Source organism: Meles meles, chromosome 12, assembly GCF_922984935.1.
Source record: "Meles meles chromosome 12, mMelMel3.1 paternal haplotype, whole genome shotgun sequence".
NCBI lineage: Eukaryota > Metazoa > Chordata > Mammalia > Carnivora > Mustelidae > Meles > Meles meles.
In genome coordinates this window covers 36306480-36450658 of record NC_060077.1, presented here as the reverse complement: position 1 = coordinate 36450658, position 144179 = coordinate 36306480, and positions in this window count along the sequence as shown.

The window sequence follows — 144179 nt, the reverse complement described above, 5'->3', positions numbered from 1 at the left end:
GCAAGAACCCACCTTTGTATGGTGAGTTGTGATTTGCAGTCATCCTCCCATACCTCATTTTTCTAATTTTTTTATTTTTAAAGATTTTATTTATTTATTTGACAGAGAGGGACGCAGCAAGAGAGGGAACACAAGCAGGGGGAGTGGGAGAGGGAGAAGCAGGCTTCCTGTGGAGCAGGGACCCCAATGCGAGGCTCGATCTCAGGATCCTGGGATTATGACCTGAGCCGAGGGCAGATGCTTAATGACTGAACCATCCAGGCTCTCCTCCATTACCTCATTTAGTCCCAGAACCAGAGCAATACAGGTGTGTGGTCCTAACACATTCCTCCCTGGAGACCCTGAGAAAAAATGACTCTGAGGTAGATAGTGAGAATCATTTTGGCCACCTCATTTTCACAACTGAATTGAGATTTCTATCCCTGTTCCTGGCACCCTACAGTGTGGGAATCCATAGACGAATGAGCGGTGCAGAGAAGTTTACTATGTTACTTGCTCTTTTGAAAAAAAAAAAAAAAGTAGTTAAAAATTATCCCTTTGGGTATGGTTACACACATGGGCAGTTTCTTTAAAAGAATGTTTTTCTTTTCCATACTATGTGCCAGTCAATTTACTCTTACATTTTTATATCATAGAGAAATAATGCACTTGGTGGCCAAGCTAGGAAATAGACGTAAGCAAAGAAAAAAACCAAGGCAAAGCCACGCGCGGTCCCATTGCTCTGTCACAACCACTGCAGCCGGTGTGGTAGAATTCCTTTTCGACTTCCTCTGTGCAGTCACAACACACAATCTACCCCATTTTGTTGTAGAAAACTGAAATCATTCTACATGTGGTGTTTGTTTTTTAATTTAAAATTTTATTTATTTGAGAGTCAGCGAGAGAGAGAGAGAGAGAGAGAATGAACGGGGTGGAGGGGCAGAGGGAGAGAGAGAAGCAGACTCCCCGCTGAGCAGGGAGCCCCATGCAGGACTCAATCCCAGGACCCGGACATCGTGACCCCAGCCCCAGGAAGACACTTAACCGACTGAGCCACCCAGGCATCCGTGCATGTAGTGTTTTGTACTCCGTATTCCCCGTTAGTGATGCAGGATGAGCATTTTTGCCCATCAGGAAATTTACTTCTACCTTCTACACATCATTGTCATGGTTGTGTACTATCCCACGGCAGGCAGGCTGATGTCCTTGCCTCTCCCCCCACCTCCCCACCCCCGCGGTTGTTGCACAGCTCAGACCTTGAACATCCAGAGCAGAAAAGAATTAGCCCAGTCCCGGAAAGTGCCAGATCTTTTGTTCTGAGTAAGGGACGAACCCAAGTTTCTGTGGGTTTGTGCGGGGTCACTGTCAATGGGAGGGGACCCACATGAGGTGGCCCGTGGAGGAGGAGGCCAGCAGGTCAGCCCTCCATGGAGCCTGCTCCCCAGGGAGCCCGGGGTGTCAGCTTTCTTCCCCCGTGTTTGGCTCTGAGAAGCATGTTTGCCTGAATGTGACCTACAAGCTGACGGTATGAATTCCTGCTTCCCCCCACTCCGATGACTATCTGATGTGAAATGAGCAGAGGGAGAAACGATGTGATACTCGCCGCAGAGCCCTGCACAGCGGGAGGATGGAGAAGTCAGAGGAAGAGATAAAGTTACACCCCCGGGGCATTAGGCGCTGGGCGGTTTGGAGCACATGCCTTTGATAATCGGCATTAGTATCTCTTTCATGTCACTGAACATGGAATGAGGCTGCACTGAGGGGGCTCTTTCAGAAGAGAAAATGTTCAACAGGCTAGACTGGGTGGAACAGTGCGGGCAGGGGCAGGGTTGGAGGGCGGGGCAAGCAGGGGACTGGGAGAGCAGGCCTCCTCCGCGCTGCCCCTGCAGGAACCCCTCCTCCCCCAGCTGTCGCCCTCGGCCAGGGGACCCCCCGCCGCCCCCTCCGCAGTGACCAGCAGCGGGGTCAGGAGGAAGCACACATCCCTCCGTGGCCCGCAGTCAGCTAGGCCCAGAGTCTGAGCTGCTGCAGACTCTCAGATTTTTTTTTTCCTTTCCCTAATCTTGACTTTTTCTTAATGTTAATCTACTAGTAAATACTCGTCCTTTTACAGACACACTTGGGCGTCCAACACAAACATGCGACAGAACAGCTCTTTGTTCGCTTGCCTTCAGGAATCCGGCTCCGTGAGTACCCCAGAAACTGAAGGACTTTATGGGGATTCGCTGTTTTGGGGGGCTGGAGCCTCCCAGGGCCAAGGGACCGGCTGAGGTTGGATCTGGAGCCCACGTGCCATGGCCTGGCCCTTGGATCACCCAGACAAACCTGGCTCTAAGCCCCGCCCCCGCCCTCCTGGGTTCTCCATCGCTGGCGTTATTTAGTTTTAAATGGGCTTTGCTTCTCTTTGAATGTTTGCATTTTAAATGCTGGAAAGTGAAGAAAAGCCTAGTAAGAATTCCCGTGTGAGAGTGAACACATGTGACGTGTTTGAAACACTTGACACCAGGAAGGAAGACGCCAGGCAGCCCTTCCAACTGTTTTCCACGAAGTGGGGCTGGGGGAGACAGGACAGGTGGTCCTCCCGCAGAACTCCTGACCGTCGTTGAGAAACGAGCAAGAGCTTGGTGCATAGCCTCCATGGTCACTAATGAAAGGTTCAAAGCCACCTGGTGAAATTTTATGAAGACTGCATGGTCCCCCTTCTGTCCCTCAAAGGCTTTTCCTTGTCCTGGTTTCTCTTCTCTTAGATTTCCTTGGTCTTGTTCACTCTTCCCCTTTTTTCCCCCAGACTTTATTACATATTGAATTTCTTCTTCTTTTTTTAAATTCCATGATTCATTACTTGCATAAAACACCCAAAGATCTGATTTTAAATTGTTTGGCTATTAGGGTCCCTAAAAAAACCGCATTCTCTGTTCTGGGCATAGCCACCTTGGGTTGAGTCCAATAAATGTTCGTTGAGAGCGGTACATGTATATGTGGGAAGCATGTAAACACAGGCCATTCAATGCGGGAGATGCATAAGGTCCAGTGCTTGGAGCTGTGCTGTGTAGAGAGGTAACTAAGGCAAATCCTGTTCTCCCAAGAGACTCCCAGTCTGGCTGGGGAGGCCAACACGGTAAAAGGCAATTTGCAAAAAAGAGAGCTAAGTGCCTGCTTTTTCTGCTCAGGAACATGGGATCATGGAGAAGGAACCCTGAACTTAGCCTTGGTGGCAGGGAAGGCACCCTGGGGGAGAAGGTGTCCTAGGGATTTATAAGAATGGTGTTTCTCTATCTCAGAATATCGTCACTTATTGCTTTGTTAAGCCTCTTAAAACCTGATGGAAAGGGAGCTTTGGTGGTCTCATGCCAAAGAGGGTTTGGCAGGCTGAAATCTGGGAGAGTAAACCATTTTTTTTCTGGATTGTCTAATATTGTGGATACCTTGGACAACCTTCTTGCCCCCACTCACCCAAGCTTTAGTTTGCTTTTCTGAAGTCTGGAAGCCTGGGGAAGCCTGGAAGCCCAGGGCAGCCTGAGCAAGGATGTCCACGTTGCCCTTCCAGCCACGTGCGTGCCGGCGCTTGGAAGTGCCCCAGCCTGGGTGGGTGTGATGGGATGTGCTAGGCAGGGAATTGCCTTGTTTCTCAGGGGCTAGAAGTCAAGTGAGCTACTATGAGCAGATGCCTGGAGTGAGCTGTCCTCATTCACCGAAAAATTAACTGAAATCAAATATTCATCATTCATTCAACCAGGAATAGAACCAGTGTTATTAAAAAAAAAAAAATCCAACCAATTAGGAGAACAAAAACCTCTAACCCTAAACCCCAATGTATCCATTTGAAACCAAAATGACTGATCTTCAGTTTATTGAACTAGAAAACAATGGTAGTGCCTGTATCTATTGAATTCAATTGCTCGCCATGTGCTGGACTTTCTGGCAGCCCAGAGGATAAAGAGTGAGAGGATGAGAGGTAAAATAGAAGAACCTCCTTACAAAGGCTAGTGATGAGACCCAGCCCATCTTGCCCCACTCAACCATGTGCCCCCAGAGATGGGGTGTTTGGTGATGCCAGCAGTCGAGAGCCCCTGACTCCCTAAGGCAGGTGGAGGCTGTCCTTGCCCACTCTTTGCTCCCATCTGGGTGCTCAGCTGTTTCCTTGTCTATAAAATGGAGATGATGGCTATGTGGCCTGTGCTCTTATGATAGTCAATTGGGATCATGTTAATTATTCATTTCCCCATTTTCTGCCTCCCCCCAGAAGTACAGAACAAACATTCCACTAAGAATAAAAATATTTGGTTTCTTAACAAGCTTAACATGACAGGTACTTGTAAGTTTCAGGTCAAGAGGACCAGGTAATGGAATACAGGCCAGTAACCCCTCATTCCAGAGCTATTTAATGTGTGCCTATGAGGTGCCAGGACTGTGCGGTGCATGCTGGGTAGAACCATGAACATGGCAGACACGTCCTTCTCCCCCGCAAGTTTAGGACCCCTAGTAAGTAATTGTAAGACGATGTGAAATGCTGTAAAAGGACAGCGCTTGGTGCCATGTGAGTGGGGTGAATGACGGCAGGCCTGGAACATCTTCCCAGAAGTGAAGCTTCAGCTGGGATCTAAAGTAGACATGAGTCAATTAACCAGATGAAGAAAGAGGAGAGAAAGGCGTTGGGGATCTCAGGTTTTGTCAGCACAATGCCAGACATTTAGATGGTTGGCGACTCTGACTTTTTATCTGATTTTTAAAAAAACAATGCTGACACTTAGCTTTCTGTACACACAATTGAGGGAGCTGCCCCAACAATCAACCGTGTAGACATCCAAGCTCGTGGCAAAGTGTAGCTGGTCAGATTACCACCCTAAGTGGTGACACTCCCAGAGTGACAGGGATGTCTGTCTACACCTGGGGGGGGGGGGGGACCCCAAGTCACACAGAAGAAAGGCCACTGCTGTCCCCACTGAGGGCTTCAGGTGTGTACTGTTCATTTGTGGAGAAATGGAAAAGACTCTCCGTTCCAGGGGCTGGTCACGGCCATTGTTCTAGCTCTTGGGACAAGACTCTGAAGTTCTTGTCCTAAGCCCTGTGAGATGGAAGAGGATTGACAAAAGAGGATTTTTCTTCAGCACAAAGGGAATGTGGGTCAAGATGTGACAATCTGTCACCGAAAACCTAGTGAAATTTCCCAGCTGAATTTAGGGTGTTGTCTGCTATTGCCTCCTGTTCCTTGCAAATAGGATAACTGACTATCATGTCAGCCTGGGAATAAGGTTCTTGGGGACATGGGATTTCCAGTGTCCAAACTAGGGTGGTCCCACCCAACCTACTGATAGAATTATCAGGGCAGGGGAATCATGTTTTCCAGGCTAGGAAAACACAAGGTGTGTGAGTAGTTCTACTACACCCCAAATATTCCTGCCAATGTTTTCATGAAACAAAGGTCCATGTGCTTAGAGACACGCATGTGTTGCTCTCTGACCTACAAGCTCGCTGTCCCCTAGGTGTGGTCTCAGAGGGCAAGGCAGAGATATGCTCAAAATTAGCAAAGTGACTTTAAAAATGAACCCAAATGAAAAATGCCTGGGGAAGCAGAAATGATACAAAATACAGCATGTCTCTTTATAAGTTAAGAGGATGGGCCCAGGCATGCCTGGCTGTCAGCCCCAACCCTGTTCCCACTTTTGTGACCTGTAATCTGTATTCATCAATGGGCAGCAGTGCCATTGAGGACATGGGAAACCTGAGGACTGTCTTCCTTTGGTGGTCCCATTTCACATCATAAACATATAGGGAATGATAGCGATATTTCTCGTTATAGTTCTGAAAAGTCTTAAAATGTTTTCTACAAGTTATAAAATTTTGTTCCATTCAAAACAGGTTATTTGTTTTGTTTTTGTGATTTCAAGTTTACTGTATTCGTGTATTCTGATATAAGAGTAGAGTTGATTTCTAATCAATTAACCGACTTCACATTGTGTTTTATAGACTTGTGCTATCCAGTACAGTAGCCATTAATTCTGTGTGGCTGTTTACATCTAAATTAATTAAAATCAAATAAAACAGAGTGACATCAGTGAAAATGGTGCCATAAGGACTTCTGAAAATTCTTTCCTCCGTAGAAGTAATGGGAACACTGGCAAAAATAGTACGAAGCAACTTTTTCAGAACTCTGGAAATGAACCAAAGGCTTGCAGCGACCCAAGGAATGTTCAAGAAAAATAGCTGAATCTCCACAAGAATAGTGAGTTTTATGATATTTTAACTTGCACTATGCCCACCACCCCACACCCCTGCGCCTACTCCATTGTGGTCCTGAGAACAGATAACCTGGCGTGCCTGGGTGGCTAAGTTAAGAGTCTGTTTTGGCTTGGGTTGTGATCCCAGGGTCCCGGGATTGAGCCCCACGTCAGGCTCCCTGCTTGGTGGGGGACCTGCTTCTCCTTCTCCTTCTGCCTGTTGATCCCCTTGCTTGTGCTCTCTCTCTTTTTCTCTTTCTCTGTCAGATAAATAGATAAGAACTTAAAAAAAAAAAAAAAAGAGAGAGAGAACAGATAACCTCTAATAACGGTGAAAACCAGCAGCTTGGCAGTCACTAAAAGGGGCAGAATAGGATTGGAGCTCCTTCAAAGCCCCATTTCCAGAGAACTGTCATTATTTGACCCGTCTGCTTGTTCCCTGGGAGACCCCCTCTTTTTTTTTTTTTTAAGATTTTATTTATTTGGGAGAGAGAGAGAGAGAGAGAAGGAGCAAGGGGAGGGGCAGAGAGAGAAGCAGACTTCCTGCTGAGCAGGGACCCAGACACACAGGGCTCTATCTGGATGCAGGACTTGATCCTGGGACCCAGGGTTGATGACCTAAGCTAAAGACAGACGCTTAACCAACTGAGCCACCCAGGTGCCCCTGGAAGATGCCATTGTTAAGGCTGTCTTTATTTGACCTGACACGGAGCTTGCCAGGAGTGAACAGCCTTTTCCCCAGGGGTGTTTGTCAAAAACAGTGAGAGGCGATTGTTGAACGTCTCAGCTGCCTGAGGCCCTGGATGACAGTTGGGGCTAACAAAAGGTTAAAAAGGTAAATCTGAAGAATGGGATATCTGTATGGAAATTTGAAAAGTTCCTGGGACTACAGAAAGCCATATTCATGCATAGGTAGGTTTGTATGACTGCCCAGGGATCTATACATCTCAGGAAAGACTTGGTAAGACCATAAGCTCTCGTCTTTGACTTACTGTGGGGCTCTGTGCAAGGGGGAAGTGAAGGATAAGGCAAACGTATAAACTGTTAGATTGCACACAGAGCTCCTGGCAAAGACTTGGAAGACTTATGGGTTCCAGGCACTTAAAGAAATCTCTTTCTGATCATTAGCTGAATGTAACACTAACCAGCAAGGACGTCAGTGACCGCACACAACAAAACACACAGAATTAGTTCAGGAAAATCACTAAAAAACAATAGCAATGAAAAACAACAACAAAATTCTGGGAAGGGGAGAGACTGTGATATCTTGGCTTTCCACATTACATAGTATTTAAAATATAATATAAACATTATGTTACACATAATTTCAACCAAAATTATGACACATGTAAAAAAAATGAAAAACATCCTGTAGAAAGGAAAAAAAAAAAGCAGTCAATAAAAAGTGTCCCCAAGGAAGCCCATACATCGGACTTACTGGACAAACACTGTAGCTCCAATTCTCCTTCTGTTTGGAATCTCTCCACCTTCCTCTTCTGCCACCAGCCAGAGAAAGCACTCTGCTTTTAAGGGCCACCTGGATAATCTCCCTCAGGGTCAAGTGTGCCATCCAGCATAATCTAATTGTGGGAGTGGTAGTTTCTCGTATTCACAGCTTCTGGTGATTAGGCAAGGAGTCCTGGGATGGGATCCCATGTTGTAGAATTCTGACTACCATAGAGGTGGGACTTTTCTTTTTCCTTTTTTTTTTTTTTTTCAAATACAGGCTTGGGCAGAGCTCTGTTAACAGTAGGTAACTGCTGAGCTGTTGTGGGTGGAAAGCAGGGAGGGAAGCTTGGAACTCCCCCACGGGAACCTCTGCTCAAAGTGTGCCCCAACCCTGGGATCATCATTTTGAAAGTTAAAAGTTTAAGGCAATAAGGCTCTTTCTAGAACTCACATGCTGTACTGCAAAGGGCAGAGCTTCAGGCAATGAACACCTTTCATAAACAAGCTATCAGGATAGCTTTTTGCTGAAGTTCAGTGCTGAGCAAATGAGCCACAGGACTAAGGTGTTTTGATAAAATAGGAGTGAAAAGAAGCAGATCCAGGAGTAGCTGAGTGGTTAGCTGACCTGTACAAGATCATACTGAGCTGGATTCAGATCTGGGTCTGTTCGACTCCAAAACCCAAAGGCTTTTCTTTATGATATTCTAATACCACGGCCACATATCAAGCCAGCCCATGAGTGTCATCACTGGGAAAGAGCCCGGCCGTCTTGCTTTGTCTGTCCATACAACACACAGGGGCAGCCTGACTTTGGGAGCTCAAACTGCACGGGTGTCCCAGACTCATGCTGCAAAGCCATGAGCACAGGCCTTTGAAGGAGCGACTCCTACACCCCTCCTGAAAGAGCCCAGAGCTTCCTACTGTATTTCACAGCGGAGTTGCAATAACGAAAGGACATTTTGGTGGGTGGCTTTTGTAAAATTTTTTTCCCAAGTTCTAATTGAATGGGTGTTTTGGTAAAACAAAACAAAACAAAAAAACAACAAAAAACAGACATTCTTTAGAGTTCTTCTGGGAGCCATCTTGGGAAATTCATGTACCCTTTCTGTGGCTGCTTTATATTCAGAACCACACACACAGACACATACACGCATGGCGAGCTGATTGCAAAAAGAGGCTTGATGTTGCCTTTCGTTGGGTGGTCTGAGTGTTTATAATGGCGTTGATGCAGTGGTTGGGTAATTGCTCATTGGAAAAAGTGCCAGATACATTCTCAGACAGAAGCCTTCCCCTCCCTGGACTCCTACTCAGTCATGTGTTAAGGACTCAAAGGTGGCCATCTCTTCTGGCTGAGACCAAGCCTCTACTCCTCCCCCGGAGTTGGCCAGAATATCGTTGTCCACGCAGGATAAGAAGACAAGAGATGTTTCATAATGATGGGAAGGACTTGAAGACTAAACTAGAATCAGGTAAACAAGTGAAAGGCACTAAATCGTCTACAGCATCTAGCTTTACACAGTTTCCCATAAATAACTCATGGTTTTTAAACTTTAGGGGGTGTGAGATCACGAGGGTGCTGTTAAAATGGAGAGTGCTCACGCCTCCTTCCAGAGGGTTCCTGAGTTCCAAAGTGTTAACTTTTAATAAGTAGCTCAGGTAAAAAAAGAAGTGTTTTTTAAAAGATTTATTTATTTGTCAGAGAGAGAGAGAAAAAAAGAGAGAGCACAAGCAGGGGGAGCAGCAGGCAGAGGGAGAAGCAAGGTCCCTGCTGAGCAAGGAGCCTGATGTGGGACTCGAATCCCAGAACCCTGAGCTGAAGGGAGATGCTTAACTGACTGAGCCACCCAGGTGTCCCCACAAAAAAGAATTTTACCTGTCTGGCTCACTGAGTTTGTCAGAAGAGGCCAGGTGCACACAGGGGAAGGAACTTATAACTCTGTTTTAAAGGAGAAGTGGAAAAATAACTTGAAAGCCCACAATGGAGAAACGGGTTGGTAAACTGTTGGCAGGAACATAAGGGAATAGAGTGTAGCCAATAAAAACAGCACCCATACATTCCTATTGTGAACACGAGTGAAATGCGGATTCATGGTGATTACAGTGATGTGCCCAGGTAAGGGGAAGGTAATAGCAGAAATAGACAGGATGGTCCTTAGTATCTTTTAACTTCATCTTTGCAGTTATTTTGTAAAAGTGTTCGCCGTCAGCGCCGTACTACAGTCGTCATATATTTTCATTTCGTGTAGATCCCGGGCTCTGTAACAGACGCACAGAACATGTCCTTCATTTTGCAAGAAGCTGTTGGCCAAGTGTGACAGAAGCACCAAGAGAAATCCAGAGAAAGATCATAGGATTTTTGGCCAGAACGCTTGTGTTTGAGTTCTAGTGTTGGTACGTTGGCGAATATCTTAACCTCCCTTTGCTCCCGGTTTCGCATGTTTAATATGAGAATCACAACAGCAACGGTAACCGTTTTTACCTCAGGAGTTGTGATAATGGTTGTATGAAGGTAGTGAAAATGAAAGTACTTTACAGACTGTAAAATGTTATGGAAATAGAAATTATTTTCTTAAGCTGTTATGTGAAGTGGCACAGGGAAATGTCAACATTGAGAAACCTTTCCCCTGGGAGCTTTTTTTTTTAAACCTGTAAGTTTGGAAACTCGTCTTTGGTCTGTTTAATAGGGCGTGCTTGTAACCGAGCATCTCTGAGGCTTGTGTGTGTGGAGGGGACACCATTTCCTCACAGAGGACAGAAGAGCCTCAGGGTGGTCAACACAGGGCGTACCTCAGCCCTGGCACACCCTTCAACTGAAACCATGCCCAGGGACCTTGACATTCAACCAGCCCCATGTCCTCTTTTTTTCTGTACAGGCTGGTGTATGAAGACCGCCGGGATGGGAGGCACATGTCACATGGTGTGTCCCTTCCCTTTTGCCTCCCCAATACCTGTGCAGTTTGTGTGTCCAGCTTGGGCTGCCAATCTCAGGAGTGACGTGGCCATTCCCTTGGGCACGGGCCAGCCCCTTGCTCATGCCCGATGGACTGCTTTTGTGTCTCTGCCTGGACAAGTGTGTCACCCTATTTTGCTGGAAAGACTCTGAGAAGGCTGGAGAAAGCAGCAGACTGTTGTTCTCGTGGGAAGGCAGTGCCTCCCCCACACCCCCAACCCTGAAAATGGAGGGGGAGAATTAGTCAGATTTCTCCTGTAAAGCCAAGAAGTCCTAGTTAATTTCATGGTCATTTCCACACTGTTTATCAAAGAGTCACTGCTCCAATGTAAAGCTCCCAAATATGGTATTTTCATGAGCCTGGCTGGAATGTGGCCAAGTGCCTGAGACATACAAATATTTACTAAATAAGCAAATGCACTTGGAAATGGGTTTCTGCCTCAGCATTATAGCAGTGTTCATGGATGTTCTTTCTCAATGTGAGACCATTTTATGAACTAAGAAAACATATCAATGTCCAGAGCTTTCAAGGTCCCCAGAGTCCATGGGGGACATCCACATTTTTCTAAAGATAGGTGTCATTTTATGTACAAAGGGGCAGTAGTGACTCTCCTGTCTTGCAAAGCAGGGTAGGGCAGAGGAGAAGGTGGTCGGTGGCCTTCACCCCAGTCGGAGTCGGTGTCGAGTCTCAGCTTTGGCACACTTGGTGACTTCCCGTGAATAACTCACCCTCTCTGAACTCCTGTTGCCTTATCTACAAATGAGAGGCAGCGGTCCACATTCCATGGGGGTGTTGTGACGATTAAGGGAGATGATGTACACAAAACATCTGATCAATAGCGTGAGCTCGTGAAATACTAGTTTTCCTTTCTTTTGAATTTTTGTATTTTTTTTTATACCTTAGCGTTCTCCCCAGTCTCACATTTCTTCCCCAGGATGTTCCTCTGAAGCCTCATGTATGTATATAGGGAAACTGAATCCACGTGTTCCTCATTTGTGTATACTCAAAACACCAAAATGTTATTCCAGAAGATTTGTTTGATGTTCAAAAGTTCGATGGTGGCAGCATCGGGAGAGCATCTGGCGTGCTCCTGAGATGGCTGTCCAGCCAGATTTCAAAGCCCCGCCAGTAATTGCTTTTTATGTCCTGTCCACTTAGAGCAGTCTTGAAGATAACCACCAGCCGATATTATAGTGAAGACTGACACATGATTGCATTTTTTTTTGCTATAAAATATGATCACAAGTATTTTCTCATGGAATCGTGAAGACAGCCCTGCATGTCTATGTGAGTATAGGTGTGTGAGGGTGTGACTACTGTTAAACCCATTCTTCAACTTCACAGATGGGTAAACTGAGTCTCACAGGGACCAAGCAATGTATACAAAGGCAAAACCCCGGTATTTGGCAAAAGTGACCTTCAGATCATGTTTTCTGTTTCCAAACCTCTAGAGCATGCCGCAGTCCCAGAGGGCCTAAAAATGAGAGGTGGTTCAGTGTGATCCGTTTTTGCCGCAGGGTGGAAAGGAACTGTGATGGGGGTATGATGGGGGTGGGCAGTGCCTGAGGAGATCCTGGCAGGGCAGGGCAATGGGGAGCGCTGAGATCATGAGATGGGGACCCCCAGGTAGGGCAGTGTCGGGCAGAGGTGATCAGGTGGGGGCAGGGGGGTGGGGGAGCTGGGAGAGGAAGCCCGAGGCAAAAAAGAAAAAAAAAATATTCCGTCACTCTTCTTGACTTAGTTTTGCTTGGTACTCTCTGGGAATCCCCACAGAGGGTCCAACATTCAGGCAGATCTCGTGGATTCATTGCACAGTGACCATGTTTTGAGGGGTTGGACTCAGTGCAAAGGCTGAGAGATTTTAAAAAAAATCTGGCAAGAATCACAGAATTGAGAGCCAAAGAGGGCCCTGTAGAGGTTGTCCCATTCCCACAGGCATTCCTTACCTCATTCAGCAGTTTTCACCGAGGCCCTGCCAAAGCCCTGCCATGCCCAGGCACCATATAAGGTTCTGGAAACCCAGTGTCAACCGTAGTGGATGTAGACCTTGGCTTTGGGGACATAGCATTGGTCTTTCATTCAATCCTTTACATTCACAGGGGGAAGAAACAGGCAGAGAGAAGGAAAATCACTTTGCCTCAGGCCAGATGGCTGGTTACTTACTGGCAACTTCCCCGTTTTCCCACTCCTAGATACACCCCACTCCCACCATGGCCACCAACTCCGAAACTATTCCTCTCACGTGGCTGATGGGTCAAGCTGATGGATCCTTGCGGGAGGAAACCCAGAGCAGCTTCCACGGAAGGGGCCAGCAGGGAGCTAGTTCTGGATCACAGGTGGGGGTCTGGGCAAGTTGCTGAGGCTGCAGGCCCCCAAAGTGGGTGCTTAGAAAACATCTCAGGGCGCACTTCCCCCGGCCTCCCTCTCTGTGCTTGGGAGGACCCGGCCCCTGTCTCGGAGTGGGGTCACTACCTCCAGGGGGAGGAAGCCAGCCCCAAAAGAGTTTCAGATCCTTTTAAGCAGTGCCTCGGGACCCTAGATGACAGAGGGACATAACCTCAGACCACAGATGGGGAACAAGTCCTAAAGCATCGGGCCCCGTTCCGCCTAAATCAAGACATCCGGTCACTTCGCTTCAGCAGGACAAAGAGCCTTTTCTTCCTGAGCCAGGACCCTGTGTCTTTAATCTTTCCCAGAAGAAAAGAGTTCTCATTACGTCTGCATCTTATCACATAACTGTATATCATAAAGAGGCTGTTATCACCTCTTCCTTCTGATTAGCTGGCCCTGAGTGATTCTAGCTCATGCGATGAGCCGTGCTCCAAAAACAATGACCGTCACTGAGCCGTCCGCGGAGACCGGAGTCGCGGGCTCTGTGGAGTCATCTGCGGGGATCTCTGCAGGCTCTTCATAATAGACAATGGCGAGAACAGTTCTTCATCCGACCACGGCAAAGAGAGCCTTTCCGCGCAGATCTGCTTTGGCACCTGCTGCCAGAGCCCGAGAGCCTCCAGAAAACTCCATTCCAATACATGGCCTCACTTTGTTTCCCGAGTCAAAACAACAGAAGTGAAGAGAGACGCAGCACTTGGTGTCATTGGTGGCCAAGGAGCAAACAGGTGTCAAAAGTGCACTTCAGAAGGGAGCCTGGTGATGGAGATGGGCATTGCCGTCAACTCGTGAAAATCAAGAGCGAAGCATGGGTGTGTGAACAGCCTGTCCAGGATTATCAGGACTGAAACGGGGATGAGGCTGAGGATCATGGTGGCGGCAAAGCCAGCAGCTCCCAGTTTACCATACGCGCTGTGGCCGCGAAGGCCCCCTGCTCCTTGCGGGCGGAGACTAGGCCCAGGGCAGTCAGACCCGGTCCAGGTGCACCCCGGGGAGGTGGATTTCATTGTTCCAGGGGAAGGCAGGCCTGGGCATTGGTGCCGTCTCTGTTCAACTCTCCAGCGGGTTTTCATGCCTTTGCTGAAAACCACACAATCTGGTGGGATCAGGAAGGAATACACAAGTCAGCGACTTGTCCGTGGCGTGAAGAGTGAGCAAGGGCGGAAAGGGAGGACGATGGTCCGGGGAAAGGACTGGAACAGTGCCCACAGGGCCCAGAAGGACATACATGCTTGAGAGGCGTTGGGATGGAGGTGATGCCGGTGGAGGCAGGAAGAAGGGACTTGAGGCTGAAGGTGCAGGTGGAGACGGGCTGTGAACTGGAGCTGATCCCAAGAGCTGGCTGGGGACCCGGCTTGGAGCAGAGTAGACGACAGCAGGGAGATACAGCTCGAATAATCGGAGGAGTGTGTGGCTACAATGTAGACGATGAATGGATGGGAGAGGGAGAAAGCAGGTGTGAGAACAGGAGAGGCTGAGGCTGTGACCCAGGTGAGGGAACGACCGTGGAGGGGGATTCAAATTCCCCCTTTTTTTAAGTGTGCCTAAATGAATTTTAAGTGTGCCTAAATGAATTCTGCAGTAACTGGTATTCTTGGTTTTGTCCTACTTAATACACATTAAGAACTTGTATTCTGCTATGAGTTAGTCTTTTGGAGTGACCAGCAACTTTGATGTTTGCACTAAGATTTTATTTGGAATGCAAGAGAGGTTGAAAGAATTTCAGTAGTACACATGTAACTAATTTATTTGAAATATACGGTAAAGAAATACACCAGTTTCTTCAAACGCCTTTTTAAAACTCATCAGAGATGATTAGTGAAAATGCAGAGGGTCATACTTTCCTTGCATGTCAGCTACATAAACGGTTTTGTACAGTGAAAAACACTCGTTTGTTTGTTTGACATTCCATGTTAAACTACTGTCATCTTCAGCTTCATTGCATGTCATGTAGACCTAGTCCATCAGCTACGTGTTCTGGAGAGTGTTCTTTATTCAATAAAGTTTTAATTTAGTCTAAAAAAAAAAAAAGGTGGAGCTGGGAGAGCTGTTTGCGGACTGACGGCACATGCCGAAGGTCGAGGATTCTCCAGGATGCTTCCCTGCTGTTCTCAGGCTACCTGGTTCACATTCCCCTCCTCCCAAGCCCCGCTGACCCTGGACTTGTCCTTCCCCCGGCCACCTGCCCTGTCCTGGCACCAATGCCCTGCGCCCAGCCCATCAGCCCCCTGCACAGAGTGACTTGTTCCCGGAAGCGATCCATCCTAGAGCACTGTGGCTGCAAGCATCTGTGCTGTTCTCCAAGAAGATGTGCATCTTCATCAGAGAGTTCCAGGATCTTCCCGTTCCTTGGGACAAGCTCCCAGCACGTAAGGAAGAGTCGGGTCGGGAGTGGTCCCATCTCACCTGTGGCTGGGAATTCTACCTCTTCCCAATCTTTAAGATATCCTTTCCCGCCCCCTGCTAGCTCAATTGACCTCTGCCTTCCATGCCTCCAGACACCAGCCATATGGGGATGTTGGCCAAAGTCATGCAAGGAAAGGACCCCTAATTCACAGGTCATCCAAACGCCTGGTCAAGTCCAATTGCTTATGGGGCACCTGGTTCTGACAGCGTCGCTGTGTTGACACCGTTTCTAGGCCTGAAGCCCTTTCCTGGGTGTGGGAGGTGATTTTCTACTGGTCCACTCACTGAGCAGTTCCGCATCACTGAACGCCCCCCTCTGGGATTAACACCCCTTAGAGTTTACACCCTGTTGTTTTTGCAAAACCCCTTTGGTGTGGGAGAGGACAAGAAGATTCTGCCTGAGTGACAGTTTGTCAAAGGGCTGAATGATCTGTGTCGAGCTATGCCTCATGCCAGGGGAGAGGTCGAGAGGGAGAATGGCACATGACATCGGAGAGGAAGCGGGCCTCATGTCTGAGGCGGGCACAGATCACCCGAGAACACCCAGCGTTAAGAGCTTATGTACCTGACCTGCCCAAAGAAGTTTTGCAGGTAAGGCCTCAGTTTCCCCAAGTCTGAGAGGATTCTAGTGGCAAAGACAGCAGGGCTGCCCACAGCTGTGCATCTGCTTTCAGTGGGGGCTGCCCCTGTGTGCCTCCACCCACCCCCTCTGCCCCCCAGAGATGAGCCAACAGCGGGGGAGCCAGACCCGTCTGTTTCCCTCCTTTTGCCTCACGGATGTGGGCAGAGACTAGAAATACTGGTTTGGCAATGCGAAATGTGTTCATCTAACCACGAACGAACCGGATTTCAGATGACCTTGACCTTCTTTCCCTACTCTACGGTCTTGTTTGAATGCACGTTATCTTTCTAATCGGATAAAAAAGCAAAGTTACATTTGGAGGAGAAATTGGGAAGGCATCACCCAAAGAAGAATGTGTGGGGGACTCTGGTCATATCGGGCTCTCTGCTCAGCGGGGAGCCTGCTTCCCCTTCTCTCTGCCTGCCTCTCTGCCTACTTGTGCTCTCTCTCTCTGTCAAATAAATGAATAAAATCTTAAAAAAGAAAGAAAGAAAGAAAGAAAGAAAGAAAGAAAGAAATTTCTTGAGGCACTTGCCCAAAAGGGTGATGGGAGGCCTGGCTTGAGTGAGTGGCAAGAAGCCCTCACGAGAGGCCGGGGGACGCCGAGCACCCCAGAGACTTGGGCCTGCTGTGTTTGTGGCTGTCGTGTGCCTAGTGACCTCACCTGCGTGGGACCTGGTGAGCCCAGCGAAAGGTACAGAGAAGGGCCTGTGCTACTGAAATGGAAGGCCCAGCCCCTTTGCTCCAAAGCTTTTGCACAGATCCTCCGCCCTAGTCTTTGGTTTAACTCTGGAGTGGTTTCCTGGGCCGGAGATGAGGCCTGGAACCAAGCGTGTGTGACGGTGCCTGGGAGCTCAGGGTTGTGGTCCAGCTGATGCTTCTTCATGGCCCCAAGGGACTGCTCCTGCCATTGCCCCAGCCACTCCCGCTGGCACTGCTGCTCCAGGCACCTGCTGCCCGGGGACCGCCCGGGGACATCTCAGAAGAGCTCTTCAGCGATTGGTCCCTGTCCCCTGACCAGGTGAGCATCCACAGGGCCTGAGTTGGCTGGTGTGTGGGGCAGGCCCTCGGTAGGGTGTTCAGTCCCCCTTCCACGTGGCTCTGACCCACTCCTCGTTAGCCATTGGTGTTTACCAGCAACACAGGCCCCACGGGGCCCACCCCAGCAGCTCCTTCCTTGCTCTGGGACCAAAGAAGTCCTGGTCTCAGGAATGATCCAGTTCAAGCATCCAGGCGGGATGCCTGTCACCCCAGAGTGTCCTCAGCAGCATTGTATGAGCAGAATTCAGGTTCTCTGAAGAACAGGAGGATCTCCATGGTAGAACTGTTGTGAGGACAACACGAGCTCATGTCAAGGGCCTAGAACAATATGATCGATGTTCCTGCCAGGGCTTAGCACCCCGCAGATTGGTGCTCACACGGCCCTCACTTTGGATCACAGCCTTGCAGGGGAGCCGGGTGGGGGTTTCCACATTCTGAGGGGCATCCAAGGGCCACACCCCTGCCACTTTGCGGGCTCACCCCAACATCACTGCGACTTGATGAAGAGGAGGAAGAGCTCCCAGTCCGTGGGGGCACTGGGATTGGATGTCACTTTGACCAATGTTCTAGTGAGAACTCTGGAGGGTGCTCGAGGTTTGTGAGCCGCACGGCGCACAGCTAGGACGTTTGCAGAAGTCACTTCCAGGGACCGTGTGAAAAGGCAAACTTTAAACGAAAGTTGGTGTCTGTTCACTCATCACATTTGCTGTGAGAAACAGCGTGGAACCACTTTGCAGGGAGAATTTGTCTTTTTCGGGCAAATATCCACAGACAGAGAGATGTGAAGAAGCAAAGTGATAACTTTCAGCTGTTGCTCGGCTGTCGGCCAGTCTTACTTTTTATTTCCTCCTTCGGTGGGAGATCGCTACTCCCCCTTCATAAAGGAGAACGTGGAGGCCCAGGGAGAGAATGGGAAAGAACATTCTCTTGGCTGGTGCAGAGAGGCCTGAGCCCGGCCGGAGAGGCAGGCGCCGTGGGCGGCTCACAGCCCCGGCTCCAGGACACGGCATGTGGTGGGGTTTGCCTCGGCCTCAGGAGGGGAAGGTGGTGACGGGGACAGTTCTGTAAGTGCGGCTCTTTCCCTGAGCACCTCTGGCTCCTGCGCCACCAGTCTCAGTGGGGTGGTGAATCAAGCTTACTGATCACTATGGGGAAAGTGGGAAGGAGGAAGTTCAGAGCAGGGTTTAGCTTCCTTCCTGGAAAATAGTCTTGAGCTGTGATTTCAAATAAGAAATGCTCTTTGAGGATTATCGTAATTTTCAAAAGCCATATCAGATGGGAAACCCACAACCACAGAAATTCTGGGCTTAACTTTGAGTTGAAAGATGTTGCAATGACGTGAAGTAACTGTGACCCAATGGGAGGTGGCAGAGGGCGTCACCTGAGCCCCCAAGGGGAGGCCAGAGAGTGGACACCAGACACCCAAAGGCTCAACCTGGCTCCCAAGTCCATGAATCCCCCGAACTCAGGAAGTTCTCACACATACCTCTTTGGAAGGTAGGCTAGCGTGAACATGGAACCGGAAACTTACAGACTGGCTTGATTCAGAGCACCTAAGGGCAGCTTAGAACCATACACTGGTAGTGACAGGATTTTAAGGGATAGCTTTCTGCTATTTGACTTGGTTTCATAATTTATCAGGAGGACACATGGGTGTGGAGGGACAGGCCATTTCTATAGTCTGAGGGCAAATCCAGGTTGCTTGCCGCACCGCAAGGATGCTTTGGGAAGGCAGTGGGCTCTCTGGAGTCTGAAAGGTGAGGATGAGGGCCCTGGAGACAGGTGAACCACGAGGCGGCTCTGTCCAGTGCCACGCTTAATAGCATGGACCCGTGGGATGGGTCTGCACGTTCACGATGTCCTCATATAGACAAAGTGACCCCAGGGCCTGTTCCTCGACCATCCTAGGGGATGGTGATCCTTGTACTTGCTCACAGTTCAGCCCGTGTGGTCTCTGAAGCCTTTTGCTTGCATCCTCCCAAACTCTGATCACCTAGAGGAAAATTAAACAACACACGGATGGTGCATTACCTACTACGTTGGACATCTGGGTACTCACGGCCCTGTGATCCCTGCGTGGGAAGAAGTCTGTCTCTGCCTGCTCTGTTCGGCTTTGCCGGACCGAGGGAAGTTGAAATACCCCAGGCTGGCATGGCTCCGAGAAGGGGGGGTGTAAGGTCCAGATCAGCAAGAAAGGAAGGAAGGAGGCCCAGCCAGAGCTGGCTGGCAGGAGGGAGTTTTCTTTGGCAGCATAAGGGAGAGGAGGGATAAAGATGACGGTCACTCCATGCATGGTGAGGAACACTGAACGATGGGCCACAGAATCCTAAAAGTTTTGCTCTCAGTCATGAATGAGACCTCCTCTTGCCGTTCTCCCCAAGATTTCATAAAGCTTGAAATTGCTCGTTGGAGCCCTTTTTGTTGGTGGTGTTTGTTCTGAATAGGATGGCAAGCAGGGTCTGGCTCCAGGATGGGGCAAGCAGGTGTCATTGTGCAGTTTGCTTCTCAGCATCAGCCTCTGCAGTGACGGAAGTTTCCAGAAGGAAGTCGCCTCTGACCGCCACATTCTACAAGGGGCTACATGGCCTGGTTTGCCCGCTGTAGACGTGGGAGCCTTAGCAAACGATTGTGAGCCGAGGCCACTTGGGCTGTTTAGTATGTAAAATGATATTTTAATAAAGGCTGTTTAACTCAGACCTGCTTCTTCTCGCTCTCTTTTAATTGTGACAAAATACACAGAACACAAAGTCACCATCTTAGCCGTCTACAGCTCCGTGGTGGTAAATTACATTCACGCTGTTGTACACCATCACCACCAGTCATCTCCAGAACTCTTTTCATCTTGCAAAACGGAAACTCTGTACTCATTAAATAACAACTGCCTATTCCCTCCTCCCCCAGGTCCTGGTGGCCATCATTCTGCTTTTTGTCTTTATGAATCAGGCTACTCAAGGGATCTCACAGAAGGTTTTTTAAAAAAAACATTTATTTATTTATGTTAGGGGAGAGGGGGAGAGGGAGGGAGAGAATCTCAAGCAGACTCCCCACTGACTAAGGAGCCGGACATGGGGCTTGATTCCATGACACTGAGATCGTGACCTGAGCTGAAATCAAGAGTCAGATGCTTAATCCCTTGAGCCACCCAGATGCCCCTCCATTCATCTTTTGATGGACAGCGGGTTGATTCTATCCTTTGGTTAATTGTGACTAATGCTGCTGTGAACATTGGTGTGAAAATCTCTCTTCAAGTCCCTGCTCTTAATTCTTTTGCATATATTCCCAGAAGCAGAATTGTTGGATCCTATGGTAACTTTATTTTTAATTCTTTTTGAGGAGCTGCCGTACTGTTTTCCATAATGGCTGTACCAGTTTACATTCCCACCAACAGTGAATGAGGATTCAAATTTCTCCACATTCTGGCCAACACTTGTTATTTTGTTTCTGTTCCCTGCCCTCGCCCCACACCCCCCTCCCCATGATGGCAGCCCTTTTAAAGGGTGTGAGATGCTTATCTCATAGTGTCTTACTCTCTTTGGATAGGAAGTCCCATCATGCTGCTTCTCCACTGAAAACCTCTAACCGGTAAAAGCCACAGTCCTCCTTATGACCTGGTGGTCCCTGCCTCATGTCCTACTGATGCCTCCCTTACCTCCAATACTGATTTTCCCACCCACCAATGGAGCCCCGATGCCCTCCCCTGCGTCTTCTCCCCTGGTATCTGCTGGAGATAATTCTTTTGCTTGGCTGGGTCGAGGGAAATGGAAGTAGCCCAGATTTCAGTTTCAATGATTGGTGCCCCCACTTCTTTCAGGATATCACCTAAGATCAGCTATGCAGAGAGGGTGTCTATTTTTTCCCTATAAAACCAGCAGCCTCTTGACGCTTCCCTCATATGGCCTTACTTTCACCACCGACTGTCTTACCGCTGGGTCGTTTTATATCTATCGATGTCCCCTATCCTGTCCATCCCTCCAGGAAGTACGATGCAGGACGGAGGGGTACACAGCTCTGTTCTCAGCTGGCTCTCAGGCACCTGGAACCCCGCTAACATATAAGAGGAACTCAGTAGTTGTCAAAGGAATGAAGAAACCTGCTTATATTGAACTATAAATCAAGATCTCATAGAGTTACTGGCTTTTAGGTACCAATACATGACCAGGTCTTTACTTCGTTCTATCAGTTCCTAATGGAGTTTTCTGAGTTTTCCTGTAGAGAATCATAGTCTCCACAAACGACCATTTTGCTTTCTCTCTCCCTTCTTTCTCTCTCTCCCTCTTTTCCAGCACGATTCCCGAGCGTTCCACTACTGGAGAGCCGAGGCTGGCTTCGGCTCTGCAGTAGGCATTTTGTCACATTCAGGAAGGACCATCTGTTTGATTTCACTAAAGACTTGGGTTAAAGTCAGGATCGAAGGGTTAATGCTCTGCAAAGCTTCTTTGGCATCTGGTGGGCATTACGTTTTCTCTTGGGCTCCTTGATGTGGCAGTCACGTTTAAGGGCGTCCTAAAAATCGGCCCATTCGTTCTCTCTGGTCTGCACCCCCAAAATGCTCCTGGGTGGGGCGGCGGTGCCAAGCCCCACCCGATGTGCCTGGGAACCGGGCCCGCCGAGGCCATGGCAGGCTTCCCGGGGAGGGCTCAGGATGGCTTATTGTTTCTGAATTAAACAAATGAAGAATGTGATTCAATTAGAGGCAGCATAATGTAAACCAAGACGGATTTATATTTAGCCGGGCAGAGACATGTGGGAAAGAATGGAACTTCCTTCGGCACGGGCTTGGAAAGTTGGCTTTGAAGGGAAGGAGCTCCGCTCTTCATGCTGTCTTCGCCTCCCCCAGACTCGCCCCCAGATGTTTCCCTCTAGATAGTTCCATGTCTTGGGAAAGCATCATGGTTCAGTGGAAAGCAAAGCTCTAAGATGTTCTTCTAGGAGCCTCGCTGTCTCTGCCGAAGCCTCCTGCAAGGACAGAGGCCACTTTATCCTGGTTTTCCCTGTTCCCAAACGGGAGGACAGCACCTCCAAGTCATCCAATGAGACTTTCAAGAATAGATTAAAACATGGCGAAGGTGTTAATACACTGCATTTACGATTCCTAGAGAGCATGAGACAGAGAAACAAAATCCTCTTTGTTACAATTCTCCGTGGGTTTCCTTTTGGCAGGAAAATGAGACAGGAGGAAAGTTTTGTGAATTTCTCTTCGGTGAGGAGGGTGAATGAGTGTGGAACCAATCACAGAGTGAGGACCACCGTCCTACGCCTGTCTGTATCTGATTCAGCGCTAAGCTTTACGTCCTTTATTCTGATCCCAGCCACAGACCCTGCTCCTGCGGGTGGGTGTTGTCGCTGTATAAGGTTGTGTGGCTACTATGTCCGCAGCTGGGGTGGGCCGGGAGTCCAGATCTCTCTCTTACCAATGGGAGGGAGACAGGCAGACTTGGTTCTTTCTCTTCCACACCTGTTTCTTTGGGGTGGTGCGTAATGTCCTGGTTTGCTTGTGGAAGGGTCGCCCCCCCCCCTTCAAACAATTGAGAGCACTTTGTGTTTATTCTAGGATAGAGCAAAGAAGTGAATATATCGTACATAATGAGAGCCACGTTTTTCACTTTTGGACAAAAGAGTTATAAATAAGCTAAGGGGGCAGGCCGGAATGCACCCTAGGGTGTTGGACTGGAATTGAAGGTCCCGGAAGGAACTCCTGTCTTTAATATGCATATATATAGACAGATGCACGTGTGTGGAAACTTGATAAATGACAGATTTCATTCCACCCCATTGAGAAAAGGATGGACTATGGCATAAAAGCAGCTGAGACAAATAGTTATCCATATGAAAACAAATAAAAAGGATGGCCTACCTCACGTCATAACAGACTCATTGTAATTGCATTAAAAACTTAAATACAAAGTTAAAAGAATATTAAGACACTGGAAAACATTATAACACTGTATCATTATGCCATTTGGGCAGGGGGAGAAGATTTTTTTTTTTAAACGAAGATACAAAAAAGCACAAGCAAGAAAGAAGAAATAATGCTAGATTTGACTCCCATTAAAATGAGAAATTTGGTTTATCAAAAGACACTAAAAAAAAAAAAAAGTGAAGATTAAGTCACCAAAACTGGAAGAAAATGATTGTACTACATTGAAGTCCCAAATGACTGGTGTCAGGAATATGTACAGATCACTGGGTCTGACCTTTTTGAAGAGGCAGTTTGTTCCGGGAACAGCCCTTCGTCACGCGGGAGCTGCTCTAGGGGAAATGAATCAGGAGGAATTATTGACATAGAGCCGCAGGGTGACTTTACTGAGCGAGGGGCACCTCAGAGTTTACATTAGCAGGAAAGCAAATGCAAGTTCAGGGTCTTGGTCGCTTAAGAAACATGAAGACTGGTTCACGCTTCCGGACTCGTGGGAAGCGGCCAAGCGGTGACAGGAAGGTCTCCCCTGAAACAGGGAGCAGCAGTGTGGAAGGGAGGAGCCCAGCCCCACGAAGATGCCCGGACACATTCCTGGAGGGAAGCCAGATACAGAGACCACCTTCTAGGTAAAAAGAAAATTTTGGATGGGCTGAGATAGTAAGTCTTCCTGGAAAAATACTTCAGACTCAGGACTCTGGATTTTCATCATTCCTTTGCCTGCAAGAACATTATGTTGCTTCTGAAAAGAAGAAACTTGTTGAAATATGTATGGTTTTCCCTACGAATTCTGCTTTTCTAAAAAAATACGACAGCATCTTCCCTTTGCTTCCATTTCCCCTCTGTTTCGCCCCTTCCTCCATCCCCCCCTTCCCTCTCTTCCAGAAGGCGCACCCAGGAGGGCTCAGCAGCTTCCACTGGGCACTGCTCACACGGGCAGCTGCGTGAGAACACAGGTTGTCTCAAGGGGCTTCCGTGATCACCCTGTTTCGTGAAGATTAGGAAAAATGAATAACTTCCTTTAAAAAAATTGGCACTGAGGCTTGTTTTCTTTTCTAGACTTCTGGAAAAAACTCAGCGGTACTGTGTGAAGGAAAAATGAGTTAATAAAACTCTTCCTAGCTTGTCCTTATTTTTGTACCCAGGAGTGAGTGGAAAAATCAGACCTTTTCAAGATCACGGACCCTGTGGCAGCTCGGGCGTGCTCTTGTCTGTGTATACAAAGCATGTCAAGACTGATTAAATTATCTAATTAAAATAATGATCTCCAAGAGCCTGCTTGTTTTGGCCAGAGGAAGGTCAGCTCTGCCAGCCCCTTCTCTGCGCTGCTGGAAAACCCCTTCCCCGTCGAAGTCTCACACAAGCCCCGCACGGGCAGGGGGCCCCAAGCCTGCTCCCGGAAGAGTGAGGGTGGGACCCATGTTCACCAATGGGGATAGGACTCCCTCCAGCTGGGACTGAAAAACACTGGAGAGCCTTTCCTTGTCAATATCTATTCACTACAGAGACTTCAAATATGACAAATTCAGGCTATGAGTAATTTTAGTCTGTGCACAGCTTGACAATTTGATGGGCTTGAGCTCAATGGCGTTTTGTTTGGGTGTTCTTTGCATTATGAAGATACAACCCAAGATCTAGAGAGCGTGTCCGCAAGTAATAAGTAAAGGAAAATGTCAGAAAAGTTTCTGTTGTTTTGAGATGACTAAGGGAACTGTTGCCCTATTGGTCATGAAGTTGTTCGGCAGCCTTGACATTTTGTGGTACCAGCCCAAAGAGAGACATTACTGGTGGCTGTGGTTGTTCCTTTGGTCCCCAGGCTCCCAGGACAGGGCATTAAAGATGGCTTGTTATATTCAAGTCAGAACAGGTTTTTTTTTTTTTTTTTTTGCTAGGAGTAAACTTTGGGGCATGAAATATAAATCTGCTATGCATAATTTAATTCAAATTTAAGTGCATCAAGGAATGCATTGAGCCTGTCCTCTGCTCTACTCTAAGCTCTGCATAAGATACACAAACAGATCTGTGGACATTAGAAACATTCTGTTTGTCTTGCTGTTAAGGAGTCAAGGGCTTCCTTTGGGGGAGTTGGTCCAGTAGTAGCCTGTAAGTCCTTAGAATGGGGGTCATGACCTTTGAAAACTGGAGTGCTGGGTTTTTTGTTTTTTTTTAAGATTTTATTTATTTATTTGAGAGAGAGAGATTGTGTGAGAGAGAGGCAGAAAGAGAGGGAGAAGTAGACTCCCTGAGCAGGGAGCCTGATTTAGGGCTTGATCCCAGGACTCTGGGATCATGACCTGAGCCAAAGGCAGATGCTTAACTGACTGACACACCTAAGCATCCTGCTAAGGCTTATTCTTATTTCTTCCCACCATACCCAGGAGATGAGGGGCTGGTGAGGGAACACTTTGCAGAAGGAAAGCCAGGCCTTCTGCTGGGCCCTCAAGGGCACGGTAGTTCTTACAAGCGAAGGGGAGATGTTACAGCAGCCGTCAGCTCACGTGATGAAAGCAACTGGCCTCCAATGCTACGTGGTTGTTTCTTCCTTCTCCCTCCTCCATGTCTTGATCCATTTTCCTTCCTTCAACATTCAGTAAGTTTCGTCTATGAGGGATCCGTGATGGCTCACTAAATATGTATTTTTAATATTCAGTAATATTGGTTGGTTAATATTTTCATGAAATTTCTTAAAGCTCTGTGTGCAACCATCTTACTTGGAGAGATGGGAAGAGAGAAAAGAGCAAAATGTCAGCTTCTGCTGGGAAATTGTTTACAAAATGTTATCATGATTATCTTTCCATTCTGGGTGCTCTTCATTCCTTCGTGTAGATCTAGATTTCCATCTGGTATCATTTTTCCCCTGCCCAAAGGATTTCCTTTAACATTTCTTGCTGTGCCGTTCTGCTGGGAATGAATTCATTCAGCCTTTATATGTCTGAAAAAAATTTTATTTTCTCTTTATTTCTGAAAGTTTTTTTTCCTTTTTTTACTCTGGATACAGAGCTCCAAGGTTGACGGCTTTTCCCAGTATTTTCAAGATGCCGGACTGCTGACTTGCCTTGTTTCTAAGGAGAATGTTGCAGTAATATTTATAATTTTTCTTCTGTATATAATGTGTCCATTTTCTCTGTTATTAAGATTTTTCTTTTTTTTACCACTGGTTTTAGACAATTTGATGATGATGTGCCTTGGTTTCTTCATATTTCTTGTGTTTGGGGTTTGTTGGATTTCTTGGATCTGTGGATTTAGAGTTTTCATCAGATTTTTGGAAAAAAATGGGGCCAGCAGATCTTCAGTATTTTTTCTATGCCTACCATTGAGGATTCTAATTATGTATATTAAGACTCTGGGCTTCACAACACAGTGATTTCTAGTCTTTATTTTTTAGCCTTTTTTAAAAGTCAGCATTCCATGTTAGATTTTATTGCTAGAGTTCAACTTCCCTGCAGTCCAGCTATTAATTTCATCCAATGTAGTTTTCATATCAGATAATATATTTTTTTATTTCTAGGCCTTTGATTTGAGTCTTTATTATATAGTCCATGTCTTTCTTGAACACATTTATGCCTTCCTCCACATTTTGGAATTATAATAGGAAATTACAATAATTGCTTTAGTGTCCTTGCCTAAGAATTCTATCCTTTGGGTCATTTCTTTTTTCTTTTCTTTTCTTTTTTCTTTCCTAGATAGAGAGAGAGCAAGCAAGTGAATATTAGCAGGGGTGGGGGCAGAGGGAGAGAGAGAATCTTAAGCAGGTTCCACGCCCAGCATGTAGCCTGATTGGGGCTTGATCTCAGGGCCCTGAGATTGTGTCCAAATTAAGAGTCAGATGCTTGACTGACTGAGCCACCCAGGCTCCCCAATCCATTGGGTTGTTTCTTTTTTTTTTTTTTTTTCATTTTATTTATTTTTTCAGTGTAACATTATTCATTCTTTTTGCACAACACCCAGTGCTCCATGCAAAACGTGCCCTCCCCATTACCCACCACCTGTTCCCCCAACCTCCCACCCCTGACCCTTCAAAACCCTCAGGTTGCCCCAACCTCCCACCCCTGACCCTTCAAAACCCTCAGGTTGTTTTTCAGAGTCCACAGTCTCTTATGGTTCGCCTCCCCTCCCCAATGTCCATAGCCCGCCCCCCCCTCTCCCAATCCCACCTCCCCCCAGCAACCCCCAGTTTATTTGTGAGATTAAGAGTCATTTATGGTTTGTCTCCTTCCCAATCCCATCTTGTTTCATTTATTCTTCTCCTATCCCCCTAACCCCCCATGTTGCTTCTCCATGTCCTCATATCAGGGAGATCATATGATAGTTGTCTTTCTCCGATTGACTTATTTCACTAAGCATGATACGCTCTAGTTCCATCCACGTCGTCGCAAATGGCATGATTTCATTTCTTTTGATGGCTGCATAGTATTCCATTGTGTATATATACCACATCTTCTTGATCCATTCATCTGTTGATGGACATCTAGGTTCTTTCCATAGTCTGGCTATTGTAGACATTGCCGCTATAAACATTCGGGTACACGTGCCCCTTCGGATCACTATGTTTGTATCTTTAGGGTAAATACCCAGTAGTGCAATTGCTGGGTCATAGGGTAGTTCTATTTTCAACATTTTGAGGAACCTCCATGCTGTTTTCCAGAGTGGTTGCACCAGCTTGCATTCCCACCAACAGTGGAGGAGGGTTCCCCTTTCTCCACATCCTCTCCAGCATCTGTCATTTCCTGACTTGTTAATTTTAGCCATTCTGACTGGTGTGAGGTGATATCTCATTGTGGTTTTGATTTGTATTTCCCTGATGCCGAGTGACGTGGAGCACTTTTTCATGTGTCTGTTGGCCATCTGGATGTCTTCTTTGCAGAAATGTCTGTTCATGTCCTCTGCCCATTTCTTGATTGGATTGTTTGTTCTTTGGGTGTTGAGTTTGCTAAGTTCCTTATAGATTTTGGATACTAGCATTGGGTTGTTTCTTAACCTGGGTATACTGTTTGACTTTTTTTTCACTATGGATTCTATTTTCTTGCTTATTAGCATGGGTGGTAATTTTTGCTTGGATGCTAAACATTTTATCTGTATATTTTACCTTGTAAAGTGCTGGGGTTTTGGTATTCATTTCAGTAGTTCAGGGCTTGGTTCTGGGATAAGTTATGCCACTTGCTTGGAAGTCATTTGACCCTAATTAGAACTGCTTTTAAACTTTGTTAGGTGGTGTCAGAGTAGGCGCTGGTCTAAGACTTACTTTTCCCTCCTCTTGACATGCCATACCTGATGGTCTGTATGATGTGACATTGCCCACTCTGGCTGGTGGGGACATGAAGGAGTTCCAGGAGTCTCTCTGCTACTCTGCCCTGTGAACTCCTGCTGTTGTCCTGGTTTTCCTGATTCCTCAGCTTTCTCTTCTCAGCTCCGCGGAACCCACAGGGCTCTCTTTGGTCTTCCCACCCCTGCCTTGAAGCCTGGAAGCTCTCTCTAGGCAGGAAGCTGGAACTAACATAGGGCTCATTTGTTGGTTTCCCTCATCTCTGGGATCATCTTGTCTGTTGTCCAATGTCTAGAAACCCTTGTTTTTGCCATGTTGTCAAGGGTTTCAGGTTTTTAAGATGAGAAGGTAAATCTGGTTCTTGTTATTCCATTGTGGCAGGCTAAGCATTGCTTTAGGCCCTGGAATATAAGAAACACTAAGACTGAATTAGCTTCTGCTCATACAGAGCTTATAAGGAAGTACAGGAATTTTTACATATTCACTCGTTCATTCATACACCAAACCTGCTTGGTTCCTTACTATGTGCTATTCTAGGTTCTTACATTCTAGTGGGAGAAGGAGTCAGACAGATGTTGAGTATAATGTTCTTTAAGGGAAGGTAAGGGGGGATGCGATGATGATGGAGTGGGTGGATATTGATATTTTAAATAGGGCAATGAAGGATAGCATCTCGGTGGAGGCGGAAATTGACTGGAGACACACGAGTTAGGTGAGATTTCTGGCTAGAGGAAGACGCTTTCAGGCCAAGGGACGAACAAGTATAAAGATCCATAGGCAGGAGTTTGCTTAGCCTGTTTTAGAAATAGAGGAGGTCAGTGTGGCTGGAACTAAGTGAGCAAATGGGTGGGGTTTGAGGTCAAAAAAATCAGGGGCTCGATCTTGCAGGCTGTGTAATAACAACAAATATGGGAGCATTGTGAAAGGGGACCAACCACGCAGTGGGGGTCCTGACTTTGTTGTCTGCCAGCTCTTTCTTTAGTGAACCACTTGATTTTTTAAAAAAAGATTTTATTTTTTGAGAGAGAGAGAACGCGAGAGAGCGAGAGAGCGAGCACAATCTGGGTGGAGGGGCAGAAGAAAATAGAAAAATAGACTTCCTGCTGAGCAAGGAGTTCGATCCCAGGACCCTGAGATCATGACCTGAGCTGAAGGCAGATGCTTAACCGACTGAGCCACCCAGTTGCTCTCTTAGTGAGCTACTTTTAAGGATAACTCAGTAAACTGAATTTATAACCTCTTGGTTCTGTTAATTAATTAATATTTTGTGATTTTTTTACTATGATTTATTACTATGTTTCTCCATCCTTTATTCTGACAGAGACTCTTGATAATCCTTACTTTTTTGAAATGTGTAGCTGGTTCATAGGGTATGTATGTTCATAGGGTATGTGATATAAGGCCAAATACCAAAGCAATATGGCCTTGTTAGAATTATAAATCAGATCCCCTGAATTTCAGAGGATCTACCATGCCTGCCATACTAGGAGGCCCCCAGGTAGCATGTGAGTGGTATTTGAGCTAGTTTTCTTTATGGTAGGCTTATTCTTTATTCACTAAAAAAAATAAAACTAGGGGCACCTTGGTGGCTCAGTGGATTAAGCCTCTCCCTTCAGCTCAGGTCATGATCTCAGAGTCCTGGGATTGAGCCCCGAACTGGGCTCCCTGCTTCCTCTTCTCTCTCTGCCTGCTGCTCTGCCTACTTGTGATCTCTCTCTCTCTCTGTGTCAAATAAATAAATAAAAGCTTAAAAAAAATAAAACTAATATATTTTCATGGTAAAAACATGCAATGGAAGTCCCATTCCGCAAAGATAACCACTGTGAACAGTTTTTTTGTTTATCTTTCCAGAAACTTTCATTGCATGTGAAAGCGCAGACTTGAATCTGTTTTTTATTAAACATATATGAGCTGACATTTGCTCTCCACTATGTATATTTTTTTGCAAAGCTTTCTATAGGGAACTTTGCATTCCAGTGCAGAAATAGAACACATAATCCTAAAATTTGTATGGACTTTCGAAAACCCTGAATATCCAAAGCAATCTGGAGAAAGAAGAACAAAGCTGGAGGCATCCTGCTTCTTGATTTCAAATGATACAATAAAGCTACAATAATCAAAACAGTATGGCACTGGCATAAAAATAGGTCAATAGGTCAATGGAATAGTGAACCCAGAAAGAAATACACACATATATGGTCAGTTAATCTATGACAAAGGAGGCAAGACTGTACAATGGGTGAAGGACAGTCTCCAATAAATGGTGTTGGGAAAACTGGATGGCTACACACAAAAGAATGAGGCCGGACCACTATCTTACCTGGTAGACAAAAATAGACTCAGAACGGATTAAGGACTTAAATAGAAGACGTGAAACCACAGAAGGGGTCATATCCAAAACACATAAAGAACTCATAAAACTCAGTATAAGAAAAAACCAACAATCCAAGTAAAAATGTGCAGAGACCTTGAACAATTTTTCCCCCCCAAAGAAGATATACAAATGGCCAACAAGTGCACAAAAAAGATGTTCAGCTTCAGTAACCATCAGGCAAATGCAGATCAAAATCACAATGAGATATCACCTCCGACCCGCCGGAAAGGCTATTATCAAAAAGACAGAAAATAAGAAGTGTTGGTGAAGATGTCAGAGAACAGGGAACCCTTGTGCACTGTTGGTGGAAATGTAGATTGGGGAAGCCACTGTGGAAAACAGTATAGAGGTTCCTCAAAAAATTAACAGTGAAATAATCATACAAGCCAGCAATTCTGCTTCTAGGCATTGTCCCCTCCCAAAAATGAAAACATGAATTTGCAAAGATTTATGTACTCCTATGTTCACCACTGCATTATTTACTTTTCTTAGGTGATATCTGGAAAACAAAACAGGTAAACAAAACAGAAACAGTCTCACAGACACAAAGAACAAACTGTTGGTTACCAGAGGGGAAGAGGTGTGGGGGAGGGACAAAATAGGTGCAAGGTATTAAGAGGTACAATCCTCCAGCTACAAAATAGTTAAGACATGGGAAGTACTGTACAGCATAGGGAAAATAGACGATAATATGTAACAACTTTGTATGGTGACAAATGGTAACTATTCTTACTGAGGTGAGCATTTCGTAACCATTACAAATACAGAATAATTATTGTACCTTTGAAATGAACACAATATTGTGTGTCAATTATTATTCAATAAAGAAATTTAAAAGTGAGATAATTTTATTCCATCATGTCTTTTTTCTTTTTTCTTTTCCTAATGCTGTTTCAGGGATCTTTGCATATCATGGCTGAAGAGACTTCTCTAAAATGGCTCCCATGTGCACATTTTCTTGGTTTCATCCTGTGAACCCACTCTTGGTGGAGATCTAGCTATCTTTTTCAGCTTTTTTGGACAGCAATATTCTTGTTGGTGTATCTTTATGTAGTGTGTTTCCTGAAGAGCTTCATCATTTCTTTGTGGGAGCAGACCTGCGCTGACTCTCTCCTGTTCTAGAGTTGACTACTTCTCCAGCCCTCCTTGTGTCCAGCTTTTCTTCTTATTGCCCACCTCCTTCACCGTATGTTTTGTTCTGTGGAGATACCCATAGTACCTTCCATGTTGCCTCAGTGAATAATCGAGTGAGGGAATGAAGAGTGAGCTGAGGAAAATGCAAGGCGTTTCTCATGACGGCTCTTGCTCAGGTTCCTGTCCTCGGAATACGAGCTGAAGGAAGTAGGCCTCCCAGAAAACTGAGGGGGCTTCAGCAAAGCCACATCCCAAGCTGCCTTCCACCATTTTTTGGTTTTTACATTCAATGGCTGTCTTCTAAAGCATGAAGTCGTTCTTAGAATCGTATTAGGATGCTAACCAGTTCTCCAGAGAGCCCTGGTTGGTCTTAGCATGGCGCCTGCTGCTAAGGGGGGTGGGGAGAGAGGCACCGGACAGGTCAACTGTAGAAAGAGATAAAACTGTTAGGAAAACCCATCCTACTTTGCACTGTCAGCTTCTGAAATGATAGTGTATCACTGTGTGCACCAAAAGAGGGACAAAATCAACAGTGTTAATGGAAAACTTGTGTCTGTTATGTACAAAGGAGTATCCCGTAGTTCAGGCTTTGTGCCAAAGAGAAGCCTGGTGATGCACTGTTGTCAGAACAAAGATCAAAGCATGGCCACCCTGCCTTTCTACCTCAGATTCCTCTCCTGCTTGGCTGTCTGCAAAGAGAGAATGTAGCATGAGCTAGAGGGCAAGCCCTTCAGGCTGTTTCTTCTCCACCTGTGGGCACTGCCACTGCCAGGGTCTGGCTCCGTGCTGGGCATGTGGTTCAACCAAGATCCTTGTGTCATTAATTCAGTGATGGCTGCATCATTTAGCCTCCAGTGGATGGAGGGGCTTGACAGAATGCCACAGAGTGGGAAGCTGGGAGAAAGGAAACATCAAGCTACCTGGTTGACCTCATCAGTTTTTATTAGGATGGTTGCGGGTCATCTTGGTGCAACTTGTGTATGTAAAACACACGTGCACACACACACATTTGTGTGTGTGTGTACACAGAAAATGGAGCAATGGTTCTTGCCTAAAAGTAGATGTGAACAAAATAGCTTTCTTTGGATTTCTTAACCTCTACAGCCAATATAACCTCTATGATTCACTTTTTTTTTTATTTTAGAAAGGAGGAAAGATGATGTTCTTTTCATTTTTTAAAAAAGATTTTGTTTATTCATTTGGGAGAGAGAGAAAGAGGGAGAGCACAAGCAGGGGGAGAGGCAGGCAGAGAGAGAAGCAGACCCCCGCCCAGCAGGGAGTCTGATGTGGGGCTCAATCCCAGGACCCTGGGATCATGACCTGAGTGGAAGATGGACGTTTAACTGATTGAGCCACCCAGGTGTCCCCGAAGATGACTTGCTTCTCTGTATGCAGAGCATGTATCTTTTGGTTGATCTGCAGATGCCACTAAACACTGTTTAATGGGATGTTCTGTTGAGAGAGGCCGAGATGGTGGGTTGGTGGCATTAGCGTTTGGGGTGAAAAGAAAAGATGGGATGATTGTCACAGAGGTTTCAGTATGTTTGTGTGTCTCAAGGGCATTCAAGCACCAGTCTTCCTCTTGGCATGGGACTGGTTGGTTTGGGTAACTGGGGTCCTGATCTCAGCTGGTCCTGCAGCTAACAGAGATCTAACTCAGTTTACCCTAAGGTTCTTGTCATCGACAGGATGAGGGAGTGAAGATGGCTAGGCATTGCATGAAAAGCCAAGTTCTCTTTGTTTGACCTGGGATTCTCTACTCATATTTGTCCATAAAACTTTTTTTCCCCTTTTCTTTTTAACATAAAACATATCTATAGCCCGTGGAACTCTGTGTCCAGTGCCAGGCTCCTAAGGAAAGATCCCTATTACCCCAAGGGCACCAGGAAGTTTCTTGCAGATGGAGGCTTTATTGCACAGCCATTGGGAACCCATATCCTACAAAGCAACTGCATGGAAACGTTCACTCAGTGTGGTGGTGGCTCGTTCTTATGTCCCATACTTCTGAGTAGGGGGTACATAGTGCATAGCACTGTGATCACAGATTTCCATCAGGTAGCCTCCAAGATGAGCATATCCAGTTAGATACGAATATACATATGATGTTACAATGTCTCATGTTTACTTGTTGCTACCCTTATAAATGTTCTATAACTTGTAGTTATTCTAAAAATTAGATTGGTGGTTAATTTCATTTTCAAGTGACTTGAGATGGTTTTTTTAAAAAACATCCCTTACCAAGTTAGAATGAGAAGAAAGAACAAAAGCAACTGGGAATCCCTGACTCACTCATTCACTCAGATTGGTTGGTCTAAATGGACTTCCAGATGATTGAGAAGACTGATCAGCTTCTGCCTGTTGGGTCTAAAATCACCCAGACGTTCATATTTTCTGTGGATCAAGACACACAAATCCATGCACTCTACAAATTCCGTGGAGGTTAAGCTCTGCCTCATAAATAGAGGTAGCCTTTTAAAACAGACAATCAGACATTCCAGCTACGCGCTGATAAAACTGCCATTCCTCCCTATTTTTCTTAGAATCTTGTGGGTATTAAAAAAAATAATGTCCTGCCTTCTTGAGCTATCAAGTCAGAAAATCTGTCTCACCCGGGTGAGGGTGAGGTGCCTGAGCTCCAGGCATCCAGGCAGCAGACTGTAAATCTTACAACCTCACGCAGCCGGAGGTCCTGAAGGAAATACAATCCTCTTGGCTGGAGTCCACCGTCAGGGATAAGGGACACCTGCAGTACAGTCACTGTGGCCCCTTTCAGCATGATGTCCTGGGACAGACATAGGATGCTGGGAGAGCTTGATGTGGAGAACAAGACCTTCAACCCTTGTCCCTAACTTACCATTCATTTCTCATGGACTGTGAAATTAACCAGCTCTGAAGTGTCACAATCATTTTGCTTTCATGCTCCCTATATCTGTTCTGTGTAGTCCAGGCTGGGACCTGCCTCCCTCCACCCCTCCTCCTGAACCCTTCTCCTTGCACCCTTTACACCTGTGCCCCTCACCCTATACCCTTTTTTATACATGTACTTCTCCAGTATCCTCCTCTCATGCCCTTCCTGCTGCATTTTCCTCTCTGGTACCCCTCCTCCTGTACTTAATCACACACCCCTCACTCATGCAGGTCTTGCCAGTGAGATGGAGGTACTGCTTGGGATATGTGGGGACAGTCAGTGAAGCAGAGGTCCACTTCTCCCCTCCCCCACCATGTGAATGATGGAGAGAAGGTGGAGAGGAGACAAGAGAGAGGAAGCCAGGGTGCATCGTCAGGAGAAATGATAAGGATATGAAGGAAAATCCCCAAAGGTTGGAACAGGACTGACAAAGCATTGGTTTGCACTCCCTTTTTCTGTTGATGGTTGAAGATACTACATGTTTGAGGACCAGAAGCGCAAAGACTTGAGTCCTGGTCCCAGCTCTGCCAACACGTTCCAGGGTGATCTTAGGCTGATCACTTCCCTCCCCCTGACTTCAGGGTCCTTCTCTGTAAAATGATGGGCCAGACCAGATAACCTGCAAGTTTCTGCAGGTCCTGGAACTCTGTGCATCCCATCCTTACCCAGGGCCCCCAAGGAGGAGCCTTCCTAGCTTTTGCCAAAATGTGATCTGCACGGGCCAGCCCAGACTTATGCTGATGCTGCAGTTGTAACCACACAGGGGAACGAACCTCTGTTCCAGATACAGCTAGTAGGTGACCAAGGTGCGAGGAGGCCACGCCCCCCTCCTCCCAGCACCCACCCTGGTATTCTCTATGGAAGGGCACGGGAGTGTGTTATGAGATGGCTTCATTCATAAACACAGGCTCCCTTCCCATTCCCCACTAACCTTCAAATTCTGGCTCGTCTGGGCTGCACACCTTTGTTCTTTCTATGGGGGATTTCCATTTGTTGGATACGCTTAAATCTTTTTTTTTTTTTTTTTTTTTTAAGGGGTTGCCCTTCTTAATATTTTGGTTTTCACTTTTGAGGGTGTTTCTGCTTTTAATAAGGTAGTTTCCTTTTTACTTGCCTGACTCTTTTGCTGGGAAAGAGCAGAGTAATGACCTGGGCTGGTGGGATTTCAGGTCTTCCACCAATAATGAAAGACACAGTAGTAGCTGGGGAAAAAATTACTGCAAAAAACCCCATCTGCCCCCTTTCCCTGCCCTGTTCTTATAAACAGAGGGCAAATGTTACCGTGGAAACCATAATATTGCCCAAGTAATAAAAACATCTGGGGTTTGACTCCTTTTTTTCTGTCTTCAGACGGCATTTATTACTGTCTTGGGATTAAACATACCTGTTTTTGCCAGGCAAACAGTGTGATGGTAGTGAACAAGGTCTTTACTACCCTTCTCCCCCCTTGAACTTCTGTTGAACCTCAGTCCACATGAGTCAGGCCAACAAGGACTTGGTTAGCCTCCTCTGTTGGTTTCACATATCTTTGAGGTGTTTTTCTCACTAGAGGATCAGTTTCTGTGCCCTTTGGGCTTCTCTCATCATGCGCCATGTCTGAATGAACGGTGGGCACAAAATGTCTTCATATCCTTCGGGTTTGAGTGTCCTGGTGTTTGAGGAAGACCTCTTCACGGAGTGGGTGCCATTCTGATGGACATGTGTCCTTGGGCCCGTGCTGTTCAGGGGACACTGGGGGTTACAAGCAGGACAGAGCCCCCGTGTTCTCATTTATACAAAGAGAACATCTGTGTATGTGTTATCTCCTGCGGCTAGAGCCAAGGCTAGGTGGAGAGCTGCCCAGACACATTCAGAGCTGTCCTAGTCAATGAGGGTGGTGCTTCCAGAGAGCGGGGCTGGGGTTCACGGGACGCGTGTTCCTCTGTTCTCCTTGCCTCACGTCTCCAATCCAATTAAGGCTCAGGTAGAAAGCATGAGAGCCCAGAACCCAGCAGTCATCCCCTGCCACCCTTGACAAGAATGAGAGGGCCCTGGGAAGTGTGTAGACCGAGAGCCCATCAATCATGGTGATTCAAGGAGCCTCAAGGGGTCTGGTGTGTAGCAACCGTGGGGAGGTGGTCTTGGCAGGTGGGTGTGGACTGCCATCTGCTCCTTCCTTCCTGCCTGGAGCCTCCCTCGCCTCTCACATGATGCTCGGTGCATCGGGAAGGGGGAATCTTATCACAGACCCGGGGTTCCTTCACTCCAGCAGAACAAATTAAATGAGAGTCTTCAGCCGAAATCCTTCTGTATTTCTATTTTACGCATGACACGTAGCTAACCCCACAAGGCTTTTTGGCCTTAGTCATGGGTGTTGGGGATAGGAAAGGCTTTAAACTTCAGTCTGTTACTCTGAAGTCCAGAGACGTCAAACAACTTCCCTGTGGTCACACAGCTTGTTACTCGCAGATTGGGGACCAGAACTTAGCTCCCCGGACTCTCGTCCAATTCTTCTCACTTCTCGGTGCTTCCGTAGGAAGTGCTATGCTTGTGGAGTATAACCTGTCATATAATAGACCCACACATACGTGTTTGTCAGTTTCTAAACATCACTTTGTCGGCATTGCCGTCAGAGGCCCCGCGGTGCGATGGAGGGAGGGCCAACACCAGAGGTTCTGAGTTCTCAGAACTCACTCACGAGGGCTCCTGGGCAAGTCAGCCCACCTCCCAGGATCCCATTTTCCTTGCTTTGGAATAAAAGTTCATATTTCAAGTCCCCTTCCAGCTACACCAATTTGAATTTGCTGATAAATGGAACCAAGTTTCAAGAAAGCTTGTTGGTTAAAGATGTTTCATAATAAATATGGGATCTTTTTGAAAAGGGTGTAGCTACTCCGTGGGTTGTGTTGGTCCTTTCAGATCTTCACGTGGCAGTCCTTTCAGACTCTTTAACGGTGCACAGCTTTGAACGACATGAGCAAAGGGCTCCGGCCGAGTATGGACAGAGGTCTGTAACTTTTGTATCCTGGCAGGGCAGCTTTGCTGGCCTCATCGAGGAGCCAGGTACACATCCTGCTGGACGCCTGTCTTCCTGCCGGTGCCTCTGTCCTAGGCGTCCTGGCAGAAAGACATAGCCGTGGGGCCTGAGGGATCAATGACAGCAGTCCCGGGTCCTACTCTGCTAGAAGGGGACTCAGCTTCAGTCTGGATCTCCACCTACCTGTGCAGTGGGCGGGTTACTTCACCAGCAGACCCAAACACAGCCCTTTGAGGTTCTTCAGGGTACACCGTCTGCATGAACGCTGACCCGTGCAAAGGCCCGGATGTGGTCGATTCTGTTACTCATATTAATCAGGGGGGAGGGCACTGCCTTATAAATAATTCAGAGATGCTACAGATGCTCAAATCTTTTTCACATGGGCCTGCTTGCTGTAAGCTTTCGGCAAATGTTTATTGAATAACTGCATATATTAACATACAAATGAATATTTTGCAATAGGTTTTGGTATTCGTGTTTGCACATCTGTCTGTTGAATGTTCCTAGGATTTGCAGCAGCTCTCACAAAATGATGAGGGACACCGCCAAAATAAGCCCCAGAGACCAGGAAAACCGAAGGGTGCCATGGTCCCCTGCTCGTCGCTCGGTGGCAGGGAATGGGGCCATCCCTTCTGCCGATAAAAGCCTCCAGCCAGAAACCTGTCCAGCCTGGATCTTTGAGGCTCTCGCCACACACCATGCTTGACTTGAGGGGTTGAACACCTATTCTGGGTTTCTAACTGACTACATGGCCAGAAGATGTTCATGTCCTAGCAAAAGGACTTTGCAGATTTCATTAAGCACCTTACCAGAGGGAGATGATCCTGAATGGTCTCGGAGGGCCCAACTGAATCACACAAGCCCTCCGAAGCAGAGAACTTTCTCTGGCTGGAGTCTGAGAGATGAGGCAGAAGGAGGATTTGGATAAAGTCACATCAAGAGAAGGGCTCCATATGTCTTGCTGGTTTCAGGAGGGAAGGGCAGTGAGACAGGAACGTGGGTGGGCCTCTGACGACAGACTGCAAAGAAATGGGGACTCTGGGCCTAGAACCATGAGGACTTGAATTCTGTCAACGCACTCAATGAGCTTGAGAAGGAGTCTTCCCAGAGCTTCTAAAGCCCTGCTGACACCTTGATTTGGGCCCATAAGACCCTCAGCAGAGAACCAGCCAAGCCACACCTCACTGAGCTTCTGACCTAGGGAAATGGAGTGACAAGTGGGTGTCGATTTAGGGCATCTGGTTTGTGGTGATTCGTTGCTACAGCAGCCCGTGAGTAAGGGAGCACCGCCTTCAGCTCTCGGGACCCTGTTTTCCTCTGAGGAGTGGAAAGGGTTGGGCTAGGTCTCTGACACCTCTCCCAGCTCGTGCGTTCTGGGATCCATGATCGGAAATTGATCAGGTTGATAAAAATACCAGGATTTTGTGAAGTAAGGTGGTGGACCCCACCTGGCGGGGTTCAGAGAGGAGCTTTCCAGTTGCAAACTGCACTTAACAATGTTTCTGTGGCTGGCTCCCTTTCTGTAGATAGGAAGAGCAGCATGGCTGCACTTGGACTTGAGGATCAAGCAGGAAGACGTGTGGCACATATCGTTTTAAGAGTCCTGCCATGGTGAGTGGGGCGGCCCAGAGAAATGCAAGAGCCGCTTTCCAGTTTGTGTCCTCCTTGTCCCTGCAATGGGGGCCAGAACTCGAGGGGCAAGACGCTGACCAGGACTTATAGTTCCGAAGAACCTGACCAGCCTGCAGAGCTGCTTCCCTGGTACTCTTTCCTTTTCAGTCCAGCAGCTGGCTGGGAGCCTGGGCCAGCTTGCCCGCCAGTGAGGGCAGCCCCCAGAATGGGGCAGTGCCCTTCAGCCTGGACCAAGAGCTCTTCTCTTTCTTTTCCTGGTACTCAGAACTCAGTTGGCCCAGTTCCATGGCTTCGGTTAGGAGGTTGGAGACATTATTTCTGACATTTGGGATAGTTCTAGAACTTTCCGGGCCCTCTGGTATGTGTATTTCCTGGGATTTGCCATCTTGAATTCAGAAGGCTTACTGCTCCAGGGAGAGACATTTTTCAGGGGTATCTTTGATTTCATGCAGGTGGAGTTTATCATATTTGACCAGTCTTGTTGACATTCCCTCTGGTAGTAGGTCAGTCCTTTCTCCAAGGAGACAGGACCCAAGCACAGGGATGAAAAGCATAACAGGTCCTCACAGACCTCCTGTTTCCACCACTCCTGGTCCTCTCTGCAGAGCTCCCTCATTTTTGTGATGTCCTGCTTCCCTGGCTGCTTCTGGAAGCAGCCAGAACCAGAACCCAATTAATGAAGGAACACCCATTATTTCCTACACACTGAGATAGATGGGACCAATGACCAATGAACACTACCAATCGTCCATCTGGAGAGGCCCACCCTTGGAAAAGGTAGCAAGAAGCCCCTTCTTCACATGTGAGTAAGACCTTGACCTTTAAAATGGCATCTATATATCCATTAGGTACATAGGTTGGAATTTTGGCTTTGGAAGAGCTGAGGGACTTTTTCTTAATTGGATCAGTCCCTTCTCACTGGGCCTAGTGGGCTTTAAAGTGCAAGAACAGTCCGGAGAAGAGTTGGGTTGAAGGGAGACACCTGAGATTAGCAGGTACTTCGTAGACTGAGAGTCAACCTGGTCAAATGCTGGGCCCTGGCAGCTGTGTGACTTTGGGAAAGTCACTTAACCTTTCTGTGCCTATAAGGGCTATTGTGAGGAGAAAAGGAATTTAAATATGTATATATGTGAAGCATTTAGAACTTTGCTCGGCCCACAAAAATATTAGCTGTTCCTGTAGAGTCCTAAAATGGGCTTTGTACAGACTTGACATCGCCCATCCCCTGAGCCAGTCCTCTTCATGCAAACAAATGGGCATGACCCTATGGGGAGCAATGAACACTGAGATTAACTTTCTTACCTGTGGTTTCCCTTCTGGTGCTTGCCACTGTGGCCCAAAGAGTCTCTCTCATGCAGAACTTTTGGAACTGGAGAGCAGCAGGATTCCGCAAAGCAGGTGAGGCTACTGCCTTCTTTCTCGTGTACTGGGATTATTATTCCAGATGGGCAAGCTTAAAAAAAAATATGTTTCTGGTAATCAGTTAAAAAAATTATGTCAATAGCTTTATTGGCTCAAGATCAGCAAGAGAAAAAAGGGGGGAAAAAAACCTCTGCCTTTCAACAGCACAATCAAAAATGCTGAACATGTCTTCCCCCTGTAAGACTTATTTATGGCTTTCTTTTCAGAATTCCTTCCTTTGGTGGTTAAGACATGCACGACGTCTTTGAAGTGGGCTAGACATGTTTTCTGCATGTGCGAGCAGATGTTTGCCTCTCTGCCGGGCTGGTTCAGATGAACCATTTTTCCTTACGATTTCCAGGCATTGACAGAGGGATCTTGCCCGGGACTTTGCACATGATTTGGTCACGGGGGGACAGACGAGGGAATTTTATAGGCTCCACCAGGAGTGGCCATCTTCACATGTTCCTTGCAGGCAATATTTTCGCCACAGTTTGTAACCCTGGGGGATGGCACTGCACAGGGACAGAGACTCGGGATCCTGTCTGTTCTTCTTCCTGCTTTCCCCACCCTGCTTCCCGGTCAGAAGCTGCTTTGTGGTGGTTGTACATAGGAGCAAGCAAGAGTCCACCATGTGAAAGAGTATGTCTGTGTAACTGGGACCCTTTTCTTTTTGGCTTGGAGATCCAAATGTTAGCATATTCCTCGGGGATTATGTTCTGATTATGATTACGTGTCAGTTCCAACTGATTTAACGGTGATCGTTCCAGGCTCTGCTTCTCTTCTCAATGCAAACTCTACGATTCTGTAATTACATGTTGATTAAATGTGATAATACATGCTGCAAAAAGAATGAATACTGTTACGCTGAAAAAATAAATAAAATGGAAAAAAAATGTGATAATACACGAGATGAGCATGACCAACTCATGGGAAGCGTTCAATAAACTTGATTGTATGACTATCATTACCACAGGGATTTCAGAGAAATAAAGTCTCAAAGATTGCCTCCATTATCCACCAATACCGCAACCTCTCTCTCGGTGTTTCTTCTTTCCCCAGGCCCGCCAGTATTCCTGAAACTCTCCTATCTCACCAAACAAAAATCCAAGGTCCTGTGGTTCTGCATTCACTGTGGCTACTCTACTTTCTCTCTCCTTCCTTACAAAGTCAATGTCCAAGAAATTTACTTTGACTCTCTACTTTTCTTCAGTTTTCCTTCATCCTTGACCCTCCACTCCCAGGCTATGGCACCAACAGTCGCTGACACCATTGCTTCTTTGCACTGCCATGTGCGATGCTCTCTGGCCCAGGGTGGCCATTGACTGCTGTGTGTCATTGGACTCCATGGCCCTGCACTGTCAAAAGTGGTGTCTGGAGGGGTGGCCAACTGGCCAGAGGGTTATTTCGAGAACACTGGAAATGTGGCAGTGCCTTAAGCAACCGAATTGTTCATTTAATCTTAATTATTTAAAATTTAAATTCAAAAGCAAATACTTGATTCAGTTATTGAGAACATTTTTTGAAAGATTTATTTTTTAATTTGAGAGAGAGAGTGCGTGTATGTGAGCTGGGGGATGGGCAATGGGAAAGGGAGAGAGGGAATCCCGGGAAGACTCCCTGTTGAGTGGGGAGCCTGACCCAAGGCTCGATCCCAGAACCTGAAGATCATGACCTGAGCAGAAACCAAGAGTCAGATGCCCAACCGACTGAGCTGCCCAGGTGCCCCTTGAAAACCTCTTAAGTATGATTGGAACAACTTGGGCCTGTGAATGTAGTTTTCTCCACTGTACCTGCTCCTAGGTCCCTCTGTGCCAACAGGTGGCCCCAGTACCAGACTGTTCCATGCTTTATCCAATGGGTTTCCTCTGCCCAGAGTCGCCCAAACCCACTTATCTCTCTGGTAAGACAGATACGGCTCTTCTCCAGTGCCTTTACTGATATGTCCCCCTCCAAGGGGTAGATCGTTCTCCTCTTGGGCCCCTTTGAACTGCTGGAGACTTCTGTCCTGCTCCCTGATTATTGCCGTGACTTTCCAACTCAGCCACAAACGACCTCATAGGAAGATTAATGTCCCAATTATGGCCAGATGACAAAGGATCTAATCCAAAAACTCAGTTGCCCCAGAAGTCCTTGTGAGCTCTCTGAGGGGTGGTCTCTGAGGAGCCGGGACTCATGTTTGCCCATGTTTTCTCCTCTCCTGCTCTGTGAGTTTACTCTCCTGGCCCGCTGCCAATCAGGGGCCATCGGGGAAGAGGGTGGCCTGGAACAGTGCAGGAAATAAGAGGTGCCTGGTCTGCAGAAAATTTTAGGAGGATGATAAAATTGACCGGAAGTCAATTTGTCATCTCTTACTAGCAACTCTAAACAGTGGCAGGAATAGACTATCCCTTTCCACCAGGGTGGCCCTCTCCCACTGTAGCCCTTCTCCTACCTAAAGCATTTGTCATTTTGACTTATCCCACCATCTTGTAATTCCTGGTTTATTTCACTTCTCTACATGATCAATTAGATTTTTTAATATGTATTTTGTTTGTCTGTTCTTAGTTAGCATTCTTTTTTTGTTGCTTATTTTTTAAGAAAAAATTCAAATATAGGGGCGCCTGGGTGGATCAGTGGGTTAAAGCCTCTGCCTTCGGCTCAGGTCATGATCCCAGGGCCCTGGGATTGAGCCCCGCATCGGGCTCTCTGCTCAGCAGGGAGCCTGCTTCCTCCTCTCTCTCTGCCTGCCTTTCTGCCTACTTGAGATCTCTGTCTGTCAAATAAAAAAAAAAATCTTAAAAAAAAATTCAAATATAATTAACATACAGTGTTACAGTAGTTTCAGGTGTGCAATATAATGATTTAACAATTCTATACATTACTCAGTGTTCATCTAGACACGTGTACTCTTAATCCCCGTCACTTATGTCTCCCATCCCCCACCCGCCTCCCCTCTGGCGACCGTGAGTTGTTCTTTATATTTAAGAGTCTGTTTTTTGGGGGGGAGGAGTCAAGATGGCGGAGAAGTAGCAGCCTGAGACTACATCAGGTAGCAGGAGATCAGCTCGATAGCTTATCTAAACATAGCAAACACCTACAAATCCAACGGGAGAGCGAAGAGAAGAAGAACAGCAACTCTAGAAACAGAAAATCAACCACTTTCTGAAAGGTAGGACTGGCGGAGAAGTGAATCTAAAACGACGGGAAGATAGACCGCGGGGGGAGGGGCCGGCTCCCGGCAAGCGGCGGAGGAACGGAGCACAAAATCAGGACTTTTAAAAGTCTGTTCCACTGAGGGACATTGCTCCAGGGGCTAAACCGGGGTGAAGCCCACGCAGGGCCAGCGTGGCCCCAGGCCCCGCAAGGTCACAGAAGGATCGGGGGTGTCAGAGTGTCGGAGAGCTCGCAGGTATTAGAACGGAGAAACCGGCTGCAAAGACAGAGCCGAGGACTAAACTCTCAGCTCGGGGTTACCTTGAACTGGTCGCGGGCTGGGTGAGCTCGGAGCGCGGCTAGAGGCTGGGGATACGGGAGTGATTGGGTGCTGTCCTCTGGGGGCGCACTGAGGAGTGGGGCCCCAGGCTCTCGGCTCCTCCGGGCCGGAGACTGGGAGGCCGCCATTTTCATTCCCGTCCTCCGGAACTCTACGGAAAGCGTTCAGGGAACAGAAGCTCCCAAAAGCGAACCCGAGCCGATTACTTAGTCCGGCCGCCGGTAAGGGCGGTGCAATCCCGCCTCGGGCAAAGACACTTGAGAGTCACTACAACAGGCCCCTCCCCCAGAAGATCAACAAAATATCCAGCCAGGACGAAGTTCATCTATCAAGGAGAAAGCAGATTCAATTCCTAAGACAGCAGAGCAATTCCAGAGGAGGAGAAAGCAAAGCACGGAACTCATGGCTTTCTCCCCATGATTCTTTAGTCTTGCGGCTACTTCAATTTTTTTTTCTTTTTTCAATTTTTTCTTTTTTTTTCTTTTTTCAATTTTTTTTTCTTTTTTCTTTTTTCTTCTTCTGCTAAATTTTTTTAAAAACTTTTACCCTTTTCTTTTTTTAACGTTTTTTGACTAGTTCATCTAAATATATATATTTTTTCTTTCTTCTTTTTATTTTTTTTATTTGTTTTATTTTTTAAATTTTTTTTCTTTTTTTTTTTTTTTTTTCTTTTTTTTTTCAGAACCTGTTTTTTATCCCCTTCCCCCCCCCCCCCCCCACAATTTGGGGTCTCTTCTGATTTGGTTACAGCGCATTTTTTCCGGGGTCTTTGCCACCCTATTAGTAGTTTATTTGCTCCTTCATATCCTCTTATCTGAACAAAATGACAAGGCGGAAAAAATCACCACAAACAAAAGAACAAGAGACAGTACCGAAGGCTAGGGACCTAATCAACACAGACATTGGTACTATGTCAGATCAAGAGTTCAGAATGACGATTCTGAACATTCTAGCCGGGCTCGAAAAAGGCATGGAAGATATTAGAGAAACCCTCTCTGGAGATATTAAAGCCCTTTCTGGAGAAATTAAAGAACTAAAGTCTAACCAAGTTGAAATCAAAAAAGCTATTAATGAGGTGCAATCAAAAATGGAGGCTCTCACTGCTAGGATCAATGAGGCAGAAGAAAGAATTAGTGATATAGAAGACCAAATGACAGAGAATAAGGAAGCCGAGCAAAAGAGGGACAAACAGCTACTGGACCATGAGGGGAGAATTCGAGAGATAAGTGACACCATAAGACGAAACAACATTAGAATAATTGGGATTCCAGAAGAAGAAGAAACAGAGAGGGGAGCAGAGGGTCTATTGGAGAGAATCATTGGAGAGAATTTCCCTAATATGGCAAAGGGAACAAGCATTAAAATCCAGGAGATGCAGAGAACCCCCCTCAAAGTCAACAAGAATAGGTCCACACCCCGTCACCTAATAGTAAAATTTACAAGTCTTAGTGACAAAGAGAAAATCCTGAAAGCAGCCCGAGAAAAGAAGTCTGTAACATACAATGGTAAAAATATTAGATTGGCGGCAGACTTATCCACAGAGACCTGGCAGGCCAGAAAGAGCTGGCATGATATATTCAGAGCACTCAACGAGAAAAACATGCAGCCAAGAATACTCTATCCAGCTAGGCTATCATTGAAAATAGAAGGAGAGATCAAAAGCTTCCAGGACAAACAAAAACTGAAAGAATTTGCAAACACCAAACCAGCTCTACAGGAAATATTGAAAGGGGTCCTCTAAGCAAAGAGAGAGCCTAAATGTAGTAGATCAGAAAGGTACAGAGACAATATACAGTAACAATCACCTTACAGGCTAATAATGGCACTAAATTCATATCTCTCAATAGTTACCCTGAATGTTAATGGGCTAAATGCCCCAATCAAAAGACACAGGGTATCAGAATGGATAAAAAAACAAAACCCATCAGTATGTTGCCTACAAGAAACTCATTTTAGACGCGAAGACACCTCCAGATTTAAAGTGAGGGGGTGGAAAACAATTTACCATGCTAATGGGCATCAGAAGAAAGCTGGGGTGGCAATCCTTATATCAGATCAATTAGATTTTAAGCCAAAGACTATAATAAGAGATGAGGAAGGACACTATATCCTACTCAAAGGGTCTGTCCAACAAGAAGATCTAACAATTTTAAATATCTATGCCCCTAACGTGGGAGCAGCCAACTATATCAACCAATTAATAACAAAATCAAAGAAACACATCAATAATAATACAATAATAGTAGGGGACTTTAACACTCCCCTCACTGAAATGGACAGATCATCCAAGCAAAAGATCAACAAGGAAATAAAGGCCTTAAATGACACACTGGACCAGATGGACATCACAGATATATTCAGAACATTTCATCCCAAAGCAACAGAATACACATTCTTCTCTAGGGCACATGGAACCTTCTCCAGAATAGATCACATCCTGGGTCACAAATCAGGTCTCAACCGGTATCAAAAGATTAGGATTATTCCCTGCATATTTTCAGACCACAATGCTCTGAAGCTAGAACTCAATCACAAGACGAAAGCTGGAAAGAACCCAAATACATGGAGACTAAACAGCATCCTTCTAAAGAATGAATGGGTCAACCAGGAAATTAAAGAAGAATTGAAAAAATTCATGGAAACAAATGATAATGAAAACACAACAGTTCAAAATCTGTGGGACACAGCAAAGGCAGTCCTGAGAGGAAAATATATAGCGGTAGAAGCCTTTCTCAAGAAACAAGAAAGGTCTCAAGTACACAACCTAACCCTACGCGTAAAGGAGCTGGAGAAAGAACAAGAAAGAAACCCTAAACCCAGCAGGAGAAGAGAAATCATAAAGATCAGAGCAGAAATCAATGAAATAGAAACCAAAAAAACAATAGAAAAAATCAATGAAACTAGGAGCTGGTTCTTTGAAAGAATCAATAGGATTGATAAACCCCTGGCCAGACTCATCAAAAAGAAAAGAGAAAGGACCCAAATCAATAAAATCATGAATGAAAGAGGAGAGATCACAACTAACACCAAAGAAATACAGACAATTATAAGAACATACTATGAGCAACTCTACGCCAACAAATTGGCCAATCTGGAAGAAATGGATGCATTCCTAGAGACATATAAACTACCACAACTGAACCAGGAAGAAATAGAAAACCTGAACAGGCCCATAACCAGTAAGGAGATTGAAACAGTCATCAAAAATCTCCAAACAAACAAAAGCCCAGGGCCAGACGGCTTCCCAGGGGAATTCTACCAAACATTTAAAGAAGAACTCATTCCTATTCTCCTGAAACTGTTCCAAAAAATAGAAATGGAAGGAAAACTTCCAAACTCATTCTATGAGGCCAGCATCACCTTGATCCCAAAACCAGACAAGGATCCCACCAAAAAAGAGAACTACAGACCAATATCCTTGATGAACACAGACGCAAAAATTCTCGCCAAAATACTAGCCAATAGGATTCAACAGTACATTAAAAGGATTATTCACCACGATCAAGTGGGATTTATTCCAGGGCTGCAGGGTTGGTTCAACATCCGCAAATCAATCAATGTGATAGAACACATTAATAAAAGAAAGAACAAGAACCATATGATACTCTCAATAGATGCTGAAAAAGCATTTGACAAAGTACAGCATCCCTTCCTGATCAAAACTCTTCAAAGTGTAGGGATAGAGGGCACATACCTCAATATTATCAAAGCCATCTATGAAAAACCCACCGCAAATATCATTCTCAATGGAGAAAAACTGAAAGCTTTTCCATTAAGGTCAGGAACACGGCAGGGATGTCCATTATCACCACTGCTATTCAACATAGTACTAGAAGTCCTAGCCTCAGCAATCAGACAACAAAAAGAAATTAAAGGCATCCAAATTGGTAAAGAAGAAGTCAAACTATCACTCTTCGCAGATGATATGATACTATATGTGGAAAACCCAAAAGACTCCACTCCAAAACTGCTAGAACTTGTACAGGAATTCAGTAAAGTGTCAGGATATAAAATCAATGCACAGAAATCAGTTGCATTTCTGTACACCAACAACAAGACTGAAGAAAGAGAAATTAAGGAGTCAATCCCATTCACAATTGTACCCAAAACTATAAGATACCTAGGAATAAACCTAACCAAAGAGACTAAGAATCTATACACAGAAAATTATAAAGTACTCATGAAAGAAATTGAGGAAGACACAAAGAAATGGAAAAATGTTCCATGCTCCTGGATTGGAAGAATAAATATTGTGAAAATGTCTATGCTACCTAAAGCAATCTACACATTTAATGCAATCCCTATCAAAATACCATCCATTTTTTTCAAAGAAATGGAACAAATAATCCTAAAATTTATATGGAACCAGAAAAGACCTCGAATAGCCAAAGGAATATTGAAGAACAAAGCCAAAGTTGGTGGCATCACAATTCCGGACTTCAAGCTCTATTACAAAGCTGTCATCATCAAGACAGCATGGTACTGGCACAAAAACAGACACATAGACCAGTGGAACAGAATAGAGAGCCCAGAAATCGACCCTCAACTCTATGGTCAACTAATCTTCGACAAAGCAGGAAAGAATGTCCAATGGAAAAAAGACAGCCTCTTCAATAAATGGTGCTGGGAAAATTGGACAGCCACATGCAGAAAAATGAAATTGGACCACTTCCTTACACCACACAAGAAAATAGACTCCAAATGGATGAAGGACCTCAATGTGAGAAAGGAATCCATCAAAATCCTTGAGGAGAACGCAGGCAGCAACCTCTTCGACCTCAGCCGCAGCAACATCTTCCTAGGAACAACGGCAAAGGCAAGGGAAGCAAGGGCGAAAATGAACTATTGGGATTTCATCAAGATCAAAAGCTTTTGCACAGCAAAGGAAACAGTTAACAAAACCAAAAGACAGCTGACAGAATGGGAGAAGATATTTGCAAACGACATATCAGATAAAGGGCTAGTATCCAAAATCTATAAGGAACTTAGCAAACTCAACACCCAAAGAACAAACAATCCAATCAAGAAATGGGCAGAGGACATGAACAGACATTTCTGCAAAGAAGACATCCAGATGGCCAACAGACACATGAAAAAGTGCTCCACGTCACTCGGCATCAGGGAAATACAAATCAAAACCACAATGAGATATCACCTCACACCAGTCAGAATGGCTAAAATTAACAAGTCAGGAAATGACAGATGCTGGAGAGGATGTGGAGAAAGGGGAACCCTCCTCCACTGTTGGTGGGAATGCAAGCTGGTGCAACCACTCTGGAAAACAGCATGGAGGTTCCTCAAAATGTTGAAAATAGAACTACCCTATGACCCAGCAATTGCACTACTGGGTATTTACCCTAAAGATACAAACATAGTGATCCGAAGGGGCACGTGTACCCGAATGTTTATAGCAGCAATGTCTACAATAGCCAGACTATGGAAAGAACCTAGATGTCCATCAACAGATGAATGGATCAAGAAGATGTGGTATATATACACAATGGAATACTATGCAGCCATCAAAAGAAATGAAATCTTGCCATTTGCGACGACGTGGATGGAACTAGAGCGTATCATGCTTAGTGAAATAAGTCAATCGGAGAAAGACAACTATCATATGATCTCCCTGATATGAGGACATGGAGAAGCAACATGGGGGGGTAGGGGGATAGGAGAAGAATAAATGAAACAAGATGGGATTGGGAGGGAGACAAACCATAAATGACTCTTAATCTCACAAAACAAACTGGGGGTTGCTGGGGGGAGGTGGGACTGGGAGAGGGGGAGCGGGCTATGGACATTGGGGAGGGGAGGCGAACCATAAGAGACTATGGACTCTGAAAAACAACCTGAGGGTTTTGAAGGGTCAGGGGTGGGAGGTTGGGGGAACAAGTGGTGGGTGATGGGGAGGGCACGTTTTGCATGGAGCACTGGGTGTTGTGCAAAAAGAATGAATACTGTTACGCTGAAAAAATTAATAAAAAGGAAAAAAAAAAAAAAAAAAAAAAAAAAGAGTCTGTTTTTTGTTTGTCTTTGTTTTATTTCTTAAATTCCACATATGAGTGAAATAATGTGGTATTTGTATATCTCTAACTTATTTCATTTAGCCTTATACCCTCATACCATTCATGTTGTTGCAAATGGCAAGATTTTCTTCTTTTTTATGGCTGAGTAATATTCCATTGTGTTTATATCTATATCTATATTTATCTATCTATCTACCTGTATCTATCTATACCTATATCTATATCTATCTATCTATCTATAAAACATGTCTTCTTTATCCATGTATCTATGGATGGACAGTTGGGTTGGGTTTCTTCCATATCTTGGCTGCTATAAATAATATTGCAATAAACACAGGAGTGTATATCTTATCTTTTAAATTTATGTTTTCATTTCCTTTGGGTAAATACCCCCTAGTGAAATTACTGAATCATATGGTATTTCTATTTTTAAGTTTCTTAGGAAACTGCATACTGTCTTCCATAGTGCTGCACCAGTTTTCATTCCCACTGACAGTGCACGAGGCTTCCCTTTTCTCCACATCCTTGCTAACACTTGTTGGCACTTGTATTTTTAATTTTAGCCATTCAGACAGCCATGAGGTGATATCTCCTTGTGGTCTTGATTTGCATTTCCCTGCTGATGAGTGATGGTGAGCATCTCTTCATGTGTCTGTTGGCCATCTGTATGTCTTCTTTGGAAAAATGTCTCTTCATGTCTTCCACCCATTTTTAATTGGGTGATGATGATGATGATGATGATGATAATGATGATGATTGGTGTTGAGTTGTATAAGTTCCTTATATATTTTGGATATTATCCCTTTATCGAAAATATGATTTACAAATATCTTCTCCCATTTGGTGGGTTGTCTTTTATTTTGTTGATGGTTTCCTTCACTATGCAAAAGCTTTTGATTTTGGTGTAGTCCTAATAGTTTAATTTTGCTTTTGTTTCTCTTGCCAAGGGACATATATCTAGAAAAGTGTTTACTATGGCAGAATGTCAAAGAGATTACTGACTATGTTTTCTTCTAGGAATTTTATGGTTTCAGGTCTCATATTTAGGTCTTTAATCCATTTTGAGTTTATTTTTGTTTATGGTGTAAGAAAGTGATCTAATTTCATTCTTTTGCTTATAGCTGTCCAGTATTCCCCCATAGCATTTGTTGGAAAAAACTTTCTTTTTTCCATTGTATGTTCTTGCTTTCTTTATTAAAGATTAACTGACCATATAAATGTGGGTTTATTTCTGGAATTTCTGTTCTGCTCCATTGATCTGTGAGCCCATTTTTGTGCCAATACCATACTGTTTTGATCACTATAGCTTTGTAGTATATCTTGAAATCTAGACCATATATTTTTGGGGTTGAGGCTGAATTCTATATTTACTGTTTTTCAAGGCCAACATAGAGTGTATAACAAAGGAAGTGTGAAAAATTTACTGAATAGATAAATCAATGGCTGTCCTCAATTTACCAGAATAACCTTTGCAGGAAATTCTTTGTCCAAAAAGCAAGTGTTAAGAAGTGTTAAGAAGACAAATTCATAGTAGGGATTTATTTAAAATAATCTTGTAAATCTTGTAAATTATAAGTTTATTGGATATCCAGCCAGTAATCGATATGTAGCTTTTGTTTTTATGGTATTGGAAAGGAATTCCTGTGTACAGAATATAAATTTGAAGCCCTCCAAAATATTAGATCAATAATGGAAAACATATTAATTATTTCATTTATTACTATTTATTGCTTAGCATGTGCTAGGCCTGTGTTATAGAGTAAAGCAGGAAAGTGGATCAATCTATTTCATTGAAATTTTCAACAATGACAGTAAACTTGATCTAGTGAATTTTGAACTTACAAGAAAGCTCATTTAATCAGACAGGGGATATTGCAAGGGGTTCCTGGGATCATGGGACATACTCTCCCAGTACAGTGAAGCTCCAGCTTCATTCATCATGGTGGCTTGGACACTTCAATCAACTAATGGAAATTAAAACCACCACACCCTCAGGCAATCTATTGATTTCTGGGTCCTTTTGTTATTCATAGCACAGATCAGAAAGTTTTTACCCATCTGGACAGACTTTATTCATCACTGTGTGTGTTTCATATATATGCACAGAAGAAAGTCTTGCCAGGTTTCATCAACCAGAACCTTTAAGGACCACATGAGATGTCTTGTCTTCTTTTTAGGGGAAGCTCTGGTGCGTGCTGCCTTTGATCTGAGCCTGAGATGGCCCTGCATTGTGCACAGTGGGATGGATCACCATTTAAGTTACGTAGATTAACTATGGAGGGGTCAGTAGTTACTTTGGTTTTGTATATATGTATATAATATTATATATATTATAAAATATAATTTTAAAATTATAAAATATATAATTTTGTATGTGAATAATATATATTTTATATTTGTTTTAATAATATATATAAATTTTATATAATATATATTTTAATATGTATATTTTAATCTTTAAATTAATAATTTTAATAATATATATACATATATTGTTAAATATATAAGTAAATATATATCAAATAATAAATATACATTAAATACATATTTAATTATATATTTTAAGGGGGGGAGGGGTGGAGGAAGAGAGAGAATCCTAAGTAGGTTCCATGCCCAGTGCAGAGTCCAAAACAGGTCTCTATCTCATAATCCTAAGGTCTTGACCTAACCTGAAATCAAGAGACAGTCACTTAATTGACTGAGCCTCCCAGGTGCCCTGGTTTAATAATTTAAAGCCACGCTTTGAAATAGTAAAAGGTGATTTGCTTTGAGAGCCTGTCTAGAGTTCGTAGATGAGTGACAAGATGTGACTCTCAGTGTGTCAATACTATTCTCGTATTTCTGGGCGAGATTTGCTGCCTGAGCAAGAAATAAGGGTATCTTACTCATGGTTACATGACTCCAAAAAGTTTCACGTAAGTTTGTGTGAAATAGTACACAGTAGAAAATATTAAAGAAGTCTTTTCGAAATAGGTTTTGACGTACAGATTGGACGTTAACCTAAGTCTGGGGTCAGCCTCCTTAGAATCAGGCTTCCCTTTGGGGCTCTGTCTATGCGCTGTGAACTACAGAGAGATGAGCAAGTGTCTGAAGTCATATCCAACCACTTATGGGGTAGATTGGGTGAAAGAATAAACAGTTTGCCACAGGAGAAATTTGTATGGGACTTGGAAGGCGTGAACTAGTGGCCAAACGGCCAAATGCTCAGGGGGTCACAGTGGGTCAGGCACCACCCAGTGTGGAGGGAGCCCCAAGTCCCTGGCCTGCTGGCTGATCTTGCTGGGTGGGGCAGCAGTGAGATCTGAACAGATCTGGCTTCCCCTGCATCTCTTCGTCTGTCTCCAATTTACTCTGCAGGTCACCCCCCGTCATCGTGCTGGAGGACGCAGTGAGAGACAGATGCATTCTCATCGGTTGCTGGTCTCCCCTGCTTCCGCCCTTCTTCCCCCCCTGGGGGCTGGCCTGCTGACTTCTGGCCCGTTGCACACCAGGTGCAGAGTAGCCAGCTCACTCGGACGCCTTACCTAGCTCCCACAATGATGGTGGAAGGCCCAGCCCCACGATAAAGCCTGCATTCCCCACAGCTCACCCTGGTCTGCTGCTCCAGTTGCACTTGGCCTGAAATATGGGTTAGTTGAAGGAGGAAGAGAAGAGAAGGACTTGGAAGAAGAATGCGGCCCCTCTCTTCCATCCCAAAGATGACTGAACGCAAGTGTCGCTCTGGGACACAGCGAAGTAACGACGTTAAGCCTGGGCTGCAGTCCCCGGGGGGTTTTGGGGGAGTCTGCTATGGAGAACTTGGGGAATAGGCGGGCTCTGCTCTTTCTGCAAGTGTGGCATTGCTGGAGGGCAGAAGAATGAAAGCTTCCCAGCAGCTCCTGTGGGGAGCCAGCTCTGGTCGAAGAGCAGGGACCAAGGGGACAGAAGCCCCTGTTCCAGCCCCAGCTCCTTCTACCACGGCGGAGGGTTTGACCTCTGGCAGCTTGTTTACTCTCTCTCCCCCCCAGGGAGGGATCAAAATATTGGGGACATAGCAATTCCGATGTTGCTGGCTGTTTGAACAAAAAGCAACCCAATTTTTGTTTAAACGCCCTGCAATCCACAGGGTTATGCAAGTGTTTTTTTTTTTTTTTTTTTTTTTTTTTTAAATTGGTGGGTCTGTTAAAATAGGAAACTGGATTTGTATTTCTCTATCTCTAACAATGCTGCGGAAGGAAAGAAATCAATGAGTTGAAAGTCAAACTGTCGTCAAAACAACTCATGAAAGTGATGCCTTTGTCAGCTGGTGACCCTGTGACAGGTCTGGTGGGCATGACCCTGTCCCCTTCCCAGGCCGGCCAGGCCAGGCCAGGCCATGCAGCTGCTAGACTGTGTACCAGCAGGAATCTGCGGAAACCAGCAGGCAGGGATGAACGTAAATAGATCCTTGGGTAGGCAGGAGAGACCTTCATCACCTTAAAGTCCCAGAAACTATTCCCACACTGTCTGTCACTCCCACGGCAGGAAGAATGGGTTTTGTTATTTTTAAATCTCTTAAAGACTTTAAAGACCAAACTCAACCGGGCTCCGGCATGGAAATTTCTACCAGGATATATTTCTCAAAGACTCATTCTCATTGCATACCCATTTCAAAGTAGTTGAGTTCATCAGCCTCTGCTGTGCAGTCTTGAACTCGTCTCATTTTGGAGATGTTCTGGGAAAAGTTTGACATTTAATGGGGGGTAGCTCTGATCGGAAGGCTTTAGGTCACAACCCTGGAGCATGGAATTGGTTTTTGGTGACTGTTTTGGAGACAAGGTCTAGTAAAAATCATTCATCTTCTTAAAGGCCCATCTGTCTTGGGGGCAGGAACACTTTTCACCTGCATTGCACACAATGATCTCCCAGGTGGCAAGACCATCATGGGACAAGCTGGTTTACAAAATGCCCAGACTGGGGAGAGAGAGAGCACGAGAGCGAGAGTGAGAGCAAGAGAGAGAGCGCATACAAGTGAGGGCAAATGGCTCCAAAGTCTTCTGGGGGGTGGAGGAGAGGCTCGGGCGAGAGGTCCCTGGAGGTGGGTCAGGAGGTGAGGGAAGTTTCTGGTTTGGTCCCATCTCATGGGGAAAGTTGTCACCCCGCCCTGTTAGAACCAGAGCCCGTGGGCCCACACCAGGGCTCTGATATCATTGTGGTCACTTCTGCCATGGTGGGGGAGGAGTTCTGAGGGGGCGGGGGGGGGGTGGTGGCGGTGGAGGGTCAGGCAGGTGGATTCCCTTGATTGCCCGGGTTTGGGTACAGTGGGGGATGGGGCTCTATCCAGAGCTGTCCTGCTGAGCTGTTCCTCAGGAACATCTAAATCTAGGCGAGTCTGGGGCGGAAACTCTGAAGACCTCCTATACTTTGCTGGTCGTAGTAAATATTTATCACCGCATTTGTTTACGCCTCTGTGAGGCCAGTCCTGTTTCACCCCCATGCCGTTCTCGTGGCTTTTAATTTACTTCTCATAACAGAAAGGCAAACGGTCCCCAGATTCACTGGTTATTTTCAGTTACTCAAGACGCATTTCACTTTACAAGTTTAAAAAATAAGCTCTCAAGTTCGGTTTAGGGAGACTTTCATCCCAACATGCACAATAAAATGAAATGAACTTGCTTGACCTACTGCAGATGTGTGTGAACAGAGTCTGATATGGTGAGAAGGAGCTGGAAAGTCTCCCTTTTTCCCCACCCCCCCACCGCTAACCATCAACCCTCTGCCCAGAGTGGTCCCACAGGGTGTGGGTGTAGGGAGGGATGAAAAGGGAGGAGGATAACAAGGAAGAAGAAAGGAAAGATGAACAAGGAAGAGGGGAAGAAGAAATCGATGACAGCACAGAGGGGTGAGGGACAACAGGCGGGAAGGGGGCAAATATGGGTGAGTGTGGCAGAGGCTTATGGACCCGGTGCTTGAATGTTTTCAGCGCCCTAAAGAGATTTGGCACACCATGAAATTCTTCTTTCTCCAAAAGCAATCGAATCAGCAGACAAGCACACAAGAGCATGACTCCCCCATTGCCATACTCCCTATGGCCACTCCAAATACAGAGTGGTGGGGAAGAAGGGGTAGCAGAGGGACGTGGGGCTTTGGAGGCTGTTAGCCCTTTGCCCGGAAACTTAAGGCTCTCGCAGAGCCCACAGGGTGGTGGGAGAGGGGAGAAAAGTTCTGAGCCAACCTCTGTGCATCAGAGCTAGACACTCTGCCAAGAACCAGCTTTCTTCTCAGGCTGCTTCTTAAAAAGAACTGGGTCCTGGGACAGTGGCTGCAAAGGACGGTTGACCAGAATGTAGACTGGCTCTTGAGGAACCCCATGAGCAGATGTGGATTCCCTTGGTCATTGAGCCCTTGCCACGTGCCTGGCAGGGTTGCAAGGGCTCTGTGTGTTTTATCTCTTTGGACATCCCCCTCCCCCCGTCCTCAACCCTGCGACCCTCTGGCGGTGTCTGCTGCTTCATGTTGAGCTCAAATGCCACTGGGCCTAGTGTCTGCCTGATTTGGACCCTCCTGGTTGCTAAATGGACACCATGACTGCAGAGCCGCTGACCCGGAAGGCAGGCTTTGGGGCTGCCTGAGGCTTGTAGTGCTTGACATACAAGGGTGAACCAGCAAGATGGTGTCCCCAGCAGGAGAACCAGGGCAACACGGCTGCTCACTGTCTAGAGAGCAGGAATGAGTGGCCTTGGCCCAGCCGTTGGCTCCCTTTGAACTGGATTTGCCATCAAATCCCTGAGAGGGCAAAATATTATCAGAAGTTCAAGTGGCATGTCTCCTCTACTCTGGCAAAAGCAGAAAACCCCGGCTCTTGCAACATCCTTATGCTTTTCTCGAATTGCAGGGGGAGAAGGTGGGTGCTTTGCTTAGTCTCCCTCTAATGTGATGGGCTGGGGTCCTGGCCATAAACGAAGTGGCTGGGAATGGTCTTGTGTTTTCTTGACAGTACGGCACAGGCCAGGTGACTGCCTTTGTCCACCAGTCCACTATTGGTCCCTCATTGAGGTGTCAGGGAGCCAGACCTCCGGTCTCCAAAGGGCCTGGTTCTGGGGCTGAACTCCCCCTGTACTTGGGCTCCCTGCTCCCGATAACTGGGTGTGAGGAACCTTTCCAGCGTTCGGCTACGGGGGCCTTGGATTAAGCCAAGCTGCTCCTTACCTAGCTCATGTTCACCTGCAGGGGGTTTTTCTTACTCTACAAGTCAGTGCTTATCCCTCTGGGTGGTAAGAAACCAACGAGATCGTCTCTGTATCAATGGCCTGGAGCCACCAGCCTTGTTCTCCTCCACCTGAATCACTGGGTGTTTGTGACATGGAACTTTGAACCCCACTGGGGTTCTACGCATTCCCTGCTTGGAGAACACAATCTCCAATCCCGGGGTGTGAGGCCGTCTGTGGAGTACGTGCATAGAACATTCCGTGGGACAGTGGGAAAGAGGAGGACCCTGGATTCTCTGTCCCATGGCTGCTGGAGAGGGGCCTTGGCAGCTGGGAGATGTAGGGCAGGTCTGAGCAGCCAGTCTCCCCTCTCAGCCCTTCTCCACCTTACCACCCCCTGTCCACCCCTGCTCATCTGGGTCTCTCTTCTCCTCCTCCTCTTTTCTGTGTTTTCTCCAACTTTCATGGCACGTGATTTCTGTATGTTCCTCTTCCCGTGCTCAGCCCCGCTCTGGAAACTCAGGGCCTGTCCCCCTGCCAACTTCTGGTCTCAAGGGGCCCCTAGACCAGCCCGACTGCCAGGAGCCGTCTCTTCGGCTTTGGGCAGGCCATTTGCTAGCTGAGAGGGCCTTCCAAGGGCCCGTAGCTTCTTTGGAACTCTCAACAAAACAGGTTCTGTAAGGATTAGTGAGGCACCAGCTTTTATGCAATAACAGCTAATCCCTTGTTTTCATAACAAGGTTGGGAGAATCTGTTTCTTGTTTCTCCAGATTGTTTGTTGTTTCTAAATAGCTGCAGTGCCCATGGCGGTGACGGTTAAGCTCCATCCATGACTCATCCGTCCCCCTGTGTCTGCCTCGCAGGTGTCACTGCTGCTTGTGGAGCTGGGGAGCTGACTGTCCTCTGACACTCAGCTGTCCTCAGTCCTTGATGCATGTGGAAATCACCAGGAGCTTAAAAAATTACCAATGCCTGGTCCCACCCCAAGTCTTCTGATTTAAGTGGTTTGGATGGTGGCCTGGGCATGGAGATTTTTAAAATATCTCCTGGTGCTTCTCTCATGCATGCAGAAAACTACTGCTTTATGGGAATTCGGGAAAGGCTGGAGGCCACAGCTGGGCAGGGGCCCAGCACGGGGTGGGCGATCAGATCCTTTGCAGTGTTCTCGAATGGTTTCACAAGAGTCCTTCCTGTCTCCCTAGGAGAGCCCATCTTGCTCCTCCTCTCATTTTTTCACTCAGCAAACGTGAGTTTGGACACTAGTAAGTGTCCGGCATCAGGGAGACCCATGGAGAAGACATGGAGGTAGCTCTCACAGAGCTCACCAGGTGGAAAGAGATAATTGGAACATCTTGCCGTAGCGATTTTAAAGTTCATGTATGAACTCAGTGGAAAGAAGGGGTGACTCAGCATGCATGTGTTGGGGCTAGGGTGATAGAATGCTTTTTGGAAGCCATAATCCTTCTTTGACAGAGAAAGAAGCTGAGAAGTTTAACACGAGCTGTGTGCTCTCTGTGACCTGAGGTCAGGAGCAACAGGGTGTGGGTTCCCCCAAGCTCTGTTTGATAGACCTAGATAGATGGGTCTAGATAGTTTTCTCCCTCCACAGCTAAGGAGATGTCCTAGCATCGCATTGTGAGATATTAGATATTACCTGGAGAATTGAAATATTTCTACCAACTATCCCATGGATCTGATGCTCAGTACCATGGAGTATGATGTGGTTCTTTGTGACCAGATGTGCGGTGTGGGGATCGGCAGGGACAGCATCACCTGGGAGCTTGTTAGAAATGTAAATTCTCAGGCTCCACCCCAGACCCACTGAACTGGAATCTTTGATGAGCTCCTGAGGCCATTCTTAGGAGTGCTAGTATCTGAGAAGCCCTGCCCAAGGCCACTGACTTGCTTTCCAATGGGGTGATGTGATAGACTGCATTGTTTTTCCCAATTTTTCACCCTCTCGGTATCTACACACTTTGCCGGGTGACTCTGCAGTTCTTGCTGCTGGAGTAGCAGTGTGTTCCTCTGCCCTGATGGGGCCAGGTTGGCCAGTGACAGTCTTCAGCAATAGAACGTGGAAGGGAGTGACAGTGTGTTAGCCTTGAGCCCAAGCTTTAGAAGGAATCATGTGTTTCTGCTTGCTCCTCTGGAAGCTTCCAACTTCTGCATGGAAAAAAAAATGGCATCGGGGAGCTGCTGTGTCTTCAGGCTAGGCTGCAGAGTGACCACATGGAGCAGAGCTTCCCCAGCTGACCTGTAGATCGTAGCCCAGAGCAGAATTTTCCTCGCTGAATTGTAGATCTTTGACCCTGAGAATGGATGCATAGTATTGTTTGAGTTTGGGGATTTTTTTAATGCAGCAATAGCTGACTGATACAGCCGATTGAGGCAGGATATCTACACAGACAAGGTTTGGCACCCTGGAGATGAGGCTATTGGTACCAGGAAGTCAGGTCAGCACTCTGGTTGGTATTAGGGGTCAGGGGATCCTGTTTATGCCCTGGGGCTCTTTGCTTCATGCGTTCTCAGGGGCTGTCCCTGAAGTTCTCAGCTTCATTCTCCTGGTACGATCTGTTCAGATCCCTAAGAGAATTTGATGAATTATGCCATAGACCATAGGACCCACAGTGATCCGTCACCTGAGTTATTGTGATAACTTCCCAGGGGATCTCTCCTTACTCCTACACGTTCTCCCACTGTCTTCTCTCAGCAGAGCAACTGGATCTCTCCTTTTTCAAATCTAAGTGAGATGGCACCACTCCTCTGCTCCAAACCTTGAAAGGACTTCCCGTTCTACGTCAGAGTCCTTGCCATGCCTACATGGTCCTGTGTGTTCTGGCCCCCTGTTCCCCACTGATTTTTTTCCTCTTACCATTCCGTTGTTCATCTCCTGGCCCCTCCAGCTTCCTGAGGTTTCTTGACCAAACAAGCACGCTCCACCTGAAGATTTTTGCAGCTGTTGTTCCTTTCACATCCACTCTTGTCCCTTGTTGTGCAGAATACCTACACAGCCATCTCCCTAATTCCTTCAGTGTCTTGCTCAAATATCAGTGAAATCTTTCCCTAGAGACATAGAAATGACAATCCTCCCTTTGTCCTGTATCATGCTCCTGTCCTCCTCACCCTACTTTATTTTTCTGCTGAGTACTTGTATCCATCTGATATGTGATCTCTATCTATTTTCATATTTAACAGCTGCCTTCTACCCTCTAGAATATAATATTCATGAGAACAGGGAGTTTGCTTGTTCACTGCTCTATCCCCAGTGCCTGTAACGGGCATAGAGTAGGTGCTTAATAAGTACTTGTTGAGTGAATGAATGGATACGTGAATGAATGAATCATAAGTTGGACTGTGGTTTGGGAACCCTTGGGTTCAAACATGGCTATCTAAGTTGGTCCTTGTGCCTGGCCTCTGGGCAGGGACATTTCCCCTCTAAGGAGCTATGAGTGTGTCAGCAGCTGTAACTGATGATCTCTAATTAGACTCTGTCACAGGAATGTCTTGACTCCAAGTTCCTCTGCTGTGGTATCCTCTCCCTGTCAACAAAGCCTCATTGGACACCAAATCATAATTAGAAGATTTTTCGGTGAGCAGTGAAGAAGAACGAGGGGCTTGGGTTGACCTGGTCACCTAATAGTTTCAGATAAAGAAACATGTGACTGAATAACTTTATCTGTTTCTACCTCATGGAAGACTTGGGCAGTGGGAGCCAGAAAAACTCCCAAGACCAAGGCCCCCACCCCGACCCCACTTCTAGGACAGCGCTGGGCAGAGCAATGGCTGATGGTCTTGGGAACTCCTTCTCTGCTTTTGGGATGGGCCTGTTGAAGTACCAGGATCGGGTAGGCTTTGCTGGCATCACAAAGCCTCACATGTCAGTGGCTTAACACAAACCCGTTGATTTCTTGCTCATACCGCCTTCTGAGGTGATCAGACATCACTCTTCAAGACCCTTCTCCCACTGGGACTCAGGGACCCACAATGATTCCAGCCACAGCTCGGCCCCTTGGGAGTTCTCTGCTCCTGGCTGTGCAGATGCCAGTGGGCATGGAGAATCCACACCTGCTCTTCCCTGCCTTGGTCTGGGGGTGGCATTACTCCTGCTCACAGTGCTCACAAGGAAGACTTGGGCATGCAGTTCAAACCCAACTTTAAGGGAGGCTGAGAAAAGTGTCTTCCTGCCTTCCTGGACAAAGGAGCTGGTGTGGGAATGTATTCTGGTCTGTAAGGTAACATGTCTCTGCTGTGGGCCCATGACAAGTTTATGTCATGGATTAGCTCTTACGGGGCAGCCCTCTTTCTCATAAGGCAAATAGTAACCAGAGATAAAGAAAAGTGCAGCCAGGTTAGGGAGTGCAGGGTGGGCGCTGGACAGTTGCTTACATGGATAAGCCCCCTGAGGGAGGGTGCCTGTGAAACAACGGATAGGCACAAATTTCCTATTTGCGCAAATCTTTTACATGTGTATGCAAGTCACTGAGACTTTATTATTAAATACCTGTCACCAGTTTGGTCTACAAGGCTAGAACAGAGGCTGGGTAGTGTTCATCTTTATTGGCTGTTTGCATTGCCTCAGGCTGTCAGATCATTAGATCTTGAAAGGATGTGAGAGACCCTTAAATCTGAATTATTTACTGTTAAATATGGGGTAATTGAGGCATGGGGTGGGGGGGCCGGCTGACCAGGTCACCTGACTCCTCCCATCCATACTCTGGGCTTCCTCTGGAACCTCTGATCTTCTGGTATAAGAATTCTAGCCAGTGTCAATGACACCCCAGGGCATCGGTGAGCCCGAGGGTTTGTGCTTTCCGCTGATCTTTAGCCAGTGAGTGGAGGCAAAGCTAGAAGGAGTGAAGGTGTTTTCATGCTCCATTTCCATGAGGGTCAGAGAGCTGTCACAGCTCCCTTCCAGGTGGCACCAGAGGAAGCCACGGGAAAACCTTCAATGGCCTTGGGGAAAAACACGTGGGCAAGGTTTCTTTGTGACCTTTTCTGGGCATTTGATTAGCTTCCTTTGCTTTATATAGTTTTCCAGGAATAGGCAGATGTGCTTCTCACTGCAAAGATATTAATACCCCAAGCAGAGCATTTGAAGGAAAACAGCCAGGGATGGAAACAACAAGTGGGGTGGGAATAGGGTGGAGAGAGAGAGAGAAGAGAACGAGTTTCACTGCTGTGGAGGGAAGTACAAACAGAGATAAGCCAGGGGCACTTTACTGTGCAATTGAATGATCCGTTTTATAAGAATCGTGTCCTCACTGGAATTTTCTATGGCTTGCTAGGTAATGGGAAACATAGCTTATTATTATTACAGTATTACATAGGGTATATGACATTATTATTACACATTTTATTATCTGATACTAAACATGTCAGGATTAGCTGATCATTCCAGGAAGAGTGTTGGAAATAATCCGTCATCATCCGCTAATCACTGGACAACGGGCCACCATAGTGGCACTGAGAGAAGAAACAATAACCAGCCCCAACAAGAAGGCATTCCAGAGTCAGAGCAGTCCTTTGATGAACAAGGCACTGTTTTAGGAAGACAATTTGGGGGGCAACTCTAAGATGGAAAATCCCGGTTCTATGTGCATTCAGGGTTGAAATAAATGTAGATTTATTTCATCTAGGGAGCTTAATTACCAAGAGAAAAACACAGCCTTTCTTCTGCAATTGGAAAATTTCACTCACAGGGAACAAAGGAGAATTGCTTTTTTTCGAAGCCAGCAAGGAAAACTACTAGGGTTTGGGTTTTAGGAAACCAGTCTTTGATTTCATCCTAAATGGAACCTGTCAGAGCATAGCCACAGACCTGCCAATGTATTTTTGTGTGTGTTAATGTAAGTTCACAGTGCTGGGTTAAGGGTGATGTGTAAATACCAGGGGAGACAGGGGCTGCCGCATAGGGCTAGGCCAGAAGGAACTTAGGCACATGTGTACATATTGGGAGAGAGAAAGGCAGGCCAAGGGGACCGTTCCACCCTGCAGGGACTGTCCCACCCTCCAGGGACATCCTAACCTACAAGAGATGGTCTGCTGGGGGAGCATCAGGAGTAAGAGGAGTTGCATTTTCTGAGGTTACTGTGCATCTTGGGTGCATGGTATGGGAAGATGCTGGCTAACTGAGAAGTGCCATCACTTCCTGGAAATACGCTGCCTGGAGCGTTGTAGGGGACAACATAGAAGAGAAGCCCAAAGTGAAAAATGGTGCCAGAATGCAGTAGACCTGACCATGTGGATGCAATGTCCTGTGTTTGTTTTTTTAAGCAAAAGTTTGGATGGCAATTGTAGATCTTGCAGGATCCCTCTGGGCTAGACAGGTGGCTGTCAGCAGTGATTGGGAGCTGGGAAGGGATCTTGGCCCTCCTTGAATATAGGGTGGCTGGAAAGCACCATGCACCATATGGACCACTGGGCTACAGTCAGTAAAACTCACCTGGGGAACTTTCAAGAGTACTGATACCTGGATCCCATCCCAGCAAGACTATGGCAGAATTTCAGGAGGTGGGATGGGAACCTGGGCTGCATGGGTCTCAAGGGAGCCACCAAGGACATGCAAGGCAGTTAGGGTTGAGAAATACTATTAGAGGGATTGGGGGTTGAAGAGTGTTTCCCCACCCCTTCCCAAGTTCATGTTTACCCTGAACCAGAGTACATGGCCTTATTTGGAACGAGGATCCTTGCAGAGGTAATTGGCTGAGTTCATGCTAGAGCAGGGTGGGCCCTGACTTCAATGACTAGGGTCCTTATAAAAAGAGGTGAGGCTATGCAGAGATGCACATAGAGGAGAGGGTCATGTGAAGATGGAGAGAGAATTGGCATGATGCCACCATGAACCAGAGAATTCCTGGGGTCTCCAGAAGCTGGAGAGGTAAGGCAGGCTCCTGTCCTAGAGACTTCAAAGGGAGCATGGCCCGGCTGACACTTTGATTTCTAGCTTCTAGCCTCTAGGACTATGAGAAAATAAATTTCTGTCATTTTAAGCCACCTAGTTTGCTGGTAATTCCAACAGGCCTAGGAAATGAATATAGGGGGAATTTATAATACCTGACTTATAGGGCCTTTTTTATGAAGGGGCAAAGGGATTTATATGCAGAGAATCTCATTAGGGGTTCATGTTCTTATAAGTGGGGAAGCAGAGTTGAGGCTGCCTTTTTCCCTCTGGGTAGCTACAGAGACTTAGCCTCCCCAAAGAAGGGGCATTGTGTGTCAGGGGTGGTGTGGTTGTACAGCGCCTAGTAGAAGGTGCCCTAGGTGCATAAGGGAATATGTGTGCACAAGAGTCCATCGGCATGGGGAGTGGGCCTACCATTTAGTTTCTCAGAACAGAGGCAGGCACAACAGCGCTCATCTGAAGTGGGCTGGCCCTGAAGTACAGTCACAAGTATATAGGGTAAATCTCCTTGACCTTCTCCAGAGGTTGTGCTACCACTTTGCAGGTGACTGTCATTAAGGAAGGGGGAACTAAGAACTTCTCAAACTCAACACACACAAAACAGATAATCATATCAAAAAATGAGCAGAAGATATGAACAGACACTTCTCCAACGAAGACATACAAACGGCTATCAGACACATGAAAAAATGTTCATCATCACTAGCCATCAGGGAGATTCAAATTAAAACCACATTGAGATACCACCTGACACCAGTTAGAATGGCCAAAATTAGCAAGACAGGAAACAACGTGTGTTGGAGAGAATGTGGAGAAAGGGGAACCCTCTTACACTGTTGGTGGGAATGCAAGTTAGTGCAGCCACTTTGGAGAACAGTGTGGAGATTCCTGAAGAAATTAAGAATAGAGCTTCCCTATGACCCTGCAATTGCACTGCTGGGTATTTACCCCAAAGATACAGATGTAGTGAAAAGAAGGGCCATCTGTACCCCGATGTTTATTGCAGCAATGGCTACGGTCACCAAACTGTGGAAAGAACCAAGATGCCCTTCAACGGATGAATGGATAAGGAAGATGTGGTCCATATAAACAATGGAGTATTATGCCTCCATCAGAAAGGACGAATACCCAACTTTTGTAGCAACATGGACGGGACTGGAAGAGATTATGCTGAGCGAAATAAGTCAAGCAGAGAGAGTCAAGTATCATATGGTCTCACTTATTTGTGGAGCATAACAAATAACATGGAGGACATGGGGATATGGAGAGGAGGGGGAGTTGAGGAAAACTGGAAGGGGAGATGAACCATGAGAGACTATGGACTCTGAAAAACAACCAGAGGGTTTTGAAGGGGCGGGGGGGGTGGGAGGTTGAGGAACCAGGTGGTGGGTAATAGGGAGGGCACGTACTGCATGGAGCACTGGGTGTGATGCCAAAACAATGAACACTGTTATGCTGTAAATAAACAAATAAACAAATAAAAAAAAAGGAAGGGGGAACTAGTGAGCCTTTGGGGTGACTGTTGGATACTGGCTGTGAGATGACACTACCTCCTGGGGTCTCAAAATGCTATAATGGCCCATCAGCCGGAGTAGCAGATTGTCGCGGTGAAGTGGTTAATAGGGTTTTGCATCAGGTCCATTTCATAGTGGGCCAAGCATGTCTCTGAACCTATCTTATGCTTATATCCCCAGTTCTGGGGTGCATAACTGGAACATAGACATACTCAGCAACTGGCAGAGCCCCCACCTGTTTCCCTGACCCCTGGAACGACCTAAAGTTTACTTTAGTGGAAAAGGCCAAGTTGAAGGTTCTAGAATGACCTCAGAAGCATTATGGCATTTCTGGAGTGACTGCAGAGGTTAGTACTACTATCAAGGACTTGAAAGTCAGAGTTAGAGAATCCTACTATACTTCCATTGAACTTGCCGATTTGGCCTGTGCAGAGGACAGATGGATTTTTAGGAACCAACAGTGGATCATTGTATACTCCATCAGTTGGTGACTCTGATGGCCATTGCTTAGCCATATGCGTACATTTTTCACATCCTCTAGCATCTGGCATGCAGTTATCAAGCTTGCTGATGCCTCTTCCTCTCTGTACATGTTAGTAAAGGTTATCAGAAGCAGTGTGCTGTTAGCTAGTAGGGCTAGCAACGCACCTTCACTGAACTAACTCATTTCTAGTCCTCAGTCGTAATCTAATCCACAAGGCTCTTACTTGTCCCTCTATTCCATGGGACGTCATGCTGATCTACTACACTGATGCCCATTGATGACATCATGCTGATTGAACCCAGTGACGAGAAAGTGAGTTAGAGGAAACTGATCTAGACACTTCGATAAGACACACGTGTATCAGAGGGTGGACATGGATGCCACAAAAATTTAGGAACCCTTATCTCAGTGAAAACTTCTAGAGGTTGCATCCTCTATGACATGCTGAAAGTTTCCGCATCTAGCACTTCCGCCGCTAAGAGGAAGACACAAAGTCTAGTAGACCTTTATGGATCTTGAAGGCCGTCTGGCCTTCATTTGGTCATGTCATCTGAGTCTTTTGTTGCAGAACCCCCAAAACTGCCAGTTTTCAGTGGGTCCCCTGACAATAGAAGACCCTGCGGTAGATGGCGTTGCAAACTGTGATGTCACTTTGGCCTTGGAATCAAGGATAATTTATGACACCTGATGTGTCTCCAGACTGCAGTTTTGACATCCCCTTATAAATGAGTCAGAGGAAGGTCTCTAGGATTTGGGAGCATTGCCATGCCATTCTGTAGATAACTATTCATTTGAAAAATAGCTTTGGCTCGTTACAAGGCCATAGAGACTAAGTCCCTATGTCTGTATGGAGCAGAGACTGAGCAATTGATCTTGGACTCCATACCACCCACTGAGAACTGAGGGTTTTCTGACAGATCAAGCCATAAAGTTGGGAAGGCACAGGTCCTAAAGATACACCTAAGATCTACAAACAAGTGGCTCCGATTCTCATGGCTCCTGGTTCTTCCATACTGCCTCCTCTCTCTCAGCTTCTACTTACGACACCACAGAGAGTCCTTCTGACCAGTTTACCAAGAAGGAAAAACTTTAGTCTTAATTTAGAAATGGTTTTGCATGATATGGCCATCCCAAGATGGCTGAAGTAACACGTGGGCCTTAGTATGTTACTTTAGGGAGCGGCTTAGTATGTCTTTGGTTGTGTGTTGGTAGTTGCACCATGTTGGATGAAAACTGTCATCCTTACTAGGGAATAAACATGACTGGAAAAGTGTATATGGGTGTCTCGTTGAAAAGGGGTAGACTGTGGTGGTTTGGTACTGTGTCAGCTTGGCTGAGCTGGAACGATGTTCCCAAGAATCAGTGTGTGGGTGTGAGTTAGACCCACTGAAGGAGAGATTATGTGATGTTTGAAAGGAGGAAAGAAAGCAGCCGTTACTCTCTGAAGATGGTTGTGTAAGATATGGTGAGAGACAAATGTGGAGACACGAGTGGGTTCCAGACTATTCTTTCTGCTTCTAGTGAAAGACTATCAGGCTATTGCCAGCAATACCTTGCCTACCTTGCCCTTCCTTTGCCTTACAACATGTCCAGCTCATCTTCCTGATGGCTGGCCCAGCCAGCTACCAGCAAACCAGGCCTGCTTTCCACAGGCTTCTCCACTAGCTCTTCTCCGCCACCCTACCTCCATAGTTAGATGTCCCTGGTCCCTGGACAATGCTGATTTGTCCATTGGTGCTGTGTCTCTGCAGTTCTGATCAACGACTGCCTCTTTTGGAGCCTTCTTTCTCTAGCTTTCCCACAATTGTGTGAGGTTTTACTTCTCTAATCAGTAAGAATTTGGTATCCTGAGCTTGGGAGAAGGGAGAAAATCACCAAATCCTTGAAGAAAAGACAGCAAAAGACAGCAAAATCTGGCCATTATCATGGAAGGAGGGCTGGAACCAGGTTACTGAGCTGTCTGCCTTTTCTACCTTTGCTACCCTGCAGGTGCACAGCAGCACCCATCTCAGTATAAGTCTTACGTGTGACATCTCAGTGATCTGAACCTGAATGTGTATTCTGAGGCTGAGGGAGCCTTGTGAATCCAGACAGATTCACGGCCCCACCTTCGCAGACAGTAGGAGCCCTACACACCAGTCTTGGCAATCCGAGTTTGAGGAAAGTTATGTAACAATGTCAACAGTGAAATCTTGTGCGTGGGATGGAGAAAGGAAGCTTCCAGAGCATGTCAGTGGGTGGAATGTTGAGGTCTAAATCTCAAGCGGTCATATTAACTCTAAGTTTAGCAATAAGCAACATGTGAGTTGGGAACCTCAGGGAAAACTGTTGAAACGTGTGTCTGGAGTCTCCAAATGGCATGAGGTAACCATTTTAAAATCTTTTATCCCCCTAAGCCCCTAAATATATGCTCATGGAACTGGGATCAGAAAAAACAGACTTCTAAGATAAATCTGGAAAGATTTCTTGTCTAGACCCCCCAAATGAGCAGACAAAAGCCCAGGACTGTGTAAGGGCACACACTGGGATTCTGGAAGGTCTTAGTTGCAGAGATCCTCAAACCCAGAAGTTTTAGGAAATTAAGTGAGCGCCATCGAATGTGGCTATCTTTCCAGGACAAGGGGACTTTTTAGTGTTTAAATCAGAGAGAGCTTAGTTACTAAACCAGATATGTGGTGCTTTGGTAAGAACTCTGACAAAATCGGGAAATCTAAGTTCTCATCTGGGTGTTCCCAGAAGAGTCACTTAATTCTCTTTAGGTCAAAGTTTATTCATCTGTAAAACAAACAGGTTGGGCTAGATCAGAGGAGAGATTAATCTCCCGATCCAGCTCTAATCAACTGGAGACTTCAGGGCCAAGGGGAAGTGTTCTGGGAATGATGTCTGCCTTGGCCGGGCAGGAGCTTGTGATTTAATAAGAACCACCAACCCCTTAGACCAGGATCTTGAATGTTTGGCCTCACCACTTACCAGCTTTGTGATTCAGCTTCCATTTCCTCAGTTTTTTTTTTTAATTTGTTAATATTTTATTTATTTATTTGACAGAGAGAGATACAAGTAGGCAGAGAGGCAGGCAGAGAGAGTGAGAGGGAAGCAGGCTCCCTCGAGCAGAGAGCCCGATGCGGGACTCGATCCCAGGACCCTGAGATCATGACCCGAGCCGAAGGCAGCGGCTTAAACCACTGAGCCACCCAGGCGCCCCATTTCCTCAGTTTTAAAAGGGAATGCTGTAGTACCTCCGTGACACGGTGCTGGTCAAGGTTAAATCAGGTGTCCGTCAAGTACATGGCAGGAGATCAGTGAAAGCTGGCCATGATAGTGTTAGTATTAGTTTATATGTCCCTGACTCTCTGTGTCCCAAATGCCCTTCTGTGCTCTGATGACCAAACCAACTGGTTATATTTTAAAATACTGATTAGTGAATTTTAAAAACTGGGGACTTTAGTTCTATAGGTCCAGTTTGGGGGGTGCCTGGGTGGCTCAGTGGGTTAAGTCTCTGCCTTTGGCTCAGGTCATGAACTCAAGGTCCTGGGATCAAGCCCCGCATCGGGTTCTCCGCTTAGCGGGGAACCTGCTTCCCCCTCTCTCTCTCTGCCTGCCTCTCTACCTACTTGTGATCTCTGTCTGTCAAATGAATAAATTTAAAATCTTTTAAAAAATAGGTCCAGCTTGGGAACAGGGATCCGTATTACTAGAAAGATTTTCAGGTAAAGATAACTGGTCACCTTGTTTTAAAAATTCCTGCTCTAGCCAACACACACACACACACACACACACACACACACACACACACACCACACACACACACACTCCATGTAGGTAATGAAGTCTATTTAAACATAGAACTGCAATCTGAAAAAGAAAGAATTCCCTAGTCTCATAATAAAATGAGTTTATTTATACCCCTACGTCTTTGAAAGGATTTGAAGTGGCAGAAAGTGCTCTCTACCACACCGAGTAAACCTCAGCGAGAATTTCTTCATCTGACTTTCAAAAAGACTGCGGGAAACGCTTGCTTGGAGGAATGCGGTGGAGACGTTCGGCATCTGGACATTCCTTCCGCGTGATGGCAGGCATCTGGCTCTTTGGAATGAACAGAGCATTTCCCTTCCAGTTTCCCTCCAGATGTCTGAGGATGTGAGGCTACAGCCCACGAGGTGAGCCATTTATCAAGCTTTACTGACTAATTAAAAGCCAGAGCTGGGCAGAGCCTTCGTGGGATTCTTTACCCTTATCGTGCATGAATGAGCAGGGTTTTTCACGCCGACGCGCTCTGCAGCACCCCCAGTCCGTCAAGCAGAGGGTGGACTTTTTTGCGCCCTGCACTTCCGATGTACGTGCCCGAGAGGCCCAGACCAAAGTGAGCGATTGGTGCACGAGTGTAAACGGACGTCCTGGCAGACAGATGGGTGGACGGTTAACTGGCTTCTATAGAATCCAAATGAAGCTAACACCATTCAAATTCCGGCCCAGCTATGTTGTGCCCAGCTCAAGGTTGCTGAAATTGAATTCAAAAGGCAAAAACACATGCTGGCCCGGCTCAAGAGCAGCTGCCGATTGCAAACACATGGCTTAGCAATGCGTAAGATGCTCTGGGGTGACATTTGGGGTTCCTGATTAAGTGGGATAATCAAAGAAACATCATTCAAAACCCTTGCCCTTGCACACAAGCACACATCCAGAATAATTTTTTTTTAAAAGAAAGCATTAAGGGAAAAAAAAAAAACACTAAGAAAAATAAAGACCTCTGATGAAAATACTTAATGGTCCCAAAGATGGAAACTAAACTTTGAGTTTGAGTTTCACAGATGGCAGTGGAAAATGCTGCCTAAAGCAAGATGCTGTGCAGTTAGGAGTTTTTGGAGTCTTGGGTGCAATTTCTGAAACAAGAGAGGTTAAGATCCGTGGCCAGGAAGGATCCAGTACAGGTATCCTTAGGTGACAGCAAGAGGAAAAAAAAAATCATGCTGGAGACATGTCTTTTTCTTCATCAGTCAAGAGTGCATGTGGACAAGAGGCTAGGGCCAAACCAAACTCCTGCACTTGGAAAATACCCACTGGGCTTCGAAGGGGAAAGGGAGAAGGTGGTCGAAGATAGCCTGTAGGTCTCCTCCAAAATCCCAGCTTGGAAACACTTTGTTACGGCAAGTGTCCATGGATTAGGGTCTTTCGGGTGAAATCGGAACACAGAAGGTGGTCCTGCCACGTGGAGGAAATGAAAATGTGCTGGGCCGAAATCCTTATAAAGGCTGCTGGCGCTCTGGCAATTTCACTTTTTTAGTGCATGTTATTAAAAAGAACCCCCGGCTGTGAGAGGTAGTGCAGGTGGGCAGAGTGTGCCCCGGCTCCGCTCCTGCAGGCTGTGTGCTCAGCCTTGCTGCTAACTCCCGGCAACTTTGGGGAGTCACCCCATCACCCTAGTCTCTGTTTCTCCTCATCTTCTCCAGCAGATTTGCATTGTGAGATGAATTGCTGGCAGGGGCTCTGCGTCTTTCCCCTCTTCCTTCTTTCTTGTCTGTAACCACGTTCCCACCGAAGAAATCAATCTGCATATCCTCATTGACGCTTCCCTGAAAACCTTTGAAATGTACTAGCAGTAGGCCAAGTGTGTGTTTGAGGATGGATACATGGGTTACACTTTGCCTATAGATCCCCACGGGGAGAGAAAACTTGTAGACAGATGTTTCTCTCTACTTTTTTCTTCCTAGCTTTTTCTGAGGTTTGGTCTGGTTGGAGCAGAGCTGAGCATCAGGACGTTCTGAACTCAGAAGGCAAGGAAGTAAATGCAAGCAGCAAGGATTTCTCTTGCTCCCACCTCATCCTGAGTGCGGGGCGGGCCCTGGTGATGGTGACTGTTGTCTGAAGCAGCATTTTCGGAAGTGTGCCCCATCCCAGAAGGCGCCTGTAAGATGGCCAGGCTCTGGGCTGTACCTGGGTGGTTTCTCAGAGAGTCACTGTGCCCATTGGTGGGTCCTGCAGCAGAGGGAACAGCTGGACAGCATGTAACTAAGAATTCTCCAAAAGGACCCTCCCAAACTCTTCCTTTTTGGAAACATACATATAAACTTATGTCTGTGTGAAGAGTGCATTTATACTTTTGCAAGATATTGGGAAGGTTGGAAAAGACCGGGTTAGCAGCCAACTCTGCCCAGATTCGGGGAAGGAATGTGGGTGCAGGTTGGGCCCCCGGGGCCATTCTCAATCTTAGTTGATTTCCTGGTGGATTCTCAACCACTTTTTTCATTAGCATCTCCCTTAGGAGAAAAATTAGATTAAATTAAAATTCTCCCTATTGAGGGAGATGAAATATTGAGAAGTAAGCTTTTGATGGTAGCATTGAGCTTTGCAGGGCCACAGACAATTACGGTATCTGTGTTCTTTGGCTCCAAAGAATTAATTTGTGTCTCCATAGAGGTGATGTCTCCTTTCTTGAGAATTCATGTCTGGAGGCCCAAGCAATGGGTTCCAACAAATTAACCTCATTTAGAGGGGTTATACCTGGCATCTTCTATTTCTTTTGCTGGGACAGGTGGGAGTAGGGTATTGGAGGGGTGAGAAGAAGAGAGGATATGCCCATTGTTACCATGGATTCCAAGCAAATTAGGAACGAATTTCCTGGTTCCTGATAGAGATAACAGATACAAGAATTATTACTGCATGGAGGGGATATGGAATAAGTTTTAAGAGGAAGGTTCAAATTTTAGTTCTACCTATTGTTGTCTGCCTAACCTTAGACAAATTACTTAACCTCCTGGGCTTCACTTTCTCAGTCTGTACATTGGGGATAGTATGACCTCTTTGGGTTTTTGTGAATATTTAATGATAAAATACATGAGATGTGCTAAGGATAGTGCCTAGGATCTAGTTAGCTTTTACTGGAGTCCCCATTTATTCATTTTTTTGGTAATTAATTTTTAATCTGATTACCTAATTTCAGGCATGTCAAGTAGTAATAAGTAAGTGTTCCTAAGTAACAATTTTATATTTTAGCTTATTTGGGTGGCGGTGCTGATTGCTCCTTTAAGGAATGGTCGATAGCAGGAATTCTTGGTTCCTGCTGTTAGTTAACAGGAGAGTTAGTTATATTGGGTAACATTTTCCCACAACCTCCCAGTTAGGTCATTTTGTCAACCATGAAGTTATTAGGAACCCAAGTTTTAAATCTTGGCTCTATTGCTTAAAACCTGTGCCTCAGTTTCCTCTTCAGGGAAGTGGGAGCAATCAAGCCTCACTCACTCACAACATCGTGATTCGATGAGGAAATGCATGTTAGAGCATTCTGATTTCCTTTCTAGCCCTAATCTATCAAATATCAATTACCACCACCCTTCCTCTTCTAACAAAACTGTTAAAAAGCGTGTCTATCTAGTCCCATTAAAAAACCAGCCGGGGCAGTCCACGTGTCTTCAGTGGCACTGGCTTCACCCCTAAGGGTAGTCCAAGCTGGCTGGCCCACGGCGCTCCCCTGGGACGCATGTAGGGAGGCGTGCTGTCTCCTGCCAGATGCGAACAAAAACACACAAAGTTTGTTATTCTTTTAACTCTCTGATGATTTATCTCTTAAATAGAATTTGGACTTCTGCCTCTAGTCCTCTTTCTGAGGACCTGAAGGTATAACCCTCGCTGGTTTATATCCTGAAGGTATAAACCCAGCTGGTTTATACCATCCTGTGTGCTCATGACTCCCACATATGTCTCTCTTTCCCTGGAGATCTGTCCTCTGCCCCTACTCCACCCCGGGAGTCACTTCTCAGTCTCTATCTGAAAAATGAAGCCGTTTTCTTCCCCAAACCTCCTCTCTTCCTGTATTTTTGCCCTGGCTAAGGGAGCTCCTCACCAAAGTCAGCTGACCCACCGTAGGGTATGTTCATGGGACAGATGCTGCCGAAGATTCTCCCACCTCTGGTAACTCGTCTCTACTGAGTGGGGTAGGGGGTGGACAGCAGAGGTGTTCAGACTAAAATGCTGAATGTTGCTCTTTTCTTATATGTAAGAATGGTGGTTCCTGGAGAACAAGTCTCCGTAGCTTGGAATCTTTCTGGACTGACAGAAAAAGGATGGAGTAAAGGCCACTTTGTCATCAATGCATGGGGTGTTTGGCTTCCTTGAGTGACCTCTGCCCTTGATGTCCAGGAAGAGGAAAGTTCGGGAACCAGTCCCACTTTGGCTGTTCCCGGGAGTTTACTCAGATTAAGGATAGTCAGCAGATGGAAATGGCGGATTTCCAGGAGAGTTCCTGTCCCCATGCCTCATCTGCGGGTCCCCTGGTGGAGCCATTTCGAATGGCTTCTGGTGACGCAGAGTTTCCCAGGGTGGCACTATGCCTTGGTGCCTTTGTACCAATTGGTGTCTCTGTTGAAAATGTTTACTCATTTGTTCATCCATCAACTGTAAATGGAAAGGTGCCTCACTGGTCCCACTCCTAGTTAAATACCTGAAAGAACTGAAAGAGAGACTCAAACAGATACTTACACACCCGTGTTCTTAGCAACATTATTCACAACAGCCAAAACATGGAAGCGACCCAAGTGTCCACAGATGGAATGAAAGGATAAACAAAAGGGGGATATACACCCAATGAGAAGTTCTTCAACCATAAAAAAGAATGAAAATCTGATACATACCAACATGGATGAACCTGAAAACATTAAGCTGAAAAGAAGTCAGATATGGAAAAAAAATATTGTTTGACTCCACTTACAGGGAATATATATAGAATGGGCAAATTCAGAGAGATGGAAAATGTGGCGAGGTGGCCAGGGGCTGGTGGAGGAGAGAATGAGGAGGGAGCTCTTGCGTAATGGGTACAGAGTTTCTGTTTGGGATGATAAAAAGTTTTGAAAAACAGTGGTGATGATTGCCCAATACTGTGAATATAATTAATGCCACTGAATAGAACACTCAAAAATGGTTAAAAGGCAAATTTGTTAGATGCATTTCACCACGATAAGAAAATATGTAAATAGAGAAATGGCATTTACCATGATGGTTCTTAGAGTATTTGTAGACCTATGTGAATGTCAAGGGCGGGAGCCTTGCCTTATTTAACTGTGTATCCTCTGAGTCCAGCCAGCAAGAACAAATGAGGAGAAGCTTGAGGCTGGGTCCTGAAAAGCTCAAGAGAGGAGAGGCAGTGACATCTAAGTACATCTAATCTTTTTATTTTATTATTCTGGAACTTAGGTACAGTATTAATGGGGTCCCTTTTTGCTCTAAAATTATTCCTTTCTGGGGTGGAAAGGGTGGAGAGAAGGGTTGGCTAGGGCTTGGTGAAGTGTCCTCTGGTGACAGTCTTTGGGCAAACCTGGAGGACACAGGGCATGGTTTATTGAGGGCAGCTGTGGGGGCTGGGCTTGGAAAGCCAAGGGAAGGGGGGTTAGAGATGCCTTGATTCTCAGTTCAGAGCTTTGAGCTGGAGACGTGAAGGTTCCTGAGCAGGGGATTGCCACAGGAGAGAGTGGTTTGAGAGAGGTGGCCTCTGGGGACCAGACACACTCTTCCAAGCAACCTCCAGCAGCCACACGTGGCCTGGTGGCTTCAGCGTGTGTCTAGGCTCTGCTGGTTGAAAGGTTGTGATTATGTTGATCAGAACTGCCTTTTCCCTGGGGGAAAGGATGTCTCTTCTTTTCCTTCTTCTTCTTCTTCTTTTTTTTTTTTTTTTGCTAAAAAAAAAAACAAACCCAAAAACAAAAACAAGGAAGTCCTTCTCCGCATGTCCTTCAAAGCACTGTGGCATCTTCAGATCTGGGTACTTGAAAGCTAAAGCTGGTCATAATTTCCGACGGACATAATGTGCATTTGAAATTCTTTTCCACATCAAATTAAATCTGTCTTGGACTGATTTCCTGGAAGTGTTTTTCATTAGAATAATAGTCCTCAGCTGAGAGATCAGATACCACAGAAGGGGAAGCAGGAACGGGGAACCATCAAGTGCCTCCTTGAGGAAGACACTCCGCCATTATGTCTGAGGGGCTACTCGGAGGAGACCATCCTTTCTCTAGGCCTGCCCCCAGGGAAGAGGTGCTAGGTGTGGTGAACCTCCACCTATTTTAGTGATAAAATATTTTTTTTTCATTCAAAGTAAAAAAGAAACAAAGAAACTAGGTTCAACCAGGAAATCATCCACCTACCGATCCACCCAACCCAAATCTATCGCCTACCGACTGGCTGGGTATCCCTCTGAGATGCCAGGAATATAATGGTTAGTAAGACAAAGTCCTTGATGAAAAGAGGATAGCTCAGAGGAGGAAACCCAGGGACCAAGACAAAACTCCAGTAGTATTTGATGACTTTTTTTTTTTTCTGGTCTTAAATATGTCGTTCTGTGTAAGGCACATAGACATGCTCTGCCTACCTACCGAGGGTTCCAGAAGGACTGATGGAGGAAATCCTTCTGAAATTCTATTCTCCTCCTCCTCTCTGAAACATGACTTGTTTACTGCAGGCTGTTAACGGCCTTGAGAGCGTCTTTAATCCTTAGCCAGGGTCTTTAAATATAATACATCAATAACAGGTAATTATTTGCTTTGAACTTTCTGCTCCTTTCCCCCATACCCTGCGGGGTGAGCTTGGAACTTTTAAGCACTGTAACAGATTCTTCCTATCAAAGTGTCAAAACTCATAAGGCATATGTCAAAGAATTCGTTTGCTTACTTTCATCTGTCTTCCCTCCTCCCTCCTTTTACTTCTAAGTCTCGCCACATCTTTGCGGATTCTTGTGCTGAGTGCCAGTTTGCAGCCCTCGTGGCTTTTCTCTAAGCCCGGACCACCTCAGACCCTGAAGAATTTGCCCCCTTGCACCCAGCCTTGTTGCATTTAAGAGTCTCAGGCTGTTGAGTTTGTTACTCCTGGCCTGTCACGTTATTCCTGTTTTGAACGTGTCCAGGAAAATCCTGTCAAATTCAAAACTTCCTTTTGCCCCAAACCAATCTTTGATCTGAGGGGCCTGGGCACGACCGACTCCGAGCAGCTTGCTCTGGGCTCAGTGGGGTCCAGGAGCTCTTTTGCAAGCCTTCTGAGGAAACAAAAAATGGTTTATTTTTTCTGTCAGCTGGGGTTGATGATGGATGGCCTGGTGGTTCTATCTTGTGAGCTCCTAGACCAGCCCTGTCCTGAAGACAGCTTCCTCACCAGGGAGTTCCTCCCATCTCCTTGAGCACTGTCTGTGAGCTGTGGATCTCTCTGCTCTGTGGAAGCCACAGGCACAGCTTCCCATGTTTTTTTCTAGCAGGTTCCAGTAGCCAAGTGACTGCTCTAACCTTATTGCTATATCAGTGTGTTCAGTGGTGCCAGTTTGGGTCTCTGTTTAAATAAAATCTTTATTGCCCACCCAAGACTCTCTTGTATGTATGAAAGAGTTTTCCAGACATCAGCTGAAGTGGTACACAAATTAATAGAAATGCTGTTCCCTCAGAAAATCGAAGGCTTAGGTGTGCAGAACAGATGGTCAGGGAGTTTCTTACCTCAGGCTCTCGAGGGAACAAAATCAATGGTGGACTAGGAACTCATTTTAAATTTAAGGAGTTAGTCAGATTTAACCAAGGAGAAACATTGAGGGTGTTACCTGACACTGAGAAAGTTATCCACATTTCTATACCCCAAATAATCAAATTGGATAATTGAATTCTGTGATGTTACTCAGATGATTTCCTTACTCGCTAAGGATAGAAATTTGCTTTGAGTGTAGACATAACGAGACCTAACAGGATGTTCTGGAGTCTCACTGGGGAATAAAGACTAACAAAGTGGAAACTTTCACTCTTAAATCTGATTTCATCCTTGACCTTGCTAGTGACCTTTGGCCTATTACCTCCTCTTTCAATATCTGTTTCCCCATGATTATGATGGTTATACAGTATCAAAGGGGCCTTTCCATGTCATGAAGGACTCCTGTGATAAGCAATATGTTTATATTGAAGAACATTGAAGAATTTAGATTCTATCTAGGATGTCAAAATGTTCTTATTTATATCAATGTGTTTTTTTTTTAAAATTAGTGTTTAGATATCATGAAGATCAATGAATAGTGGGCTGACTCTATTTTTCTTTTATCCAACAGTTATTTTGGCAACATATGATAGAACTCGAGTGTGCCATGTGCATAATTAACAATGGCAGAAAAACAAGGATAACATTGTGCTAGTAACGGTCAGGGAGGGGCTGTCTGTTTGCCCCTGAATGAGCTCAGCAGGGAGGGTGGGCTGAGTTCTGTAAGAAAAGAAGTCAGATTTAGAGCTCCCATGTTTTTGCAACTTCAGTGAGCAGAGGGACATCTGGTAGAGAAGATATCCACAGTTTCCTGTTCTCTGCTTTGTTATTTTTTCCCCCCATTCTGATTACAGGTTTGGCTTTCACGGGCTGCCCTGGCCAGGGGCTGGGAGATGTAGAGTTACAAGAGCGGGTAGTTGATCACTTTAATTACAGGCCCAGGAGTCTTTGAGGGGTATTTCTTTCCTTGGGATAATCTCCTGCAGCTTTGTGAACATCTCAGGGACCCGTGGATCCTTGTCAACACCACACTGGGTTCCCACCACTGGCTAGCTTTCTAGCTGAGGAACTGTCAAAAATGTGGAATTTGTCAGCATGAATTCCTAAACAAGTAGGAAGAGCAGCCATAAATATTGATGGATTGTTAGCTTACTGTCAAAATGAATTCTTTACCACATTTGAATAATCGGACCACAGGGTATTAAATCAAGTAGATACTTGGGTAGATTTTGATCATTAAAGTTAATTTGTTGCTATAAAAATAATTTAATATAAGCAAAGGATGGAAGGATTTTCTTTGGATAAAAATTGAATGAAAGGGATTCCTAACTGCTTTAAAATGAAAGATTTGGGCACCTGGGTGGCTCAGTGGATTAAGCCTCTGCCTTCAGCTCAGGTCATGATCTCAGGGCCCTGGGATTTAGTCCTGCTTCAGGCTCTCTGCTCAGCAGGGAGCCTGCTTCCTTCTCTCTCTCTCTGCCTGCCTCTCTGCCTACTTGTGATCTCTCTCTGTCAAGTAAATAAAAGCTTAAAAAAATAAAATGAAAGATTTTGATGACTCTGACTAGAAATAAGTAAGTATGTGTGTTAACAAGAAACTTCTACTCTTCATAGTGAATACACATTGAAGGCAAAATGGACTGATACCTGCTTCGCCATATAAAGGAATTTTAGCAAATCATAGGCACACTATTTATTTATTTATTTTTAAAGATTTTACTTATTTATTGACACACACAGAGCGGGGGGGGGGGGGGAGAGCTTTCTAATCAAGTTCCTGTGCACTGGAGACTTATATACATAGGGATACTAGAGAGGAATTGTCATGTATTACAATTGTCATGTATTGTAATGTGATTACTAATCACATTATAATGGATTAGTAAAGCTCTTTCCTTTGAATCTATGTACCAGTTGGTGGTTCACTGTCTTCTTCTCTATACTTGCTGGAAATCCCCCATCAACCCTGGTCCCATTATTCACAGTATTATTCCAAAGAGGAGATGAGTATTAAAGGCCAAATCTTAAAAGAAAATAAAATTATGACTCTCATATAATTTCAGAATGAACTTATGTCAAAGACTGTACTTAATTCCTAGATTAATGAGCAATTCACTGGACGTTGACAATGGTCCAAGGAGCACACATCTACAGTCAGCTAAGGATCGAAGACATTAATTTACAAATGGATACAAAACTGTAGAGCTGGTCAATGGCCATAGGGCAGCAGTACATGGGATTCCACTGGATACATTTCACATTCCTATGGACAGGAATAAGTTGTATTACCTTCAGTTTTCTACAAGCTAATCTTTATCTCTACAGAGTTGCGAAACAGTCTAGTCAAAGGCAAGAAGTGTCTGGCAGAAGAGTGTCTGGCATTCCAACGAAAAGATGTCCAGTAATCTCTTCTGCCCATTTCAGAATCTTCCACATTTTTCTCCTAGATGAGTTAACATAGAGAAAGTTCTCCCAGAGTGGCTGGCAAATAGTAAGTGCTCAGTCAATGTTAGGTACAATTATCATTGCTGTTATTTTTACCCAAGGTCTAGGTAGATGAATCACCGGGTGGTTGATGTGAGACTCTTTGACCAAGGTCTTGACCACCATTTTTCTCCCTTCCCTTTTAAGATATACACACATCAGACTACCGTCTTTCATCCCTCACAGATCAATGCCTTCTATGCTAGGAAATCTTTTTTCCTATGTGCACACAAAAAGCGTCCTTGTCTTTGATTCCTTCCAATTCCTCATTACCCAGTGCAGGAAAATTTCTCTTGGACTCAAATTTGTAGTGATGTGTAAGAAAAATTCCAATGATATTCCTCAATTAGGGAAAGAAAGACGAAGTTTTTACTAAAGGTACAAATGACAAATGTTAGATTCAGTTATCTCTGGAAACAGAAGCCAAATATCCATTGCTTACAGTCAATGAGTATTCAAACATTGCCATAGAAATAAGGTAAGTTGGACAATTGATACGAACAGTTGACCCCTGAACCATGTGGAGGTTAGGGACGCTGAGCACCTACTCAGTCAAAAATCCTCGTATAACTTTTGACTCCCCCAAAACTAAACTACTAATAGCCCACTGTTGATCAGAGAAGCGTTGCCAATAACAGAAACTGTTGATTAACACATATTTTGCATGTTATATGTATTATATTCTTACAATAGAAGTTAGAGAAAAAATGTTAAGAAATCAAAGGAAGAGAAAACACATTTACAGTACTCTAGTATATTTATTGAAAAAAAAACCACGTGTAAGTGGATCTGTGTGGTTCAAACCCACATTGTTCAAAGGCCAATGGCATATATGTATGTATTTAACTGACCTTTATGTCTATCTATTTATCTAGTACCTATCTACCTGTCATCTATCATCATATGTAGCCACATAAATATTGAACTCAGCTATAGACGATTACATAGCTATGACTTGGAGCTTCTGTTTGCCATATGGATGGAAAACTCAGCTTTCTGTTCTTGCAGAACAATAGACTGGAAACCTACATTTTCTGATATTCATAACTATATTATGTGCCTTTGATGGTTCTATCCCATTCCTGACAATTATGTATGTTTTTCCCCTGACAGGTCGAAAGCACAGCCCTGCTCCCCTCAGGCCCCACATGTCACAGGTTTGTAGCCAGTCTCATTGTTTACAAAGACAGAGACAGAGTCCTTTCCTCGGCAGCCTCAGTGATACATTGGGAAGAGCCTAGAAATATCTGTAGGATCCGTAGAAACAGTATATAATTCTATCTCATAATATTTAAAATGCACGGCGATGAAACCCTTACCTCAATCACCGACTTTTGCTTTAGGATGTATCTATCATTTGAGAGTATTTTAATAATGCTCAATATGTTGAAAATTTCCACTGAACATTTTCAGTCCAAAACTTGCACATAAAATTTCTTGGGTCCAAGTCTAAACATAAACACGATTGCTACTCATGCGTGTAATAAAGATCTGTTTATGAAGGACTCTATGTTCATGTGCTTGCAGTGAGGATAGGATGTGTGTGTGTGGCTTGGGGTTTATTTTATATAATCCCCCTCCCAACTCCACTCAATTGCATATGAAAAAAATCACAGGATTAACTTCTGGGTGTGGAAGAGGGCCAACTCAAAGGCCAGTCCACCTATAAATCAGGGAACTAGAGGGCTTTGTTAGATTTACCCAAACCTCTCCCGGAGAGATGATGTGTTCATGCACACAGAGCAGACACCGAAGGCCAAAAATCCTTCCTGGAGTGCTTTGGGACTTTGCCATCTCCTGGGAATTCTAGACATCTATGTATTCTTTATTGAACTGTGTTTGTTTACTTTTCCATGGCAGTGAAATCTCTTTCAATACCTTTAATGGCCTCGGCACCCTCTGTTCGGTGAGCATTACGTGTCATCCCGGCTGTGACCCGCTGAGCCCAGAGGACTCGGGTCACAGAACCGTTTCTGGTGCCAACACACGTTTTCTTTCACGTTGCTATAAACTCGGCAGTAAAGAAGCGAGACTGGCTGGTGAAAGTGTCCTGGGTGCTTCAAGTTTTACTCGGGTTTCACAGTCCCTGTAACGCGAGCTCCCTGTGCCGAATGGGTTAGTGGTTATGATCAGATGACGGGTTTATTCTGATCTGTCTGCGGACAGTCATGTTTGGGGTATGTGTGTGTGTGTGTGTGTGTGTGTGTGTGTTTGCACAATGCTCTCGTTGCTCTGGGGAGCCTGGAAAGTTCCTGGAGGATGCCTCTGCGGGGATAGGCACATATAGCCAGAATCTCTGTCTACCCCTACTGGCCTTCCACATGCTGCCCAGGCTGCTGGTCACCCTGACACCCCCCCCCCCCCCCGCCACCCAAGACCGACAGCTCAGTGTGCCCATGGCAGAAGCTATGCTTACATGAGCCATGGTCTCAACGTGGTCCAAAACGTGGTCATAGCTCTCACGGGGACATTGGAGGGTGTCTAAGACAAATAGGATAGTTAGGGACCTGCCCTCTCCAGGCCTGGTGGCTGGAAGATGCAGAGTCGGTCTGACGTTTACAGTGGCAGCTCTTGTCCCTCCTGCGGGCCACAGGCTGGGGAGGAATCAGGGTCCACAGAAGGACTTGCATTCTTTTGAAGTAGTGTGTATATGCACATTCTTGGCGGAGTTATTTATAAGTACACTTATGTCTCCGTCACTGTGCTTATTAAAGACATAAATACTTTACCTCTTAGCAAAGAAGAAAATAGTTTCCACAGACCTCCTGGCAGGCAGCAGTGCAAGCTAGCCAACCCTTTTCATCTGCCGGTTTCAACCTAATAAAGGATTGATCTAGGGAACAGGACCTGTTTCCTTGTCACACTCCCGAAAAGTGTAAAACCAGGTTGGCCAGGGGACGGGGGGTTTGCCTCCACCTTAGGAAATTTTAAAAGTTCCTGGGGCTTCGATGAGTGATGCTGAAATAGAAAGCAGAGCTCGAATAAAGCAGATTACATTTCCCCAAGGTGTGAGAACACTTGAGTGACGGGAAGACATCTTTCTCGAGGGTCACCAGTTACTCGTCTTAAGTAGGTATCGCGCCGTGTGACAAAACTCTTCAGGCTCCAAAGTCCTGTGTTGATTTAGTGTCACATCCAAGCCTCAGAGTGAAAACTCTCCCGGGAGTGTAGACACTTGAGGCCGATGGTTGGAAGGGTCCGAAGGGGGAATATCCTGTTTACAGCAGGATTCTGCCAAGGGAGCAAGGAGGGGATGGAGATGAGAGGAGGTAAGCCTGGGTGTGGGTACGCTGAAGAGGATTCTTTAGCCAGCCGGGACTTAGTAAAAAGGGAGAAACAAGAGGATGCTACTTTAAGAGCAAGCAAGGTCACGATCACTCCATTTTCTTGACGAGGTTTCAGCCCCTATGCTGGCACATGTCCTGCGTCTTTTCACCCCGTCCCCTCCATGACCCAGGAGTGTGGTCTGGCAGGCTGAGAGTGCCTTAGGGAACTCTTCCCAGGGCAGGTTCATGGCCGCCCTTCCCGCCCGCTCTCACTCCACTGTCCTGCGGTGACATGGTTCTCTTCCTCTCCCCTCCACCATCCGCCGGCTTCCTTATCTTCTCCGGGCTCCCTCTGCCCCAGTGGAACTAGAATTCCCTCTTCCAGGCACTGCTGCACAGGGCATTGGGTGTAAGGGGCTCTGATCACCGATTTGCAGATAATGCCAACACTCTCGCATAGCACGGAGCCTACTTACACAGCAGACCCTCCAGCTCTTAGAACCTCCTGGGGCTTCTGCTTTTGCAGACTGGGCTGTAGACTCTTGTGCTTGGCTCACCTTGTTCTCATTCTCCCTTTTGTTGCCTCATTGTCAACTCTCCCACCCCAGCTTCCCTCCCTGTGTTATAGAGAGTCATCTAGGTCCACTAGCCCCTCTCCCTAACAGCCTGGATCCACATCCCTGAAAACCCCCAATTCCCTGTGCTCCTCTGTGGGGTCTGGGGGCTCTGCTTTCCTATCCAGTAGGAGCAACACTTTTCACTGTGTGTCAAGGACACTTTCCACACTAAGTCCTGGAGGCAGGGTCAGCAGTCGGCTAAAGAAGGACTTGGACCCTAATTCTCTACCTTGGATAACAGCCAGTTCGGTTTTGGGGAACCCAGGTTGCCCTCCCATTGTCTCTTCCTCATCAGGTCTGGCCAGCTGAAGATCCAAACAAATTCACAGCAGAGTTCACACCTTGGTAATTTGAGGTCACTAACTCGGGTGTTTGGCTATTCATTTAGAAAAGAAATTCCAGAAAGTGGTGTAGGGGGACCAATGTCATCCATTGCCATACCAGCAGGTGCAATTATTACTGGTTTTTTTTTTTCCCTCTAACTCGCCGGATGTTGCAATTCAATCAAATTAATGCTTCATTGACCAGAGAATGTGATTTTGCAACACAAACAGGACAGAGCTCCCTCCAAGTCTCTAGCTTTTTGCCACCACCTACTGGGTACTGTGCACTTTCCTTAGCCTGGGTCTGATCTGCTGCCCTAGGACCTTGCATTGGCCTAAGTGTTAGTAACAGAGAAACTGGCTCGTCATGATCCCAGACTGAGAAGGTGGGTCTGGAAAGTGCCTGAGAATGTTGAATTCCTGAACACCCATTGCCCTGGGAGAGCAGACCATCCCAGCTATTCCCTTGATCCCGAATTCTGAGAAAGACACAAATTCTCAGAAATGCTTTCTCTTACGGGATAGAGTAGACTTACTGAAAATAAACTCTTTATTTAGGTTAAAGAAAGACCTCCACTCAGGAAAGTGCCTGGTTGAGAGGTGTCTATCCCGAAGACTTTTTACAACTGAACTTACCTGTAAATTCCCAGATTAAGGAACAGAGCCTCCCAGAAACCCCTTTTTAGTCACTACGGCCTTCCTCCAAGGTGACCACCATCCTCTTTCTCTCCCGTCATGCTTCTGTGATTCAGTTTGGTCATAGGGTACATGTACGTTCAACTTTGGTGCATATTACTACACAGCTTTTAAGGTTTTGTGCCAACGCATGTGCTCACTCAGCAGGCTATGGGAATTCCGTTTGCTCCAATCCTTGTCAACACTTGGCATTGTCTGTCTTTTTACTTTTAGCCATTAAAGGGGGGTATGTACTTAGTACCTTCCTGATAACTAATAAAATTCAGTAACTTGATAGGTCTATTGATCATCTGAATATCTGGATATCTTTTTTTTCTGATAGAGGGCCTGTTTAAGATTTTGCCCATTAAAAAAAAATCATACTGTCTTCCTTTTTTCATTTACTTGTAGAAGTTCTTTCTTATTCCAAATTTGAGAGTCTTTTGTCAGATAGATGTATGAAAAATATCTTCTCCCACTCTATATCTTGACTCCTTCTTTCCTGAAACATGGGTAAAATGATTATTTTCTATTAGGCAAATTATTATGAAATTCTTCTTTGTCTCTGGGAATGTTTCTTGCCTTAAAGTGAATAACATTAGGACAGATACACCAGCTTTCCCTTACTTATTGTTTGCATGCTTTATCTTTTCCATTCTTTCAACCTTTCTTCACTCTTAAATCATGGCTCTTGTAAGAATCAGTTTATTTCCCCCATTCCAGGCTGATAATATTTGTCTTTTTTTTTCTTTCAAAGGTTTTATTTATTTATTTGACAGAGAGGGAAGGAGAGAGAATGAGCACAAGCGAGGGGAGCAGCAGATAGAGAGGGAGAAGCAGGCTCCTTGTGGAGCAGAAATTCAAAGGTGGGGCTCAATCCCAGGACCCTGGGATCAAGACCTAAGCAGAAGGCAGATGCTTTACTGACTGAACCCATCCAGGTGCCCCAATTTTTGTCTTTTAATTGAAATGTACATTTATATTTAGTGTAATTACTGATATAATCGGGTTGCAATCTGCCCTCTTACTATTTATTTTCTACTTATCTTCCTGTTGTTCCTTTTTTTTCTTTTGTTGCTTTTCTTTAGGTTCATATATTTTTTAAAAATTCATCCCTCTTTCCTCCTAGTTTGTTAGTTACATATGGTTTTAGTGTTCTTTTAGTGGTTATCATAGATATGATAATATTTTTCCTTGACTCACTAAAGTCTACTACAAATGCTTTTACCACTTTCTGAAGGAAGGGGACTTAGGACACTTTAATTCCATTGTCACGTGGATCTCAGTCTATTGACAGTGACACTCCTGGTTAGGAATGCCTTAGGCACTCACCTGGGCCGGTAAGTCTTGTGGGAGTCCTCACACACATTTCCCCAGCAGAAGCCAGTGTCGTGGCTAGACTGGCCTTTCATTCTTATTCTGATTCCAAGATGCACCCCAGGAACAACCATAAGGAAACTTTGAAACATCGAGGTTTATTACTCAGAAGTCCTGGAGGATTCGTGACACGCCCTGGGTCCATGGGTCACAGTGAAATCACAGGGGGAAAAAGACAAAAGAGAGAAAAAAGAGAAAGAGAGAGAGCGGAGACCCAGAGCTCTGCATTTATTGGGATGAATGTTGGGGTTCTCAGAGTTTTGCAGGTTTACTCTTGATCAGCAAATGTAAAAAATAAGAGTGGGAGTTAGGCTGTGTTAAGGGAAAAGCAATATTCAAGTGGCTGGTTATCTAGGTTACCCAGAGCTTTTGGAGAGAACTTCGCAGGTGGGGGCATCCTGGTTCCATACCCAGTTGGCTTGCTAAGCTCTGTGTTTACTCCACACAGGTGGTTTTGCATGGACGCCCAGGCTGTCAAAAGCCTGATGCTAGGTACTTATATCACGATTAACAAGCTGAGTATCAGACATTCATGCCACATCTATTTACTCATCTCTCTCCTCTTATGCTAGTGTTGTGTGTGCTTTAATTTTACATATATTTAAGCCTTTCAAGGCAGGATTATTGTATTATATAGTTAAATTTCTGGGGATCCCCATGCTCATTGCTCCTTGTGTCTTCCTGCATCTCTGGGTTCCCACCTGGAACTCTTTCTTTCTGCCTGAAGGATTTACTTTTGCTTTGGGAGAGGCCACTGAACACCTCGATCCATTCAATGACAGGTGATGCAGGGGTCCAGCTGGGTGGCAGTCCTTGTGAAGCTGGTCCATTTCTGGGTCCCTCTTGTTCCTTGGGGGTCGCCTTGTAGGATTCAGGTGGAGAACCTGAGTTGCTTCCCAGGGTCTGTTCTCTTTGCTGAGTGTGAACTCTAGGTTTTGCACTGTAAGTTTGCAAAAAGTTCTGCTCAGCTTCTCAGCCTTGCCTTTGCTTTTACAATTGGCATCTATCCCATGAGAAAAAGGGCCCCCAAACTCAGGCTCCTCTCTGGTATCTTCTCTCTTCTTTTTTTTTTTTTAAGATTTTATTTATTTATTTGACAGACAGAGATCACAGGTACACAGGCAGGCAGAGAGAGAGAGGGAGAAGCAGGCTCCCCGCTGAGCAGAGAACCCGATGCGGGCCTTGATCCCAGGACCCTGAGATCATGACCTGAGCTGAAAGCAGAGGCTTTAACCCACTGAGCCACCCAGGCGCCCTTCTCTCTTCTTTGGATGTGAAAATTCTCATTACTCTGGTAGCTCATAGCATCCTTGAAGCATGTTTCTTATATGCAGTTTGCCCAAGGTCACCTTGCCAGGACCCACTGACTCTCAATGGCAAGCTCCTTCTGATGCTGTGTCTGTAGGGTTGGAGGTAGGAGGGGCAGACTCTCAAAGAGGGAAGGGGGACTAGACCTGGAGGAAGCAGGAGAAAGAACCAGAGGGGAAGAGGCCTCTGGGTATGAGTGTGTTGATCTTGGGAACATCTAACTATCAGCCAGGCCCCCGTACTAGATATATACCTCTCAGGGGGCAAATGACAGTTAACAAACATCAAATCTGTATTTTCACTTGGAATCCCCAACTCCCCAGGCCACCAGATCCCATTCTGTGAGTGCTCATGTCTCTCAGGTTGAAGGTCTGGGCCTCCTTGGAGGACAAATATTCAGATTCCTGCTGTGTGCATCACCTGTGGTCCTCTAGGGCCACACACGTGTACTGTTAGCCATGTCCTCTGTCTTGCATTACTTGCCAGATCGACTTCTCTTGGAGAAGAAAAGGAAAATGATGACTCTTGACCCCTGAGTCATATCCTGTTTCATTTCATTCTCTCTCAACCCTCTGACAGTCACCTCTGATCCCCAGCGGAAGCTGCTTTTGCTTCCACAGAACATCTCCCAAGAATCTCCTTCCAGAGTCCATTGGAATCCTGACCTGTGTCCTCCATCCATTTCTGCACTGGAGAGGCAGGATGGCCAGATGCTGAGATGTACATTCTGGCATCAGAGAGACCCAGTTCTGCTCCAGTTCTTCCATGTAGTGGCGGAATGAACACAGGCAACTTACCTACCTCCATAGGTCTCAGTTTCCTCATCTGTTAAATGGGGATCTGGTCAGAATTCAGTATTCCTGGAAGGTCTGATGAGATAACTGCTGCAAAAGACTTACAACAGTGTCTGGCACAGGGTAAACACTCAGTCAGTGGGAGCTGTTGTCGTTGGTGTGGGGTTGCAAGCTTCATGATGGGGCTTATTGCCATAGACCTAAACTCAGATACAATTACCGCCATGCAAATGACTCTTTCCCCCTTAAGTTTTGCCAAGAACATGTAAAGGTGTTTTAAGACTAGCTCCTCTCATCTTCTAACCTACTCAGAACTTGCGGGAACATTAGTCTGGGTTGCCTTCAAAACTTCTCTCCGGGTATCATCCCTGGAAAGTCAGTTCAAGCGCTCTCTCTTTGGAAACTCTCTTGGGAATTCAAGCGGACAGGCTCATACTTCTCTTGAGTGCTGCAGTGCTCTTTTCCCATCCCATTGCAGGGAGCTGAGAATTTATATGTGGAGCTTACTGCATAAACAGACCATAAGCTCATAGCAGGCAAGAGATTTCCATGTGGGATGGTAGTAGCATGGGATAGGTTCTTTTGTAGACCTGGAGTCAAATCCTATCTGCGTTCAGTACTGTGCCTTTAACACAGGTGAGCATAACAGCCCCTCCCTACTTCTCAGAGGGATGCTGTGAGGCTAAAACAGTAGCTTGCAGTGCTGGGCATACAGTACGTACCCCCTAAGTAGTAATTCTAGTTAATAAGTATTGATGAATTAATTGCACTAACAAATTAATAGGGAAATGTGACATTTTGGACCACTCCCCTCAGGGTTTGTAGTCTAAATGCCAGCTTCCCTTTGACCAGACCCAATTCCTCCAGTGCCTAAGTGAGCATGTGTTTAGCTGAGTGCCATTCAAGAAGACCTCCGTAGACCTGGCCTTTCTCTGCAGCCCTCATAGTCATTAAGCAAGTGCAAATGAATTACCAAGGCACACTTATGAAAAACAGGCTGGCCAAGAGGAGCCTCTCATGTTTAATACATTGCAGACCCAGTGAATTGTAAAAATAAATTAAGACCCACGATGCTATTGTTTTTTGAAGCCCTTAAAAAAATTCCTTCTCTTTTTTCTATGGGGTGAGGACACAAGTTTTTAAAACCATGTGATGCTTTAAACATCATGGCACCTTCTTACAATTTTTCTGATGACTTGTACTCATCTTGAGAACATCCCAGGCACGTTCTTTTGTCTTTTCAACAAGATGGTCATTTAAAAGAGAAATCATGATGGTTATAAATAGCTTTCATTGTTAAATGCATCTTAGATCATATGTATGCTCAGAAATAGAACATTCTAGTGGTTGGGGTGGAAATCTCCTACAGGGATGATGGTGGGCAAAGGCTTGGGGTTGCTGCACAGAGTTGGGAGGCAATTGCAAACTTTCCCTCTGGCAGCCTTGAACATGGAGGGTCTCAGTCTAGTCAGGCACTTCCCTTCAAGGGACAAGTTGCCCAAGATGGCTTGGCAATGCTGATATGTTCCCAGACTTGAAACACAGTGGTGAGGAGCTCATCTGCTTCCCTACAATAATAAAGGGCACTAAGTTTTGCTGCTTCTGAATTGGCCATTTTAACCTTGACTCATCCCACTCCTGCCCCCGCCCTTCATAATCTATGTATCCCTGCTGCCCACACCCAGATAAATTAGTGCCATATAACGGTGGAAACCCATTCCAGTTTTAGCCTCATTTAGACGTAGCTGGTGAGATATGTTTGCCATCAAATCAGATGAGTAGATTTGCTCTGCTCCTGCGTTTCTGGTCTCAGGGACCTCCTCCTCTCTCTCTCTCCATGCATCCTTACCACTTCCACTCTTCTCCAAATCACTGGGCCAACAGATGATGGACTAGAGGAGAATAGGAGAATAAAGTTAACCTTGAACAATATGGGTGTGGATTGCACCGGTCCACTAATACATGGATTTTTTTCAACAAACATTTCAATAAAGTGCTATAAATGTATTTCTCTTCCTTATAACATTTTCTTTTCTCTAGCTTATTACTTTACTGTAGGAATACAGTCTATAATAAGACATAAAATATCTGTTAATCAGCTGTTTATGTTCATAAAATATCTGTTAATCGGCTTCTGGTCGACAGTGGGCTATTAGTAGTTTAGTTTTCAGAGCGTCAAAAGTTAGATGCAGATTTTTGTCAAGCAGGTTTGTGCCCCTGACTCCTGCATGGTTCAAGGGTTAAGTATAGTTAGAATCCTCCAGGTTATGTTCGTTCTCTGGTTACTGGAAAAGAGAGTGATACAAGGGGGAACTTCCTAAATGTCCTCTGGTCAAGTCTGGTCTCACTTTTGTGTCTTTATAGCTGTTTCCTAGAGATAGGTCCCTGCTTCCCATCTGTAGTACTCTCTCAGACCCTCTTCATAGCCTATGGGTGTCATCTTGAGTGAACTTCACTCTTCCTCCATTCCATCCAGTTCAATCCTATCTAGTTCAATTAATCCAAAACCATGTGCTCTCAGCACCAGGAGCCAGCCACTGGGGCTGTTTGGTCTCTATATTCAAGAGCTCAATTAACTGTTGTGGTAATTTGTTATTATAAATTTAACCCATGTTAATTTAGGAAATCTGAAAGCTAGAGCAAAGCATACAAAAAATGGAAACAAAAATCACCTTTAATCATATTCAGAGATAACACCTTGATAATTTTGCTTTATACAGCTAGGTATGTATATAGTACATATACCCAAATTTAGATTCTGATGTTTTAATTACATGTTAATTACACATTGCCTTGCATCATTTACTCCTGCTTTATTTGTAGGAGTTCTGCCTGGGCTGGGAGGCACTTCTTCACTTCTCTGAGTCTCAATTTCTCCATCTGCCGCTGGAGTTAGATGGCCTGGTTGGCTCTCCCCTTGTGAATGTGTTTCAAGGCTGATGTGAAAATACATTGTTGTTTGTAAGTAATTAATATTACTTTACCTTTACTTCTAAGCCTGAGTCCATAATAGGGTCCTAATAAGGTGGTCTGGGTCTGTGTTGATTACGCGTTTAGGTCCCAGATGTGTTGTCTGTCCACATAACCACACACGGGAGACTCAGCATCTCTCACAGTCTGGTTTGTGGGAGAATCATCCTGGGCTCTGAAGATAAAGGGTTAACCAAAGCAAAGTGTCAAAGGGATCTCAAAAATGCAGCCCCTTTGCACAGAGGCCTCAAAGCCTCTTCCCAAAGAGGCAGGCGGATAAGAGAAGCCTTATCTGTGAGAGCAATCATCAGGAAAAGTATGTTTTCTGCACTACAAAGGCGGGGCTTTCTTCTCTGGCTTTGACTGGAGCTCTTGAGATCGAAGAAAACTGTTGGCCACAGTTCTAAAAACTCCAGATAAAGGCTTTGATTTGTTAATTAAATTTTTACTATCCGCATTTGATATCTCAGCCAAATTGTATCGGCCGGCCGCAGGAACAAGAAAGTCCCTCACTTCAAAGGGGCGCCCACTCGATGACCTGTAATTTTGGAATTTACTGCGGGGTGAAGCGCTGTCTGGGGTGCACCTGCCATCCTCGCGCCCCCCACGGTCCCCACCCCCCCATCAAAGGACAGCAGCTCCCCCTGGCCAATTCCAAAAGGCCCAGGATCCGCGCAAGCGCACGGGGACGCACCAGCACACCTGCCCCGCCCGGCGGGACCCAAGGGCCGCCCAGGTGGGAGCGTCCACCCCGCCCACCCGCCTCGGTCCCGCCCACAGGCCTCGCCCACAGGCCTCGCCCACCGCGAAAGAAGGCCTCCTGGATGTCAGGGTGAAAAATGGTTTCTTTAATGAAAAAGTTGAAAGGCCGGAGCCCCACTGGGTGAGGTCACTTGCTGACTGCTGGTTCCAGGCAGGGTCTTACCCTTTCTTGTAAGCTTGACCAGATTCTCCTGCTACTTGGCAGGGGCCACGCCACCCTCTGGCCCTTTCATTCCGTCTGGGGCGTGGATATTATTAAAGGATATTTAGAGGTCTCTAGACAGGGTTGCTTCCCCAGAACAACACATTCACCAATCAGCACTGGTCATTTTTTACATGAATATAATCGAAATCTGTGGACTGTCTAGAGGCGTCCATCTCTGCTGTTTGGCATAAGCTTGGCCTTGGCCATAAGCAGAGCAAGCCAAGTTTTGAGATACCTTAGGCAATTCCGTAGGACTTTCCAGTGGGCTAATTCCAACACAGGCTTTGGTTTTGTTAGCATTTCTTATTTCCTTCATTTTTATTTTGAAAATTCCATGTTGTTACTATAGTTTTAAATACCAATAAATGGCCCTCTAAACCCTTTTAAAAAGATGCAAAAGTATGAACAAACTAGTCACAAAGTACAAAGTTCAATTAAAAAAACAATTTGAGGTCCATCCAATATTCACACAATAGGTTGGGATAGTTTTCTTTTTTCTTTTCTTTCTTTCTTTTTTTTTTTTTTTCCAGACAAAAGTCCTCATTGTTTTGACTCTGGGTGGACCCAATTATGACTCTAGAGCTGGTCTGCATAAAAGGGGAGTATAAGCCCACAAGAGGAAGTCAGGGAGAGAAAAGAACACTTTCTAGTGACCATATGCTGCGTTAAAGGGTGCAGTCCAACATGACATAAATAGATGTTGAGTTGTTGACCTGAATTTAAAAATGCAGGTTCGATGCTCATCAGATTAGATCCTTCCTCTTGTTTCTCTATTACCATCTGTTGCCTGGACTCCCTTTGGAGGAGGAATCTCCTTCCGTTTGCTCTTGCCGGGTTCTTTCTCAACAGTGGTGCTTGGGTATCACTGGAGACACTTCCCAAAAGGGATCTCAATGTGGTGTCAGCATGTTCTGATACAGACCTTGTTACCTGAAGTTAGAATCTTTTTAGAAACTAGAAACTATTATATCCTTGTCCGGAAGCTTAAAAGAGAGCTCACAGCACCAGGCCAGGGGACAATAGAATTTAAGAATTTACCATGAAGAAGAGAAACTGATGGCAGATGGCAATAGTAGCCCTGAGAAGTGTGTGTGTGTGTGTGTGTGTGTGTGTGTGCGTGCGTGTGTGTGTGTGTGTGTGTGTGTGTGACTGTGACATCATGATACTCAGTGTCTTGAGACCAATAGACCAATAGCTAATTAACTTATTTTGGAGCATTAGAATGGATACTACTACTCCAGTGTTCAATAACACTTACATGTTTCAGGCTCCCCACTGAGTAAACTCTTCCTGTCTATTATCCCACTTAATTCTGACAATAACTTGTGAGTCAGGGGATATTATTGCCAATGAAGAAACTAAGATTTAGAAAGGCCAACTTCTGACAAGTTCACATTGTGCCAAGGTTTATTCCAGGTGTCTGTACCTTTCTCTTCCATATTCCACTATTCCCTAAAAATGGAGGGAATAGCCTTCATAAGAAATGAGGGTATCTCTTGCGTGCAAGAAAATGTCAGAGGGTTGAATTTCTCTTTGCTGGATACTTTCTGAAGTGATGCAGAATAGAGGAGTAGCCAAGGTCACAGTTGACCAAATATTTTCCAACACATAAACTTCATAATCCCAGAAATTTTGGGTCCTCTCCCCCAGATAATGAGACTATTGCTTATAATTTGGCTGTAACCTGTGAGAGATTTCTTTTGCCAAGTTCAAGAAATAATAGGTGACTTCAGATCTTGAACAATGGAAATCAGAGAAGGACCTCTTGTAGGAATGAAGGGAGAAGAAGACAACAACTCCAAATTCAAAGTTCAAAAGAGAGATAAACGCTTCTTTAAAAAAAAAATGTGCATAAAATTGAGATACCCTAGGGGCGCCTGGGTGGCTCAGTGGGTTAAAGCCTCTGCCTTCGGCTCAGGTCATGATCTCAGGGTCCTGGGATCGAGCCCCACATCGGGCTCTCTGCTCAGTGGGGAGCCTGCTTCCTCCTCTCTCTCTCTGCCTGCCTCTCTGACTGCTTGTAATCTCTAACAAATAAATAAATAAAATCTTTAAAAAAAAATTGAGATACCCTAACATGGAGAAATAAATACCATACTATAACATTTAGTCCCTTGGCAGTCCCCAAATATATTCCTATAATGGTTGGAATGAAATGAAGAGCCCCTTCAAAACCACAAATGGTAAAAGATGCTTCTGGGGTGCTTTGCATAAGAACTTTTTGTGTGGCTCTGAAACCAGAGGTGGGTTAAATGACCATGGCTATTGTGAGCTGAATGTAAATGTTACAGATATGTTCACCCAAAGCCTACCCAAGTGCTCTTAAATACCACCCTGCATGATTCAACAAGGATGAATGACACACAGGCAAGGTCAAGGATGCAGGGACTCCATATGACTTCACCCAGTGAAAGGGACAGACCACTTTTCCTGGGGCTCCTTTCCCTTCCATTTGCCCCTGAAACAACTGTGACTCAAACAATTCATAAAATGAAAATTGTCACATCTTTGGACAGGAGTGGTGCTTTATGGAAATCGACCCCATCTCCTATATTCCTGGGTGACCCCCATGAGGAGAATTAGTCACACATTCATATTATTTCTAATTTATGACCTGATGTGACATTGTCATTTCAGAGGAATAGGAATCAGAGCTGCTGCTGAGTTAAAGTATAATCACAGCGATTATTCCCATATTGTCTCTGTGATTTCCATATTCTATTTTCTGCTCAACCCAGGGGGATTGAGGAGGTCTCAGAATCACGGAATCCTCTCCTGCCCCATCAGAGAAAAATCTGTCTGAACTGCTGTCCTTCACGTTTCACAAACCATCATGAAAACTTCGGGGTTATTTGACACGAGTTTGGTTTCTTATCTCTCTGCGGCTCAGAGGTAACAATAGCTGAATATGATTAAAATTTGTATCTCCCAGAAGTCCTAGCAAACAAAGTTAAAAGTCATTTGAAGTCTGTCTAGTCATCAGCCATTGAAAAGCCAGGATGACAAATTAAGATGGATACAGATGGGTCAGGATCAGTGTCAATGGGACTGATAACTTTCATCTGCTCTCTGTGTCTCCAGGGTCTTTCACGAGGTGATCTGAATGTTCTAATAAATTGTGGCAGTGGACTGCTTCCAGATGCTGTTGTTTCCCATTAAAGACAAGCTGGAGGTTCTATCCTGCAGAGGACGTACTGAGCAAAGGACTTCTCGGCTCTCTTTTTCCTTCTAGGCAACAAGTTAATGAAAACTGCACATGCGTGTTTTGACAGGTCCTTGCAAATCACATCAGTTTGGCATATATGGACTGGAGGTGACTCAAAGCTTCCCGGACATGAGGCTGGGACAACTCCCCACCTTCAGCCTTCATTCCTGATGACTTTATGAAGACAATTAGCCAGTTGGACAGGAAATTCCTGGAAAGACCGTCTTAATGGGTCAGTGCAAATGGAGGGAAAAGGCAAACTTGTTTTCCTCATAAAAAGAGAGAACAGATCACAGTGGAAGCATCCATCTAGAGAAGCCTGGCCTGCGCTGATGGGAAAAGGCATGAGGCAGCACAGCTCTGAGCATCCAGGGGAAAGAGGAAGAAAGCATGAAGGCACAGAAGGTGAGCTAAGCAAGTTCTGCCTTCCTGGATCAGCAATAACTCCAGGCCAGTGTCCAGGAGAGGCCACGTGCTGTGGAAACCCTCTGCCACCAGATGTCTGGGTAGGAATCCCTGCCCTGCCACTTAGGTATCAGATGACCTTAGACAAGGTCATCAATGGTCAGATTGAGTTATTCCCCTTTCTAATAAAAGGGAGCTGGTTATTAAGAGGATTATTTGAATTAATATGTATATGTCCTTAGAAGAAACTTCTACTGTATACTTGTCACTGATGTGTTCATTATTATTACTAGACGGAGATCGAATTTTTTTCTCATGAGCTTTTAAGATGCCCTTACCATGTCCTTTAGTAGATCTGAGAATCAGTAGGGTAAAAGCAGACCTCTATGGCAATCAGCCAAACACACCAATGTTGTCCCTTCTGGATTTGAACTGGGGAGGGGATCACCCTCCCTTGCTTCCAGGGGGCAGGTGCACTGCATGTTGGGAAAATATGGGGTATGGAGTGTCTCCACCACAGGGTCTATGTGTGGACCCTGAGGGGCCATTAGGATGTAGCCCTTGGTTCTCCCTAGAGAGAGTCTGTGTCTCAGCTCTGCCACTTACTAGCTGTGTAACCTGGCTCTTTACCAAATCAGGGCTCTAGGTTCCTCATTAGGAAAATAAGAATAATAAAGAGTGCTTCCCTCCCGGGGCTGTTAGGAGGATTATGTGAGTTCATACATGTGAAACACTTAGAATAGTACTTGACAATACTGTAAGTGCCATATAAATGTTAAGTATCTCTATTAATATTATTTTTATTAACAGCAAATAGGGACATAGGTCTCTATGAATGCCAAGTAGAAGAGCTCATTCATTTACTGATTAGCCAATAAACATTTTAAAATTCTCTGTCAGACACTCTGCCAGACTGTGATGTTTCAGAAGTGAATCAGGCTAAGGCCTTTGAATAACACAGGAAGTTGGGTGGGGGAGAAGGTAGAGCTGGCTTCTCTGAGGGGACATTGAGATGGTGCTTACACAATAAGCAGGTGTTGACCAGGTGGGGATTCTGGGAGGAAAGTAGAGAAACCATGAAGGTAATTTCCACTGCACTGGGGTTTGGGGAACAACAATTGTTTGTTATGGCCAATGCATGGAGTTGGCAAGAGAGGTGATATTGAGGTTGGGGAAAGAGAGGAGCCTACTCCTGGAACATCTTTATGCAGTGTAGAGGTTGACTTTGTATTGAGGCAATGGAAAGTCACTGAGGGCATTAAGAGGAGATGCAACATGTTCAAGATTCTGATTTGGAGTTGGTGTCGAAAATGAAAGAGATGAAGCTGGAAGCAGGAGAAGCAACAGTCTAGGAGAGAAGGCAGCTTGACTTGACCAAGGCAGCTGCCTTAGGGGAAAGGGGCAAATTCAAGAGACATTTATGAGAAAGGGGTGATGTCTTTTTGTGAATAAGATGAATAGGAAGGAGAGAGACAGAGACGGAGAGGGAGGGAGGGAGAAATCAAAAGTCAATTTCAGGTTTATAATATCATAGGGATTGGTGAGTTTTTATGTTTTTATTTATTTTAATTTTGGGGGGTGGTGGGGATAATTTAGAGGCAGAGAACTTTCAGAATGCTGAGGCTGATTAAAGTAGATATTAACATTGGCTCGTCTATGGAGGTCTACTTCTCGGCTCCTGAGCTCCCGGTTCTTAGGGGAGCCATTTTTCTACCCTCTTGAAATGTGCGCGGCCATGTGACTTCTTCAGGTTAATGAAAGAGCATTTCATTGCTGATGCTCATGGGTGCTCCTTTCTCTTCCCCTGGCATGGGAATGGTGGGAGCCAAAAAGAGATGGAATGCTCTAAAATTGGATCATTGAGCCAACCTAGGGGGGCAGCTGTCATGGAGAGTCACCTGGACCTGCAGAGGACTTTGAGTCAGTGAGAAATAAGATTTTGTTGTGTTGGGCCATTGAATGGGAAGAGGAGAGAAGATTCCACTGTGGACTCAGAACTGGCCCTGAGCAGCAATGTCTACAATAGCCAGACTATGGAAAGAACCTAGATGTCCATCAACAGATGAATGGATAAAGAAGATGTGGTATATATACACAATGGAATACTATGCAGCCATCAAAAGAAATGAAATCTTGCCATTTGCGACGACGTGGATGGAACTAGAGCGTATCATGCTTAGTGAAATAAGTCAATCGGAGAAAGACAACTATCATATGATCTCCCTGATATGAGGACATGGAGAAGCAACATGGGGGGGTAGGAGATAGGAGAAGAATAAATGAAACAAGATGGGATTGGGAGGGAGACAAACCATAAATGACTCTTAATCTCACAAAACAAACTGGGGGTTGCTGCGGGGAGGTGGGATTGGGGGAGGGGGAGCGGGCTATGGACATTGGGGAGGGGAAGCGAACCATAAGAGACTATGGACTCTGAAAAACAACCTGAGGGTTTTGAAGGGTCAGGGGTGGGAGGTTGGGGCAACCTGAGGGTTTTGAAGGGTCAGGGGTGGGAGGTTGGGGGAACAGGTGGTGGGTAATGGAGAGGGCACGTTTTGCATGGAGCACTGGGTGTTGTGCAAAAAGAATGAATACTGTTACGCTGAAAAAATAAATAAAATGGGAAAAAAAAAATTAAAAAAAAACAAAAAAAAAAACAAAAAAAAAAAACAAAAAACAAAAAAAAAAAAAAAAAAAAAAAAGAACTGGCCCTGAGTCATTGGTTATTTTTCTCTCCGCATAGAATAAGTGAATTTAAGAATCAGTGGGATTTCTTAAGTTTGTCTTGTAAAATTACAGTATATTAAAAAATCCTCAGAAACTAAAGTCCCTATCCATAGGAATAGTAGCCACATGGTAGAAAAATCTGGAAAATAGCAGATCTTCAATAGGTGTATTTTCCCTTTTCCAATATTCCAACTAACACTTCTCTGTTCTGACCAAAGAGAGCTGCCTCTCTTCCATCCACCCAGACAAGTTCTGGTTTATATAGTCAGTCTTAATTTGTATGTATCCATATATTTACTGTTTACTACCTCTAGCCTTCTATCTGGGAATATTTCCTTCTGCAGGAAGAAAGCCTCTCAATATTTCATTGAGTGTGGTTCTACTTGCCACTTGCATACTTTGGCTTTAGTTGGTATAAAAGTGTCTTTATTTAACTTTCACTCCGGGAGAATGTTTTCACTAAGTACAGTGTGTTACTAGGTTGGCAGCTAATTTTCTTCATTTTTAAAAAAATAGATCATTACCTTGTTCTCTGTATTCCATTGTTTTTCTGTCAAAGATATCAGATGTAAGTCTAATTCCTGCCCATTGAAAATCATTTTGTCTTCTTTCTCTGGCTGCTTATCAGATTTTCTTTTTGTCTTTTTCTTTTAGCATCTTTGTGTTAATAAATGATTAATTAAGGAATTCATTGTCCCTTTACTTAACAAATATTTACTGAGCTCACTCCCCTAGACCTTGGAGGCTAGTAGCTAGCTCAGTGTTAAGGATCACTCTGACTCTGCGGGCAAGCCCAGGTGCTTGGGGAACATATGCTGCTGGGATTGGTATTTAAGCCAAGCTCTGAAGGACAAGTAGGGGATCAGCAGGTAATGATCAGCAGGGGATGAGCAGAGGCGAGAGAGAGAGAGAGCAAGAGAGAGAGAGAGGTTTTGAATGTAGGGTCTGCATATACAAGGCTCCAAAACAGAGGGCTTTTGTGGAATGGCAGGTGGGTCCGTGTGTCTGCAAAGGAAGATCTTGTGGGCTATGAAGGACAATGGCCGGGATGAGCTTTGTTTGTCAAATGCCTGTCTCCAGCTATGCTGTCTCTTTAGCTTTAGACATGACATACTTTCTAAATGACATCTTGCCTAGGATTCAAACCTCCTTGAACTCACCTTGTCCAAGGATCTGGCTTGTATTTTCCTGGTCTCCAGCTCATCTGGAAACCCAGCCACATTGATTCAATTGCATATACTGGAGAAGAGGGAGGACATTGTCCTCTGCACGGCCTGATGACTTTACCCCTCCTCACCGCTGGGGTCTCATCTCACACGGAACACGCTTGCCCTCTCCACTCCAGAGATGGGACCTTCTTTTCAGTTTCTGAAGCATATGCTCCCTCCTATAAGATAGATGTTATAATTAGTGTTCCCTTTTTCTGGAAAACTCCTCCCCCCATCTCATCACTTCCTTGGGGAAGCCTTTCAAACCTCCCCTCCCCCATTACTCATTCTCATTCCATATCACATTTCCTCTCACAGAGCCAGCCACAGCTTGCAATTAGGAGTTGACTGGTGTGGTTATGTGTGTGGTGCTGGCTCCCCCACGAGCGTAGTTTCATGAGGGCAGAGACCATATGTGCTCTGTTTACATTTATTCTAAAGACCTGGCACAGAGGGCCTGCTCAATAAATCCTTGTTGAATGAGTGCCTCATAGCTCTATTAAGGAGTGTGGGTGTTATCTTGAGGGCATGGAGGCCACGAATGTTGTAAAAGAGAGGAAGATTTTGCAAGACTTTCTGCACTGGAAACTCAATTCCGAGGACAGAGTGGACGGAGCATGGGAGGGGCCAAACCGGAAGGGGAGGAGCCTTAGGGGATTGTGGTACTGGCGCTGGCGGCCATCATGGCTGCCCATCCATTTGTCGCAGTAGCAGTGGTGGCGGGGAGGAGGCTGGCAGGTGTGGGAAGTGTTAGCAAGTCAGACGCGGTGAGATCTGGGGACTGAATGGAGGCGGCAGGATGATGGCCAGATCTCGGGCTTGCCTCACTGAGCCAATGGTGGTTCCATTTATAAAACAGAGAGCAAAGGGCAGGAGCAAGAGGACCAGGAAAGGAAGACGATTAATTTGGCTTTTGGCTTGTGGAATTGAAATGGGGGTGCTTGGGAGGCAGGCGATCTTCGTCTCAGGTGAGAAATTGACCCTGAAGGTATGCAGTTGGGATTTGCTATAAAATCCATCATAAAATGCTTCATTTACGGTTGCCTTAGCTCTGAAGAGCTGAGTAACCCCGAGGACTTACTCAAGTGTCACTTTATAAATCCCGACAGTCAAAGAAAATTTATTCTTTCTTTTCATTTTTTATAGGGAAATAGCAGCAAAAATAGGTCAGAGATCAGTCTTAATGTAGTACTTTCTGAAGCGATTTGAGACTGAGAGCTCATTTGCCTTTGACTGAACCTGTCAGTTGAATGTAGAATTTTCACCAAAGTTGGAGAGGGGCTGACGTGGAGGTCAGAGAAAACAGGATTGGCCAAGTTGGCAAACATCATTCCTGCCTGGCAGGACCCCAACCCCCTGCTGAGAGCTGTCCACTTAGCCTCCATCATTTTGCAAATAATTTCTGTTTGGTTTTCAGCTCTCAGGAAGAAAGCACGTAAAAAGATCAGCCATAGGGCAGATTCAGCAGGATAAACATTAACTAGACATTGACCTGGATTCCCTTCAGGTCTGGTAAGTATGCTACTGAACACTCAAGCTGGAGTGTAACCAACCTGGAAAGTTGATATTGACTTTGGGGAGCTAATAAATGAAAAAACAAAAGTGTCCTAAATGGCAACCGTTTTCCCATGTGTGGGTGAGTCAACTGGTCTGAGTCCCGTGGGCTAAAGTGGCCAACAGACATTGTGACATTGTGACGCTCGCCCTGATTAGTTTGTGTTGAGCAAGGTGGAGGGTGCAGAGGCGTTTGCTTGGAAACAGCCAAACTCACTTCCTGACTCGGTTTATCCAGCTGGTGCAGCTGCTCACATCTAGAGCGTTTGCTCTGTGGGAGAGTGTTTGGCTGATGCTTGAGTTGAGGGAGAGATTTCACATCTTGCAGGGCGACAGAAACCCCAACAACAGACGGAATTCTCAGCAAGGGCCACGGCATCACCTAGCCACTGTCAACATGGGCACCAGCCGTGCTCCTGGAAAAGCAGCAAGTCACTTTGATTTCAGAGTTAGATTTATCAGAGAAAGCCATGCCAAGGAATCATTTGCATGCTCTGGGAGCCTCCTGAGACTTGGCTGTCCTCCTTGGGATTTTGGTCTACTCAGTCCCTTAGAAGACCACCACATGCACCTTCTCTGACTCTCCCACCTCGTGACATTGCAAGAGGTGTAAGCATTTTAAGTCTGTGTATTGAAAATGTGAAATTTCCCCTTTTTTCTCATGAATCTTTTGAAAGTCACAAATGACAAGGTTTCCTGCTGTACTGTACTTTCCTTAGTTCTCGATTCTTCACTTTTATTCCTGTGATTTGACAAATAAACTCAGGTTAGCGGCAGCCATCGTATTTGGGAAACTTAGAGAATTCTCACATTCAGACTGTTCATGAGCATTGCCTGCTTGTTGGTGGAATAAAACCCTCAGAGCCCAGTGTGACTGATGTTCTGGTATTTTCCTGATAGTGAAATGGAAGGAAATAAACAAGTCTACCCATTGCTCTGAGCCTCTCCCGGACCTGCAATGACCTCGTGAAGGCTATTATGATTTGATTCCATTGCCCAATGTTGGAATGTTGTGTTCAGAATCAAACTTGGTTTGCCTTTGATTGCATGTTTGAGAAATTTGAAAACAAGTTGCAAATTAAAATTTGTCTACCTATTGTCTATCTATCTCTTCATCCGTGAAAGAGCTCTGGGTTGTTAGATTTAAACAGAAACAACTAATTTGTGTTCTTTTCCTTGTTTCAGGGGACTAGTCATTTAAATGTCTGGCTTCAATTTCTATGAAATGTTAAATGAAAATCAAGCCATGTGATTTTTCTAACTGATTTCCATTTCTCCCGCCTCCCCTTCCCCTAGTTCTGTGATTCTTGAACATTCTTGCCACATAAGCCTTATTCCTGGGTCTCTGGCCCTCTTGCCTGCACTGGCTCAGCCTTTAGGGCTGTGCTTTGCCTGGTGGCTCTCCTTCCTTGGAGTCTGCCCATTGAGGAAGCCTGGGGCCTTCTCCCTTTTATAATGTGGGCACTCTCTCCTGAGCCCAGGTTGCTGGCTGAGGCCCAGTTGCTGTGTTCCCATCACCCTTCCTTCTGTAGTCACTGCCTCCAACTCCCTACTCAACCAGCATAAGAAAAAGACTTAGAGTAAGCCAAGTTTGTGTTCCACACCCCTGTCCCTCTCCTGGTATGTTCTCCCCTTCCTGCTACCTCAGCCTGTCTTCCAGGCCCTGAGCAGTGTTCTCATTCTGCACAGACCCTCTTGTCAGAGAAGAATGTCATCTGATGAGCACATTCACATGGAAATACTCATGACAGTGCTATTTCCTTCTTAGGAAGGTCTCATATCTAATGTGCTTTTCATGATTTACCAGGCCCATATTCATTCCCCTTGTCCCCGTGTGATAAGGTCATTCCCATGCATAGCTGATGAGATCCAAGCCCCGAGAAGACCAACCAATTACCAGCAGTAATTGGACAGTATTTTAAGATGAACTGCAGACAAAAGTTCATTCAAGGTGTTCCTGGAGCCTGTGGCCCTTTGGTCCTTGGAGCTGTGCAGTCCTAATATTATCGTGACACAGAGGTGGCCTTCCTTGTCCTCTTTCTGCCCATCTCATTGAGCTCATTCCTGAGAGACAAGGTTCCCTACAGCATCTTGGGGACCAGCCGGCTGCACAGTTTCCTCCAAGTTCCCTTGAGGTTCTCACGTAGCCCAGGATCTGCTCCTCATAGTCAATCAGTATCTTTCTGGTAGGGTGAGTCCCTCGTATGATTTTTAGTGGGACAGATGGGGAGTGTCATTTGTTTTGCTAGGGGTCATTATGTTAATACTGTAACTCACTTCTGTAAAATGAAGAGGAAGAACAATCAGATGTCAAACATTGATTGGCTTTCGATAATGAGATCTAAATATTGCCGCAGAATCTAAAAATGTGTGGATCCAAAATGGCAGCCTGCCAAACCAAGAGCATTTGCTGGACCATAGCTTGCTGACATCAAGTCAAGAATGGACTCGGAGGCATCAGTTTTGAGTTGTCTCTCCTTGTATTCAGATCTGAGCAGAGGCTGGTGTGACCTTCCCTTTGGGTGGCTGCATTTTTGTGGGAAAAGTGCCCTTAACTCAGGAGGGGGCCTTGGGCTTCCAAGGGTGAGAAAGACCTTCACCACTGCTGTCTTTTGCCAGATGGGTTGTTCTTGTCTGGTTTTTGACAGAGGAGATGAAATTGTGTCTGTGCATCTTAAAAGTTATCCTGAATGAAAAACAATTATTTACTTTGTTTTATGTCGACTTTTAATCCAGGGTTGGTATTTGAATTAACAGCTCAGGCTTGAGCAATGAATTTGAGGGAAACAAGTAATTTGGGGAATGCTGGAAACTTTTATCAGTAATTTTCATGTTACAAGAGGACCACCTGCTTTACTGATGAGGCCGTTTCTCTCATTTCATCCATTTTCTGAAATGAAAAATGAGATTCAGTATTTCTGGGCATTTTGAAATGAGGTCTTATCAAAATGAGGGAGGAAACAGGAATGGAAGGGAGCAAAAAAATGTCCGATTTTCTGTATCGCAGTCGTAATTGACATGCACTCAATAGTCGGGTCACAATATTAGATTCCTTTGTGCTTGTTAATATCATTTGGATCCACTGCCATAGGGGACACTAACCACATGTGGGTAATGTGTGATCAGATTCATCTCAGGTCATAGACGGTCCAAAAAGCCTCTGACCCGTTTTGTTAGTTAACCTTTTGGAAGGCAATTTGAAAGCTACATTTGATTAGAAAAAGCCCTTTTCTGCTTAGGTACTTCAGTGGGGATTTGAACTTCTATTGGCTTACTTCCATTTTCATGATGAACTCCGATCCTCGGGAGGTCACCTTGTCCCAGCACCTATCTGCAAGGAGCAGCTTAGAAAATGAACAACGGACAGAGATGAAGTAGCAGGAGGCCAGTGTTCCCAGGAGACGTATAAGTCCTGAGCCCCAGCCTGAGATGATACTCAGGGGAGAACATCTGGGAGCTTGGGACATGAGCAGCCGTCAAACCCAGAGCAAGCCTCTGGCTGCCTTGAAGTGGAAGGGGAATGCCCCAAGTGTGCATGGCCAGTGGCCAGACAGGTGCACCTCCTGAGCTTGGCTGTGATGGCCACTGTTCTAGCTCTTGGTCGTTTGTTCAGACACAGCCTGGCTTCACAAGGGCAGAGGTGGAGAGAGGACACTTGAACAAGGAGGCTCTCGAGTCCATGTGAGACTCTCTCATTTGGAGTACGATCCAAAGGTCTCTCCTAGCCCCTGGGGCCGGGCTCCAGGGACACGCTGCCAGCACATGCTGACATTTAAAGGCAACAGACAGCTTGAATTAATTATACATGAATGAAATCACAGCAGGTCTCAGAGTTGATACCTGAGCTCTCCATTGGCAACTGAAGTCATAAAAAGTCCATTGAAGAGGGGCCAAAGAGAGTGTTAAAAAAACCTAAAAGAAATAAGAAAAGGTTTTGAAGAGGAGTTTTTTTGAAAAGGTGCCTTGACAAGGATGGCTGGGTAATGGATAATCCAGTTGGCTCGTATGTATCGTTCAAGTGCAGGTTGTGAGCAAATCTGCTTGTAGTTAGTACTATCCCTGGGGAGAGCAAATTGGGGGTGATTGCTATATGCTAGTGGTTCTCAAACTTGACTATGACTTATTCTAAGAAATAATTTTACATCTTCTCCTGATATCACACACACACACTCTCTTAAACACATGCAACCTCAAAAAGAATTTCATGAAATTATACTTGCCCTTTCTATCCATTGTGCACTGTGACATTTTCCAGTCCCGTCTAGTCTAGTCTGGTGTATTTTTTTAGTCTTATTTGATCTTTTCATTAAATCATGGCGCTGGTTTATCAGATTGATTTCAGATATATTTCACTGCCTGTTAAAGTTTTGAAACCATTTGCAATCTTTAGTTTTGAGAGCCCAGACTCACGCAAACTGGGTCTACATCTTCTCCATCTGAGCGATCACTGCAAGAGACGAAGGGGTCCACAGACTGCGGGCCAGGGGGAACATCTGCCTGGCTTCCTCTCTCGGTGTGTGAGTTTCATGGGCGCACAGCCACACCATGGATTCACCTGTTGTCTCTCGGGGCTTTTGAGCTGCAGCTACGGTGGGATAGTTACGACACAACCCAGGTGACCTGCAAAGCTGAAGATATTTATTCTCTGGCTGTTCACAGTACAAATGTGCTGATCCACATCGGGGCCTCAGGATGTCTTCCTGGAAACCACGCAGCGTAGCCCTTCTGCAGATGTATCTCAGACCGCAGGCTGACCTTTTGTGGTCTGTCTTCCATTCCATCCTTGCTGATCAGTTAACCCTGAATGACAATTTTGGGAACGGTGGGGGATACTGCAGACGAAATTCCCCTCCCCGCTTCCCATGCTCCCAATAGGTGGCTATTGGAATAACTGGCCCGTGAAATCCAGTTGTGTTACAGCAGGCTGATCTGGAAGCTGATGCTGGGAGGAGTCTGGGGCACAGGAGTGACACCTTGGAAAGAAAACTGAGGAAGCAGGACGGGCAGAAGTTGTTGAGCTGCAGGGTAGGTCTGATGAAGCCTCAGCCATCCTGGCAGGGAATCCTGGAGCCAGAGTTGCCCTGGGTGGGGGGAAGAGGACAGGGGGAGGTGCTCATTTCTGTTCCCGCCTTGTACATTCCCAGATGTACGACCTCGGGATGGGGGTGAGCTCAGGGGAGGCCGTCCTCTGCAGCCCAAGAGGGGCTGTTGCCTGCTGAACTTGTAAAGGGGTGCCCTTCTGGAAGGGTGACCTGAGCTGTATGTATGTCTCTTGTCTTGCTGTCTATATTTTGCCACTCAGTGGACCTCCCCACTCTTTTGGGGAACAGCTCCTCCACAATCTGGGGGCACCCCTCTTCCTCAGGTGAAACAGAGCAGGGAGGCATGTGGGACATATTAACAGCACCCACCGCTACTGTGGGTCTTATGGTTTACCTCCTCCATTCGTAGGCTGGGGTCCTCTCACCCTCACCTCTGTAGTCTTGGTGTCTCGCTCGGCAGTGTGACTCAGACCACCAATTCCTGGGGGAGTCCAAAGTCCTGGTCATTACGTCTGTCTTGAGGTGGACTTGCTATCCTCGTCCATGTACCGTCACATGTAGGCAAGAGCACACACAGAGGGACCAGAGTGGCTGACCCAGAATCCACACTACCCTGCCCCCCCACGCCCATTGTATACCAGCAACCTCACCCCTGCAGGATGTTCAGGCCAGGATGGTGATTCCTGTCCCTGACTCTGCAGGTGGCTGTTGAGACTCTTGAGGTGTCTCCTACTAAAAGTGTTCCCCCCGGAAGACCTGTTGCCCTGCAGAGTCCAGTGTTTGGCACAGTTGCCAAACCACCACTGGGGGTGGTGCAAGTGGGTCCGCTCTTCCTGTGATCCCTTGATTCTTGGACCCATATATTCATCCTTTAGGGGGTGCAGTGCCATACAAGGGTCTTTGATTCTGTGTTCGTCCTGTGTCCCTGGAGTATGGGATGCTTTCCAGAGTATTGCTTCTGAGCTAGCCCTTCCACTGTGCCTGCTGCAGGCTGACCTCTGGGAAGTGAGATGTGTGATGTGGGCAGCAGATCTCATGGTCTCGGGCTCAGTCCCACACCCTCTTGGCTGCAGCGTGGGTCTCTGGGCCCGAAGCTATGGTGGGTCAAATCTTGCACCAACTCTGGCACCGTGAACTTGTCGAGGATCTTCAGGCAGGAAAGGCAAAGCTAAACCCAGAATAGAAATCTGTTCCTGGGAGAACAAGCTTTCTCAGCCTGGGTGCTATTCTGCTCATATTTTGGGCTGGGTAATTCCTTGCCATGTGCCTTTATGGACTGAAGGTTTGTGTTGCCCCAAATTCAGAGGTTGAAGTCCTCACCTCTGATGTGATGGTATTCGGAAATGGGGCATTTAGAAGGCGATTAGGGCTAAGTGAGATGATGAGGATGGGGTTATTGTGATGGGATTAGTGCCTTATAAGAAAAGACATTAAAGAGGCTGCTCCCCCTCCCCGGCCTGCACTGCGTGAGGACACGGTGAGAAGGCAGCTGTCTGCAAGCCAGAAAGAGAGTTTTCACCAGAAAGCAAACCCTGTGGGTCCTTGATCTTGGAACTTTCAGCTTCCAGAGCTGTGAGAAACTAAGTTTCTCTTGTTTAGGCCACGCATTCTGGGGACTTGTGGTAGCCTGGGCTAACGTGGTGTGCCTTGTAAGATGTTGGGCAACATCAGTGGTTTCTACGCACTAGATGCCCGTTAGCATCCTCCCAATAGGACAGTTAAACATGTGCCTGGACACTACCAAGTGTCACCGGTTGGGGGGTGGTGAAGCAAAATTGCCTTTGGTTGAGAACGACTGGGGCGCAGAATAGGAGTATCTTTCTCACTGCATGTTCTTTAGCCTCTATGAGTTAGGGATTGGTAGATTGGGAATGATTGGAAGGGCAAGTCATTCTGGGATTTGACCCTCACCCGATCACTTCTGGAGTCTCATTTCGTGGCCAAAGAAGAAATGTCTGTGATGAGAATGGGAATGACAACAAAACAGGTCTGGCAGGCCTGGGCCTCAGTGGGGACATTGGGGCTCTACACCCCTTCAGAGGGACAGAGGCCTGTGGTCTACCTAGTCCACTAGCTCCTGCCTTCTTGAGTGCATTGCTACACTGGCTGGCAGAGAAACCAAGCTTGGTATCATGAATGATCTGGTTTGTTCCCAAAGTTTCAAAAATGTTGTCTTGCTTTGGCCATGATTACCTGGAAACTTCTGACAAATGGATTTTGGAAAAAAAAAATTTTTTTTTTAAAGACAAGCTTGGATGAGATGAACTTTGAAATTTGGACTAAAATCAGAGGGAAGACTCTGGTTAATTGTCCTTAGCTTGCCTGGGACTTTTGAGGTGCTGAAGACAGAAAATATTCCATATACCTATCCTGAGAAATAATTTCCATCTGAGGTGGTTTGGATCAACTATCTTTCCAAGAAAGACAGTTCCATGCATGATGTGTCCATTTCCAACTGAACTTGCCCCAAAAATGGACAGAGCAATTGCAATATTTCACAACTTCCCTCCAGTTGTTAGTTTTAAGCAAGGCCCCTGCTCTTTTCCAGGCATTTCAGGAACCATGAGAAATAGAAAGTCACATTCAGAGTTTGTAGATGGAAGACATTTATATGGAGACCCCCGAAAGGTGATGGGTACCCAAGTGCAGAGCCCACCTGCTCACCATCTCCATGAATAGGCACGTTGGACTCAGGGTTATGTGGATCTCGCCGTGCCCAGTTTCTTCAGGTCTTTACAGCAAATGTGAAGTTTCAGAAGTGGCTGGGAGTTTTGTTCCACTGTCTCTCTTCTCCACTTCCTAGACTCTGTGGAACACTCAGTTAGTTACTTTTCTCAGTAATTGTGTCTTATCTGAGCTACTGATTATCTATGGATCACACTGTTGTCTGGGCATTGATTATCAATGGATCGCACCTTGTCTTGTTCTTGTCATTATCATTCACTACTGATTTGTATTGCATCCTCTCTAGGTCCTCCAGAGACTGCCCCTGATTTTTCCCTCCTTGTCTACTGTGCTGTTTTGTCCCGTCCTGATGGAATGTCCTGAGGTCTTGATGCTTTGGTGAATGGCCCAGCACGGCACGACCATCACCCATCATGCTTCCAGTGCCTTCCTGCTTTCTGTTCTTTGACCTTTTCCTGCCCTGTGGGGCCTCTTCCTGCTCCAGGGCCGCAGATCTCTTGAGTTCTGGTCATGTTTGCTCTCCACAAGCCGCTGCTTTGACTTGCCTCCTGCTGTGTGTTCATCCAACCCCACTTCCCTTTCCTCCAAGATTTTCTGTTTGGTCATGGCACCGAGTCTGGCCAGTGTAGGCAGAAGTGAGGCTTTCCCAAGTGTGATCTGTGCTCGCTCCTTCTTCCTTTTGCTGACCAGCTGTGGAGAACTCTGGGGAAGGCTCTAAGAGATGGAGATTGGGAAGACAGATGGAAGAAGAGAGGGTCCCGGATTCCTGGAAGGCTCTATGCATCAAAGCACTCAGACATGCTTGTCTCCTCTACTTACCCACATGAGCAGAATATAACCTTCCGTGCACTGACACCCCAAGATGTGGTGGTTGTTTGTTACAATAGTTAGTCTACCTTATTTCATGCCCCATCACTCCCCAAAGTCACCCGAAGCCACCGATTGTCTTTTCTCCCATGCGGGTCCCAGACCAGCTTCCCTGGGGTTCCCACACACTGAGGGAGTTCTGTCCTCTATGACCTCATCTCCATGGTGGCTTGGAACCCAAGTGCCCAGAGAGGCACTCTCTCCTTCCACCGCCTTTTTTGGGTTTTGTCTCTGTTTTTTTTTTTTTTTAATATTTTATTGATTGATTTATTGATTTTATTGATTTGAAATCACAAGTAGGCAGAGAGGCAGGCAGAGAGAGAGGAGGAAGCAGGCTTCCTGCGGAGCAGAGAGCCCGATGCGGGGCTCGATCCCAGGACCCTGAGATCATGACCTGAGCCGAAGGCAGAGGCTTTAACCCACTGAGCCACCCAGGCGCCCCGGGTTTTGTCTCTGTTTTATACGGTTTGCACTGGTCACATACACATAGGTTCCAGAACTATACCCCCTAATGCAGAGCCTGCGGCCCTTGTTCCCAATGTCTATTGTGGCTCCAGGCTGCCTGTGGGCCTCTTTTGTTGTTGAGTTTCTGGGGGTCCTCGATGCCCCACCATCTGCTGGTCTTCTGGGAGCCATGGGCATGAGCTGAACTCCCCAAGGTTCAGTGGTGGCCCAGGCAGCCCCAGAACTGTCCCTGTTCCATCCACCTGTGTGATACCTGCCTTTCATAAGGGCATTCACTCTCAAAGATCAACAATCACCTGTCGCGGGGCGGGGCATTTGAACTCTAAAAGGCAGGGAGGAGGCTTTTTCTGGAAGGGCTGAATCCCTCTTCATGGAAGGTTTGGCATCTGTGCTGAGGTGTCTCTGAGTTCGGTGTTGTGGAGGTGTGTTTGTGACCATGCGGAAGGATCTTGGAGCGTGCAGACAGGTCCGCTGGGGGTCTTCACAGCCACTCTCCCTCCAGGCTCTCTCCTCCATCTGCTGTGAATTACCAGTTTCATTACACCCCAGATTCCTTTCAACCCTGGGTCTTCAAAGACGTTTCCTTTTGGTCCATAATTTGATTCAGTTATTTTGTAGCTAAACCTTGCTGTGTTGTCAGTGTTGAGCTCCGTGTGGGAGAAAACAGATGAACAGGACCTATGCCCTGTGTCTGAGGAGCTCACTATGGAGTAGAAGGGAGAGACGTGGGCCCTGGCAGCCCTCCTATAATGTGGATTGTTGAAAATTCAGCACAAAATACATACATCAAATGTCATAGGAAAAAACACAGTTAGGTGTTGAGTATGCCTGGTGGGATCTAGTTGCACGTCCTCATTTTTGGCTCCATTCCTTTTGGGGACTATCTCACTGCTCTCTCCTGGATCACAGTGGATAGCTTGGCTTCTTTGTCCTTCATTGTTGCCTGGCCTTACTCTTCAATGCATGTTTGTCTCTACACCCAGGCGGGGCTCTCTTAGGAATCACTCGTGTAAATGCTTTTATGAAACTGTGCTTCGTCAGCAAGATCCCAGGCCTGTGCCTTCCAGTCCTTCTGGGGATGTACCCTTGCTCACTTGCCTTTGATCCTGTCACCTGTTCCCCAGCACACTTGGCTCTGCTTAGATCTGCGCGGCGGCTGCCTTCAGTCTTGGTGCCTGCTCAGATCTGTGTTGTGGACATCTGTTTCTCAGGCAAAACACAAGCCTGGCTGTGGGGGCGAGCTGCGGGATTGGACAGGCACACAGAAATACATAGAAGTCATGTCAGTAGTAACCATAACAGTAATTAATAGTCTGGATAATAATCATCTAGCTGCAGTGGTGATGCACTTGAAAGAATATTCTTTGGGTGTGTGTGTTTTAACATTCTAGATGGGACAGGAGGATTGGGCTTTTGAAGATGCAAAAGGAACCCGAAAAGGACCAGTCTGGGATCAATGTTGATTTCACTCACATTAATGACTACCTGGTTTCCAGAGTTGGCACCATTGAACTTTCTGGACACTGTTTTTTTTTTTTTTTATTGTTTGTTTGTTTTGTTTTTCTGAGATGGTTGAAAAGAAAAATGCAAATGTGGAAAATGGAATGATGAGGACAGACTATAGGGCCCTGCTTTGCTTGCAGAGTCTGCTATCTCTTTCCTTCAAGATGGGGACACATGGCCTCTGCTGGCCCACCTTGGGAAGATTTTAAGAAATGTCGGCTGTGAACTTTGGGTATATAGAGAGGAATACAATAACGGGAAAACTTTATCAAGCGTGGACAAAGTTGGCATCACATGCCACAATAACCAGGGGAATAAGAACTATTTTCATAGTTTACATATTACAACAACACAAAGGGATTTAGAGCATTATTAACAATAGGAGGGATTACGTGAAAGATAGCCAACAGTCACTGTGTAGATTTCTTGTCTGTCTGTCTCTCTTTCCTCCATTTGTTTTATGAGCTTTTAGGAGGGAAAAAAAAAAGGAACAACAACAATAACAGCAAAACAAATGCCTTGTCTCCCTTGTTGCCCCAGGCCTTCTGGAAAAGCTTCCCATTGACTCCCTGGGACGATAGACACAGCACATCTAGAAGCCTCCTCCCACAGTGGGGGTGCTGACTAATAGCAGGGGACAGGAGTCTTGTCTGCTGGACTGGGGCTGCATGCTGTGAAAGGGAGCCAGGGCGTTTGGGACCATTGCGGGGGTGAGCATCTGGGGAAATGAGTGGAAGCTTTCAGACCTTGGCTAGCGAACTGAAGGAGGTTGAACACAACAATGATGTTGTCTGCTCCAACTCTTGGGCCTTTCCCTGGGTGAAGACTGAATGGACATCTCTTTTCTCTAGCTTGTAAGCCATACCCTTGTAGGGCATTTTGCATTCTGAATTATTTAGGCAATTGAGGAGAAACGAGCCATCATGAACGACACACTTCAAAAACAACAAGCTATTCTGATTAGAAGATTTACTTATATTCTAAGATATTTTAATGGATTAGAATGTGCTCAACATAGTTTTCTCCTGGGTCTGAAAGCAGTGAATGCAAGGAACCTGGGTCTCCCATTGCTCTCGCTGGTCAGGGGTAGACAGGCAACAACTTATATATTCTCTCAAGATGGATTTCAAACCATCCTTGGATTCCTGCAACAGGCACAATATTTTTTTATAATTTATTCTACTTTTACATAGTGTGCATTTAATTTGGCAATGTTTTATTTGAGTGCTTTTATCAATGTGACTGGGTTGAAAATGTTTTGCACTGTACTTCCCTGGAAAACCACTGGGGTCTGGTGACTTTTGGGTGTGTGAGGCTTATGATTTCCAGATCAGTTTTTGTAATGGTTATGTAGTCCCTTGGGTTTTCTGTTTCTTCTCAACTAAAATTTGCATTTGTCTTTGTATTTACTATAAATGTTTATGCAATTTTATATTTTTTCTAGAAAGTTGGCCATTTCTTCCAAGTTTTCAAATTTGTTAGAAGTATGAAAGTATGAAGAGAATTCTGTTTCTTATTGTGATTTTTAAAATTTTTATGGTATCCACTTTTGTATTACTAGTACTAGTAGTTTTGTGTTTTTTCTCTTTGTCTAGATGAGTCTGGCTGGATGTTTGTCCATTTAGTTTTTTCGAAGGGTCAGCTTTGGTTTTTGTTGACTCTATTGTATATCTGTTTCTTATTTCATTAATATCTACACTTATCTTTATAGTTTACATCTTATGACTTCTTTAGGTTTCACTTTATTGTTCTTTCTTTAATCTTTTGAACTGAGCATTTAGTCCATTGACATGGATTCATTCTTTTTGTTCTTTAATACTTACTTGAAGTCAATAAATTTTGTTTTACACACCACTTTTAATAGGCACTGAAGTACTTTCACTTCCATCCTAAATATTTTGTAACTCCTATTGTAGGCTTCTCTTAACCTGGAGTTATATAAAAGGGCAATTTTAGTGTTTTCAAATATATTTATTTAAACGATCTTTAAATGTGGATTTCTATAATAATTGCAAGTTTGTCAGAAAAAATTCTCTAACATTTATTAACACTTCTTTTGAACTTAATGTGTGGTCTCACCCCTCAAGTCTTTGATGTGTACTTGAAAAGAATTTCTTCCTTGGGTAACTGATATTTACATTTATTTATAACATTAGATCAAGCTCTTAAATTTCATTGATAAGTCATGTATAGGTAGCCCACTTAACTTTTGGTGATTTATTTATTAATTTCTCAGAAAAGCATGTCCCATCTCCTGTTACGATTATACATTGTCCATTGCTCTTCATAAAACACATTTGCTTCTGAGGAGGGCAGCTACATTGGTTCGTGATTGTTGTATCTTTCTGATCGATCACACTTTATACTTTTTTAAAAATTATTTTATTTTATTTTTATTGTGTTATGTTAGTCACCATATAATACATCATTAGTTTTTGATGCAGTGTTCCAAGATTCATTATTTACATAAACACCCAGTGCTCCATGCAATATGTGCCCTCCTTAATACCCACCACCAGGCTCACCCATCCCCCCAACCTCCTCCCCTCTAAAACCCTCAGTTTGTTTCTCAGAGTCCACAGTCTTAGCGGTTCATCTTCCCCTCCAATATCTGCCCTCTTCACTTTTCCTTTCCTTCTCCTAATGTCCTCCATGTTATTCCTTATGTTACACAAGTATGATAATTAACTTTTCTCAGCATAATCTCCAGTCCCATCCATGCTGATGTAAAAGTTGGGCATTCATCCTTTATGATGGCTGAGTAATACTCCATTGTATACACAGACCACATCTTCTTCATTTGTTGAAGGGCATCTCAGCTCTTTCCACAGTTTGACTATTGTGGACATTGCTGCTATGACCATTGGGGTGCATATGGCCCTTCTTTTCACTACATCTGTATCTTTGGGGTAAATACTCAGTAGTGTAATTGCAAGGTCATAGGGTAGCTCTATTTTTAACTTTTTGAAGAATCTCTACACTATTTTCCAAAACTTCCAAGACCGTAACAGGAAGAAATTGACAACTTGACTAGACCAATATCTAGTAAAGAGATTGAAACAGTGATAAAAAACCTCCAAAAAAACAAGAGCCCAGGACCTAATGGATTCTCTGGGGAATTCTACCAACATTCAAAGAAGAAATAATACCTATTCTCCTGAAGCTGTTTCAAAAAATAGAAGGAAAACTTCCAGATTCTTTCTATGAAGCCAGCATTACCTTGATCCCCCAACCAGGTTAAGACCCTGTCAAAAAGGAGAATTTTAGACCAATATCCCTGATGAAGATAGATGCCAAGATTCTCAACAAGATCCTAGCTAATAGGATCCAACAGTATATACTTAATGCCTTACAGATATGCACGCTGTCCTTGTCAGAAACGATTTATCTTTCAAACTTCACATTTCAATTTCAGTGTGTCTCAGTGCCTGAATGAAAAGGTGAACCCCATGTATTCATGGCATCAGGGAGACACATATGGTGGCAGATGCCAGCCAAAGTGGGGGGGCGGGCATCTGCTTTTGGCCATGCTGGGCACCACAGATGTGTCCCCAGAGCATCACAGACAGCAGAGTTTGTGGCAGGTACTGCCACTGAGTCACTTCTCTCTGGACATATGTCTATCTTACTTCAAATGCAGAGACTCCAATAGGTTTCTGGAACAAATCAAAGCTTCAGTGGCTGGCGACCTCATGCCCTTCCAGGATGAGAACAGCCCTGCTAGGCAGGTGAGCTCTTCACGAGCCCCAGGATTTGACTGCTGCTCACATCTGCTGTTGGGAGAGCCAGAAAGCACCAGGTTTGGTTTGCCTTGCTCACCCCTCCAACCAGTGCTATTGTGATCAACGCTTGGCCTGGTAAAGCATGCATCAGTTTCCTAGGGGGCTGATGAGATTTACCTTGCATGCCTGTCTCTGTCCCAGGCAAGTCAACTAGAGACTATCTGATTAATAAGACCAGTGGGGAACGACCTGGGATTTGTTCTTTCCAGTACATGTACGTGGAACATCCCTCAACTTAGCAATGATCGCTCAGCAAGCACCTGGAAGAGGTGGCTCTGATGGAAACAAGGACACCACCAGTCATATGGCACTCGGAGCACCTTCAGATGAAATCATGCTTTTCTTTTTCCCACAAACAAACAAAAATAGAACTATTTTTTTCAAAGGTACACTTCGGGCCAAAAAAAGGAAATTTAAGCAAATACTTCATGAGTTACTTGATTCTGGTGTCACGCTGCCTTGCTTTGGGTTGTTCTCAGAACAGACCCCGAGAGAAGGTTCTAAGTTCGGGGTTTATTTGAGAGGGGTGGTGAGTGCCAGGAGAGAGTGGGGGCATGATTGTGAGGAAGGGAGGCAGCCCACAGAGGAGGACTAGCAAGCCAGTAGCCACAGCGGACGACGGGAGCATCATTCCAGGAAAGTGGAGAAGAATCTGGGGACATGGTATAAAGTTCATGCCTCCTGCCCATCTGAGGGGAAGACTCTGGATGAAGAGCAGCCTATGGAGGTAGGCTGGGGTGTTCATTGTTTGGCGTGGGGGCCCTGATGCAAGCAGGCTCTCAGGTCCAGACTAAAGCTTTTGGACACAAAGGCCCTTGGAAGTCCCTGGAAGCGTGCTGAGTGGGGGGCCCTGGGGGCTGTGCACACATGGTGACCCAGGTCCAGGCTCAGAGGACCAGCGGGCACACCCTGGATGGCACCGTGGGCACCTGGAGATTGTTTCCATATCTCTTTTCTTCTCTGAAGGCATAAGGGGTGGGTTTCTGGACCTGGGCCACATTTATGAAATTCTGCCCAGGACCCATAACCGGGGACCTAACTGCACATGCTCTGTGCTTCCCAGGCAAGGCCCAGAGGTGAATGTGCCACGGAGCCTGTGGCTGGAGGGTCACTGTCTAGTGCAGGGTTGGGGGTGGGGAGGGGCCCAGAGGCAGCTACAGAGCACAGTTTCCACTGAGAATGCACAGTACTGAGGGGTCTGGGCCAAGCTGAGTAGGGAAGCTGGGGCAGTACAAACATGAGCAAGGGGACAGAGGCAGGACAGCGCAGAGCAGAGGGGACGGCACCCCTGTCGCCCAGAGCACCTAGAGGGGCATCAGGGGTGCTCTGATCCGTGCTCAGGAAACTGGCCAGGCCTTGTGGCCCGCAGTGATGTTGAAGGCTCACGGTCAGATTTGCAGGTAAGGATGATTATTTAGGGTTGCTATGTGCAGATAGGGTAGGTGGGCAAGACCATCCGGGCCAGTCAGGGTTACCACTCCTCAGGCTTGGAACATGCGGGGGAAGGGCTTCACAGATCTCTCTAGCTCTGGCTGAGGGCTAAGCTTTGGCAAACGGCGCTCCTTGGAACAACGCTATGTTTGGGTCTGACAGCTGGTGCTCCAGCCTGAGTCCCACAGCTCAGAAGGCCCTACTCTGGTGGCTCTCTTGGCTTGGCCCTTTTCACAGGGTGAGCGGTCCCAACGCCAGGGAGGTGTGCTCACCTTGAGCCTGTGTCCCATCCTCTAGACCACCGTTCTGGTCCCCAGACTTGGAAGGCCCTGAGCCTGCTTCTCCACCTCCCCAGCCCCAGGCCTGCCATGAGGGCAGGAGCTCTTCCTAGAGGATGGGAGGGGAGGGGCGTGGATGCGCAGGGCAGCATGTCCTTGGGCACATGTGCCCTTTCTGAGAGGGGCAGGGTGGAAGGAGACAGGAAGGAGAGATGAGGACAGGCTTCCATTTTCCCCTTGCCCGAGCCCTGCCCATGGGGATGGTGGGCCTGCTGCAGGGCTGGTCGCGGGAGCTGCGTGGGTTCCAGCCCTGTTTGCTTGTTCCCCCAACCACGGCTGCGCCCCTCACACCTGCTTTATTCACGGGCTTTGGGGTAAGATACAGTGTGAACAACCACTCTGAGGCAGGGGGGAAAAAAGAAAGCATTTGCAAAATCACTGGCTTCAATAACCTTCCCTGGCTTTTCCAAGTAGAAAATACAATGGGAAAGGGTTTAGCAAGAGCTGAACTGGATGTGTCATCATCAAAACATCCGCCACCCCTGCATCTCTCCAGCCACGGCCGGGTCTCTAGCAACAAAGTGAGGCTTGTCTCCTCTGAGGTTCTGGAACACTCTAGGAGCTTTTGATCTCGGGGTCCCCACCTCTCACTCTGATTTCTTGTCCCTTTGAATGCCTGATGGCTTTCACAATCTGCCTTCTGTGGTGATTCTTTGTTTTTGTTTTTTTTTTTTGGTTTTAGTCTTTTTGTTTTGTTTTTTGATTTTTTTCCCTCAGCATTGACTTCGATTTGGGACAAAGCCCCTTTTCCTTCCAGTCTCCAGGGGTTCTTCACTCCCTGGGTCACCCCAGACACCCCAAAGGGGACTAACCACTCATGGACTGCCTCTTCAGGCTCTTGTCTGCTGCCTCATTGCTCGGAACCCCATTCTGACCCAAACTATTTCATATCTCCTGCCGTCTTCCTGTTTGATAGAAAACTCCTAGTTTCTTTCTTGTCTTTTTTATTCTTTAGAACGAACCCCTTGTGTTTGACCTTAAACACAAAGGTGGCTCCTGTCTGAGAATGACATTGTCTCATCCCTGGAAACTGGTGTGTATGATTCTCCACAGAACGTTCCTTTCTTCCCGCTTCTGAGACCGTCGTCTTCGCACGGACCACAGGGCTGGTTGACCCTCCAGGACCCATTGCCCTCTGCCAGTGCCAGCTCTGTCCAGCCCACGGCACACAGACTCCCTTTCCACGGCGTTGATTTGCTCTAGGTTCTGGGGTTCGTAAGTCAAATTCTTTCTCTTCTGCTTAGAAAGAATAATTAAAAATTAAACCTGGTAAAGATAGGAATAGTGGTATATTATTCAGCCGTAAAAAGAAGACGATCCTGCCATTTGTGGTGACATGGATGGAACTTGAAGGCATTATGCTCCATGACCTAAGTTGGGCAGAGAAAGACAAGTAAGGACTGTATGATCTCACCTACAGGAGAAATCCAAAAAATAAACATCACCACCAAACTCAGAAAAAGAGATCGGAGTGGGGGTTGATAGAAGTGGGGTGTGAGGTTGGGACTGGGGAGGGGTGGTCAGAAGGTGAAGATTCCAGCTATAAGATAAATACGTCCTGGGTTGTAATGGACAACACGGCGACTAGAGTTATGCTTCTGTGTGGTGTATTTCAAAGCTGTGAAGAGAATAGATCCTAGAAATTCTCACTGCAAACAGAAAAATATATTTTGGGGGTAACTTTATGGAGACAGATTAAATTTGTTGTGTTGATTATTTTGCAATATACATATATGAAGTCATGATGCTGTACGCCTTAAACTTACCTAGTTCTGTATGTCAAGTATGTCTCCATAAAACTGGGGGGGGGGGAGTTAAACCTAGGGTAGAAGACCATTATTTTTGGGAACTCTAGGCAATGCATCTGGAAAGGGCCAGAATGACAGTGGGACCAGCTGACCTCTAAGCCGGTCAGGAGTGAGGCCCCGGTTCTGAATTTCAGCCTCTATCAGAATCCCAGCGGGAAAGTTAATGAGAAGGAATCACAAATCGTTTGCATAAAACTCTAGAGCAGCTAAGATTCTTCTTCTGGCCTTTTCCAGAATCTCTTTTACTTTTCATCTGTTCCTTAAAATCTCTCTGTTCCTTCTTCCTTCCAGGGAGAGATGTCCCCTGTACTTGCTCACGCTTACCCACACCAGTACACGTCTTTTATTGCTATATGCGTCCTGAGTGTCACCCACAGCCATCCTGCGTGGGAGCACCCGGCCTGTGGCTCCCCATTCTCTGCAGCTCGCACCAGAGACCCCTGGGGCCGCCCTGCATGTCAGCATGATGACGGCCCAGGATGGGGGACGGGCCTGTCTCCACGGAGCTCTGCCACCACATTCTGAGCCCCTGGGGTCTTAGCAAAACACACTCATAAGCTCCCGAATCGCCACTTCTTTCTTCCCTCCTGGGAACTTGTTTGTTTCAACACAACACAGGAAACCACAAGGACGTAGCGGGAGGAGGGTACCCTTGGGGTCACTGAGTGGACCCAAAGGCCAGCAGGGAGACTGGTGACACCCACATCACTCCCACGTCTAAGACCTCACGGCTTTGTTCTTGTGCCCTACAAGTCTTCCTTCTCCCCAGGCTCTGCTTCCCACCCAACTCTCAGAACTGGTAGCCAGAGCTTTCTTTTGCTTTCTGTGCTTAAACACCGGCCCTGGGAACATGCCTGAGATCATGTCCTCAGACTAACATTCCACTCTCTTCCTCCCGGGTTCCCCTTGACCCCCTTTCCAAGACAACTTTGATGTTACCCTCGCTGCTGTTTCTAGCTCCCAGATCTCTCTTCCCCAGCGTGTCAATGGTAAACATCCCACTGACCAGCGACTCTTCCTAAAGCACACCTTGGATCATAGACTTGTATCAGGAAGATATTTCAGAACAGAACAAACCAAAACCTTATGAACCAACTCTTTATGGCTCAGAAATCTTCAACATCTTCCCCTAGTTAACCAAAAAAGGCAAAATCCTTATAAATCAAACAGGCCTCCAGCAATACGATTTCAACGTAACCTCCCCTCTTTGTAAAGTTTTGCTGTGATTAACTTGCCGGCCGAACATGTTTGTTGTAGAAAACTGGACGTGTAAGGCATCTAGATCCATCCTGGCCCGAGTAACGGCCGCCTGTGTTCGTGAGCACAGGTCCACGGTCCCTCATCTGAAAGCCTTCAGGCTGTCCCCCATAATCCAGCATGTTAATATTTCTGCAGAGAAATGTATGGATAGTCATACTAAGTAGGCTTCACAAAGATTGCAAATAGCCTCATGCTGATTCAAGGCAGGTTTTGCTGCCAAAGGAAGTATGAAAAATCTCTTGTGATTCAGTGCTCTGCGAATTTCGGACCAGTGGCAAAAACACTGTGGGCGCGTTCTGTGACTGTCACCGTGAGCTGGGGTGGCTGGGGCGGGGCGGCCATCAGCTGGGGCTGGAGAGGTGGCAGGACCCGGATAATGGAAGGGGGGCAGTCAGAGGACACTCTGGGTGGGGGGCCTGGAGGAGCAGGGGACAGGGGCTGCGCAGCCGCTCACTGGGCCCGAGCCGGATGCTGGCGACCAGGAAGGCGCCCCAGAAGGCACATTGTCCTGGGTTACCAGGGTTACCCTGGGAAGTATAAATATTTGGCACAGCCAGGCCGTGCTGGGAGAGGCCTGCTGTGTAAGAAATGGGTTGCTGCTCAGAGCCGGCATCTTGGAGCGTCACTTGGCCATTCACACTTTGATTAATTCACAGAGTGGTTGGAACCTTCCCACTGACATGAAGAGGACCGGGCCGAGGGCGAAGTCACTCACCGGCGAGCCACGGGCAAGGCCACAAGTGGAGCTGCTGGTGACAGGCCTGGGAAAACCTCATCCCGCCAGGGCCAGACACTCCCTCCCACGGCGTCCCACGCCATCTGCGTCTGCTGAGTTTTATGAATGTCCCAAACCGACTTTTCTCCGGTGGTGGGTCACACAGCCCTGACTCTGAATATGGATTTCGGTTTAATGAGGGGATACCTCATTTTGAAATAGGAGATGATCAGTTAAAGCCTGTCTTTCTACTTGGATTTCAGTTTTACCTTATTCCCGCACTATCCGTCCATTTTTTCCCCATCTCATTCTGGCAGGAAGTTCTAAAGAACAGCTTGCCCTCACCTTCCCGCCCCCCCCCACCTTCTTGTCAAAGAGAGGCAAAAAGCCTTTTGTGTTCACAGTGGTCTGGCCAGGCCGCCGAGCTCTCATGAGGGCCTGTGAGGGGGCGTGGGAGACCCGGAGCCTTTGCCTGGTCTCGCGTGTGCTTGCGCACACACATCTGGAAGATGGGTGGTGTGGGGGAGGGGGAGGGTCGGTCACATCCAATAGATGGTGAGTTTTTGGTGACAGTACTGTTCGGTCTCCAGCTCTTTCATCTTATTTGGGTACTTACTTGGCATTTCAAAAAAAAAATGCGTATGCTGCTTCTCGTCAGCCACGGAGCTCGTGGTGCAAATACGCGGGTTGCCCATAAAAACGATTTACATTCATTCCTTTCATACTAATTACAACCGTAGTCCAGGAGCGCACCTGAACTCTCAGCCGCAGTTACAGCAAAGGCGTGAGGAGCGCGGTCAGGCGGCCAGAGCACATTCATGGGCGGATTCCCATGCGCTGAATTGTTTGGTGGCATGGCCCAGCGGGAACCTCCTGGGAGTAGGCGTGGGGCAGAGCTCTAACTTGGGGAGCTCGCTGCATCCTCGAATTCCCCGGGGACAAACAACAGCAATAACAACACAACATCAAACAAAACACTCATGACTGGGTGCCAGTTTCCAGAGATTGTCGTTAAACAAGGAACAATCATTACACTGCGATTAATAATCGGTTTGGGGTACGTCCCCCAGATGGAAAAACGTTAGCACCTTCTGGGTAGTTCTAACATGCCACCAGCCTAGAAAACCCATTCTTTATTCTATTTCCTCGTTTGACAAAGTGAAGTGAAGTCTGATGTGTTGAAGGGTTGATGAACTAACCCGCGCTCGGAGGGTAAGTTTGGCCTAAATGAGACATTAAAACTCTAGGTTTAATTTGCCAGCATTATTATAGGGCCACCAACTAGCTGTGTTTGCCCGGGACTGAGGGGCTTTTCTGGGTTTGAGATCTGTGGTTTTCAAAGCAGACCCCCTACCAGATCTCCTTGAACAGGAGGGATAACCTTACATCTACCCGGTGGGGTGCTGCTAGAGCGATCTCCCTTTGCGTGGGTGGCTTGTTCATGAACTTGTGCTCATGAACTTGTTCATGAGCTTGTGCTCATCTACACGAATTTACAGAATCCCTGCTAACACCCAGCCAGATTCGTAGTGCACATGATGCTTCCCGCCTTTTCCAATGAGAACCCTGCCCTTAAGTGACTCTGCCAGGATGGACAGATGGCAAATAGACTCAGGCCTCCTCATTTCCACAGCATTTTCTTTCTCCTGCACCATGGGCTCCAAGACTCTATACCACTAACAGTCTGCTCTTCAATGTATAAAGCATTAAATGTCGGATTCATGCCATTCCCCAAATGGAAAAGTCACAAACTTCCTTTTGACCTCTAACTGTCTTCCGGGAAGACTCTAATAAAAGTTATTGCATTTATAGGTGAAGAAGCAGATTGGCAATGTGGATGTCCTGTGTAGGAAGAAGCCTTCTCGGACCGTCTCAGGCTAAGGCAGGGACATCTGTGAGGAAGAAACCTCTCCAACTTGTCCTTGTTGCAGAATTCATTCCATTGGTTCCCTGCCTTCTCCCTCCAGGATGTCCGCTTCTTTTTTTTTTTTTTTTTTTTTAAGATTTTATTTATTTATTTGACAGAGAGAGATCACAAGTAGGCAGAGAGGCAAGCAGAGAGAGTGAGAGGGAAGCAGGCTCCCTGCCGAGCAGAGAGCCCGATGCGGGACTCGATCCCAGGACCCTGAGATCATGACCTGAGCTGAAGGCAGTGGCCTAAACCACTGAGCCACCCAGGCGCCCCAGGATGTCCGCTTCTTGAGGGCACAGTCTGGCTTGCTTGTGTTTTATTCTCAGCACACAGAGTATGGGGGGGATGCTCAGTCGTGTCGGCAGAATCTTCCAGCAGCACCCAGCTTGGACCACATTGGACAGGGTCTCCAGAGGTCCTCCAGTGAGAGATGTTAAAAGTCTTCCTCTCCATAGGAATGGGATGCCAAGCTAGCAGGCCTTTGTGGTTTCCTCTGTCTGCTTTCTTCCCCCTTCTCTGTAGATCAATCACAGTACCCGCAAGAGAATTTTCCTAAGGCACTTATGACTCGAGATTTTATAATCAGAAGGTCCCACCAACATTCTTGAGGGTAAACAAGACGGTATGCTTCTCATCATGCACTAGATGTGTTTCTGGAAATGTGTAGGTAAAGCTTGAAAACTGTGTATCATCTCCCCAGTAACTGGTCATTTCTGAACTCCCCTTAGAACCCTTTCCCCCATTGTCTGTGACAGAGATGTGAGAGAAACCCGCCACAGAAGGAACCTTGAAAGGGAAAGATGCCCAGGCTATGCCCTAGGCTGCGCAGTGCCCCTTGGGGGCAACGGTTCGGATGAGGGAGCTCAGAGCTGCTGCCCTGGGCCCATCCTTTGGCTTATCCCCACAAGGGCGGTGGGGAGTCTTTGGGCATTTGGGTCCTATGGGGCTGATAGAATTTGCCCAAACCAACCCCAGGGGAAGGGCTGCAGAGGCCATGGAGGGAAGGGACCCCGAGGAGCTGAGACAAGGAAGAACAGGGAGAGGGGCCATACCTCGGGCACCCCAGCATCTGGCCTGTCCCTTCTGGCGGTGTCCCTTCTGACATACACCCTGTCTGCGGGCTGGGTGCTTGGTCCCAGAGGCCCACAGCTCCAGTTCCCGGATGGGAGTGGTGAACAGCCCATGCCTCAGGCTCTGCGTCTGAATGACACAGCCTGTGCCCAGACCCCGGGGTGGTGGGGAAAGGGGTGGAGAAGGCGGCCCTGCCAGCGCTCATGCCAGCTCAAGCCAAGGATCACAGCTAACGCAGGTCCACCACGCCATCCACTGAGGCTCTGGGATCCTTGGCCAGTGTGACCTTGAATCCATAACACTGCAGAGGTCCAGGGTGGACACATTTTCTCTTCCTTTCTTTCTTTCTCCCCCGTGAGTGGTTACTTTCTCTCCAGACCATTGAGGACAGATAAAAGGCAGGTTCTGGAACCCTCGAGAAGGAATGGGGTGGGATAATTGGGGGCTGTGTGGAGAGAAAAGGGATGGAGGAAATAGAGTTATGGAGAACAGTGAAGGAGATGGCGGAGAATATACACAAGGCTACAAACAGATTTGCATGTGTCGTGGACATCCTGATCTACAGGCTTCTGAAAATTTCTGACAGGCCATCCCGCCAGATGATGGAGAGAGTCTCATGGGCTCCTTATCCCTCCTGACAGAGACTCGGGGGCTTGGGAAGGCTGTTACCGGCATCAGCCTCCTAGGGGACCATCGAGCCCTGCGGTGGCATGTCCCTCGGCTCCTGACTGAGCACCCAGGAGGGACTCCGGCTGGGGGAAAAGCTGGCCACTCAGCGTTCTCGGGAATACTCAGAAGTAAATGGGACTTGGCCACAGGCGGTTTCTGATGGGTTTCTGTGTTGCGTCTGGGTCCCTCACGGGCCAGTTCCTCTCACTCAGAGAACTCCCTTCTTCCATTCAGAATGTTGGGCACTGCAACAGGGTTGTAGGTGCTGTTCCTGGAAGAAGAGGACCAGAGTTGGAGGTCAGGGACCTGTCCCCAGGAGAGTCTCCTTATCTTAGGCAACACCTGCTCTATTCTGATTCCCGGAAGTGACATCAGTTCCGGGTCCCTTGGGTACAGGTGAGAATTGCCTCAAGCGTTTCCCCAGCCCAGTTTCTAGGATGGCTGTGACCAAGATTCATGGATCCTCTTCCTGAAGGGGGTTCTTGGCTTGAACAGGATGGCAGTTGCCCCATAGACAAGGGAAAAACCCATATGGGATCATCTCCAGGAGTGATCAGTGTTGTGAGGAGATCCCATCACTAAGAGTGACTCTGGGTGTGGATGAGGGGCAAGAGAGCAAACAAGCGGGTGGGCACACTCACTGGACGGGCCAGGGGTCCCTCACAGAGGAGGTGTCGTTGGTGCAAAGCCCGGAGTGGAGTGTTGTCTGCAACCCTTGGTGGGTTCGGAGGCTGATGGGGCCTCCGGGTTGGGGAGTTGGCAGGCAGCAGGAGCTGACCGTGGCTGGCAGAAAGCCTTCCTGAGGTGCTGGGATCCAGGCAGGGCCCCAAGCACTAGAGTCCACACCGCTGGGTGGGAGTGGGGCTGGGCAGAAGAGCAAGGGAGGACAAAGGGTAGTGGCAATGCTAGTGGGGGCCAGGGGCAGTCGGGAGGAAGCTGAGGGGTGTGCCTCAGACACACATGTACTGACCACTCCCCCTCCCTCCTCAACCCTACACCTGCCAGCCTGGGCTCCCTCCACAACATCTGGGCCTGTGGGCTGAGGCTGCAGACGTCCCCCAGGGGCTCAGACTGCTTTCTAGTACTGGGTGTGGCCTGGATCCCGAGTGGGACCTGACCAAGAGATCGAGGCAAGATGAGGTCCAGGACATGTGCCTTTGGTTTGTTCTTAGCCTTTGGCCCCAAGTCTCATACGAGGCTGTACCATGTAGGAGAAAGGGTCGGAGCCCTGGATTTGAAGCCCCCTGAACAGCTTGGATGAGTAATTTCTTTTCCTGATCCGTTTGTGAAGGCCACGTGAAAGGAATGCTCCCAAAATCACAGCACCACATGTAAGCACCGGCTCGAGGGGAGAGGACACCGATGACAGTGTGCGGTCAACAGTAGACCTCTGCGCCCAAATGTGGATTATCAACTTCTTTCGTGAACACAGAAGACGAGAATCTCTGGAGGGAAAGGACCCTAAATTAATTCAGTTCCTTTCCACATGTGTGGACAAGGCCAAGAAAACCCCTTCCGACCCATTCTTACCCCCAGAGGAGCTGAAGTATTTTCCTCTCTCTTCTGTGATGGACTCCTCTTCAGGGGCGGCACAGAGGGCCAGGCTGGGGTGCAGGGGTGAGGAGACGTGCTGCAGAAGCCTCTGCTCTCTGCTCCCTGTGAGGAGGACACATTCTCACTGTGGCCTCCTGTGACGGTCCCCAGGGCCCACTGCAACACCCTGCTGAGCTTTGCGATGGTGTGGGAAGCTCCCCGTGGTTTGCTCTCAACAGGGGTCATTCTGAACACATATCGTCTGTTGTGCTTTCTATGGTTGAAAGTGAGCCCTTTCAGTGATGGTTCAGAGGCCCTGTCTGCCCACACCCCTGAACGAGAGGCACTATCCCGATGTCCCCTGATCCTGGGTGCCTGGCTGGTTCCAGGTCTGAGTCTGTGGTGGGTTGAATTGTGTCCTCGCTCCTCCTCCCACGCAGGTGTCAAAGCCCTGACCCCCAGCACCTCAGGATGGGACTGTATTAGATGACAAAATCTTGGAACAGCTCATAAAGTGAAAATGAGGTCATGAGGGTAGGCCCTAATCTGTTATGACTGGTGCCCTTATAAGAGGAAATTTGGACACAGACACATGCAGAAGAAGACGCGGAAACAGGGAGAAGCTGGCCATCAACAAGCCAAGGTGAGAGGCCTCAGAAGGAACCAGAGTTGCCAATCCTGCCTTTCGATCTTAGACTTTTGGCCTCCAGAACTTTGAAAAATGCATTTCTGTGGTTTAAGCCACTTAGTCTGTGGCTCTGTGAGCGTGGCCCTGGCACTCGAAGGCACTGTTCCTTCTTGTGGCCAGCTGTTCATGCTGTGAAATCATAGTGTTGAGGGGCAGACAGGCTTGGTGGTGTAACCACCATGGTGTGAGTCCTGGTGGGAGCTGTCGGGGCATCTTTGCGCTGTCCTGACTATATCACGGCTGCATTTCCCAGAAGAGAAGAAGCCTGTAGGGATCAAACGGTGTCCCTCCCAGAATACATGTCCACATTCTAATCTCTGGAACCTGGGAATGTGACCTGTTTGGGAACAGGGTCTTTGCAGGTGTAAGTTAAGTATCTTGGGTAAGGAACATCATGGGTTTAGCAATGTGGCTGCAAGCCCAGCTTCTTAAGGAACACCAAGGATTTCTGGAAGCTACCATGAGCAGGGAACAGACTCCTCTCAGAGCCCCCGGAAGAACCCAACCCTGCCAACACCTTGATTTTGGACTTCCAGCCTGTAGGACTTTGAGAGAATACATTTTTGTCATTTTAAGCCACTTAGTTTGTGCCAATTTGTTATGGCAGCCCTAGGAAACTCTTCCATTCCCCCATTTTCTTCCATAATCTTTTTGTGGAGGTCCCAGAACCAGCTGCTCTGGCATGGGGGTTGTGCTTTGAGTGTCAGACTCTGGCCCCCTCTAAGACCTTGAGCATGTTGTCCTTTCTTAATTCCATTTTCCGCCTCTGAAGAATGGGAAGGGTACACCTACCTCATGGGTTGTCATGAGAATTTAAGAGCACGTGGTTAGTACTGAAGAATGGTGGTCATTCTTATTGGTATATGATGATGCTGTCGGCTTTGAGGTATTTCTGCTGTCGGCAACAAGAGGAAAAGGGAATCCTTCAGCTCATTCGGCTGCCCTAGAGTTTTATAACCACAGACGTAGGTTGACATGGAGGCAAGGTGACCATTCTCCATAAGCTTCAACTTCTTCACTGACAAGATGGGGATAATTTACCCTCATCAAACGGTTGTAAAAGGAGCTTCTGTGTGTAACAAGGACAAAAAATTCAAAGAAAATGACACCTGCCCCAAGCAACAATGTGTAGCTCTTGTCCCTCTTCTCTTTCCCAGTTGGCAGGGGGTCAGACAGAGTGAAAAAGATTTTCTGACTCCATTAGCCTCATGCCCAGATACCAGTAATGGGTGAGCCCATGATTGTGGGGCCAAGGCTGGGCCCGAGCTGAGCCGTCCAGGGAAAATCTCACTGTAGGGGGCACCCCTTTAAGTTAGCAAGCAGGTTGGGAGCAGCTTTGAAAGGCAGTGAAGTCTCTGGGAGGCAGTCTGAGGGGAGTGGGATCTGTTTATAGTCTCAGGGGTGTTTGGGGGCTGTTGCCTGCACAGTGGACCCAAGGCTTCTTTGTGCCTCTGAGGGACAGAGTATTGCTTTCCTCCCCTGCACAATTGTCCATCAGTCAGTATGAAGTTTTGGGAAATGCTCTGGCTTCTCACCTTCAAGGTATCTCAGCTACTCCCCAAATTCTCAAGGCATTTTGTGAAATATAAAGCCAGATCTCCTGATTAGGAATCCACTTAGTAGGTAGTGCAATTCTCTCCAATACGTAGCTATAAGCATTCAGGAAAGTTCTCCAGACGAGTGAGAGCAAACAATTCCCTAACAGAAAGCTGGGGTTTCATCACATTGCTGAAAGATAACTCACATTTTTTGATATATTTCTATTATTTTTCTTTGACTCTGATCTCCTCTTTTCTACCTATATTAAATGCCTTAACTGTATTAAATATGCTGCATCAAATCCCCAGGGCAGAGTGGCAGAGTATAAAGAAGAAAGCAAAAACTCTTCATGTAGGAACAGAAAACGTACAACCAGGAGCTGTTATGTGATCAACTCAGTATAATTAGCAACACAACTTAGGAGAAAGGCAGTATGGTATGATGGGAGGACCATAGGCTTTAAGGTCTGATGTTTTTTATTTGAATCCTAACTTTTTAATTATAGAGACTGGTCATCAGGGGTTGGCAAACTTTTTTTGTAGAGTGCCAGAAAGTAAAGATTTCCTGCAATTTAAGCCATGCCATCTCTGTCCAGACCACTCAACACCACCATTACGGTACCAAAGCAGCCAAAGACAATATGTAAATATGTGGGTGTGTCTATGTCAATAAAACTTTATTTGCAAAACCAGGCAGTGGGCCACATTTGGCCCACAAGTTGTAATTTGCCAGCATCGGTTAAAGAGCCTTAGTTTTCTCACCAGATGGACAGGGCATGTTTGTAAGACCTTATCTTCCAGCGTTCTCATTAGGATCAATTGAGCTAATGTATATGGAAACCTGGTACATTCCCAAGCACTATGCCATTGCTAGTTTTTACTTATCTTTGCCCCCGACCCTTATATTTCAGCTTTTGCACTAAAATTTGTATAATAAAGAGGAACTGCCCACGGTAATTCATGGTAGCCTATGAGTACCAGTGGGTTACTTGGTCAGTGAGTGGTGGCTTACTCATGGAGTGGTGGATCTTTATGGGACAAACAAAGGCTATGTCACCCGTGGCTCAAAGCCAGGAGCATGGTAGGCCAAGAGAGATGCTTTGTCTGGGGCAGCTTGGAAAGAGTGACTGTGTAGGTGAAGAAGGTCTGAGGACAGCTTCATTGTGTGCCAACTGGCCCAGCCCATAGGGACCCAACTTGCCCCAGAGTATAGCCATGTGACTCTGAAGGCCAGCAGTGGGATGGAGATCCCAGAATCTTGTGTGTATGGGCAGGTGTGGCTGTGTCCTCTGGGCATCTGTTCAGTCTGCTGCACTGGTCTGAGCCATAGCTTGCCTTCCCTGGGGAGGTCACCCTTGCCCATCCACTTACTTAGTGGGGTTAAGCAGAAGTTTTCAGGGTCAGGCCTGAGACGCAGAGATCCTGAGAACTTTTTGATGTTGCAAGAGCCAAAGTGAATGAAGGGGGTCCCACTGGGTGCCTGGAGCTCTGGGTGCTGGGTCCAGCTTTGATGTGACAGATTCCTGCGTTCTCAGACAGCTCAGTGCCTCTCCGGGCTGACCTTTTACCCTTGTGATAACAACATTTTAACCAGACCAGCAGTCAAACACAGGTGGCCCACTCTGGCCAGGAGTCAACTTTATTGGGTCTGCGCAGGATTTAGTATTTTTAAATTTTCATTTCTTTTCTTGTGTTAAGAATTTATAACATAACATTTATCATTTCGGTTGTTTCAGGATGCCATTTAGTGGCATTCAGTACATTCACATTGTTGTGTGACCGACATCATCATCCATTTCTTGACCCTCCGCATCGTCTCAAACAGAGGCTCTGCCCCCATTAAACACTAACCCCCACCCACTGGGGTCTCCAGGGCACCACACCCCTCATGGGTCTGTGTGAAGGGTTCCTAGGGCGTGTCTGGCTCCTGTGGGCAGTTCAGTTGACCAGACTGCCCTGTCCTAGTTCACCACCCGGGGCCGCATGCAGAATGTATCCACGCCGAGCACGGTCTGTGCCCCACCTGCCGTGCATCAGACGGGTTTCCGCATAGTCTGAGTGTGCCACAGGCATACAGGACAGCGTCCTTGGCTTTAGAACAGAACCCATGGAAGTATTTGGGGTAAAATGATGTTATGTCTGCAACCCAGACTCAAACAGTGTAGGAAAATAGTAATAGACAGAGAAGGGGAGAGAGAATGATAGAACAAGTGTGGTCACATAGTCACAGGTGGTATTTGGGAAATCTGAATGAAGGGGTGTCCAGGAATCCTTTGAACTATTTTTGCAACTTGTCTGAAGACTGAATTACTTCAAAGTAAAGAGTTAAAAAATAAACATATGGATGCTGTCCATAGAAAAGCCTATTATGAAAAGCATTTTTTTTAAATAAAAGAATATATGCTGGCATAGAAATAATTTCTTTTCTGGAGGGCAGCGTAGAAATTGTCAGCAATGATTATCCTGGGGAAGAGAGGTTTCACTTTTTATTTGGTGACTTTCTATACCTCTTGACTTTTTTGATTATGTGCATCTATTCTGCTTTTATCTTAAAAATGTATATCCATTGAATAGGTAAAGAAAATATTGCCAATTAAAAATATTTTTCATATTTCTCTCGAAGAAAAAAAATTCCCAGTAAGTGAAGGGGGTTGGGACTGAGCCCAGGTTACATAGTCAGTGAAGAGGGAAAGTTAATGGGGCTTCCGGGAAACAATGAAGACATAGTGGGGAAATGGGGACAGAATAATTCTCAGGCTCAGTGCCTCTCCCTTCCCCATTCAGAATCCTTGGAGGAGATATTCGACTGGTCAGATCTCCTGGGGGCACCTCGCTCATTCATTAGGGGGCTTGAACCATTCCATCCGCTCTGGCTATGGACTAGGTCTGAGCCCTGTGGTATCTGAGGAGACTGTTCCAGAGAGAGGAGAAGAGACAGAAACTGTCAAAGAAGTGAATCCCCAAAGGAGTGAGGGGGCTGAGTGTTTGCATCTCACCGAGGCCCCTGGACATTAGCCTCGGAGGTGATCGGTGATCTCATGGATACTGGGAGCCCAGCTGTACCATTCTTTGGAGAACAATTGTGAATGTTCTTCCTGTCAGAAAGAGGGAAGAGGAGAAAGAGGAGAAGCAGGAGGAGGGCAGGGGGAGAGGGGAAAGAAAAGGGGAAGAAGCAAAAGAAAAAAAAAACGAAAAAGAAACGGAAGCCATCAGGTGTGAGATCCCGTGTCACATGTCCATGCGGGTAGTGTGGTCAGGAGGCAATGTAGAAAAGCTCTCAAAATTATGGTTTTCTATGCACAGCTGTCTCTTGCCAGAATTTAAATAATCACCTTACTGGAACTGAGAAGCTCACGATAAACTGTATTTCTGAAATAATGAAGTTCCGGATTTTAATGCTTTCACTGTGGCTGTCAAGTTTTATTCCATGATGCCAAACAGATAACTTCACAATGGGCACAGAGCATTTACCCTTCAGTTTGCTATATGCTGTTAAGGATATTTCCATGAGATTTTTTTGAACGTGTTTGAATTTTTTTTTTAAAGAATTGCTTCTTACTGTATTACCAGAAAATAGAAAGATTTTAGTGTCATTTAGTATAACAAAATTTGAATTTTCTAAGGCTCTGTGATGTTCTAGCTTCACATTTTCTGTGAGCTCAAAAGACGGGGAAGGGTGATGAACCGATTGTGCAGTTCTGTGTGGAAAAATGAGTTCTTGACAATGGGAGATGAAAAGCCCAGTTAGGTCATTTTGTCCGACGTGGGAGAGAGTGCTCCTGGGCGTTTGTGGACACTTTGTCTGGTTCCATTCTAAATGACTCAGCTAATGAGCTTTCCATGACCCGACTTCTGAAAAGCGTCCACAAATCTACAGGGCTTCCTGATTAGGAAAATTTTTTCCTATTTTGATGAATTTTCTTGTGTTTCTGTGTCATTAGCTGACAATCTCTTTTTGTTCTGTCATAATGGTGAGATCCTCAGAATAGGACATTTAAAAAAATTTTAATTTGTGTCTAATGTTGCCCTATCATAATTTTAAAAATATTTTCATATACACCTTGAAATTTGACTTACTAGTTTTTTCTCCCTCTCCAGAAGTCCTAGAGCTAGATTCAGAATTTTAGGGGGTGGTAGCTGAAATTCAGGGCCCAGTGCCATGCACAAATCTGAATTAGACTTATGTAACTCTTGAAATATTCTGGCGATGAAGGATCTAGGCACCAAGTGTCCTGTGGTCAGAGCCTCATCTGATCCTCAAGAGCCACATGACCTTGAGCAACTTACATGACCTTCCAAGCCTCAGTTTTCTCATCTGCAAAACAGACATAATGGTGAGTGAAGCGTTACCCCCATACACTGTCACTAGGATAAGTGTATAAAGCATTTAGTCAATGCGCACCAAATGTTAGCTTCCACTATTGTGGGAAATGTAAGCAAGATCTTTTGGAGTCGTGTGGGTATTTAAGATAGTTGGAATTTGGGGGCACTGGCCATCTTACCTGCCTTGCTCTCTTTCCAGTTCCTGTCAGTCTCTTGTGCAGAGTGGACTGCTGCTTCTGAAGTAGTCATTGATCTGGGCTGGCCCAGAGCATCTCCGCTAAGGCTGGGGCTCCTTATGCTGGGTTCTCTTGCCAACTGGGAAGAGCACGTAATTTTCCAAGTAACAACTCAGCTCATCAGCTCTGTGGTGTCCAGATTAGATACCTGCCTGGGTCGCTGCTGAGGCTGCCTCCTGGATGGCGGGTCTGTATAGCAGACTCGAAATAACCCCTGGTTGTCCCCAGGGACTGGAACTTGCCTTCCTATTGTCTCTGCAGGAAGCGGGCCAGCTGGTCCTCATTTCCACTACAGTGGCCTCTGCACCCCCCGGGATTGGGATGGCTGTCCTTCTCTCCTCTCCTCTCTGTTACCTTCTGCCCTTAGACCACCAAGCATGATGCCTACTGACCTCAGTGCTGCGTGAATCCCAATGCCAAATCCCATGCCAACCAGCTCTCTCCTGTGCCTCTGCTTTATGATGCCAGCTCCACTCCAAGGGTGACTGGCTGGGGTCCCGGGACACTGGGTAGGCTGTCACCTCAACACTGACCCTTGTCCTCATATCAGGAGAGACCCCCTCCGACCCTGTACAAGGTCAGGAAGGACAAGGGCTCACCTTGACCTCAGTAGCTACGTGTTCTTAGACCTGAGCACCTGGGCCAGCCCAAGTATCAGCCACTGGTCTTTAATGTGGGGCTCCTGCGGCTTCCTGGAGCCCCCAGCCGTGCTCGGGCAGATCTGTAGTTGCAGAAAAGATCACTTCTTCTGGGTGCACAGCTCTACTGCTTTCACCTTACAAGGGAACACCTGCTCTCACTCTGTCGCACTCAGGTGCTTGTATCACAAGGTGCTTGGGACAGATTTTTAGATTTTCCTGATTGTGGTGCAAATTAGACAGGCAAGACATACCTGAGTCTGAGTGGAGCCATCTTCATGGTCAAGATCTCCGTGACTGCGGGGCCTCCTTGGGCCAGGCGACTGGCTGCCATCACTGATTACATTACAGGTATTCTACTGGAGCTGTTCCTGACGGGGTCACCAGAGTAACTTCAGTCTTAATACCCTTATCAATGGTCATTGGCTGTGTTAGGTTAAATCTGTCAGTATTTCCTGCATAATATGCCAGCTTGACTTTGGGTCCATGATGGTCTTTTGGTCTTTCCCATTTTCTAATGTTTATTCTTGCAAGTGGGGTCATGGTGACAGGTAGTCGTCTGACCTGGCCAGTGACCAGTTCCTAGTGGAAATACGGTAGGAGTATCCCTTTTGCATTTGAAAGAGCGAACAAAGTTCAGCTTTCTCATATTAATCACTACAGGGACCAAAATTCTTCTCTGGAGGAACAAAGCCCTCAAAACAGTGACAGAAGTGTAAGGAAACTCCGAGGTGTTTCTCGTATAGAGGCTCATCTGTCCATCTGTCACATGAAGGGAGTCATCTTGACACAAGTACCTCGAGTGTGACAAATGTTGCAAAGGAGGAGCAGGTTTTCCCTTGAATGGGGAAGGCAGAGCTTTTCTTCCGCAAAGACGTGTGTGTCTAAGTGACTGGGCTTGGAGGTGCTCAAGGCAGTCCTGAGCAGAAGATGGGGGACAAGAAGCTTTTGATCTCCCTTTAGTCAAGGCAGGTCAGCTCTTGTCTTATCTAGATATGTGCGCATATGTGTGGGTGGGGACATACGCGTAGAGGTGGATGTATGTGTGTATCTATGGACGCGTGCCTGTCTGTGTGTGTATGTATGCATATATGTGTGTGTCTGTAGATGTGTGTTTAAAGACAGTTTGAAAACCATATCAGGTTCTATGAAATAACCAGAACTCTGTAGACTCAAAATGATGCAGGCGTGCCTCCCATAAATATTGTCTTTATGAAACTTCACGGAAAATGGCAGCAGGTTCGGGGGGATGGATCTTTGTATATACTCCCTTCCTTTGGACACTTAAATGATAGTTCTCATCCATATTTCATATGTCTGATGATACTGTTGTAACTGACAAATACAAATCTATTTAAAAATTACTGACTCACAACAGATTTCTGTCATGACTGTCATCTGCCACGTGCGGAATGCGCAAACATATTTGTTGTTCAAGTGGGACCTCCACTCTCGGAAAGATGGAGAACTCCTCCTGCCTTATCTTTGTTAACTCTCACACCTGTCAAGCAATCAAGTCATAGTTGTCCTACTGAACAGTCCTCTGCTGTTGTTTTGTTCCAATATTCGAGTGGGACAACTCAGCAGCCGCCATTCCCTGGCAGTCCATCCAAATTGCCTCTCCTGCTGGTGCACAGGGTAACTATATTTGGTGAGCAAATATTCCCTGGGCTGTGCGCTAAGGCTCTTGACCAAGCCTTTCTTCCATCTGACAGGCACTTGAATGGATCCAAAATAAAACAGATGCAGGCCATCTTCCCCTCCCTGTCCCGGTTGCCATCCTGGGCCTCCTGGGAGAAGTGGAAGGGTGTTTCCAGGGACCCACACCCTGTGCACAATTAGATCTACTTCCTTCCCCTCCCTTGGCCTTGGAGTCAGCTGGAATGTGGGTGGGAGGTGTGGACAGAGTTAATATGCCCTCCCCCAAGGCCACTTCACTGATCACGGAACCTCATACAAGCAGGCACTTGGCTAATTCCAAATATGAACCCATCCATTTTCCTGGGCTGCTCTTGAGCACTTTTGTGGATAGCAAACAAATCCTTACAGAGGACCTTCACAGGGTCACAGTTAAACCACTGCTCATTCTTCTTCCTTTTTAAAAGAATTTTTTTAAAAGATTTATTTATTTATGGGGAGGGAAAAGGGAGAGAGTGTCTTTAGCAGACTCCATATTGAGGGTGAAGCCTGACACGGGTCTCGATCTCACTCCCCGTGATCACAACCTGTGCTGAAACCAAGAGTCCAACGCTTAGCTGACTGTGCCACCCGGGCGCCCCAAACCACTGCTCATTCTAAGTTTATTTTTGTTTCTACAGTATGATAAAGGATCTTCCTGACCATCATTCTTAGCTCATTCTTGGACTCTCCCATGGACAGTTTTCCTTGCCGTGTGCTTGAGAAGACACAGATTCTCTGTGAAGACAAATCCGAGTCTGTGAAGCCATACGTTGGCAAGAAGAAGCAGCAGCATAAAGCACCACATCAATAATCTTACGTTTTCCCAGAAGGAGGTGGAAGCAAGATCTGTTGAGGAAGAAGAAGACGAGAAGCTGGACCTCAGCAAATCAGTGGAAATACCACAGCCCCAAATTTCCTTAGGGAGCAGCCATGTTTTCTCTTTCTATAAAGCAGGGCTTAAAGTGATAAAGTCCATCACAGGTCAAGATATGGTCTTCTTTCTTTTTTAAAGATTTTATTTATTTATACTTAACTTACTTATTTAGGGAGCAGGCAGGGGCAGAGTGAGAGGGAGAGAGAGAATCTCAAGCAGACTCTGTGCGGAGAGCAGAGCCTGACCCCAGGCTCCGTCCCACAGCTCTGAGATTGTGACCCGAGCTGAAATCAAGAGCTGGAGGCTTAACGGACTGAACCACCCAGGCGCCCCCAGACAAGTTTTTATTTCTAATAATTCCTAATGAAACCGTTGCCTCCAGCTGTGAACCCTGATTCACGTCATGTTCCCTGGGGAAGGGTTTTTTAATTTTGGTTTTGAAGAAGCAAAACATTATCCGTGTACATCCCAGGTCATTCTAGTTTAACATGTATTATGTGTCCACGGTCTCTAGATATCTCCAGAAAGGTGTTTTATCTGCTGGTAAGTTATAGTATCATCAGAATGATTGTCATCTCATTAGGCAGTTTATTCTAATGAATGATGGAGTTGAGACCCAGAAGAAAGAATCTGAGTGATCCCATTCATAAATACTCAATTTTTTAAAAAAGATTTTGTTTATTTATTTGGGAGAGAGAGAGAAAGCATGAGAGAAGAGAGATCAGAGGGAGAAGCAGACTCCCTGCTGAGCAGGGAGCCTGATGTGGGACTCGATCCTGGGACTGCAAGATCATGACCTGAGCCGAAGGCAGTCACTTAACCAACCAAGCCACCCAGGTGTCCCATAAATACTCAATCTTTATGACGCTTCAGAGAGAATGAGACGCGCTGCCATGTAAAACAAAGGAAGGCAGAATGAGCCTCAAACCTGGGAGTTCGGTAGTGACTCCTCCCGAATACTGGGAAACCCTTGGCACAGGACCAACTCCCTAGCTCACTGCTGAAAGTGGCAGCTGCTCAGGGGACCGGGAGGGCATGGTGTCTCTGTCAGCCGTCTTCAGTGGGGAAGAGCTTATTTCCTTTATTCCAGTATTATGTTTATGCCGAGAACTCAGGAAGGGAACAGCGCTCTTCTGGAGATCACAGATGAGGACTGAACCCACAACCAGGTGAAGGATTCAAGTGAAGGTAGCTGTGGCAGGTCCAATGGTGTTTTCTTGGACTATAAGCAGGCAAGTGGTTAAACCTCATCAGTATTGAGAATCTGTTGTTTCTGCTCAAAAATCAACCATGCAACTGTTTCCAGTAAACTGTGGGAGCCAGCCCTAGCGGCTGAAGGAGTCCCTGGTGATGGACCCTGCATTCCTAGATCACCTTTAGGGGTAAAAACCAAACCAAACCAAACCAAACCAAACCAAACCAAAACAAAACAAAACAAAACAAAAAAACAAAAGAAAAAGAAAAGCAGAAAACACGGCTCTAGTCAGGGAAGCAAACAAGAAACTTCCGCTCTGTTTGAGTGATGTGCACTGGACGACATCTGCCCCAACATCTAGGGTGCCCTAGGAATCCCCCAGCAGCCCACACACCGAGTGAGGGAGCTATGCAGATTTTCCATAGGGAAGGCAGAACCTGTCCTCACCCTTGTGGGGAAATCCCTGTCATTGTCACGAGGTTGGAGACTTGTGGCCTTTCAGACCCTCCACACTGGGCTTGGATGAGCTGAAGAAACTTGGCAGTGGGCCGTCAGGGAGCAAGGAGGGTGAACGTTGAAGGTGGGTAGCACCTTCTGCTGTCCCATTCAGTCTGCCCCTCTGTGGTCCTGTACCTTTCACTTTGAGATATCATCACCTGTTTATGAGTCCTCCTATCCACACGATTCTTCTTCTTCTTCTTCTTTTTTTTAAAAGATTTTATTTATTTGAGAGATAGAGAGCATGAGCAGGGGAGGAGGGGCACAGGGAGGGGGAGAAGCGTAAGCACAGAGTCTGATGTGGTGCTTGACCCCAGGACCCCAAGACCATGACCTGATCCGAAGACAGACATTTAACTGACTGAGCCACCCAGGCGCTCCCTATCAAAATGATTCTTAAAACAACTCTCAGACATCAATTACACCTGATGCAAATATAAAAGTGTGGGTTCCCAGCACCAGGCATTTAGGGTTTCGGGCACAGGGAAGGGTGCCTGTGTAGGGGACAGTTGTGGAGAGGGACAGTTTTAGTGTCTCGAGTCTCAGAGAACAGGGAGAGGCTTACTTGTCTGGGCAGGTAGGATGAGGCCAACCTCTCTGAGGACCCTGGGTACCCCGCCAACATGTTCTTGCCTGAGCAAGGCCTCCATAGAACTCGCTCTTTCCCAGGACGGGGTCCAGCCTTAACTCGGGCTGGCTGTGGACCCCTTGACTTGTTCTGTTGGACTCACATTTCTAGGGCAGCTCTGGACCTATGGGAAAGGTACACGGGGTGTCTGCAGCCTTGCCTCCCGAGAAGAGCCAAGCATAAACCTGCCCCAGGGGGGTGTCAGACCCCAGGGCCCTCGGGGTGGGAGGAGGCTGGGGAATGGCTTCGCCTTCTCCAGTTTCCCCTTCCACATTCCAACACCCTCTACTCAGTTGGCCTTTTCCAGGGAAACAGAAGAATAAACGGAGTTGCTACCTACTCACTTCAAAAGAAAACGTTTCTTTTATCTTCTGTGGTAAGATTAGGAGGCCAGGCACATTTACTTGGGTCTCAATACTTTAAACACACTCTTGGGAAAATATAAACAGGATTTATATGAAATGCTTTAATCCCCCCAAAGAGCAATGAACTCTGTTGAAAGGGCACCAGCCATTCTGGAGTTGGGTGGGATAATGCTGCTTACGCCTCTTTCTCACCTGTGACTGGGTAGTGGCCTAAATTCCACCATAAACGTCTCCGGAATACCTCGTGGGTGTGGGCGCTGCATGAAGGAATGAAGATGAGCAAAAATGGTCTGCGACTATGAAGAGTTCAAGATCCCAGGGTGCCTGGGCAGTTCAGTCAGTTAAGCCTCTGCCTTTGGCTCAGGTGATGGCCCCAGGGTCCTGGGATGGAGTCTCGGGTCAGGATCCCTGCTCAGTAGGGGGGTCTGCTTCTCCTTCTCCCCTCACCCTGCCCGTGCTCTCTCTTGAATAAATAAAATCCTTAAAAAAAATAGTGCTCAAGATCCAATGTGTACAGCAAACCTCAATTTATAATTTTTAATTGATCTGACTTTCTTATCCTATGAGTCTGATTCTCAGTAAGCTTCTCAGGAGATGAATGCAATCCCATGTTCCTCAAAATATAAGTGTGGATGGAGTTTTGGCTGGTGGAATCACCGACCAGTAGGAGTGCTAGGATGTGGACCCTGCCTCTTAAAATACAACTTTCCTGCAGGCGGCGCTCTGATTATGAATCCTTTGGAAAAGAAATGAGCCCTTCCCACAACTGTCTAGTAGACTGGGACTTTCTCGGCCTCACAGAACTTAATAGGAGAGTGGATTTCAAGATTGTCTCCTGCAACGGGCTTGTTTTATGGATGAGGAAACTAGGGCCCAGACAGGTTCAAGTCCTACCCGACATCACACAGCAGCTGTAGTCCTGTCCAGGCTGTGTTTAAAGCAGGGTGTGTTTGCGTATAGACCCAACATTGCGTGTTGTGATTGCATATTGGACTTTCTGCCTCATTTCAGGGGCCATATTAAGGTCAGCTTCACGGCGGGAGAAAAGATGACACACACACACACACACACGCACACACACACGTGCACATACACATACACACTGGCACTTGCACATACACTTTTATTTTTACAAAAGGAAGGAAGGTTGGGAAAAGAAGCATTAACTCCAGCTCTTACATCTTAGAAGGAAGGGGAGGGACTGCGTTGACTGAAAGTATCTGAAACACTCATTTTGTTTTCTTAACATTACTCAGGTTCTTAAAATAAAGTGGAGATCAGTTTAGAAGTCAGGTGGGACGGAAGAGGAAGGTGGCCTCTCTTCCTCCCTATGAATTAACGTCTCTGTTGCCCGTGTTCTATTATGTCTTTGGAAATAATAACTCTGGAGGTTTATTTTCATTTTATTTATTTATCAATTTATTTTTTGGCTGCCCCATCTGGCGGCCCGTGGCCTGCGTTCACAGTGGGGCCTTGGGACTGGCCGGGCCGGAAGAACTGCCGAGAGAGTGTTGTTTGCTTTCTGCGTATGAATGAACATCTGCCAGAAACTCACAGCTCGAGTCCTTTATTTGTTTTTAGAGTGTGATCATGATTTTTCTGACAACGAGCCCTTCCCCCCATCCCCGTGCGAGCCTGAGAGATTTTGGCTCCTTCGTGGGTGGAAAACGATCCAAGGTACGCCCCAATAGCATTTCCTCCTGTGGCTCGTGGGGCCTCTGAGCAGTTCCTGGTGGTGTAGTGGTGCCCGGCAGGAAGTCAGTGCCACCCTGGTTCCCAGTGATGGAAAGAGAGTCAGAGAACCCTACCCCACCTCCCAGGGATGCAGTTCCTTGGGCCGTGTCCCCCACACTAACATATAAAGCACAACAGGATGAGTTAGTGTAACTGGGCAGGCCTTGGAAAGGCTGGCCATAGGGTGCTAGTGTGGCTGAGTCCCTCCAAGTGGGAAGGGCTTATCTGCCTTAGTCCTGGCCTCTGTGTCACTTCAAATGGGACTTAAAAGCAATTCTCTAACTGGATTAGGTCTAGAGATTAACTTGAGTATCCTGTGTTGAAAGGCCTGGGTTTCACTCTCTCTTGAGACCAGTATTTCCAATCCTTCTGTGGCAGCTGCCATGCGGGCGACCCCACTGATGAGAGATGGGGACTCGGGCACCATCTTTTCGCTCTGGCTTGTCCACTCACTTCATTTCCTTTCAGACCTGCCGGTGGCCTCACACACCCCACCTCACACTGGCTCTGAGCCACACCCCTGCCTTTAAGGGTTTCCTCGACAGACAGTCACTGGAAATCAAAATATTGGAAGAGGACCTGCTCACGGTTGGTTGGTAAGGTGTCAGAAGGTTCTTCTTTGAGGTGCCTGGGTGGCTCAGTAGGTTAAGCCTCTGCCTTTGGCTCGGGTCGTGGTCTAAGGGTCCTGGGATTGAGCCCCACATCGGGCTCTCTGCTCAGCAGGGAACCTGCTCCCCCCCGCCCCGCCGCTTGTCTCTCTGCCTGCTTGTACTATCTCTGTCAAATAAATAAATAAAATCTTTAAAAAAAAAAAGAAGGTTCTTTTTCAAGAAATGTTCAGGGCTCCTAGAATTACTGGCCGAGAAGGTTGCCTCAATATCTCTCTGTCCTGGCAAAGACCAGAAGAGGAAGGAAGGGGACTCTTCTCGCCTCGGGGTTGGGCACATCCTTGTCCTTGGATGCCAAGGGGATGGATAAAAACATCACCAAGATGGAAACCGTTTGCTGGGCATCCTCATGTCGAAGGGGCCTTTGTTAATTGTATGTTGTTTTCATAATTCCTACTGGAAGGACAAGGAGTAGATAGTATGTGCACATTCAAGCACCCACTGTGATTTACATCTCATGGGGATTTTCCACGTCGTTCATTTGTACACCCTACAACAACTCTTCAGGTAAAGAAAGTTGACTCTACTGTGCAGATATCAATTGTGAGAACTCCGGGAAATTGCTTTGGATCAAGTCCCTAAGAAGTGACAAGCCAAGGATTTGAACTCAGGACGTCCAGTTTACCCAGGACTGACTGATGCTGTGATGCCGGCACTGTGCTCTTATCAGATGGAGGATGTGGATTTTCCACTTCAGTTGTGGAATCCACATTTGGCTTAGGGGAAGATCGGCTCCCTCCCCCATTCTTGCCTTTGCACATGGTGACCATCTGTGGCTCCCGCCCGGGGTAGAGATGGAACAGAGCCAAGACTGCACATCAAAGACGAGCAGGGAAGTGTGCACTGCTTCTTCCTGGCTCTGGCCTCAATTGCATGCTTTCTGGGCTGTATGAAATTAACCATGGCAAAAGGATTGGGGGAATCCTGTTGTGGAGGACAAACACTGTTTTCCCAGCTTTGTCCAATCCAATTACAACTGTTGATAGGTAGTCAGGTAGCGGATGGTGAAAAAAAGCTTCAGAGGTTTCTTTATAGTAAAGTTCTTATGACTTTCGCCGGGAAGCAAAAGAATTCCTGACCAAACAGTTGAAACTGCTTAAAATTAAAAAAAAAAAAAAGCAGAGATCAAAGGAGTGTACATTCTTAGTCATTTAGCAGTGTCATGGAAGGAGATGATCTTACCAATTTTTCAAAGAATTAGAATCGTGTAAAATATTGTTACTAAAATTCTGTGGGATGTAATGATACAGACACAGAAGCCTACTGAGCCCCCACACTGTGCCATGGATAAAGTTGTGCAGGACCCCAGAGAGCTTCTAGTCCAGTTGGAAGACAGCTATGTGAACCATCAGAGTCCCAAACAATTAGGAACACAGTTGAAAGGGAGTGCAAAATGACTTAGAAACAGGGAGAAAGGCATGAACGGTTTTGTTTGGGGGAGCTAGGAAGATCTCAGAGTCTTCCCCAAGATGACAATATTTTCACTGAAGGCTAAAGGCGGGCCGGGCAAAGGGAAAGAAACAGATAAGGCTGAGAGAGCCTCTTAAGCAAAAATGTGAACACGAGAAGGGGGCTGACTGGTTTGGGACCTGGCCTCTGGACCATGATTCAGGAAGTAAAGATGATTGTTGTCTACCATAATGTAGAGTGTAGGATTCCAGTTTATTAGAAGATAAAACAAATTTTACTATACGGGATCGGGACGCACAGGCTTTAGGTTTAAAAAGACTGGGTTAGAATCTGGGCTCTGCTTCATGATTCACTCATTCATTCATTAGTTCATTCATTCATTAGTTCATTCATTCATTCAAGGATATTATCAGGCAATATGCTTGGTGCTGCACATAAAAAAAAAAATGAATGAGGACATAGAAGCTGCTCTTAAAAACGTGCGTGACAAGCGTAGAGGGAAAGTGATAAACGGAAGGGTCCAGAATCGGACCCTTTTCTCCATCCAGGCCTGACCCTGCTTAGCTTCGGAGATCGGACAAGATGGGGTGCGTTCAGGGTGGTATGGTTGTAGGCTGGGTCGGGTAAGGGCTTTTCTTGAGCCGGTGTGAGGACAGAAGTTAGAATCAATGATAAGAGAGGTTTCCTGGAGGAAATGACCTTTTTTTTTTCTTTTTTTTTTAGGTTTTAAAAAATTTATTTTTTAAAAGTTAACATGTGCATAAAAGGAAACTGAAAAACACAAGAAGCAAAGAACAAAGTCATCCATAATCACAAGCAGTTTACAGTTTGACTTCTAGGTCCCATGTGTGTATCTACAAAAGTAAGCATTTTAATGTAATTAAGATCATAGTTACGTATCATGCTTTTTTACACACCACGAATATTTACCATTTCAAAGTCCCCAAACTATGAGTATTTAGATAACCAAGAATACACTACATGACCTTTG